At 38.4% G+C, this 144,179-nt stretch overlaps 1 protein-coding gene and 1 pseudogene across 6 annotated transcripts; one reads left to right on the top strand and one right to left on the bottom strand.

Moving 5' to 3' along the window:
* Positions 1–30,638: 30,638 nt before the first annotated feature.
* On the top strand, positions 30,639–127,007 carry Etv1 (ETS variant transcription factor 1). Of its 6 annotated transcripts, XM_045135675.1 has the most exons (15): positions 30,639–30,751; positions 31,148–31,270; positions 32,326–32,520; positions 32,669–32,800; positions 33,669–33,756; positions 35,142–35,189; positions 44,993–45,046; positions 83,451–83,580; positions 86,523–86,711; positions 90,713–90,960; positions 110,539–110,607; positions 112,443–112,511; positions 115,648–115,817; positions 120,836–120,937; positions 125,285–127,007. In XM_045135675.1, the coding sequence occupies exons 4-15, from the start codon at positions 32,756–32,758 to the stop codon at positions 125,504–125,506; spliced, it is 1,434 nt and encodes a 477-aa protein (XP_044991610.1). In that variant the 5' UTR covers positions 30,639–30,751; positions 31,148–31,270; positions 32,326–32,520; positions 32,669–32,755; the 3' UTR covers positions 125,507–127,007. The 6 variants fall into 6 exon arrangements, with proteins under 6 accessions (XP_044991610.1, XP_044991609.1, XP_044991608.1 ...); XM_045135673.1 differs by lacking the exons at positions 30,639–30,751; positions 31,148–31,270 and adding an exon at positions 32,067–32,227; XM_045135674.1 differs by lacking the exons at positions 30,639–30,751; positions 31,148–31,270 and having other exon boundaries at positions 31,988–32,520.
* On the bottom strand, positions 67,078–67,289 carry LOC101609147 (annotated as a pseudogene).
* Positions 127,008–144,179: the final 17,172 nt, after the last annotated feature.

The following is a 144,179-nucleotide window of genomic DNA, read 5'->3' as shown; positions in this document are numbered from 1 at the left end:
TTTTTTCTGCTGAAATCATGTCCACTAAGATCCCGCTCAAAGGCCACCTCCTCCCAAGAGCTTTTCATAAGCCCCACAGCTGGAAGAGATTAGCCTCTTAGAGCTTTGAGTCTGTAACACTTTGGGAACACACATTTTTCTCAGTTGTATTGACATGTCCCTGTTAAGTTTTTAATATCATACAGGCAAAATAGACATCATCTCTTCATCTTACAAACCCTCATGTACTTGGCCTAATTCTATACTTGGATTGGTTCTATGCTAACCGTTGAAGGAATAAATATAATATATATAAATGACAGTAACATAGAGCTTGCAAAAATGTTTCTCTACAATGTCTAAAGTGTTTTTTTTTTATTATTATTTTTTGGTTTTTGGAGGTAGGGTCTCATTCTAGCCTAGACTGACCTGGAATTCACTGTGTAGTCTTAGGTTAGCCTTGAACTGAAGGTGATCCTCCTACCTCTGCTTCCCAAGTGCTGGGATTAAAGGCATGCACCACTCGGTCTGGCTTCTCTAAAGTTATTTTCTTTTTTTTTTTTTTTTTGTTTTGTTTTGCTTTTTTATTTTGAAGTAGGGCCTTGCTCTAGCCCAGGCTGACCTGAATTCACTTTTTAATAAAACATATTTTATTCATTTTTATTTATTTATTTGAAAGCAACAGACAGAGAGAGAAAGAGGCAGAGAGAGAGAGAATGGGTGTGCCAGGGCCTCCAGCCACTGCAAAGGAACTCCAGACCCATGTGCCCCCTTGTGCATCTGGCTAATGTGGGTACTAGGGAATTGTACCAGGGTCCTTAGGCTTCACAGGCAAGCTCCTTAGCTGCTAAGTCATCTCTCCAGCCCCAAAGTTATTTTCTTTCAGCACTAAAAACTTTCAGACATTGACAATTCAATAAGTAAGCCTGTCCATTACAGACCTTAAAGTCACCACTCTCACCACATCCAAAATTATCACCACAGTTGAAAATCATGAGCATTGTAATGATGTGCCCGAAACTGGAGCACATACATGTTGAATTAATTTTCTGTGCAAATGATTTATACTTTTTTTCTTCATGAATAGTTTTTTTTTCTTCTGTAGAGTTATATTACTGCCAAAATACAGTGTAGTCAAATCTCACGATCTTCTATCTCATGCTTGGGATACTGTCTTGACTATAGTTGAAATGTCATGGGGTTGGCTCAGCAGGCTCTACTGCAGAACAACAGTTGGGTAAAGACTGTTTTGTTTCTGTGCTTTGTGGTTCTTTGGATTAAAACTAGGGCCTTACATGTGGCTACGTAAGTGGTCCACCTCTGAACTATAGCATCCCAAGCTCTTATGCTTTTGAGATGTGTAAACTAATCTGGCTTTGAATTTGAGGTCCTTCTGCCTCAGCCTTCATTATGTGGTATGCATTACCACACCGAGCAAGGTTGTATTTGTGTGGCAATGTTTTGGCAATCTGGGGTCAAACTAGAGGCAGTAACTAACTGTGTGTCACAGCCTGATCTGTATTCCTTTCTGTGTTACTGAAACTCCAAAGGTAGAGCTTCCTGTTCCATTACCATTCTTGTCCATACTCATTGGTTGTAGGAAATAAATTGGACAAGGACAACACCGTTGCCTGTAGTGAAAGGAAATCCTAAATCGCATTGCAAAGTGCTGGAGGCAAAGCAATGATGTACAGACCTGAGAACAGTCACGCACCTGCCATGTGGCTCTAGAACTCTTTTCTACTTTGGAGACATATTGGATATCTAAAGTGATGATAATATTGAGAATATTTGTTTCTAAAGATAAAGTGGCAGATATTTGCTATCACAATGCATGCAATTTATAAGGAAATAAATGAAGATTAATCAATTAGGAATTTATTTTCTTTTGCCCTACTATAAAACTAAAAAAACTAGATATTCAATTCTGACTTTATACTTGACAAAACACTTATGTCACTAGGGACACCAACTATTCCATATTAGTCACAGTTCTATTAGTGTGAGAAATAATCATAATTTCATTTATACAAGCTGAAACATGGTGTCAGGAGTCCAAGAAAGTCCTTGAACCCCAAACCCTGGTGCATGTTTTCATTTAAGAATTGGGCAAACCAAACTGAGGATAATTATTGAATTGTTCTATTTATTGAGGGAAGTACAGAACCAAGGGAAGGAAAATGAATGCATCCACATGGCCTGAGAGCCCACATGGTGGGCCTGGACAAACCTTGGAGAGGACAAACAAAGAAAGCCCCAAGAGCTCCTGCCACAGGAAGGCAGGAGGGGAAAAAGAGCTCATGTGGAAAGTCGAGGTTAGGGGCCTAGAAGAGGAGAAACTCACCAAAAACTGGAGGTTCACCAGTGGTCAGGTAGCCCAGAGAGTTTGCCCTCCCCCAACAAATGTATTTGTACCATATGGTGGGGGACCCTACCTTCCCACTCAGGTGAGCCCGAGAGACAAATGCTTGGTCTGGATTAGAGGCTGTCTCAGGAAGATGCCAAGTTCTGGGGTCTAAGCTGGACCAACCAGAATATTAGGATTAGATTTTTATTTATCTTATATATATATTTTTTGATTTTTTGAGGTAGGGTCTCACTGTAGCTCAGGCTGACCTGGAATTCAATATGTAGTCTTAGGATGGCCTCAAACTCATGGTGATCCTCCTACGTCTGCTTCCCAAGTGCTGGAATTAAAGGTATGCACCACCATGCCCAGCTTTAGGACTATATCTAAATCCCAGGAAAGACCTTCCTCCCAGAAGAGGCCCAGGTTGTTTGTGGAAAAACAGATCTCCTTTAGGCAAGAGATGCAGAGTCAGATCATCCTTTGACGTCTAACAAGTGATTATAGAGGGTAGACATTTCTGCCTTTTCAGGCACCCCAGTCATACCAACTGCCTAACGAAGCTACCCGACTCCCTCTCAAGGCAACTCCAATGAGCAAAACTATATTTAAAACTAATAATGGATCTGTGTTTCACTTCCTCTTTGCAGTGCACAGAAGGATACAAAGGTGCAAAGCTTCAGTCTCTAGTGATGGCATTCATGAGAATGTTGCTTAAGGTCTGAATTTTTTATGGTTACCTTGATTGACTGTGATACATGATACACAAAATTACACGGTTGTTAAATACTTCCTTAAAGGAAACTTGAGAGTATGTTTATATAAATATAATCAATAATATTTTATACATTTCAATTGACTTTCTATGTGAAAATGAAAATTATATCAAACAAAATACTCAACATTTAATAAGCATACCTCCCAGAATAGCTGTGTATAATCTAGGTAAACCTTTACATATTAAAAGGGGGGGGGCTTGGAGTGATGACTTAGCAGTTAAGACATTTGCCTGCAAAGCCAAAGAACCACAGTTTGATTCCCCAGAACCCATGTAAGCCAGATGCACAAGGTAGCACATGTGTCGGGAGTTCATTTACAGTGGCTGGAGGCCCTGGCGCTCCCATTGTCTCTGTGTGTCTCTCTCTATTTCTATTTCTTTCGGCCTCTTTCCTTCTCGCACTCTCTCAAATAAATAAAATAAAATAAAACACTTTGTTAGATCATATTGAACAGTTTTATTTCTGAATGCTTACTAATTTAACACCATGATGAATAAAATCTGAAGCCATGCATTTAGTCAGACCTAATAATTATAGAATAGTCAAATCTTTACATTTTTTTCAAGCCCCTTTTTACAAAACAAAAAACAATGTTAAAAAGCATAAAGTAGGCTAGAGAAATGGCTTAGAGGTTAAAGCTCTTGCCTGCAAAGCCAAAAGACCAAGGTTCAATTCCCCAGAATTCATATAAGCCAGATGCACAAGGTGGTACACACATCTGGAGTTCGTTTGCAGTGGCTGGAGGACCTGATGTACCCATTCTCTCCCTCACACTGTCTCTCTACCTCTTCTATCTCTCATAAATAAATAAAATTTAAATTGAATTAAAAAAGCATAAGGTGGGCTGGAGAGATAGATGCCTTAGAGGTTTTGCTTCCTGCAAAGCCTAAGTACCTGAGTTCAATTCCCCAGGACCAATGTAAGTCAGATGTACAAAGTGGCACATGCATCTGGAGTTTGTTTGCATTTTCTAGAGGCCCTGGCATGTGCTGTCTCTCTTTCTCACTCTCCCCCTATTTCTCTATCTCCTCCCTCTTTCTCTCTCTCAAATAAATAAATGTAATATTAAAATAACCAGCACAAATAAAAAAGCATAAGGTAAAAGGAGAATTTATATTTCAATTATCTACCTAAAACAAATGCTATTTTTTCTAAAAAATTTACATGCAATTAATATTTGGAGGGATGGCCATACCTAAGAGCTTGAGGCTGGAAATTCAAGTAAAAGAATTACTTAAAGTCTGTTGGGCTGGGGAGATGGCTCAACAGTTAAAGGCACTTGCCTGTGTCCACATACAGCCAGGCACAAAATGTTGTGCATGATTCTGGCATTCATTTGCAGCAACAACAGACCCTAGCACACCCACACCCATGCACACACACACACACACACACACACATACACACATTATTTTTTTTTAAGAATTCATTTATCAGAGGGTGTTGCAGTCAGGTTCACATTGCTGGCAGAAAATACCTGACCAAGAGCAGCTTGTGGGAGGAAAGGGTTTATTTTGGCTTACAAACTTGAGGGGAAGCTCCATGATGGCAGGGGAAAACGATGACATGAGCAGAGGTTGGACATCACCTCCTGAGCAACATTATTTGGACAATAGGAGGAGAGTGTGCCAAACGCTGGCCAGTGGTAGCTGGCTATAACACCTTTATGCCCACCCTCGACAATACACTGCCCCCAGGAGGCTCCAATTAGCAAATTGCCACCAGCTGGATACCAAGCATTCAGAACACATAAGTTTATAAGGGACACCTAAGTCAAACTACCACAGAGGGAAACAAGGGAAGGCCCTGGGGCTGACAGAAGGACACCTATGTTTTCTTCCATATGCAGAATCTACATTTCATATACATTATGTATGTATATATGTGTGTGTATATATAATGTATAATATATACACACATACACACACACACACACACACACACACATATGTGAAAGCAAGAGGGGAATTATTTTGGGGTAAAGAAGAGGGCCAAGAGGGCAAACCAGAAAGAGGAGACAAGAAGACAGGAATGGGGTGGGTGATAATAAGCAAAAGATAATAATATGGGTTGGAGAGATGGCTTAGCAGTTTTCTTCCATATACAGAATCTACATTTCATATACATTATGTATGTATATATGTGTGTGTATATATAATGTATAATATATACACACATACACACACACACACACACACATATGTGAAAGCAAGAGGGGAATTATTTTGGGGTAAAGAAGAGGGCCAAGAGGGCCAACCAGAAAGAGGAGACAAGAAGACAGGAATGGGGTGGGTGATAATAAGCAAAAGATAATAATATGGGTTGGAGAGATGGCTTAGCAGTTAAGTGCTTGCCTGTGAAGCCTAAGGACGCCGGTTCGAGGCTCGATTCCCCAGGACCCACATAAGCCAGATGCACTAGGGGCGCACGCATCTGGAGTTCGTTTGCAGTGGCTGGAGGCCCTGGCGCACCCATTCTCTCTCTCTTTCTCTGACTCTTTCTCTCTCTGTCTGTTGCTCTCAAATAAATAAATAAAAATAAACAAAAAAAAAGATAATAATATGTTGGTATAAAAGTGTCATAACGAAACCCATTAACTGTATTCTAACTGAAAAAAATTAAAGATAAACTAGTGTGGTAGCAAAATTTAAAAATTAAATACTAACTTGTATTCATTTATTGATCTGAGATTTCTGAGGAAGCATTTCTCTCTAGCCCAGCGTAACCTTGTATTCACCATGTAGTTTCAAGCTGGCCTCAAACTCACAGCAATCCTTCTACCTCTGCCTCTAGAGTGTTGTGATTAAAGACATGCACTTTATATGTGTTTGAGTCAACCCAGTGTTACCAGAACTTTCATGACAAATTGGCCCAACCAGTCTAGCTTTAATAATAGCCACTTCAGCATTTTTGTCTACAACATGGTAAGGTGATTCCTAAACTTACCAGGTAGCAAAGCATGGATGGTAAGAAAGAGGTTGGCCCACAGTAGAACTTAATTTTATTGCCTGCCTTGATTTTGCTGTTGTAATGATGGTGATGTTTAGTGCTGTTAATTTGTTTTGTTTTGAGACAAGGTTTCACTCTGTTGCCCAGGCTGGCCTCTAATTGCCCAGGCTGACCTCCAAATGCATGACAATCCTCTATCTCAGTTTCCCAAATGCTGACCTTACAGGTATGAGCCATGCCACCCAGCGACTATTTCCTGTAAAATGAATATGTAGCATTACATTGCCTCTTATGTTCCCTGCGATATGTGCTTGCTAGGATATTGCAGCCATCAGGACATGGTCATGAACATTATATTTTATCTGTCAGTATGCATAAGAATCAACATGCATCCGGGCGTGGTGGTGCACGCCTTTAATCTCAGCACTCGGGAGGCAGGGGTAGGAGGATTGCCATGAGTTCGAGGCCACCCTGAGACTCCATAGTGAATTCCAGGTCAGCCTGGGCTAGAGTGAGACCCTACCTCGAAAAACCAAAGGAAAAAAAAAAAAAAAGAATCAACATGCAGTCTACATTCATGATGCATGTGAAAGGAAAACTGATTGAGATATGTGTGTGTTGGTTTTCTCTCATGGAAAGCATAAGAAAGAATTAAAATCCTTGTACATTTTCATCTACCTTCTCCTCTTGCCAGACCTTGTGCTCCTGTGCTTATCTGAACATAAATATCCATCCCAGTTTTATTGTAAAGCGTTTCTATTGAAGGGTGATGAAGGCAGAAGCAGAGACACAAGGGTGAAGCAAGGAGCTTAGAGCATCAAGGAAGAGAGTGAAAGTCAGCCTCATTGAGAAAGGCCCTGCCAGGGTCTGCTGGGCCACTGATCAGCAGTCACTCCTGCCCCATCCTTGCTGAGAGTGGAAGTGGAAGAACTTTGGGAATTGATTGAATGTATGCAACTTCTAGGAAGACTGCTCTGGAAGGATTTGGCAAATATTCCTTTGGTTGGCCCTATCTACCCACTGGAGGAAGCAGACTTAGATATTGATTGTGCCACTATAGCTGCTCTTGACTGACTCACCAAAACCTCCAATTTTCCAGTCATTTCTTTGTTACTGAAGCCATTAGCCATAAGGGTCTGATTATGGTTCTCATCACTCAATACATAGACAGAAGAACAATTCAAAATAGATAAAATGGGAAAATTTATTTATTTACAGTTTGGGACAAAAGTGTGCAGAGAGTTACTCTGGGTGTCTCAGTATTACAACTTATAGACAGGATAAAACAAAGGCAGACAATATGCATATTTATCTGCAGGTGTCAGTGAATTAAGATGAGGGATAAGTCACAAAAGTTACTATTCTGGCTTTGGAGCTTCCTGTTGCACCCTCCTGATACCAGGGGCCAAGGTTTCCAGGAAATGTGTTTTCCTTTCTCAGCAGATTTCTTGTGGGACTGGAATTGAAAAAGAGCATATTTTTGTGTCTTATTATTGGTAGTACTATTATTATTAACAATATATTTTGTATGGATACATCATGTTTGTAACATCATTTCCCTCTTCTCTGCCCCCATTCCAATGGGGACCCTGATCAGTGGGGTTGCAAGTATCCTCTATGGGCATGAGGTTTATGCATTGTGGGAGCAGCAGTCAGCATTTGGAGGAGGGAGGGGAAGGCATGCCTCTGGGCATGATGTCTCAACCTGCAATGCTTACAATCTTTCTCCCCCTTCTTACTCAAAGTTCCCTGAACTGTCGTGATGCGCTCTTAGGAACCTCTGGATCTCTGCTTTGGTAGGTGTTGAGTATCCTCAGGGTCTGTCTCCTACTCCCTGGCCCTGCTTATCAGGTTCACCATGGAAGTAGCACTCTTGCTAGTCTCCCCAATTCCTGCATAGTTTTAGATGTGGCTTAGCTGAAGTGTGAGGGGTAGTTTATCTCCTTGGATCTTGTCACTTTCTGAAAAAGAACAGATTCTCCAACAGAAAGTGAAGTCAGCATAGTTTAAGTGGGATGAGCATTATTAATTTAGGGATAATTTGATGTATGTAACCCCTCTTGACCAATGACAGCTTGACAATAGAGAGCATATCCTTTGTCTCCGTAAGATTCTGATCTGGTTTCCAATTCCAGATATGGGCTCCTTTACATGGGGTGGATCTCTTAGCCAATCAGAAAGCTACTGGTTACCCACCAAACCTGTGTGCCACTATTGCACTGGCGTGTACATCCTGTCAGGGTGTTTGCTTCTGAATAGCTTAGACCTCTGGCTGCTCAGACGGTTGTTGGCCACTTTCCCTCAGTAGCTCAGGCAGCGCTTTCATGCACTAGATGGGCTAAGTGGGGACTGGCTCTCTTTTGGATTCCAGCCAGGTCTCTCCATGCTCTGTGTTGACAGCATATGGTGGAAAAAGACAGTGTTTTCAAAAGCCTAGCTAGACATGATACCTTGCACCTATAATCCTAATACTTAGGAGCCTGAGGCAGGAGAATTGTCTAGAGTTTAAGACCAACTTGGACTACAGTGTGTAATTGTGTCCCAGAAAAAAAAAAAAAAAAAAAAAACCAATGAATTAAGCAAGTTAAAATAAACTAGGGCTGGCAAAGAGCTCAGTGAGGAAGAATGTTTGCCACCCAATCATGAGGGCTTAAGAGGGCCCTGAACCCCATCACCCACATAAGCAGCTATGTACTAAGATGCATGCCAGTACCCAAGTCTTGTGGTGGGTGGACACCAGAGCATTGCTGGCCAATGGTGGTCAGCCAGTCTGACTGGAAGTAAGGGCAAAACCAGTCTCGATGAGAGACTCCATCTCAAGGAAACACTCGGGAGAGGGATGGAGGGCTGACGTTCTCCTCTGGTCTTAGCAGACATGTATATGAGGCTGCGTATGTGCACACATGTGAGCATGTACCTCACACACATCAAACCATCACAGACCACACTACACAGAGTGCACACACAAACATGCAAAAAAACAATTAAGTAATAAATGAATCCTAATTTTCAGGGAATTCCAACTATGCTATGAAACTCAGGCATGTATGTGTATGTACAAACACTTTGCTTTTAATAATTGGTTTAAAATTCTCAACTCTTTCTTTTACAGTCCCAGGAAGAATACACACACACACACACACACACACACACACACACACACGTATTATTTCAGTCAATTTCAGTGGGAAGCAAATCCTTTGTAATGCTGTATTAAGCTACCTCCTGCCAACATTAGCAGACACTTCATAAATTTTTGGTATTATACCCATTTCAGCAAACTGGAAATGAAAACTCCTCTCCTTTGAGATTCTGCTATTAAATACATGCCACTTTACTAAATTAGTGATTTCAGTTGAACAAGAGCCAGCCATTAGAATGAGATTATGAACTCAAATGTGCATATATATACATACCACCCCTTTTTATCCTTAAAAGTCTGAGAGGCTAGAAGAGAATCCTCCATGCTCTATGGGGGCCTAAAACTTTCTCTCTCTCTCTCTCTCTCTCTCTCTCTCTCTCTCTCTCTCTCTCTCTCTTTCTCTCTCTCTCTCTCACACACACACACACACACACACACACAAAACACATAATGCTCATATATTTGCTATTTATTTGTTTATTTTTGGTGATGGTGTTTTTTTTTTTTAAATTTTGCACTTACGAAAGACATTTTCTTTGAACTTTGATACACTGTTAAGAACATTCCAAGAGTTAATAATGGGAGATGTTCTCAGAACAGAGGACCTGGGCGAGGAGCACAGGAGGTCACTGGGGTGTGGTGAGGAGCTGCATAGAAGCCCAGCCTCTGCCTAGGGAAATGCACAGCAAGTGGAGATGCTCATTATTTGGGGTTGAGGTAGGTCCCATCTCTGCTCAGCACCAACCTCCTTACTGTGCGGTGCGTCCATAGCTCAGAGTCATAGGCCACAGTGACCTGTGCCTCTGGCTTCTGACGCTGAGATTGGCTCAGGATGAAAGCTTTGGCTGGGCTGTGGGTTTGACCTTACATGATGATGTTTGGTTCAGTTGAAACAAGGTCTGTGGGCCTTTACTTGCAGGTCATGAAAACACCAAAGATTACTTTGCTTTCAAATATCATCTCAGCCATGTGTTTGTCATGTTACTCAGTATCTCAGAAGCTTCTATAAAGCCACGGGATATATAGATAGATAGATAGATAGATAGATAGATAGATAGATAGATAGATAGATAGAGAGAGAGAGGGAGAGGGCGCAAATGTAACTAAAGTTGTGCCTAACATTTCCTTCTCACATCCTCATTTTTTCTCCATTTTTCTCTTTCCTGTTTCTTTATCTCCCTTTAGTGATGATGAAACTTATAATACACATTACATATGAAGTGGGCTATGTTTATAGAGTGAAAAAATAGAGATTTTTTTTTTTTCTAATGATAGTTTCAGTGGGGCATGGAGATGCTGGCTTATATCTTAACACACTGGAAGATGCAGGAAGATAATAACAAGTTCAAGGCCAGCTTGGTCCACATAGGGAGACACTATATCAAAAAAAGAAAGAAAGAAAGAAAGAAAGAAAGAAAGAAAGAAAGGAGGGAGGGAGGGAGGGAGGGAGGGAGGGAGGGAGGGAGGGAGGGAGGGAGGGAGGGAGGGAAGGAAGGAAGGAAGGAAGGAAGGAAGGAAGGAAGGAAGGAAGGAAGGAAGGAAGGAAGGAAGGAAGGGAGGAAGGGAAACGGTTTCATTTATACTGTAGGATCTGACTGACTTTGTTTTGTTTGTAAGTCCCTGGTACATTTTGGATGCAAGGGAGATCAGGGAGCCTATAAGTCCCTCCAAGTAAGGAATCCATTCCTCCCCAGGTCCAGTGAAATCAGTATGCAGACCTCTGCTTAACCACAGTGTCGTACTGTCAAGTCGACCAGTCTTAAGTGTGTTGTGGCGATCATTTCTCCTTACTTAGCTACTTTCCCATTCACCAGATCATAGAACGCTGTCATCTATTCTCAAACAAAATAGAACTAGGGAAAAAGAACTTTCCTTTTCATACAGCTTGTATTATTGCTGCTAAGCCCCACACTCGGAATCGTAAGATAAAATACTTATAATATTTGTATATCTCCTTTCACCAACCCCCTCCACTGCAAAAAAAAAAAAATTACACAGATGAGGTCATTTTCATAAAACAGTAGGGTTACATTGTTAGTTTGGCTAGGTCATTGTTTTTGTAACTAGGACAGACTGAGAGAGAACCAGATATTTCTCGCAGGGGTAGATAACATAAACCTCAACATGGTCTCCGACTACAGATTTCGTCCCTCAGCCTCACAGAGTCTTGGATTTAAGGTGAACACCACCCTAGCACTAGCAGCCTTTCCCTTAAATTCTAGGGGAGAAATGATGTCTCCACGTTCCTGAGACTTCGGGCCCTACATAGCATTCCCAGCTGGTGCTGAATAAGAAAGTACATACAGGCTGGGCGTGGTGGCGCACATCTTTAATCCCAGCACTCAGGAGGCAGAGGTAGGCGGATCGCCGTGAGTTTGAGGCCACCCTGAGAATACAGAATTCCAGGTCAGCCTGGGCCAGAGTAAAACCGTACCTAAAAACAAAACAAAACAAACAAACAACAAAAAAAAAAAAAACATGAAGACAGATACAGCTGAGTATGCAGCTGTCATTTGAGAGGTTACTTGATGTGAATTCACTTGTTACACATTTTCTTTCCATCCTTTTTGCCCAAATGACAGAGAGAATCAATACAATTAGCAGCCACAGGGTAAACTCCCTCAAAACTTCTCTTTTGTTCTAATAATCCATACAAGTATGTCATAAAGTATAATCCATAGAGTGCTAATCTTCCTAGATGTTCTGTAGCGGGATGGGGAGATGTCAGGTGACCAGGTAGGCTTGGGGACTGGCTGGGTCCAACCTCAGCCTCACCTCCACTCCCATCGCCTAGAGGCATGACCCCACCAAGCCGCCTACATCTGAGATTTGAATCACACAGCATTAGCATACTAAAGGCTCTGATAGAGCCTGGTTGACCTGGAGTCAGTATGTAGCCTCAGGCTCCCGGTGCTGGGATTAAAGGCATGCACCATCATGCCCAGGTTAGAGGCCTTTTTGTTTTGTTTCAAATTCAAAACTTTGTATCTAACTGGCCCAGGGCAACCTTTTGCTTTGTTTGTATTTGCAGATAGCATCTGTTAGCATCCTGAGATAAAGTCCTTCTCGCTAGACCAACTTTGAAAAAGGGCCTTTCAGTTCTTTTCTCCTTCTTGAGATTGAATTGCTAGGTGTCCCAGGCAGGCTAGCCTTGAATGATCCATCCCTCCATCATGATCTTCCTGTTTTTCCGCAGTCCTAGGTGTTGGGATTCATTCTGTTCGTTATGTAGGCAACATGATCCAGACAGGAAGTTGGCAAGTACTTGAAATCAGAACAAAGCCATTACCACAAATTCCTCCTCTGTTGGCGCTCAGCAGGGAGTGACCTCCTTCACCTGTAAGGCGGGCCATGCCTGTGCTGCGCCAGGTTGGTCCCAATGACCCAGTGATTGGAATCACATGTTCTCGGACGTGGACAGCACATAGTCCAGCACCAAGTACAGCTCTGATAAATAACTCCTTTTTCTCCCTACGCTCCCTAATTTCCCACATTTTCCAAATGGACCATTAAAAATTAACAAAAAAAATAAATTTTTAGGAACAGTTTTATTTTTTTTCCTCTATTTTTCTAATAGTAAAAATTTGTATGAAAGAATCTACTCTCTTCTTTGGCTTGTGGGAAATTGCTATTTCTATAATTACTGGAAATAATTTTACATGAGGTTAATAGAAAAGCAGGTAATTTTGAGAACAAATGTCTTTTAAATTTGGGGAGATGGTGTGTGTGTGTGTGTGTGTGTGTGTGTGGTGTTTGTAGTTGATGCAAGTGTGTGTTATGTGTGCCCCCCCACACACACACACGCTGAGGCCAGAAGAAGATGGGGTGTTCCCTTCTATCACTCTTTTGCCATATTTTCTGGAGATACAATCTATCACTGAGACAGGAACTCCCATTTTTTTATTCACACTCGGTGAGCTGGGAGCCCCAGCAACTCTTGTAATTGTGCGTCCTCCTTATTGGAGTTACAGGCATGCGTGACCACACCTGTGGAGTTTATATGGTGAGGGGGGTGGTGCAGTTAGGGTGACTGGACCCCTGAGGGTGAAAAGCACAGGTAAAGTTTGCACTTGCTAGAAATCAAAGATTTTCTGACTTCTTATCTTGCCAGGACCTGTTTTTCCCACAAACAATCAGGGTCCCCCCTGGGAAGGAAGGCCTTTCATAGGATTTAAACATTGTGGTTGGTCAAGTTTAGCCCTTGAACTTGGTGCCAGGACTAACCTCTTCCTGAGACAGCCCCTAGCCCTAACCAACCAGCTGGCCTTCTCTATATAGAAGGAGTATTGTCTCTATGTAGGCAACTGTCAGCACATTTTCTTAATTGTGTTAGAATCATTGTCAGATTTTTAGCTTTCTTACAGGTGTGTTGTTCTTAGAGGATATCGCTCTTTGCCGCTTTCTTCCTTACCCTTCCTTGGCTCTTCCCCCTCCGAGTCGTGCCCTATGTTGCCCTAGACATGTTCATTTCTACTTTCATTTACCTCATGTATACATGATTTTATGTATTTTATATACTTTCCAAGAACCACAAATGAGGGAAAACATATATGTAAATCTCCAAGTGTGGGATAGCTGGGTGACATGACAAATCTGTGTCTACTTCTGAGGAAGAGCTGTAGAAGTTATCTTCTTTTACATTGGCACCAGCTGTATACAAGGCCCCTTTGTGCACTTCTGTGCCAGCCAGCTTTTATGGTAGTTTGCTTTCCTAATGACTGACATTCTGACTGGAATAAGATGGAATATCAACGTAGTTTGATTGGCATTTCTCTGACTATTAGTGAGGTTAAATGATTTTTTCATTCATGCATAGGCCACATGTAATTCACCTTTTGTGGATTGTCCATATCATGAAGTCATTTATTGACTAGGTTGTCTTCTCACTGTTTGTTGCATGAATTCTTTGTATTTCTAGATATTAAACTGCTGTCAGAGGTATAGCTGGTGAAGACTCTCACATTCTATAGGCCATTTCCTCACTCAACCATTTTCTTTGAACTACAGGAGCTTTTAATTTCATGAGTCCCCGTGGCTGATTCTTTGGTCTAAGTACAGTCCTATTCAAAAAGTCCATGTGGGCTGGAGAGATGGCTTAGCGGTTAAGCGCTTGCCTGTGAAGCCTAAGAACCCTGGTTCGAGGCTCGATTCCCCAGAACCGACGTTAGCCAGATGCATAAGGGGGCACACACATCTGGAGTTCGTTTGCAGTGGCTGGAGGCCCTGGCATGCCCATTCTCTGTCTCTCTCTCTCTCTCTCTCTCTCTCTCTCTCTCTCTGCCTCTCTCTGTGTGTCTGTTGCTCTCAAATAAATTAAAAAAAATTTAAAAAAAACAAAAAAATAATAAAAATAAAAAAAGTCCATGCATGTGTCTATAGTTTGAAATGTTTTCCCTACTTTTTTGTTGAACTGCTTCAGGATTTCAGGTTATACCTTAAAGTTTTTGATTCATCTGGAATTGATTTTTGTTTGAGGTGAATGATGAGGATCTAATTTTATTCTTCTACTAGTGTATATCCAGTTTCCCCAGCACTATTTGGTGTGGTGGCGCATGCCTTTAATCCCAGCACTCAGGAGGCAGGGGTAAGAGGATTGCTGTGGGTTCAAGGCCACCCTGAGAATATAGAGTGAATTGCAGGTCAGCCTGGGCTAGAGTGAGACACTATCTCAAAAAAAAAAAAAAAAAAAAAAAAGGTATGGTGATACCACTAGATTATTTCATTTATTTTTTAAATTTTTATTTATTTATTTGAGAGCCACAGACTGACAGAGAGGAAAGAATGGGCATGCCAGGGCCTCCAGCCACTGCATTTGAACTCCATATGCATGTGCCATCTTGTGCATCTGGCTTATATAGGTCCTGGGGAATCTAGCCTTGAACCAGGGTCCTTAGGTTTCACAGGCAAGCACTTAACCACTAAGCAATCTCTTCAGCCCTATTTATTTATTTATTTTAGGATTTCTTTGACTATCTGAGGGATTTTGTGCTTCAAATTATTTTATTTATTTATTTAAGAGAGAGAGGGAAAAAGAGGAAAAGAGAGAGAGAGAGAGAGGGAGGGAGAAAATGGATGCACTAGGGCCTTCAGTCTTTGCAAACCAACTCCAGACACATGTGCCATCTTGTGCATCTGGCTTACGTGGGTCTTGGGGACTCAAACCTAGGTAGTTTGGATTTGTAGGCAAATGCCATAAATGCTGAGCTATCTCTCCAGGCCTAAAATTAAATTTAATATTGTTCTATTGTTATGGAGAAGGGCACTGGAATTTTGATGGGGATTACACTGAATCTGTACATAGCTTTTGGTAAAATAACTTTTTAAAAAAAAATTATTTATTTATTTATTTATTTGAGAGCGACAGACACAGAGAGAAAGACAGATAGAGGGAGAGAGAGAGAATGGGCGCGCCAGGGCTTCCAGCCTCTGCAAATGAACTCCAGACGCGTGCGCCCCCTTGTGCATCTGGCTAACGTGGGACCTGGGGAACCGAGCCTCGAACCGGAGTCCTTAGGCTTCACAGGCAAGCGCTTAACCGCTAAGCCATCTCTCCAGCCCAGTAAAATAACTTTTAATAATATTGACTCCTGTTTGTGAGCACTGGAGGTCATTCCATCTTCCAGTCTTCTTATATTTCTTTTCTTTAGTATTTAAATTTTTTCTCTCTAGAGATCCTTCATTTCATTGGTTATATTTATTGTAAAGTATTTATTTGTGTTTTTTATTTACTTATTTATGTACTTGCAAATGGGCATGCATCCCTGATTCTTTTCCTTTGCCTGATAGGAAGGATGCTGACTTTTGTATGTTAATTTCATAACCTGCTGTTTTACTAACAGTATTTATCAATTTAAAAAGTTTTCTCAGGGAGTATTTATGATCCTTTTAAAAAATATTTATTTAAACTGGGTGTGGTGGTGCACACCTTTAATCCCAGCACTCAGGAGGCAGAAGTAGGAGGATCACTGTGAATTCAAGGCCACCCTGAGATTATATATATATATAATTATTTGTTGTATGTGCACCAGTGTATTTAGTCACATGTGTGCCACAGCATGATGTGGAGGTCAGAGGACAACTTTAGAAATTGGAAAGTAAGATCAAATTATTTGCAGATGATATGATTATATACTTAAAAGACCTTCAAGACTCTAGCAGCAAACTGTTAGAGCTGATAAACACTTTTAGCAATGCAGCAGGATACACAACAAACACAGAGAAATCAGTAGCCTTCCTACATACTAACAACAAGCATACTGAGGATGAAATCAGGGAGTCATCCTCATTCACAATTGTCTGAAAAAAAAAAAGAACACAAATAAATAAAGTACCATGGAATAAAGCTAGCCAAGGAAGTGAAGGATCTCTACAACAAAAACTTTAAAACACTGAAGAGAAAAAATGTAGAAGACGCTAGGAAATAGAAAGACATCCCATGTTGTGGGATTAGAAGAACCAATATTATGAAAATTTCAATCTTACAAAAAGCAATCTACACATTTAGTTCAATCCCCATTAAAATTCCAATGGCATTCTTCATGGAAATAGAAAAAAAAACCTAAAATTCATGTGGAAGCACAAAAAATACTCAAATTGCCAAAACAATTTTGAGCAACAAAAATAAGGCTGGTAGTATCACTATATCAGATTTTAAGCTATACTACAGAGCCATAGTAATAAAACCAGCATGGCACTGACACAAAAACAGACACATAGATCAATGGAACAGAAAGAAGATCCATATGTAAGTTCACACAGCTACAGCCAACTGATTTTTGACAAAAATGCCAGAATTATTATTATTGGAGAAAAGATAACCTCTTTAACAAATGGTTCTGGGAAATCTGGATATCTAGGTGCAGAAGGTTAAAAATAGATCCTCTCTCTCTCTCTCTCTCTCTCCATGCACAACAATCAAGTCCAAATGGACCAAGGACCTTAATATCAGACCAGAAAGTCTGAAACTGCTAGAGGAAAAAGTAGGGGAAACACTGCAGCATATTGGCATAGGCAATGACTTTCTGAATATAACCCCAGTTGCTTAGGAAGTAAAACCACTAACCAACCACTTGGACCTCATGGAATTAAAAAGCTTTTATACAGCAAAGGACAGAGTGAGTAGAACAGAGAAACAACTTACAGAATGAGGGAAAATCTGTGCCAGCTGTACATCCGACAGAGTGTTAATATCCAGGACATACAAAGAACTCAAAAAAACTAAATAATAAGAAATCAAACAAAAAATTAAAAAAAAAACAAAAACAAAAACTGGGCTATGTCTGCAGTCAGATTCACATTGATGGCAGGAATCACCCAACCAAGAGGAGCTTTTGGGAGAAAAGGGTTTATTTTGGCTTACAGACTCAAGGGGAAACTCCATGATGGCAGGAGGAAACGATGGCACATGCAGAGGGTGGACATCACCCCCTGGTCAATATAATGTAAACAACAGGAACAGGAGAGTATGCCAAACACCAACAAGGGGACCCTGGCTATAATATCCATGAGCCTGCCCCCAACAATATATTGCCTCCAGGAGGCGTTCATTCCCAAATCTCCATGAGCTGGGAACCTAGCATTCATAACACCTAAGTTTATGGGGGACACTTGAATCAAACTGCCACTGCTATAGAACTAAACAGAGAGTTATCCAAAAGAAGAAATACAGATGGCATATGAATATTTTTTAAAAAGTTCTACATCCTTAGCCATCAGGGAAATGCAAATTAAAACTACTTTGAGATTCCATCTCACTCCTGTCAGAATCGCTATCATGACAACAAATGACAATAAATGCTGGCGAAGATGCAGAAAAAGAGGAACCCTTCTACAATTGTTGGTGGGAATGTAAACTGGCACAACTATTGTGGAAATTAGTGTGGAGGTTCCTGAAACAGCTAAAAATAGATTTACCATATGACCCAACTATAGCACTCCTAAGCATATATCCTAAGGACTCTTCTCATTACCTTAGAGATACTTGCTCAATCATATTTATTACCTCTCTATTCACAATGACTAGGAAATGGAACCAGTCTAGATGTCCCTCAGCTGAAGAATGGATAATGAAGATTTGGTAAGGAAAAATGAAACTATGATATTTTCAGGGAAATGGATGGATCTGGAAAGGACTACTAAGTGAGGTAACCCATACCCAGAAAGCTAAGTGTCACATGTTCACTCTCATAAGTGGATCCTAGCTGCAAATGTTCAGATTTTTATGAGAGTTGGAGTAAAATTCAATAGCAGAGTCCAGTAAGCTAGAAAGGGGCTATAAGGGAGGGAGGAGAGGGAAGGACTGGATGGTATTCCATATATAGAAGTAGATGAACAAATTACTGAGGGTGCAATGGCCTCATTGAGGTCATGGGAAAAGACTGAGTAAAATAAGGGTGGTAGATTGTTAATCAAAATTCAAGATATAGATAGATAGATAGATGATAGATAGATAGATAGATAGATAGATATGTGTGTGTGTGTGTGTGTGTATATATATATATATATATATATATATATATATATATATATATATATATATATGTATATATCAAGCCTATAATAATCACAGCTCTTGGAAGATGAGGCAAGATGATCAAGAGTTGAAGGCCAGCCTTGGTTGCAAACAGAGTTAGAAGACAGCTTGAGCTACATGAGAAACTGTCTAAAAACAAAATAAAATAAGCAAACAAATAGTTGTTTACTGATTCCTTTAATAATCATTGAATAACTACTATTTGGACACCTCTCTTAGGTGATAGGAACATAGTCATAAATTAGATAAAATCCTTGGCCTAGAATCTTACAGCAAATAAGAAGAAGTTTGTTTTCTGAAATGGATTACACTAAGAATGGACCAGATGTCAAGTGTGTGTGACTAGAAGAATAACTGAACAACTGATGCTTCTTCCTGCTTTGTGATTGAATTACTTGAATGAAAACCTTCCTATCTCCCATTTGGAAAGAGACAAATCATAAGCCCTATTTATAGTAAAAGCCATGACCCACTGATCTAGTTTAAATGATAACATTTGTTACTTTAAGAATTATAGCCTTGGACTGGAGAGATGGCTTAGCGGTTAAGCACTTGCCTGTGAAGCCTAAGGACCCCGGTTCGAGGCTCGATTCCCCAGGACCCACGTTAGCCAGATGCACAAGGGGGCGCACGCGTCTGGAGTTCGTTTGCAGTGGCTGGATGCCCTGGCGCACCCATTCTCAATCTCTCTCTATCTGTCTCTTTCTCCCTCTGTCACTCTCATATAAATAAATAAAAATGAACAAAAAAAATAAAGAATTATAGCCTGGTCAGATGGCATATGCCTTTAGCCCCAGCACTTGGGAGGCAGAAGTAGAAGGATTGCTGTGAGTTCAAGGCCAGTCTGGGGCTACTGAGTAAGTTCCATGTCAGCCTGGGGTAGGGAGAGATGTTGACTAGAAAAAAAAAAAAAAAAGAATTATGCTGGGCATGGTGGCATATGTCTGTAATTCCAGTATTCAGGAGGTGGAGGTACAGGCCAGCCTAAGTTACATAGGAAATGTAAGGCCAGCCTCAGCTACATGAGACCTGGTTTCAAAAAAAAGAAAAGAAAAAAAACGAGGAGAAAAATTCTAATTCTGAGTAGATTTCAGAAGGAAAGGCTGAGAGTATGTGCATGAATAGAAAAACAAAAAACTCGCTTAGTAAGGAATTAAACAGAACATTCTCAAAAGAAGAACTATACATGGATAATCAGTATTTTCAAAAGTGTTCAACATCCTTAACCACCAGGGAAATAACAATTAAAACTACTTTAGGATTCCACCTCACCACTGTCACCTGGCTTTCCTGAACAAAATATTTAATAACAAATGCTGATGGGGTGGGGGGTGGGGGGTGGGGGCGGAAAGGAACACTTACAAGTTGCTGGCTATGTGAATTGGTGCAGCCACTATGACGTCACTCCAGAAATTTCTCAAAAGCTGAGAACTATCCTGCAATATAGTCACACCACTACTGAGCCTGCACCCAGAGGTCTCAACACCCTACACAGAGAGAACTGTCCATCAGTGTTTATTACTGAATTCCTCACTGTAGCCCAGGAAGTAAATCAGCCTACAGCTCCATCAGCTGAGGGTTGAAGAGCGAAAATGTGGCCCATGTATAAAATGAAAGTCTACTCAGACATAAAGAAAAATGAAATTTGTAGGATAGAGGATGGAATGAAAAAATATTGTATTATTTGATGTACAAAAAGACAAACACCACATGTTGTCTCTCTTATGTGAATTCTTTCTTAGAACCTTTATATATGTCTGTGATTGGGGGAATGAGAGGGGGCAGAAGCCAGGAAACTAGAAAGGGGTAGGTGGGAGGGTTGCTCAGGGAAGCTTTATTTAATGAGAAGGGCAGGGAAGGTATCAGCTATTAAGTGATATGGAAGTCCAAGGGGGGTGGAAGGAGGCTGGAGGGAGAAGCTTGCCTGCAAAGTTTGGTAACTTGTGTCCAATTCCCCAATGCCCACATAAAGCCAGACGCATCAAGCGACACATGTGTCTGGAGTTTATTTGTAGCAGAGGCCCTGGTGTGCCCATCCTCTTTCTGTCTCTCTCTCTCTCTTCTCTCTATTTCTAATAAACAAATAAAATGAAATTTTCAAAAGGGATGGAGGGGTGAAAGAATAGAAAGGAGTAAGGAGCTCAGGGAGAGAAAGGGGAAAGAAAGATTAAACAGAATTAAGTGCATTTATCAATAAAATGAAGCAAAATGAACAGACACAAAGAATGTGGAAAGAAAATGAGAGATGGATTCTATTTTAGTAGTCAGGAGAAAATAGCATTTCAGGAGAAAATGGGTGAGGTAGGGACTAGTTAAAGAGCTTAAGCCATGCATACTGAAGTGACATCCTCTTTAGGATATGGTTATGATCGGCCATCTTCCCTGACTCTTTTCATGAGCTTTACCTTTTGTAGCCTTTCACCATATACATTTTGTATATCACATAAAGTGTTATAGATTTTTAAAAAGGAAAATATATCTTTGTTTTAAATGTAAATGCAATGATGACTTTTTAGATACCATCCATACAAACATCTGAAGCTATAGGGTGTTGCTTCCTGATATCTTTCTTCTCACAACGCTGCCGTCTCTTACGGACCCAGACAATGTTAAAAATATCACTACAGATCTTTCCTAAAGAAGGTTTGACTCCCATTCATAAATTCCTTTTTTTTTGGGGGGGGGAGGGTGGACCATGTTGCTCCTAAGTATCTTTGATAAGCCAATGAACGCTGATGTTATTTGACACAATTACATTAAGGGGTAATTTTAATTTGCAATCTAAAAGTGAGTCAAGAACAAAAGCCCAAGTTTTATTTAGAGTGTCACACAGATACAAAGAAGATTTGTAGCTCTCTTTGATGTGCTCACATGAAATGCCTGTAGTCAAACGGCTATTTTTAAACTTGAGAAGAAATTCAGGACAAAAGGAACATTTTAAATATAAAAGGGAATTCAGGAAGATCACAAAGAAGTGAAATCACTATTACAAAGTTCAAAGACACATTGTTCTTCAAATATCAAGAAGCTGACTTAAACATCATCGCTGACCCTTATTCCGGGGAGACTTTCTACGGTTTAAGCAAGTGATGGACACAAGGCCATTCCTTTGCCCTGCTTTAGAAACTGCTTGGTTTTGGACCACTATTATGCTTTACTTTCTTGCAACTGAGTCTCCTGTTGTGTTAGACTTTTGAACTCAGTAAGAAGATCTTAACTGTAAGATAATGGCTACTCTGTGACAGGCATTCAGTCAGCTGACCACCAAAGACCAAAGTGAGATCTCTGATGTGGCAATCCTTGTCTGAGCAGCAGATAATCCTTTGTCTGTATTGGAGACCAGAAATTAGCTCCTACATGGGTGGGAAGCCAGGTCATTATTTCAGTGCTAAGCAGGAAGTCAGTCAATGACATATAATTCTAACAGCTTTCTAGAAAGTCATGTGGGCAGAATTCAGTGGCATCAGTCCACTGATGGCTGACCTAGAGAGGAGCTTTCTATTGTTGTGTTAGACCAACGCTATGAATGGAAATGTATATGGTACTTCAACTGTGCTACGCAATTTGAGCATGTTGGTTCAGTTCCTCTTAGCAGCAGTTTTGGAAGATGAACTTTATATCCATTATACAGATGTGGAAAACTACATGGAAAAAGAACTCACTCTGTAGTCCCAGGTTGGTCTTGAACGCATAGCAATCCTCCTACCTCTGTCTCCCAAGTGCAGAGATTAAAGACATGTGCCACACCTGTCAATGCTTTTGTTTTGTTTTCTTTTTTTTACCCTTTGTTTTCCTACAAGATGTGATCAACAGAGCCAAAACTCAAGGATTTTATCTTATAAGTAATTTGAAGAGCATCTATTATAATCTCTTCATTTAATAAATAAAAAGTAGAGAAGGTTACATCAGAACCACCTGTGATTCTGGCATATATACTTCTGATAGTTTCCTGCTGCACAGATAATTATTACATGTTTAGGAATTTCAAATGAAAGAAATAAACCTATACATTAGAGAAAAATATTTAGTTAAGTTCAGCTTAACTACAGGTATGCACCATGATGTCTGGATGGACAAATTTTATTTCAGAGTTATTTATATGCGGATATTTGGACCTTTTTATTTTTTCAATAATTTTGGTTTTATATTTGTGTGTTTTCAGAACAGTCAATGCCCATATATTGCTTAGGTTAATATTTGAAATTTGTTTATATTTTGAAAGATATCATTCAGAAATATGAGTTCCATCTATTAATTCATTCACCTGAAAATATGTATAAATACCATGTATATACCAGTGACTAAAATCATAGGGGCTTAAGGAGTTTATTAACGAAAGGATGGTGATAAACATTTACACAGAGCACAGGGCGATAGAGAAATGTCAGCTCTGAAAGCTGACATGTGGAGCTTTCTCTAGCGTTCCTTTGGGTCTCAGAACTGAGGGAAACAAACTTATTCCAGGAAGAATTTATGAAGGTTAGCAGCCTGCTAATATTATTCTTTCTGATTTTTTTTTTTTTTTTTTCGAGGTAGGGTCTCACGTTAGCTTCAGCTGACCTGGAATTCATTATGTAGTCTCAGGGTGGCAATGAACTCACAGCAATTCTCCTACCTCTGCCAACTGAATGCTGGAATTAAAGGTGTGCGCCCTACACCTGGCTACCTTCCTGATGTTTAAGACACATAAAAGCTTTCCTCTTTTGTTAATGCTTTTCATCACTGTGAGTCAAGCTGTCACTCAGGAGAATAAAATTCTACTTCTACAACCAACTCTTAGAATCTTTTATTTTTCTGTCTTGTTAACACATCTTAAGAATGAAGAAAGTGTGATTACTACACACTTGCCTCTCGCACTGTTGTCCAGCAAGCCACGACAAGAGTTGGGTATAGTACCACAGGCCATTAATCCCACCATTTAAAAGGCTGAAGTAGGATGATAGTTCTGAGTTCCAGGTCATTCCAGGCTACAGGAAGACACTGTCCCCTGCCCACCCCCCAAAAAAGAACACTACAGGAAATGGAGATGAATGAATGGCGCTGGTATTTTACTGCTTAAAGTTACCAGCTTAGTACTTTGCAATTTGAAGAGATTTGCAAGTGATTCACTTTATGAAAGATTCATATTGTTCTTAGCATATTGGTTATTTCAAATTTATGTGTCCCTCAAAATTAAGGCCCATGACACTCTTCTTCTCTCTCTTTCTCTCTCCATATGTATGTGTGTGTGTGTGTGTATTATATTTCTATAAATAAAAGTTTCTATCGCCTTCACAAAGTAACTGTAACCCAAATTGCTAAGCTATTCTTCCTTTTCTCCCTTTAGTATATTTTTAAAAAGCACAACTATGAAACATGCATGTTATAAAAAACTTCAGGTGCTTAATGGGAAAAAGCTAATAATCTTGGATTTCCTACATCCAATCAGACTATTAGTGGTCACTGTAACTTATAATGAAAACTGAATGTATCTTTCCATCCATTCTTTTTGATCAACATAATCAATAGTCATAGGTGAATATCTATATGTTTACAGGTAAAGTATAAAAAAAAATGAGTGTGTTGCCAGGCGTGGTGGCACATGCCTTTAATCCCAGCACTCAGGAGGCAGAAGTAGGAGGATCGCCATGAGTTCAAGGCCACCCTGAGACTACAGAGTTAATTCCAGGTCAGCCTGGACCAGAGTGAGACCCTACCTCGAAAAACAACAACAACAACAACAACAAAAAATGAGTGTAGCCATGTATCATTCCCATCGAGGTGATACTGCTCAGAATGTTGAAAACTGGGTCCTTGGTGGGATGGGACTTCATAGTAACAATGGTTTGTGACCTTCCCCAAAGGTGTATAGTATATACACTGGTGCACATATCACTGCAGTATTGAAGGAGGACAAGAGAAAGCTAGCTCCTTGTAGGTGGACTAAGACCCAGAGAAAACCAGGAGATGTCACCCCACATGACGCCTCGTCCTGATACAGGAATAGAACCCTTGGCAGAAATGGAACATATGTGTGATCAAGACTGATCTATAACGTCTGCTGCTGTCCGCAGTCTAGCATGCTACCTAGATAGATGGCCCAGGTGGGCTGGCTCAGGTGGGCTGGATCTGGGATCTGCCCTTCAAATCTACAAATCAAGTCTTCCTCTTGCCTGTAAAGGCTGCTGTCTTCTTCCTGTCTCTAGGCCCGCACAGCTCAGCTCTGCTCTGCCTGCCCTCTCTTCACTTGGGCCACAGGGATGCGCGTGAGTCTGGCTTCCCCCTCATCCAGGGGATAGCACATGACAGTTCTTGGTTTAGAAGAACTTTTCTGCATAGTTTGGGGTAACTTTTCACTTTGATTACATGCATGACTTCCCTGTGGTCCCTGAATCTACCACGTGCATATTTTCTCCTTACACACTAGATCTACCATGTGTATGTTCTCACTAACTCCATGCCTGCTACCTTAGTGATTTTTTTTTTTTAAATTCTGCATAACCACGAGTGTAAATCTCTTCATTACTCATTTTTCTTCTGAATTTCTTGGTCTCTCCTTTGGTATTTTCTGTCTGCTATTTTTCCTCAAGTCATCACCATTTACTCTTTTAACCTTCTTCCATGGGGAAAGCACATGACAGCCATGGGTGTTTGTCCTAAATTACCCCACACAAGCTCCTATATTCTGTTATCCATGTTTGTGACTCTCCAGACTTTCCTTAAAAACCTCAATTTCTCTTAAATGAACCTTACAAACTATGCAGTGTTTCCACATTAGTGTGTTTCCTACTTCCCACATGTTTATGACTCTGTTCTAGACTTTCTAGATTTCAATATCCCTTAAATCAACCCCACAATTTGCCACTGCTCCTTTAAATAAACTTCATAATTCGTAATTTATCTTTCTTGAGTCCACCTTTATCAATTCTCTGTTAAAGGAAGGATAGAACCCAAACTTGGAGCTCATAAATTTGGGGGACCTTTCCTGAATCCCCAAATTCTGCATCAATATTAGGATGCAATAGAAGGCCACTTGCCATCCCAGTACTTAGGAGGGTGATGCAGAGGGACTGTGAGTTGAAGGCCAGCTCTGGCTACATAGTATGGGCCCTATATAAAAAAAAAAAAAAATAAGAAAGAAGCCAAAGATGTGGTTCAGTTGATAGAGTGCTTGCCCAGCATACGTGAAGCCTTGGATTTGAATCCCAACTTTGCATTAAAAGGGTGTGATACAACATGCCTGTAATCCCAGCCTATGGGTGATAGAGGCAGTAGGATCAGGGACATCCTCAAGAACACATGGAGTTTGGGGCCAGTTTAGGTTTCATGAGACCTTGTTCCAAACAAAAAACAAGAACCAGGCCTGCTGACACAGGCCTGTAATTGCAGGAGGATGTCTGACTCAAAGACAGCTTAAGCAGCTTAGTGAGACCCTCTGTCAAAATAAAAAGTTAAAGCTTTGAGAATATAAGTACTGTATGTATCAATGCACATATATTTCCACCTACTATCTTTTACAAGATATATGGTACTGTACATTGTGCTTTTCTTTTTTGTTTTTGTTGCTTAAATAATTATTTCTTTATTTGAGAGAGAGAAAGAAGGAGGGGGGGGAGAGAGAGAAGGAGAGAATGGGCATGCCAGGGTATCCAGCCACTGTAGACTAACTAGCTTATGTGGGTCCTGGAGAATTGAACTGGGATCTTTTGGCTTTGCAGATAAACACATTAACCAGCAAGCCATCACTCCTTTATGTTTCTTCACTTGCTATGTTATGCCAAAGGCTATGTTGTGGGTGGTGCATGTAAAAAATTGCAGCGGTCAGACAGACAACACAAATAAAGGAACTGGAGTGGGCCAGAGTGAGAACCAGGTAAAACTGCGAGCCCGTGTCCTTTGACAAACGGAGCGTCTTCCTGCAGACACTTCTTTTCTATTTCAAGGCATCTGCCATATGGGAATTTAGGTGTAGTGTTCCATAGTCTCTCGTTTTCCAGGCATGCATGTATGGATTGTTAGGAATCATTTGAATTTTAAATGCTGACAGCGACTCCCCATGAGAGTCAACATGAGGGTCAAACAAAACATGTTGTACTAGCATGCATGGCAGGCTTCCCTTGCACTGCTAGTAGAAATCCAACCCTGGGTTTACAGAGAAATGCTGAGACCCGCTGTAACAACATCTGTAACAGAATTTCAGTGTGACATACACCGCTGCCTACAGAATCAGAAACTATGAATGTATCGTATTACTGGAATTTTTTTTTGCACATGTATATGTGTGTTGTGTATGTGTGTACATGTTCTCATGTGTGTGGACACAGATGAGTATGCAGGTGTAAGTGCACATGTGTGTACACATGTGGCCACAGGTTTACTCCAGTGTCTTCCTTGAGCACTCTCCACCTCACATATTGAGACAATGTCTCCAGCTCACTCGTTATCTAGCTAGCCATCCTGTCTCAACGTCCCAGTGCTGGGACGGGTTATAGGTTGGGCACCACGCTCATCTAGCATTTACATGGGTGCTTGAGATCTGAACCCAGGACCAGGGAGATGGCACAGTTTTAAAAACATGAACATAATCACATTTGCATTCCAAAGTGTAAGAATATTATACTGTACTTGGTTGAAGGCAGTTATTGTTCTTGGTGGGTGTGGTGGCACATGCCTTTATTAGAGAGAGAAAACTGGCATACCAGGGCAACCAGTCACTGCAATCAAACTCAACACTTTTACCCCCTTTTGCACATGCACAACCTTGTGCATGTATCACCTTGTTCATCTGGCTTATGTGGGATCTGGGGAGTTGAACATGGGTCCTTAGGCTTCAAAGGCAAGTACTTTAACCACTAAGCAATCTTTCCAGCTTGGAAGCATTTTTTTTTTGGGGGGGGGCGTGTAGCTACTGAGTTGCTTCTGGATTACTCCCTTTGTAAGTACTACATTGATTTTTGTGAGGTTTCTCAAATCAGGATTTTTTTTTTTTTTAAGTTTTATTTTAGTTGTTTGAGTAAGAGAGAGCATGGGCTCATCAGGGCCTCTTGTCCCCGCAAACAAAGTTTAGTTGCATGTGCTACTCTGGCATCTGGCTTTATGTGAGTACTGGGGAATTGAACCTAGGCCAGCAGGCTTTGCAAATAAGCACCTTTAACTGTGGGCACATCTCTCAGCCCCCAAGTCAGAGTTTTGCGTCTAATAAATGTTACATATTTTAAAACAAGGTAGATATTATAAACTTACCTTTGAAAGGTTATATAAAGCTATGCATGGTGGCACACACATTTAATCACAGCAGTCAGGTGGCAGAGGTAGAAGGATTGCCACGAGTTTGAAGCAAGCCTGAAATTATATAGTAAATTCCAGGTTAGGCCTAGAGCAAAACCCTACCTCCAAAAACAAACAAACAAACAAACAAAAAAACCAAACAGACAAACAAACAAACGAACAGAAAGGTTATATAAAACAACATTCCACCCAGCAGCATATGTGAATATTTTTGTCATTGCACCCAAATCTCTAGGCATTAGAAATCGTTGCCCTGGTGGTTAACAAATTTCACCAGATAACCATGACAGTGTTGAAGGTGAGAAGGGGACTATCTTCGATACTTTTACCTTCTTCCTAATCTCCACCTTCCTCCCAAATTCCTACTTCCTTTCCAACAGATAGCCCACAAGGCCACTGATTCTACCAAATCCACAGGATACCATGTTTCCCTTTGGAGTTATTTTCACTTGCTCATTTGCTTTCACAATTTCTGCTTATCTTTTCTTGATCCATTTGATGTAGCCCTGTGCAAAGCAGGCCACCAACAATTTGCTTACATAGTATTTTAGTAAAAGGAATAACAAATATTACTAGCTTTCTTAATCCAATTTTGAGAAAATTTCATTTAATTATACCCATATTGGCCATTTTATTTTACTTATTACTTCTTTGGTTATTTGCTTGAGACAGGGTTTCACTGTGTAGCCATGGCTGGTCTTGAACTCGCAGTCATTTTCCTGCCTGCCTCCTGAATGCTGGGATAAGAGACATGAACTACCACTTCTGAGCAGATTAACCGTTTAAAAAAGTAGGACCATTCGAGTTTCCCCACTCCCACCCCCAAATGCTCTCAGAAATTCAATTATTTAACAGCATGCATTTTCGGCATAATTTATAGCAATAAGTTAACTGCAGGCAAGCCACTAATGTATATTGTTTTACTTTATAAAATAACAGTAGGGGAACTATAAAGATTTAAATAGCTTTATATGCAAGCTAAAAACTTTCCAAATTCAAAAATGGACTTCCTTGGGGTGGGTTGAGGGGGGGATGCTTTCTCTCAAGAGCTCTAATTTCAAAACCCAAATGGGATTTCAAAATTCAAGTAAATAAATGTCAAAGCTTCTTGGCCTCTGAAATCCTGCCAAAATGAAATTTTCCACTCAAGAAAGACTGGCATTTACTAAACTGATTTTTTAAAGACATTCTCAAAAGTAGTGGAAACTTTGTGCAACTTTTGAGTTCCTCTGTTGTGGATGGGACAGCTGCCTTTGTAGACGTTTGCCAACCACTATATAACATATTCTGAAAAAAATAAAGTTTCAACCATTTCCATATTTTCAGCTACTGTGTCTGTTTTACTCAGAGCCAAACAGAAGATAAATAGGCGCCATGCTAGGAGCTAGTGTTTCTTTAAGTATCAAGGCTTAGAAATAACACCACCACACAGAAAGTGTCTCACCGACTGTTAGTTAACACAGAGAAAAATCTCGAGAGAAAGTTCACTAGTTCCCTTGCAAGAGTTGCGAGGGGAGCGTTTATCTCAAATTTTATGCTGTTTACGAGAAAGCTGTAGCAAGAATGGCCGCTTAGTCACAGAACATCACTTTGAGTTACGGAGGTCTCTTAGTGAACTAGAGTCCCTTTCAAGAACTGGAAAGAGTGAATATGGAGCCTGTGCAATACTTGGGAAAATCAGAGGCTGGGCGCGCAGCCCAGTTGTGCGGGTCCATCCTAAGAAGTGGCGCGGAGCTTAGGGGGCCTTGAAGGGCAGATGGACTTTGGAAAGGAAAATCCAAACTGTGCTCAAGCAGAAACCTGCCCCAGTTGGAAAAAAAGAAAGAAAGAAAGAAAAAGACACCGTGGCATAAACCAAAAGTAGCAATGGTCAATGAAGATCGCTGAAATCTTTTGAACGGTTTGCACTTTTAAAAGCAAGGACTTGATAACAGCAAAGTTACCAGTCTTTGGTAAAACTTTGCTCGGCACTCGGTTCTCACTCTTTTTTTTTTTTTTTTTTACTAGCCAATGCACCCCGTACTGTAGTTTGCAGTTTATTTTCTTTCTTTCTGTCTCGTGACTTGCTCCCAGACCCCAGGCGTCTAGTATTTGCTGCCCGGGGGAAGGGGACAAGATGGAACCAGCGACTTGGGAAAAGTTCCGTGGTTTGGGAAACTCGGGCCTTTGTGGTGTCATTTCCCCAGCTCCTCCACGCCCCGGACCACGTGACCCAGACAGGCCGGGATTTTTTTTTTTTTTTTTTTTTTTTGTGAATGGAGCCGAAAGGTGGCTGAGGAGGGGGGGGGCGGACCTGGCTCCGCCCCTTTCCCGAAAGCGGGCCAATCTCTTAGCGGAGCGCTGCGGGGTCAGCAATAAACAACAATGGGCTGCGGAGACGCGATTCGTGATTGGCTGCGGCCGGAGCCTCGCGAAGCTCCGCCCCCTCCCGGTTGCCCTGGAGATCCGTCGGGCTCCGGCCGCCCGCCCGCCCTGCCGCTGGCGCGCGCGCGCGCCGGGGTCTCTTGGAAACTGTTGCTCTTCGCACGCGGGCTCGCGTTTCCCGGCGGCGGCGGCGGCGGCGGCGGCGGGGCGCCCGCGCTGTGCGCCCGGTCGCGGTTGCACTCTCGTGAAGGACTCAGAGCCTTTACGGTGTCCCGCTCTTGCAGCCTCCAGGCCCGGAAGTCATCCAGGGCCCCCGGGTTGAAGACGCAGTTCCCGCTCAAATGCTTTGCGTCTCGGGGTGTGTCCTCGCCGGACAGACACACAGTTTCGAGGTATTTTCCCGGGAAGGAACGTGCCTATTTTTTTTTTTTTTCCTTTTTTTAAATCTCATCCGCCTCGCTCCTCCTGCTTGGTGCGGACTTGGTGTGTTGGGCGCTCACGCTCCATCTTAATGTCCCCACGAGGGTCCGTTTAGAGGAGAGAAAACTTTCCAAGTGGAAATCGAGGATTGCTGCACGCACTCCCCCCCCCCAACCCTGCCAGAGCAGGCGAAGCAGCGGTCGGAAACGTTCTCTGTGGTCACTAGCACTGGTCAACACCGGGGTCATTAAGTGAATCCCAACACCCCCGAACCCGGGTTCCCTCTCCCTGCGGTCTGCCACCCTCTCCAGCTTCCCGGTGTGGGGGGGTGGTCATTCCAGTGCTCCAAGCCTCCCCCCCTTCCCCAGGCCAAGTGGATGCACCGATGCAGCCCCGCGGCTTCCTCACGTCCTTGTAACCCGAGCCCTGTGGTGCATCCACCGGCCCCCCCCAAACTCCTCGCCGGAGAGGAAGTGAAAGCGTCAAGTACAGTAAGTGACACCCTCCGCCTCTCTGTGTACATAACAAAAGCTCCGGAAACGTGCGGGTCCCCTAGGATATCCGAGCCTCCCCGTCCCCTCCCCTAACTCCTGGGGACTGGAGGTCCTTCTCCCTCCCACTTCCCCCCCCCTCCCACCCCCGCCAGTCTCCAGCACTAGTAGAGACAAATCTGATTTTCATGCTTTCCATCTAGACAAGAAGTAAGAGAGTGGATTAAATTAAAAAAAAAAAAAATCCGCTAAGCAATGGTGGTGTTCATGCTTCTGAAAAAGAAAAAAGAAAATGAGAATCTAACTTGGGCTTCCAAAGCTGGTGGCCAGCGAGGATGGGGGCGCGCGGTGACTCGGGTCGGGTACAGAGCTGGAGCTCTTAGGGGGTGTGGGACCCCCGCGGGCCTCGCGTGCATCGCACCCTCGAGTCTATACCTGCTCCGAAGCACACAGCTTTCAGATCAGCACCCACAGTGGACCCAACACGCCAGGAATGAGAACTGGCCGCTCGGTTACTCAAGGTTTCATGTGCCCGGGCGTCTGTGTTCAATGAGCAGTGGTTAGGAAAGGAAGTCGATCCACACTCCCTCACCACCCCCCCCTCCCACCTCCCCAGCCAACCCCGAGGCCGTCCCGAGTGCGGACCCCCCGAGACGACCCGCAGAGAGGTCGTTTAGGCAGAGGGGCGCAGGGGGGACCCGTGGCTAGGGGCCGCGGAGCCGCCTGATTGACAGCCCGAAATCTGATCTTGTGAAAGAGACGTGGAGCCAATGGGAGGCAGCGATCCATCAGTTTGGATTGGAGGCCCCTGGAGGAGAAGTAGAGGAAAAACCACCGAATTGAGCTCTGTCAGAGGCGCTTTTCGGCTTCCAAAGGGGAAGTGCTGGGCTTATAATTAATGTTTTTATTAAATTTGGAGGGAATTTTTTGCAGCCGTTCGCCTAGCGTGGCCTTCAGGTGGGTCTTTCCAACAACTTTTTATGTCTCTCCAGATAATTGCATGGTTGAGGGTTGCAAAAACTACCCTTACGAGAGAGGTGTCTCCGTCTCTTCAGTCCCGTTAGGTGCAGAGCAAGTCTCCTTGATCGCCATTGCTAGTTTTGCACACGTTTGCGAATCAGAGCTGCCCGGGGCACACCGACCGCGCAGGGAAACCTCGAGGGTGTAAATAAATACATCGCTTCTCGTACGGATTTTTGCTCCTACCGAAAATATGTAAATTGTGAACTCTCGGCTCTCTTTGGATCCAGGTGAAGGAGGCGTTGAAGGGGAGGGTTATTATTATTATTTTTATTTTTTTTTGTGAATGGGACTGTCGGAGGGTAATTAGCTATGCAAATTCAAGAGCTTCATTCATGATTTTTTTTAAAATCTAAAAGCCATCTTGTTCCCCTCTAGGTTGATAGAAGTCCAGATCCAGAAGAAACCTCCAGCCAGATGCTCAAAATATAAAATACTGAGCTAATATTTGCGAAGAACAGCAGAATGGATGGATTTTATGACCAGCAAGTGCCTTACGTGGTCACCCATGTGAGTGATCAGTTCGAAAGTTGCTGTTTATAAACTTGACTCCGACGGGGGTGGGGAGAGCGGAGCTGGGAAGGGAGGGGGCAGGGGGGTTGGGACTGCCGATACTTATCTGCTTTGTTACCACTGTAGGGCGACTCTGCTTCTAGAAGCCCCGTCTTCAAAATGAGCTTACCTTTCAGTGATTTGGATAAGGCATAGTTCTGTTTTCAACTCCCCCCCTCTTTTTTTTTTTTTTTTTTTCTGGTTAAAGTGCCCAAGATGAGAGGAAGAGGAGGCGGAGGGCAGCAGCACTTGCTGCACTCAAAGTTTGTGGCTGGGTTTGTCTGCCACATTGAAAGGAATGAAGTTGAGACCAACGCTGACACTTTTTGTTTACATGGGGTGTCTTGGGGTTTTGTTATTTTATTTTCTCATTTTTCCTCTCATCTTTTGTTTTCATTTCTCCACTCTCCTTTTTGCTTATTTGACTGAAGGTGTATGCTATCTGAGACAGAATAAAAAAAGAAATCACTGTATTCTAATTTAGTGTAGATCCAGCCAAAAAAAAAAAAAAAAAAAAAGAAAAAGAAAAGCTCTTAAGCGTTATAGCTTAACGTTTTGAGGCTGAGATACCATCAATAAATATGACTGATGAGAAGCAGTAGTGTGGGATCATCGGCATTGGGAAGCAACTCTCCCTAGTTGTTGAATTCTCAGCCTAAGCTTTCATTGTCAAAGGCAGAAAACAAATATTTGAATTGATTCTATGAACTTTTATTTTCCTATTCAGAGAGAATCCAGCAGGCTTATGTGGTGTATGCATGTGTTCCTTTATGTGTGACATTTGAGGTTTACATTCTTTTAAAGGATTTTATCTTTCCCTTTGTAGAGTCAGCGTGGGAGAAATTGTAACGAGAAACCAACAAATGTCAGGAAAAGAAAATTCATTAACAGAGATCTGGCTCATGATTCAGAAGGTGAGGTTTGACTTTGAGCTGAAATCCTCTATTTACCAACACTCTACGCCCTCAAAAGAACAGCATTTCAGTCTTATCTCAAAAAGATAATCAACTGTGAAATTACTGATGTTAACTTAGAATTATGCCTAGAGAACTTCATATAATGTGACAGTACTTTGGAGAATATTTTATGACCCCGTCTCAAACTAATGAAAGGAGTAAATAAAACTGAAAATGTGACATTCTTCTTTAAATCATCCCCATGTGTTTATTCTTGTCCATGTGGCATACAAGTACTCCCCTACATTAAGATAACAATTGAAAATGCCTATCTCAGTAGGACAGAGCAAGCAGCAGTGCACATTACTTATGTTTTTTTCAACTTTATTACAAATTCAACAATATGAATGATTGATTTCCCATTCAGTATCTTCTGAAACCATATATACTATTACCAAAATTTTAATAATTTTGATGACTCCATTGTGAAGCCATCGCATCTTGTTAATAAGACCTTAAGGTGCTCTTTGACTCATATTTAAGACCTAATTAATAATTATTACATAATTTGATAAATTAGGTTACAGATTCTTATGAATTGTTGGTAGGAGGTCAGTATATTACGAATAATTTCAGTACTGTGGGGGCATTCATAATGAACTGGTAGTTCTTAGATTTAATTACCAAAGTTCAGTTTGTTTTAGGCTGAGCTCTGAAACTTCCTCAAGTCTCCATCTTACTAGGCACTTCCCTGCCTCCCTGGTGTGACAAAACATACAGTTTTGGACTTGATAGACTGAAGCCAGGGGACTATTTGTGTTTGACTTCTGTAGACCTTTGTATGTAGAAATTTTCTTTTAAAAACTTGTATTTAAAGTTGCCCTTTTTAGTTTGGAGGCATTGAACCTGAAATTGCGGTGTTTTGAGAGTTGCCTCCAAGTTCAGAAGATGCAAATCAAATCCTCTCTTGTCTTTCTTTATCTTTCCCCTACTGTTATTTTAGCCAGAGTTGAATATATTTAAGAAAGGTTTGTGTGCATACACCACATGTACTTTAGCTCCTTGATGAATTTTAGTGCATCTATAGTTTCTTGATATCCTTGAACTTACATCTTAAGCATTTTTTGAAGAGATAGAAGAGTAGAGAATAAGTGAAGAGGGAATTGACATTATATACTTGAGTAAAGAATATCTTAAAAGTATGTATTCTTCAATAGGCATTATAAGAAGGCAAGATTATTGAGATACTTAAGTTATGAATCCCTTCTCCTTTCCTATCAACTGTCCCCAAATTAAAATCTTACTTAATGCCAATTACATGACAAGCATTTCTATTTAATGAAGTCTAAAGACTGGCAAATCTTATGTTTATAACTTTGACTTGTTTTTTTCTTTTTTTTTAGAACTCTTTCAAGATCTAAGCCAATTACAAGAAACATGGCTTGCAGAAGGTAAGAAAAAAAAAATAATTCAAATGCTTAAAATGGGGAAAAGCAACTCCAGAAAAGGGGGAAAATATCTTCTGAACTTGCTGTGTTAATGTTCAGCCCAATTAATTGAGCTCTAAAAGAGCCACCTCATGTGTCATGCATACATTAGAGCCTCTGATGAGTTTGTCTTTGGGGACTCTGGGGCTGCACTACCCAGTGTCATCACAAATTACCAGGAGAAATTGCTTCCAGCTCACAATCACATCTGCTTTTGGCAAGAACTAATGCACCAAGACTTCAAGTCCTAAGCCTCTGCTCAGATTTTAATTGCAATTGATCAGGTTTATATTATTGTACCTCGAGAGACCTCCTAGAGCCAGAACCGGCTGGCTGGCTGTTTCCTTTAGAGCAGCGCATGTCATTATTTGGTGTTCTGGTGGAGGACTTTTCTGATGGCAGAAATTAGTTTCTCTGGGTTCATCAGGCCGGGATGCTTCAAGATTTAAGTGCCAGTGTCTTCTTTCCACCTTGCTCACAACACAGAACGTTAGGTGTGTATCCAATGCTTAGGAAATCTGTGGATTTAAATATCAATCCTTGGGGGAATTGTAAGATTTTTAGAATGTTTTCTCTGTGTTACTATGTATGTGCTGTTTGTAGAAGTTGATCTTTGCTATTTTTGTCACTTTTATTAGGATTTATTTAATATAAAGACATTTAATAGCATTTTGGATTGTTTTGACACATTTCATGATGTAACCTATTATATATCTGTTATTGTGTATAACTTGTTTATAGGAACAATGAGACTATTGCTTCAAGACAGGTTGACACGTCTTCAGATATGCCTAATGTGGAAGGGTCTTTTTTTTTTTTCTTTCTGTTGTTGGTTTCTATAATTTGAAATTTTCCTTTTGGATTTGGTACGAAGAATGTGAAATACTGATTTTCTGACTTACTTTTGTGGGGAACACAAGATAAAGTTACAGATATTTCAAGATTTGTGTCTTTCTGTTATTGTGTCTTCACATTCTGTGGGGAATTTAATTTGGGGGAAGAAATTTTTCAATCTGGTTAAGTGGAGAGGGTCTCTGGGTGAAACCCAGATACTGCTGTGGCTACTTGGAGCAGACTCATATATTTTATTTTATTTATTTATTTATTTATTTTGGTGGTCTAGTATGCAGTTTAGGTTGCTGTTAGCATGTAAAATAAATTTGCTTGTTTTGCTGATATTCAAGTTTTTCAAAAAGCTTTAGCAATATTTATGAATCATTTAAGTTAAATAGCTGTCCTAATTGTCCTGTGCTTGGGTGATTGTCTTCATATGTTAATGAAAGGTAAGTAGTAGTGAACGTGTTGGTTATATCTGAAGGTCATTTGTACTTGTGCCTCTAAATGAAACTTATTACAATAGATTACTTAGTATTGCAACATAAACCATATATTTAAAAAACTTTTTAAATAAAGATTTGCATAGGTTCTTGAATTAACTTTTATCTATTAGTTTTGCCTACTTGAAGGTTGTGAGGACTTAATGTTTATTCAAGAAAGCATTCACTTATTAAAAAAAAAAAAACCCTTAAAATACCTATGTTAATTGTTGTGGATGGTGTGTTGGTTCTTAAGATGTTTGATTTTGATCCCAAGTCAGTGCGCTGGCTGGCAGATTTGGAATGTGCATAGCAACTCTGTTTCTTGAATTTTAAAATGTGGGATCTTTATCAGACTCTTACTATTTTACAACCAGCTTGAGTGCATTTTCTTTCTTTTTGTTAGTTTTCATTTGTATTATGTCATGTGGCTTAGATAAGTGATGATTATAATTTGTCCAAGTTTATCTCTTAAGATTGTATGGGATATTCCTATCCATGATTCTTGACATGTAAATCAACCTTGAAGGTGAAGCATTATATATAGTTAGTCACATCATGACTAATATATTTGGAGGAACATATGCTTTTACTGAGAAAAGTATTCCTAAGGTTAATTAAATTCAGAAATTAATCTTCAGTGTGTTCATTGAATACCCAGGTGTGCTACTATTTACAAAATAAGGATAAGATTGCTTTTTAGAATAATTTAAGCATCTCCAAAATTGTTTACATTAATGTAGACAGTTTTGATGTAAGCAAAAAGTTGTTAATGTAATTTAAAAAGAATTAACAGTAAGAAGTTATTTTTATACTGTTAATAGAGATCACATTTATTTTTGCTCTTAGCAATTAAGCATAACTATAATTTTGCACAGGTATTTTAACTTGACTTAATCCCAAGCCTTGAACAATGTTAGCTAAGAGACGTCCTAAAATTGTCTTAGTTTATTTGTTGCCAGGTTTGTCCATTTATGTCCTTCTAAACACCCAGAAATTAAAACATTGCTAAACTGGCTAATTGAGAACTGTTTACCTATTTCTTTTCTTACTGCTTCATAGCAAGAGAGTGATCATGGAATTTTAAGACATCTTGACCCCTTAAAAAATTAATTGACAATTAACCAAATTTCTCCCATGAGTTAAAATCCCTCTGGGAAGCTAAATCTGTCTAAAAATCATATTAGACATAAGAATCCAGGTAGTTTCTATGTGCCATATGATAGTCATGGTTAAAAAAATATCTAAGTCCCTAAACAGTTGAGAAATGATGCATGTTAATATTTTTAGTGTTTTTTTTTTTTTTTTTAGTAAGAATTTTCCAGTAAGAATTTACTAAGTTACAATGTATGGATTAGTCATGAGCAAAGTATTGTGGATTTTAAAATGTGTTTTTATCTCATTGGGACAGATAAGGCAAGACTCTTTTGAGGGTGGGGATGTGGCTAGTAAGTTTAATTCACTGAATCCCTCCCTAAAAATACAGCTGCATTCCTCCCCCTCACTTTACCTCCACACAGAGACCTCAAACATGTTTATGAAGAAATGACCTCACTTTAACACCACTTTCCATGCACTGGTGCTGCATGTTAAAAACTTGTAACAATTTACTAAAACTAATCAAATTTTGCAGAAAATTGAAAAATCTAATGTTTTCCATGAACATAGCAACAGATAAAAGAAGTAAGAATTATGCCCATTTTACATTTTCCCATGGCTACTTCATATTGTAACTTTACTATGTACTACCCTGTATTGATTCCTCATCCTTTGAATTATATTGTTGCTGACAAGCAATTGGAATTATTTGATGTCTTGAAATAATGAGCTCAAACATCCAGCATCATGACTTCTTGCTCTTAACGTCCTATGAGGGTGTTAATGAGTGGCATTCTACAACCTCTAGTGTGAGAAGAACTGAAATAGAAGGCTCTACAAAGCTGAGTATATTTTAATAATATCTCACGTAAAAACATGTCTTGTCTGGTAGTGGGTCTGGGTGCCATGAGGTTCTTTTTCTTTAACAAGCTTGAGCCAAAGTCCTCAGTGGGTCACAGCCGTCAGGGTAGAGTGTTTTTAGTAGGGGAGTTCCACTGTGCCACCTCAGCTGCACTTTCAGCCAAAGTTTTATCTCCAAGAACAACCTTACTATTCCAAGGTTTATTATTACCTCATCTAAATAAGGTCTTCCCAGTTTGGAATTTTTTTTTTTTTTTTTTTTTTGGTAGGCTTCTAATAATGGTCAGATTAGCTTACAAGTAGAGAGGTTATTACTTTTATTTTCCCTCAGTTTGCTTCAAAGATGGATGCTAAATTTATATTTAAAGTAAATTTTTCATGATATTTCTTAAATAATTGTCATATTATTTGTGACTCGTGGTGTCCTTCACACATAGAAATCATTAGGCACTTGTTTCTAATGTTCAAAAATTCTACTTAAAAGTAGAATACATATTGGACAAGTTCTTAGGATATATTTCTTTCATTTTGTCTATTTGGTGCAGTTGGAATAACAATTTTAAAAACTATATTTATATGGTTTACATGAAACAGGAATAGAGCATTGAATTAAAGAAATCCACACAACTTCTCAGATTTGAGAATGAGTCTATTCACAGATGTATTGTGGTGGGAATAGCTTCCAACCCTCTTTTTGTTGTACCATGAAGCACTATGAAGCATGAAAAAAGACTTCTCATTTGTACTTAATTTAAAGGGAACAGGTAAAACAAATGTATTTGACATCTAGATATTTATTGGAAATATACAAATGGTCATCTATGACCTATTTAAAAAATAGAAAATAATTATTTTTGAATCAGAACATTGGGTTTGGCATGTCATATTGTATTTTTTTTTCCCAGAAAATGAGAATGCAATATTGCTTAAATTTTTCTAGGTATTACAAAAATATTTAATTCTGTGCATTTCAGAGTACAAACTTGTTCCTTTGACCTGTGTACAATCTTGTAATTAAAAATAGGAATAACAATGACAACTAGACCTCGGTGGCTTAGAGAAAATATTTGACTACAAATAACAGCTCCTTGGCTCTGAATTTTCTTTATGTTTTCAAGTCATTGCAGGTTAGTTTAGTTAGGAACTGAAGTTGAGTTGAGACTTTGTACAGCCAACTTCCTGTTTTTATTTTTTATAGCATATACAAAGAATGTGTTAAGTATTAAAGTCATTTTTATCAAGTGAAATGCCTCCCCTCATTTTCTACTTAAATATGTTTACACTTCTGCATTAATTAATGCTTTTAAATGGGGCACAATCATTTTAATGTTAAAACTGGATGTGGTATAAAACTGGGTTTAGTGAACTCAGCATGATTTTGTTCTATGGCCTGAAGCTTCATTTTAGGATTTAAAGGACTACCACTGTGCAAAGGTTGACTTTCTTGTTTTACTTTTACTTAAGATAAAGTTTAAATTTCATTAGAGAAATTTGTTTCTAACCCTTTTATTCAAAAAGAAATGCTACAAACTTTAGCAGTGATTAAAAACTTGAGTACTAGGCAAGAAAAATAAGGCATTTGTTTTTAATTTTGTTTGACATATATATATATATATTTTGTTGGTGATGGAGATCAATCCCTGGGCTTCCCATATGCTAAACAAGTGCTCTGTCTCAGCTACACAGCACCATTCGTCTTTTTAATGATCTTTCCTTTTTTCCCCCCTTTCTTCTTCCTTTTTCCTTCTTTCTATCCTTCTTGGTTTTTACTTTCAATCCTAACTTTTGTACATTTCTGGAACAAGGTACCCTGTAAATATGGTAGCTTAAATATTTTGTATATGCATTCATATATATCTTTATAGTTGCCATTTATTTAAATGTGTTTCTTAATGGATCTGAGCTCTATTAGAGACAGCTATAAAATCAGTGTGTTTATATTGCAAGTTCAAGTTTACTTGCTTCAGCTCTCTGAAAGGGTGTGACATGAAAAGATTGTGGTTGGGCCACACTGCTCATGCTGGACTGTGTTTTTGTGAATGGAGGCAGAACTCCAGTTCCGCCTGCTTGTCTTGAGGAATTGCTGAGGAGATCAGCTGTCTCATTCACGGGCAGAAAGAATGACTCATACATCTTCCGCCTTGTTTGGCTCCAGGTCATTGTTACAGTGGATAGAACTGGTTTTAATTAAATATTAACCCCTTTCTTACTTGACATTTGTTTCATTTATAATTTTCCTCCTGGCTTAAACAAGAAAAGAAAACCAACAGGCTGCTAGCTTGTAAGAATGAAGGGTTTTCACTTGCCTGCAGCTAACCTTGGAAAAATGTTAAATGCTCACTATTTCTTAAGTGAGGGAGGAATATTATTTTATTTAAAAGTTAAAAGCAAGCATAAAAGTAAACTGTATTTAAAATCGCCTTACCCCAAGGCAATGTTAGTTAAGAAAAACTTTTAAAAATGAGAGTTGATGATTCTCTGACATTTAGGTCGTAATTAATATTTTTATGATTTTTTTCTTTCCTACAAAGTGCATTGCTGTTTAGTAAAATAAAAGAAAATGACAGGATAACTTTGAATAATACCCTTTTAAAGCAGAGTGCCTGAGACTGCGTGGCAACTTGTGTGTTAACCTGCAATGAACTGCTAGTTACTCCAGCTAGCACCCATAAAACATACATGCTTGATCTCCCTGGAAGCCTTTTATTTCTCTTTTGGTATATATTTTTTTCTCCTCTTCTCCATTCTTTTTCTCCTTTCTTTTTAATTACATACTAGAGAAAAACATTTTCATTCCCCAAAGGTGACCACTTCAGGCATAGTGTAGAATAGATATTAATGAAAAACATTTTTTTAAGGTTGTCCTGTCTTGTTAATTTTCAATTTTGAAGTTGGTATGGCTTGCTGCAAAATATTCAGGCAGCTGTAGTTTTCTCCTTCTCAGAATTCTCATGAAAAAAAAAAAAAAAGGAAATGTATGATACGAGTGTGGCAATACTGTGTCATATTTTCCTTGCCCAGATCCAACTTGTGTTTTTAGTTAAATGCTTTCCTCTTCCTCCAACTTGAAGTTAGAGGTAGACTTAAGCCTTTGTCTATTTAAGTAGCATGCTGCTTCATTTGGTCTATTCAGTTTCTTAAGATTAGCTTCTGTGAAAATGTGAGTCATATGTTTTTTGTTAAAATTCTGTAATATGTTCAAGCCTAAGTGTGAAATATTTATTCAGTATGTTAAGGAGTTAGAGCAGAAATAGCAGTTCTTATCCTTACTCTCTTTACAAATTGTTAGTACTTAGCTATTTTCTGTATCTTTGTGAGGTATAACTTCTAGATTCTTCTGCCTCTTAAGTGTTCCCATTTTACCCACACATATGCCAACACCCAACCACACCAACACCCATCAAGGGCTTTCATACTGATGCAGCACTGGCAATGATCTGTTCTAGGGAATCACAACTCTATATGATATTATAAACAAACAAACAAACAAAAAGCACTTGATTTTATGATATTCATGTCAGAGTATTCAGTTATAATCTACCTATTTATAACCATTCTTATGAAGGAGTATTTCATGGTTATTAGATCCCTACAAACATTTTCTTTTTCATTTCATTTTTTGCAATAGAGTTTTATGTAGCACAGCCCATATATAAAACCCCATATATATAAACCCCATATATAGCTGAGGCTGGTCTTGAACTCCTGGTCTTTTTTCTTCAACCTCCTAAGTTTTGGGATGACAAGCATGTGCCACCAAACTGGGCAGTATTAGTTTTATGCTTAATAATTGCCGATACCTCAACAATTGCATCAGTTTAGGTCTTAATTTAGAGGGAAAACTAAAAGGTGGATATAATAGAAAAAAATGTATATTATTTGTTTGCTTATTTGCTATTAGTTACTATGTATTAACACATTTGCAGTTATTTTTGATATAAAAACTAATGCACTGCTTCATGTATAATTTATCAGTCTACAAGGGAAAGAAGGCTTACTGCAATGTAAAGAAATTTGTTGTTCATAGCTAAGAGGATGCTAATATGCACTGTTTTCTGCTCTAATAGAATTCATTTGAGGTAAAAATGCTAAATGGCTGTGGTAGTGCATGAAGTACATTTCATGTGTGAGTTTGAGGAACAGGGTAGATGGTAGAGGCTTGTAAGGAAGAAAAGCATCTGAGTGTCTGGCATCATATTTAGAGTATTTTATTTAATGCTTACAAAAATCTTCTTATTGGCCCGGCATGGTGGCGCACGCCTTTAATCCCAGCACTCGGGAGGCAGAGGTAGGAGTATCGCCATGAGTTTGAGGCCACCCTGAGACTACATAGTGAATTCCAGGTCAGCCTGGGCCAGAGTGAGACCCTACCTTGAAAAATAAAAAAAATAATAAAAAAAGAAATCTTCTTATTGTATTAAGCTGGTGATTAAAGTTTACCCTGAGTTATACAACTAGCAAGTCATAAATCTATGATTTGAAGTATGTCTAACCTCAGAGTTGTTCAACATAGTGTCAGATATTAATAGGATATGAAGAAAAACAAATTAACCTTTCAGTATAAACTGATCAAGTAAGCAACACTTATCACTTGAAATTGGATGATTTTATTTGTTGGTAGGGAATAATGTGTCATTAATAAAGTTAAGTGTTGGTATGCAGCGACAGTGGCTAGAAAACAATTGAATGTCAAGTTGTGTATTTTAATAATAGGCTACATTATCATGGTATATATTCTTAATAATGCAAAAACACTTTAATTTATCCAGATATTTCTGTTTATAAAAGAATACTGAGAGGAAAAAAAAAATTTTTGATTTTGTACTTATTTTCTATTCATAATTATTGAATATAAAATTATTTTTTAAAAATATTTTTATTTGATAGAGAAGAGAGAGAATGTATAATATGTGCACATCAGGGCTCTTGCCTCTGTAAACAAACTCCAGACACATGCACCACTTTGTGCATCTGGCTTGAAGTGAATACTGGAGAATAGGACCTGTGTTGCTAGGCTTTGCAAGCAAGTGCCTTTAACAGCTGAGTCATCTTCTTGGACCCAAAATTCCTTTTTATATGGATTTTTTCTTAACATATCCAACTATCAAGCTGAAATATTTTCAACAGGTCCATTCTTTTTCATCCTCTTTCTCCACTTCCTTCTTTCTTCTTCTTATTAATCTCATGTTTTTGTGACAGATTTTTACTCTGTAACCTACAGGCTGGAAACTCACTCTGTAGTCCAGGTTGGCCTTGAACTCATGGTGATTTTTTGTCTCAACTTCTTAAAAGCATGCATTACAGGCATAGCACCCCATGCTTAGCCAAGACTGACCATTTAAATTAGTATTCTTCATACAGAGTAGGTACATTTAAAAAAATTATTGAAGTCCGTTTTAATGTGATTTTATTGGATAAAAAGTTCCATTCTTAAACAATATTAGTAGAATAATGTTCGCTAACAACAGTATAATGTGAGTTAACTCATTTTGTGTTTAGTTAGCCAAAAGTAACCTAACTTCCATTTTATGTAGTGAATTTATGCAAAAGTGTATGTATTTGCATGTGTTTGAAAATGTAGTAATGTCCTACCAGTTTGGAGTAGATTATTTCCATGTCTAAATCATCTGTAATGAAAGCATTTTCAAAGTGAAAAAAATGGACTTGTGTTTTGATTGCTGCCAAATGCATTAAGTTCTTGCTCTCCAGTGTTTTTTTTTTTTCTCTTTACTAAAAATAGGGAAGTCATTTGACATTAGGCCTGATGAAATGGTGAGATTCTTTTTGTTAGTACTGAATAGTAGCCAGGAAAATATTTTGCATGAAAAGATGGCATTTGTTTTATTGTTTTGTTATTTTTATTATTATGACTCTAATTGTTGAAATATATTGCTTTGTTGCATGTGACCGAACTCAATGACAGTTCATTTTTAAGACTTTATAGTATACTTTGATCAAATTTTTGAGCAAATGTTTTTAATTATGGTGGCCTAACTTGCAAGAGAGGCCACGTACCAAAAGAAGCAGTCATTCCTAAAGCTGGGGAGGAATGGGTGTGACTACACAGCACCGAAATGAACCGTGTGGTTCCTGCAGATGACTGTGTGAGCCCTGGTAGTGAGTGAATTGAAGGTCTTTTGCTGGACTGTTACACAGCAAAGCCCTGCAGGGAACAGAAGTCCTGTAGCTTCTTTTATTTTGCATCTCTTCTGTTTCTATCTGGCAGGTGAGAGGCAGAGGGACTACAGCTGCCACCATGTTCTGAGAAATCTGTGTTTTCCACTTGCCTTAGCGATCTCTCCAGTCCTTTTTCCCAAGGAGAGCTGTCAATACCATTTCAAACACAAGCTTACTGGCAAATACTCAGAGGTTTAAGCTCCACCTGAAAAGTCCTCCGTTGACACATTAGAATTGACTTTCCTCCTGCCTTGGCAATTCCTTTCTTAATTGTTTTTTTTTAAATTTTTTTTTTTGTGTGTTTTTCTTCTTCAGCTCAGGTACCTGACAATGACGAACAGTTTGTGCCAGACTATCAGGCTGAAAGCTGTAAGTACGGCGTGATTCGCCTCCCTTTTTGCCCGTTGTCGGTCTTCGCTTTCTTTTTCTCTTTCTTATTGGTTGGTTTCCACCTATGGTGTCTGTCCTTGCACTGTGCAAATGTCTTTTTAGCTTCCAGTCATGAGGCATTTTTACTTTTCAGGCTGTGACATCAGCTTCTAGGGGTGGGCAAGGAAGACTGAGTTGTTGAAAGAGTGCCATGTTCTCTGTATTTAGTGCATGTCCTTGGGGAGAAAACAAGGTGTGATCCATGAATGTGCAAGTGTTGACTTCCACGGTGCCAAGTGTTCACAGGAAAGACCTGGATGCTCATAGCAGTCAGAGTTAAAGCCCGCATGAGATGAGTTATTACATAACTTATAAAAGATTCTGGACCAAGCATTGTTGGCCGTATCACGTTACTTTACATTCATAAACCGTCCCTTGCGTTGATTTCATTTTTAGGTTCAAGTTTTCTGCTTCCATGTTGTAGTCATGTATGCAGAGAAAGCCACTGGTTTCTTTCAGCGTCTTTTCAGTGTGCCTTCCTGGATGGCGGCTCTAGGATCTGCCTGTCAGGGAATGCAGAGCCCTGACTTCTGGGTGCAGGCCCTGCCTTAATAGAAGAATAAGCATTTTGTCTGCACAAACGTAGTTGCCCCGAGGTTTACTGCTGATATTTATACTTTGCTATTCTACCAGGCTTGAGCTACTGACCCATAAAGTAAATAGTAAGGAAAAGTGTAGCTGTCCCTTTTCCCCAGGGGATGTGTTTCTAGATGGCCTCTGAATGCCTGAAACCCTGGAGAGCCTGCACCTCTACATGCTGTTGGCTCTGTATTTCAACTATACACACTTAACCTGTGATGAAGCTTCATTTATAAATCCAGCAATTCATCACAACTTAGAGATTGACAATAACAATAGAAAATAGAACAACTACAACAATGTGTATTAGTAAATGTAATTTAGGCGAAATTATAAATTGTGTCTAGAACTTTCCATTTAACATCTTTAGGCCGGGGTTGACAACTGAAGCCTTGGAGAGTGAAACTGCCCGTAAGTGAGGTCAACTATACATTCCATATTATGAAACTGGCCTAATGCATTTTTATTCTTTTGGTGCTATTTGAAGCTCTGACATGTTTCGCTACTTTAGGTTGTTGACAAGATCAGACAAGGCAATGTCAACAGTAACGAGATGATTAATAGCTTACACCTTATCAAACCCATATTTTACAGCTTCATATCACTAACACCTACAATGCTTCAAGTAACAGATGTTTGCTGGAAACATTTTCAGCTTTTATTTTTGTTATCTTAAGTGTCTCAGGTGGAGTGTTGTGAGAGGTTTCCTCAAGATTTTATCCTATGTTACATGTTTTTAGTTCAATTTGATTTAAACAATTGTGGTAAACATGCATACTATAAAGTTGATCATTATAGCCATTTTAAGTGCAGAGTTCTGTGGCATTAATTAATACGCACAGTTGCCTTATCATCGTCATTGACCAGCTCCAGAAAATTCCGTTAGTCCAGTAACCCTGTTTCCATAAACAATAGCAAAACTTTCCATCCATCAGTCTTCTCAGTCCCTGGTAACCAATGTTCTGTTAGCTTAATTTGTGATCAGAGAAGAGAATGGGTTGTGCTATTTGATATCTAAATAAAGGCATTTGACATGTACTCTGAAGAAACGTATGCCTTAGTAATTTAGACCTTAAACACCAAAGATGCTTAAAAACTTCCCCATAGGACAATTTCTAAGGACAACAGTTATGCAAGTCCTACACTTATTGATTAAAGCATAAAACAGTTCTATTTCCAACATTTTTCTCTTGTGGGGGAACTTGGATTCCTTTTTTTCACCCCTAAAAGCTGACCCTGTCCTTTGAGTGACTGGATTGTATCATTGAGTTCTTTTACTCTAAAGACTTCATCACTATACCGATGTCGGGGTAAATATACTAACCAGAACTTTTTTCTTTCCTCCTTTTATTACTTGGCCTCGTTATCATCTATCCTGGATATTTCATTTCCATGAACTCTTTTTTCCTTGCTCTTTTCTTTTTTTCACCATTCTGACTCTCTCCACTCCATGTCTTTCCATTAAGTAGATGAAATGTGGTTTGTGACACCAAAGAAATGAAATTTTAGTTTCATTTAATCTTGGTTACTCTAAATTGAGAACTGTGGGGCTCTTAAGTTACTGTTCTGGTCAGAGTAGTCCTACACAGTACTAACTAAGCCACATTGTGATGTCCAGGGTGGGTCTCCCCTTGTTGCCTGCCCTGGAACCCCTTACCACATCCAACATGGGGGTACCCATGCAAACTGAAAATGGTAGGTCTTCTGAACCCTCCCCTCTGCTTTCATTTAAACCATCTGCATGTCTAGCAAGATACTTTACAGACAGCCCACACTCAGCAAATCTAAGGTTGATAACATTTTTCCTGTCCTACTGTTCTTTTTTGCCCTTCTTTCCTTCCTCCCTCCCTCCCTCTCTCTTTCTTCTTCCTCCTTCCCTCCCTCCCTCCTTTCTTTCTCTCTCTCTCTCTCTCTCTCTCTTTCTTTCTTTTGTCTCATGTAGCTTAGGCTGGCCTCAAGATTGCTATGTAGCAGAGGATGACCACGAACTCTTGACTGATACTTCTGCCTCCTTTAGAAAGTTCCATGACACCAAGTCTGTTTGTGACCAACTACCTTTGTAATTCTCTTATTGTTTAGTTAGCAACATTGCTCTCCAAGGTGAAACTCTGATGCGTACTCAGTCTCTTAAGCCTCCAGTTGCTCACTAAGATGTTAATTTTCTGTTTCAGGAATATCTTAATTCCATGGCCTGTATTCAATCCCATTAGTTTACACCTTCATTCTCCCTGGCCAGGCTTCTGACTCAACCATTTGAATAGTTTTTCCTACCCTTGCTTTGCTGTCCTGCCCGCCAGCCTTTGCAGGACCATCCATATACGTAGCTCACTGTCCTTGTTAATGTTTTCCTTAAACCTCCCACAGGACAAAGTCCTACCCGAGCTCTACGAAAGAGTGTTCTGGCACTTAGGCTTTGACTACCTTTGTAACTCAGCCTTCTCTCTTGCTCCTCCTGCCCCTTCTCTTCTCCTGTGCCTTCAGTTCTCTGCACTTTAATTCTTCTTTTAGTTCTACAAGCAGAGCACACCATGTGCATGTCTCACATGGCTGTGCAAGTTTACACTTGTGAGCTTTTGATCTTCATTTCATACTCAGCTTGGATTCGCCTCATCCAAATTGCTTTTGGCCTTTTCTTGGCACTCATACCTCACACAGTTAGACTCTACAGCATCTTGGGTCTTGTGTCTGCCATGTCTGAGTATTTCCAATACTTTTCTGCCTTTGACAAGATTGTGAACCTCTTGTAAGTTGGGAGCTTATTATGTGCAGCATGCCTGGCATGTTTTGGATGCACAATAAGTCAGATTGTAGCATCTTTTTTTTTTTTTTTGCTTTACTTTAATTAGTGAGTATTGACAGTTTTAACAAATAAGGCCTTAGACCTTGTGAATTAAACATCTGACATATCTTAAAATATGGGAAAACATAGACTGAAATAGTTTAATGAAAATACAAGTGAGTGAGCTGGAGAGATGGCTTAGTGGTTAAGTGCTTGCCTGTGAAGCCTAAGGACCCCGGTTCGAGGCTTGATTCCCCAGAACCCATGTTAGCTAGATACACAAGGGGGCACACACATCTGGAATTCATCTGCAGTGGCTGGAAGCCCTGGTGCACCCTTTCTCTCTCTCTCTTTGCCTCTTACTCTGTCACTCTCAAATAAATAAATAAAGATAAACCAAAATTTTTTTTTTTAAAAAGAAAATACAAGTGAGACATACTTTAACTTTTTACTTATGTAAAAGACTGTTGTTCGACTGATACTAACCAGTGAATTTCAGATGGCATTAAAGGGAAAACAAGAAAAAAATGATTTGAGAAGAGGAGTAGACCATTTGGGTGTAGAGTCTAGGAAGGATTTCTGCCATGAGGGTTATTGGATGGATAGGCTGTGGTCTCTGAAATGCCTTCTACTAATGTCTGATTGTTGTCTGTCTGGGGATCTTAGTGGAGCAGAAGCATCCCTTCCCAGGAACAGAAAGAAACTTGCCCCAACTCACCATGTGACTGTTGATAAGTTATACATTTATAAACTGTACAGGACTGCTTTTTCACATGTGAATAAAAGATGCGTCTGTCTTTGTTTCAAATGCCTTAGTCCTTTAGTAAACCAACATTAGCTGAGTGAAGAGTAAAATTTTATTCAACACTAAATCAATTAAGTACATTTGGAATATGACATGTTTGAATATATGTAGGATAATAGAAAATAGAGCTTTCAAAATTGTGCAAAGAAAGTAAACCCTAATCGTTGAGAAACTTTCTAAATATTTTCCTGAGCAGTGCTTAGTTTTTAATTTTTGGAGACATGGTCTTTTGTGACTCAGGCTGGCCTTGAACTTTGTGTAGCCATGGATGACTCTGAACTGTTTATCCTTTTCCTTTTGTGTCCTGAGTGCTGAGTTTACAGACCAGTACCCCTGTGCCAGATTTTAGGGTGCTGGGGATTGAGCCCAGGACTTTGTGAACTCTATGAATTGAGCTGCAAGCCCAGTACCTCCTTGTTTTTCTTGGCAAAATATTTTAGTTAAAATCTGGAACCCGACATGATACTGTCGCTGGCTAACTTTGGAAGGATGCTAAGTTTTAAAATAAATACAAGCATTCACCTCAAATCAAAGTAACTTTCTACTGATCCATACCAGAAAATGAGTGGTGTGAATACATTGTTTTGTACCAATGCAAACCAATGACACTGTGCTGAAGCACAGTGTTACTATAGGACACACTTTGGTCAAGAAATAGTATATGTATTTAGGAAGGAGAATTCAAAGAACCTTTAAACCATAGATGAGACTTATCTTCCTAAAGCAGGTACAAATATGTGGATAAACTAAATTTTTTTAAAAAATAAATTAGGCATTGAAATTTTAACAGCATCAATCATATTTTAAATTATATATTTATCCAGGTGTGGTGGTACCCACATTTAATCCCAGAACTCTGAAGGAAGAGGTAGGGGTACCACTGCAAATTCAAGGCCAGCCCGAGATTACATAGTTAATTCCTGGTCAGCCTGGGCTGGATTGAGAACCTACCTCACAAGAACTAAACAAAATTACATATTTAAATATAGTTAAATCACTAGCCTTGAAATCCACCCCTTGGATTACAAAATTTTATTCATTACAGTTATGTGTTATTTTTATCACCAGTTTCTACTTGGTTACATGATTTCATTTCAGTCTTTTCTATATATGTGATCCATGGGATGGACAATATTCACATTTACTTTTCACATTTTCCCAGCTCATCGTGAGGAGTACAGCCAGGGTTATGCACAGTTCTCAGCAGGGAAGAGCCTTGTACCTCTAACACCTTTTTCTTAGTCTCAGGATGAGACACTGGAATGGAAGTCAGTTACAATGATGATATCAGAGGAATAAAAATCTTGATGCTTCCCTAAAGTAAATGTTTTCAAACTTCCATATCTTTTTTTTTGTTTATTATTTTTATTTATTTATTTGAGAGTGATAGACAGAGAGAGAAAAAAGAAGATAGAGAGAGAAAGAGAGAGAGGGAGAGAGAATGAGCACGCCAGGTCCTCCAGCCACTGCAAACGAACTCCAGATGTGTGCACCCCCTTGTGCATCTGGCTAACGTGGGTCCTGGGGAATTGAGCCTTGAACTGGGGTCCTTAGGCTTCACAGGCAAGCGCTTAACCGCTAAGCCATCTCTCCAGCCCCAAACTTCCATATCTTATCTGATATTTGTTAATAGAAAATGAGTGGATCATCCAGAATTAATCAACACAAACCAGAGTTTGGTAGTTCAACTATATAAAAGTAATTAGTATCTGGCAACACCATTAAGTCAAAGCAACATTTTGTTTATATAGGCACTTTATTATTTTATTATTTTTTAAAATAACATTTTGACTTTTGTCAATGAAATAAAAAATACAGGAGAGAGAGCTATCTTGATATATTATTGTTATAAATCTGCTATTTTCCTTTTTGTGGGGTTAAGATGGGCAGTGGGAGCTAGTGACCGAGCCTCAGGCTGCACGTGAGTTGAGCACACACTTTAAAAGTGAGCCGTATTTCTTCAGTTCCTAGACCTGCTTTTCTCTTTTTTTTTTTCAAGGTAGGGTCCCGCTCCAGCCCAGGCTGACCTAGAATTCACTATGTGGGGTCAGGCTGTCCTTGAATTCAGGTGGGTGATTCCACCTTTGCCTCCTGAGTGCTGGGATTAAAGGAGTGTGCCGCTGTGCCAGGCCCAGAACTGGTTTTAACACGTCTATACAGATCCTTACTGAATAAAGCATTTCATACTGATGTGTGCTTTTTCAGGATTGGAAAGTTCCATTTATGATTTATGTATCATGATTTTTCTATTTTATTTTTCACTTTCTACTTTAGAACATCAGTGTGTGTGTGTGTGGGGGGGGTGTTTCAGTGTTTCGAGGTAGTGTCTTGCTTTACCTCAAAATTTACTTTGTAGTCTCAAGCTGGTTGTGAACTCGCAGCAATCTTACCTCTGTCTCCAAAGTGCTGGGATTAAAGTGTGTGCCACCACGCCTGGCTTTATTTTTGAGATGGGGGTCTCACTTCAGTCTGTCTTTGGCTATAAAGGCCTAGTTTTTAAAAATATCTTATTTTTATTTTTGTTAACAGTATAATTTGCATGGACACATCATGTGTTTGTACAATCATTTCCCTATTCCCCCCCCACACTTGGGCCCCTTCTCAGTCTGGTTGATGGTGGTATTTCCCATGGGGTTGTGGGTTATGCGTTGTGAAAACCACAGTCAATCATGGGGTGGGGGCAATGCCTCTGGGCATGACATCCCAACCTGTGGCTCTTACAATCTTTCCGCCTCCTCTTCCACAAAATTCTCTGAGCCTTGGTGGGTGTGTTGTAAGTCTACCTCAGTAGAAAGCTCTCTGGAGCCTCTGGATTTCTGCTTTGGTGTGTGTTGAGTGTGCTCAGTATCTGTCTCATTTACCCTGGTGCTGATTTTCAGGTTCAGCATGGAAGGAAGCAGCACTCTTCCTCGTCTCCCGAATTCCTCTGTGGTTTCACCTGGGCCTGGGCTGAAATGTGAGGGGTGGTTTATCTCCTTGGGTCTTGCTACCTTCTGAAAAATAAAAACAGATTCTCCAATGGAGAATGAATTCAGCATAGGTTAAGTGGGATACACATTGTTAATTTAGAGAGATGTTGAAGGATATAGCCTCTCTTTTGGCCAAAGGCTAGTGGGAGCTTGACACTGGAGAGCATCATCTTTGTCTCCACAGGATTCAGACTTGGTTCCCATTTCACTTATGGGGTCCTTTCCATTGAGTGGTTCTCTAGGCCATCAGAAAGCTGTTGGTTATGACACCACTGCCCAGGTCTTGTCAGGCTGGCTGCTTCTAGTTTTCATTATTAGTTTTGAAACTTCTTGCCTGACTCAATTTTCATATATGATTGGCTGGGAAGACTCTTCAGTTTAATTTTGCTGCTTTGAGAAGAGAGAGAGAGGCACACTGAAAGAGACAGCAATTTTATTTCTGAGATTTGACGCCATGACTATTAGTATGTTGGCGTTCCCTGCCTCCCTTCATCTTTCTCCCTCTTTCCGTTTACTTTTTTCTTCCTCTTTATTTCTTCCTTTCCTTTTCATTTTAAAGAATACTTGCTATTACCTTTTAAGTTTATTTTATTTATTTATTTGTTTACTTATTTTGAGAGAGAGAGAGAGAGACAGGACGGCAGGGAGGGAGTGGGGAGGGGGAGAGGATGGGTGCACCAGGGCCTCCAGGCAAGTGCCTTACCTGGTAAGCCATCTCTCCAGCCCCCTATTTTTTTTAATTATTTTTTTTCAAGGCAGGGTCTCACTGTAGCTCAGGCTGACCTTGAGTTCACTTTGTAGCCCCAGGCTGGTCTTGAACTCACTTTCTATTTCAGCCCTCTGAGTACTGGGACTAAAAGCATGTGCCACCACACCCTATTAAAAAATATTTGAAGCGTAATTAAACATATCCCTCTAGTCAGACCCACACTATCCATTTTAAAGATGAATAGCCTCATCCTTCCTCACCCAAGGATTAAATAATAGCTAGTTCTGGAGACTTATTTCTCCTTTGTGTATGGTTGGTTGCTGAGAATTGGTTTGTTTGTTGTTTCGTTTTCTTTTTTTACAATTCAAATGTCCACTTAAGGCAATGCAATGTATATATAGACTAGAAACACACACACACACACACACACACACACACACACACACACACACACAACCCTATATGCGTCACAGTTCTTTCCATAGACAAGCATGCCGTTTTACCCTTAGTTGTCTCACGTTGTAACATAATTGTTAAGGGTTTATCTGCTCTAGCTCCCCTCTCTCTTCCTGCCACTCTGTTCTGACCCCCTTTCCCTCTCTGCTCTTCTGAGATAAGCTGTAATGTAGCCCACCTAGCCTCAAATGTGGCTGAGCTCCTGACCATCCTGCCTCCACCTCCCAAGTGCTAGGTTTACTAGCATGCACCACCATACCCAGCTCAAGATTTATGGCTTGCTGATAAGATAGGTGCTCATTTTTGGGTATTTTTAAAAATTATTTTACTGATTAATCACGTCTGCAGTTCTGAGTCCAGTCATCTTATTCACACCTAGGCATGAGCAAGAATCACTTAGGAAGCTTGTTTGCTAAAGCATCATTTTCCCCATGTTATTTGTGAGATACAAGAAGTTCTAGAACTGGGCCTTCAGATCTCTAAGGAGCTGTTAGGTGATTCTGATAAGGTTAGGCATACTGCCTCTCTCACCAGCCAGCAGTTGTAGGGTTAAGGCAGCAGCACCAGTCTGTTGCAATTAAGCTGAACGATCATTCCAGTCCTCCTGGTATTTTTATAAGTCAATATAAAATCAATAACAACCAGTTTCTCAGCAGTTTTATGTTAATAATATATTATCATTTTATTACTTAAGTATACTAGGAATCAGAAAATGAAAACTACAGAAAATATTCCAAATGTCCTATTACTTTTTCATCTTCTTTTCTAGAATTAATGTGTATTTTCCAATTTCAAAGACTATTTTCTATTTTTTTTTCACTTTCTGCTTTGAGAGTCATTGTAGACTGTAGTTCTCTGTCATATGGAATCATCTGTAGTCTAGAAACATACATGTTGCATTCCTAATATTCTCAGTGCTGGTTAGGGAGAACCAAGAAGTTGCTGGCCCCACCCAGTTGTTTTTGTGGCATGAGATTTTGCCTGTAGGTGGTCATTGTCTGTTGTGGCTGAGAGCCCCTGTCACACTTTGCACAAGGTAGAAATCTTACTTTGGTGTATGGTTGTTTCCCATTGAAAGCATGTTTCAAATCAAATTAGAAATCCAATGGCAAGTGTAAGTGCCTCATCTCATCTGATCTCAGAAGCAAAGCTGGGTTGGACCTGATTAGAACTCAGATGGGAGAAATCCAACAAACAAGCTACACTTGCAAGAAATGCTGTATGGTAATTTCTCGGGACCCTCAAGTCCAAGAGAGGAAGCAGTAGTCACAGCCTTTATTTACTTAGCAGAGGGATGAGAAAAACTGAATAATTTCTCAGGAGCAGACCACATTTTGATTCTGAGATGCTTTAACAAACTCAAGGAAAAGAGAAAAGGGAACACCTAAATATGGGAAACTGTATGTTTGAACTTAGAAAAATATAAATACTGTGTGATCAATGTGTAAGTAAAAATTACCATAAAAGCTTATATGTGTACAACTCAAATATGCTATAGTCTTGGTTCTGGAGAAGTCTCTATTAGATACTTTTAAATATTTCTTATTTTATCTGTCCATTCTTATTAACATTAGACTTAATGCCACACTAAAAACCAAAAAACAAAGCAAAACTATAAATCCTACAAAACTGAGGTTGCTTACTCTGTGCATGTTAAAATCTAAAAGCATTTATTTTAACTCCAACTTTTCCTTTTCTATTCATTCTTCAGTTTTACCCTATCATGAAACAATGTATCCTAGAAATTGTTTTCTTGAACATATTCAAAGGAAGTATGGCAACAAATATTTTCCACATATCCTGCCTTCAATTACTGACAAATTATTTTAAGAAAAGTGATCTTTGCCATGTTTGGTTGAAGTTCACTCACTCACTATTAAGTTTGTTGTGCAGTGACTGGACTTATTAGGAGTATAAGTCAAATAACATTTGTTGGGAAGAAATTTAAATAAGCGATGAAGGTGGAAAAATTATTTCCAGAACCAAATATTTTAGTCTTTGTTCCAATATTTTAGTATCTACACATAAACTTATATAAAGTGAGTGTTATTCACAATTGTGTTTATTATGCAACATTTATCAGTATTTGAAAACAAGGTCAAAGTAATTGTTAAAGGAATTGTATTTCTTGCAACCATCTCATAATATATATAAATTTCATGTAATCATATATAAAGAGGATGTATTATGAGTTAACCTAGCATATGTAGGCTGTGTTTTATAATAATTGTATGTTTAGTGATTATTATAAATTTTATTTGCAGAATCCTCCATTTATTGCATTTATAATAATAAAATGACACCAATTACTTTTGTCTGTTAATGAATTTTCTTCTAATGAGAATTTGTGCTGTGCCCCACCAAGTAAAAATAATGGGTTGATGTTTTCTTTTATTTTATTTAGTTTTTTAATTCTAAAATCTACCCCAATGTGCACTACTTGACTACTTGCATCTGGCAGTAACTGAGAGTGATGGTAACACAAGAACTCAGTTATTGAAAATATATCATGAAAGCTAGATGAAAAAGAATACAATTTAGACAAAGTCTGATGAACTTTTTTTGTGTGTGAAGTAGGGTCTCACTCTAATCCAGGCTGACCTGGAATTCACTCTGCAGTCTCAGGGTGGTCTTGAACTCACAGTGATCCTCCTACCTCTGCCTCCCAAGTGCTGGGATTAAAGTCATGCTCCACCATGCCTGTCTTGATGAACTTTTAAATAGAAAAGGTAATACCTGTTTTTGTATGCAAGCTTTGGAATATTACTTAAAGCCAGGGGTAGGCAGAGAAGCCTTTTTATGTTTGTTGATGGAGATGTACAGATGCATTTTATAGTAGCTCCTAGTTATTTTCTTTACAATTATGTTATGAATGATTTCAGGTCCTGAGGAAAAGATTTGATATTGCAGGATAAATTTGCATTTTCTATTTATTCTTTGTATTCTCTTTATTTATTCATGTTTTTGTGATATTGAGGATTGAACCGAGGGCCTGTGCATGTAGACAAGTGCTTCTCCATTGAGCTACTCCCCCTGCACACATATTTCTGTTGCCATTATTGGACTAATTATAATCTGATTTGTCTTAAAAATGAAACCCATATCTGTAGTGTTTTATTCCATTTCTTTAAATATGAATAATAAATCTTCACAGTGAGTTAGTCTTATGTTTCTTGTGAGGTTCTAGTTTGACTGGTTATTAAGGTCACTTGTATAGTTGCTGCCTACACAGAGATGCCCTACAAGAGGTTCACAGGACTCTGAAAGTTTATTTATTCAGCAAATGTGGTTTTAGTCCCTCTTATGTGCCTGGCTTTGTTCTAGGCAGTACATTGATGACACAGCAGTCAACTAGTCAGGCAAAACATCTCTGCAATCACAGATCTGCGTCCGTACTGCATCTGATAGATAAAGTTGTATCCATCGCATTCCCAGTTGGGTGATATTGTATTGGGAGGGGATAGTGTCCATCTACAACAATTATGCATCCACACTCAGATCTATTGTATTCTGCAGAAAATATACATAGGTCTTGCTTCTCTAATTCTACATTTATTTCTGCAAAGCTAGACTCTAACCATTGTTGTAGACACTGGGTTTCCCAGCAAATGACTATCAGGGTTTGTGCTCATATCTCTGCCCTATGCCAGGAGCTTTCATGGATTTTTTTTTTAGAAAGTATTATTTATTTATTCATTCATGTACGTGGATCTATTGTCACTGCTAAAGCACAGCGAATGCTTGTGCCACTTTTTGTCTCAGGGTGGCCTTGAACTCATGATGACCCTCCTACCTCGGCCTCCCGAGTGCTGGGATTAAAGGCGTGCGCCACCACGCTCAGCTTTGTGCCACTTTTTGCATCTGGCTTTACATGAACACCAAGGAATAAAAACTGGCCTGCAGGCTTTGCAAAGCAAGCACCTTTAACCAGGAACCCATCTCCCTAGTCTCACTATCATGGCATTGAATTGGATTGAACTGAACTGAATTGAATTGAATAAACAGCTTCTTTGGTAGTTAGATTTTATTTTTTAACATTCATGTACAGGTGGCTTGAGTCATTTGAAATCTAATGCAAATGTCTGCTTTTATTTTCCTGTGTTTCATTTTCCTTTGTGGGATAATGGGAGCCTGTTTGCACTTATGTAACATTAGAGCAAAACCTCAGTTATCAGATTAGAGCTCTCTAATAAATATTATTTGATACTCCTATCTTGCAATACATTTCTCAGTAATCTCTATTTAGCACAAATACTCTGAAATGATTTGGTATTGTTCTCATTTTATTTAAAGAGAAACTCAGGGCATAAAATGATCAAATAACTGAGGCATGTAATGAATGAAATTATGAAGCTCAGCTCTCCAACTCACAGTTGCTCCGTATGTGGAGATCTTTCATGTAGCATAACCAGTACTTACTTCATTTACAGAATTTCAAAGCTGTGTCTACTCAAAAAACAAAGCACCTGGATAAGGCTGGAAGTTTGCTCAGTGAGAGAGTATCATTCATGAGGCCCAGGTTTTAATACCCAGCAACCATCTCTCTCTCTTTCTCTCTCTAACACACACACACACACACACACACACACACACGACACAAAAAACATGGTTAACAAACACTGTCCATACAGGGCATTGGTAATATCTGAAAATTCTCTCATTAAGGTGCAGTGGACTTTGGCAGATGTAAGAAGAAAGACTGTCTTCCAGCGAGGGTTGGTCCCAGGAAAGGTGTCCTGTGACCTCACTTGGGCTGAGAGCAGTGGGCCAGCAAGTGGGGATGGCTCGGTGTTTGGAACTTCTTCAGCCCTTGCCTGGAAAGCAGTGCTTACATTTCTCAGCCTCAGAGATTTTTTCTTGTTTATTCAAAATTTGAGAGATGTTTATGATGACACTATATGTTTGCATGTTGCTAATGCACTGGGCTTGGTTTCAGAAATGTTTCAGGCGTGGCATATTCTCACTGGGGAGGAGAGCTGTCTGTACAACGGAAGCGGTAACAACCGCAAAAGCAGCGGCAGTATTAGAAATAGAAGGAGTATCACAGGCTGTAAACCGGGCCCTCTGCGAGCTAGAGCAAGAGGGTCATGAGTTCAAGCCTAGCCTGGCTACCAGCAAGATCTTCTTGCAAACAAGCAAATGAATAAACAACAACAACAGCAATGACTAGGGAAAAAACCAGGAAGGTAGGGAGGAAAGGAAAGGAAGGGAGGGAAGGATGGAGGTGGGAAAGGAAAAGCAAATAGTGCTAGTAATACTAGTAAGAATTATGGAATTATCATTGTCCTAGTAAATAAATATTCTTGGACGCTAAGAGCTTTGATTTCAAACGGTATAATAAGTTAATAGTGTTCACATCTTAAATATAAAAACATGAAACACTAAAATCCACGAAAATAGACTTTCTCTGGATTTAATAGAAGAGAGATTATGTATCTTTAGTTATATACTGGGAAATGGCAAAAAAAAAAAAAAAAATCCTGTGAGCCAACACATTTTCAGGTATTAGCGTTTTTTTATTTATTTAATTTTCATTAGAATTATTTCCTTTCTCTTTTTGCTGACCTGGAACTCACTATGTAGGCCAGCCTGGCTCCGAACTCATGACATCCTCTTACCTCAGCTTCCAGAATGCCAGGATGAAAGGTGTATGCTACTATGCTCACCTTTATCCACTTCTTTATATGTGATTCTAAACTATGATGTGCATTAATTACTCATTTTCTCATTAAAGAATTCATTTTTACATACTGGTATATAACAAACTAATTGTTAGATGAAGGAATGAATTCAGGTCAGTCTACCTTCATGGCAGGCTTTTGTTTTTCTCTTTCTTCAGTTATGGCACATGAACACATGCCTCTTAGTACACAGTAAATGTGGTTTTCAATATAGCTATAATCAAGCCCATTTAAAATTCTGGGTAAATTTTGATGAGACCCATGAAATCTTTGTCCACTTTTTGTACAAACCTTTCAATGCTCACATTTAGTCTAATATATAAGGTGCTGTTTTTAGGTTCCTTCCAGCTGAAGACTTGCAGAAAAAGTCCTGTCAAACACTGTCAAGGCCACAGGACTCAGTTAAGAATGGCTTATCCCTGGCATGATGTATGGATGTCATTGAAGTCTCAGTAGTGTTAGCTTTGCCTTTGAAATGGTAGTCATGCTGTGAAGTGAACTTTTACCACCATTTGAGGTTGTTTTTCTCTATCCTCATGAACACAACAGCCTATTCTGTTGATTTGATTTGACTCTCCAGTCCTTGGCACTGGGGTCAGAGCGTCAGGTGATGCAGTTGTCTCAACTACTGGTCTGCAGGGAAAGCCAAGTAACCTGAGGAGATTGCTCTGTCTTTCTGGATGTTTTGTTTTCTTTCCACTTTCCCCCATTGCTGCTTTCTTTCAGGATAATCAAATCCTGTTTTCCTTTCTGCATGCTCTATTTTCATTCAGGGTTTTATTGCAGATTAAAGGCTGGTGCATTAGAAGGTTATCAGTTAATCAATAAGCTTCAGTCATCCCATCTTGTGATAAAGCTATCCCATTGATCAAAGTGGAAATTTAGGCTCTTGGCTTTTAAATGGCAATTTCACAAGGTTCAGAAAATGTGCTTTATGGAATGTATGGGACTGTCCTCTTTATTTATATTTAAAGATGCACATATGAATTTATGCATACGTGTGGTATAGGCATAAACAGACCCACATATACAAATGACTCTACCAGAATTTAGTAAAAGATTTCATTCTAACTTTTCTTAAATTTCTTTTGGCAAATTCTAATCAGCCCCCACTCCCACATTTACAAATTTACACACACACACACACACACACACACACACAAACACACACAATCTTTTAAAAAATATTTTATTTTTATTTATTTGTTTGTTTGAGAGAGGGGGAAGAGAGAGAATGGGCATGCCAGGGCCTCCAGCCACTCCAGATGAACTCCAGATGTGTACTTCACCTTGTGCATTTGACTTACACGGATCCTAGAGAATCAAATATGGGTCCTTTGGCTTTGCAGGCAAATGCCTTAACTGCTAAGCCATCTCTCTAGCCTGTCACACAATCTTTTTGTTATTGTTGTTAATGTTTGCTAGGACTGGTATTAAAATGTCTCTAAGATTATTAAAGTAAAATTTCAATAAGTGTAAATGTAATGAAATTGCATAAATGTTTTGGTTATGCAATAGGTAAAATATGCCTTTATTTCATATTAGTTATATACTTATGTGAACCAAAATTTTATTAAGATTTAGTATGTTGGCAAGAGTTTAGTGACACTCCTAATACTACCCTTGCATAAAGAAAAAGGGCAATAAGCATTGTGCTAGGAACTGGAAGATAAATACAACACCAGCAATAACATTTGACTTCTGATTTTTTTTTTTTTTTAGCATTTTTGGGATGAGTGGGCTCTTGTCTCATCTCATTACATTCTCAAAATGACCCTGAAATGTAGACAGAACTGCCAAGACTACTTAAGTGTCACAGGTAGTGCCTGCTTGCGCCAAGACCGCCTTATAATGTTTTGTCTTGTCACTTTCTAGCAAACTGAGAGCCTGTTATTCATTAACTTGTTGTCACTGTTCAAGTGAGTAAAATATATGTAAAATTTTGATACATGCCCAAATGTATATGTTTGTATCTTGCACAAAGGAAGTTAGAAAACTTATAAAACACAGTATTTGCAGGACTTTCTAATTTATAACACAATGATGATACATATTTTGAAAACAAGGGTGCAGTAGACAGCATCCTAAGTTTTTTATTACCATATGAAAATCTTCACCCTTATGCTTTCAATTGTAGAATGTGGTTAAGCCCTCTGTAGGCATTGTCTTCAGCTTCAGAAATCCTGGGTGTTTGCTTAACAAAATAATGATGCTCCCCAAAGAGAAGTTTTAAATTTTAGTTTGGACACTGTTTATCTTTGTGCAATGTATAATTAGGGCAAAAGCATTTGCTAATATTTGCCGAAATTAACTGGACATCACATTTAGCATTTTGTGTCATGCTTTTTTTTTTGGTTTCTTGAGGTAGACTCGCTCTAGCCCAGGTTGACCTGGAATTCACTATTTAGTCTCAGGGTAGCCTCGAACTCAACAATCCTATCACTGCCTCCTCGGTGTACTGGGATTAAAGGCGTGCACCATCACGCCCAGCTCTCATGTTACTTTAAAGAGATCCTTTTATGCAGTGTATAGTGTCGTTGTTGTAGAAACTGGGGTCATATAACATAACCCGGCTGGATTCATCTGGGGAGCTGAGTGCAGTTTACTTTATAAGAGCAGGACATTGGCCTCGGAATTCAGGTCTCTTAGTGACTAGATACTTGACCTTGCTCAAACAACGTAAGGTCATTCTGGCTCATTAAAAGGTACGATAGGGCTGGAGAGTTATCTTAGTGGTTAAGGTGCTTGCCTGTGAAGCCTAAGGACCCCGGTTTGATTCCCAGGTACCCATGTAAGCCAAACACACAAGGTAGTGCATGCGTCTGGAGTTCATTTGCATTGGTTAGGGGCCCTTGGCACAACTGTTCACTCTCTCTCTACCTGCCTATTCTCTCTCTCAAGTAAGTAAATAAAATAATTCTTTAAAAAAGGTATGTATTAGCATATCATAGGTGACCTGCATACTAAGTGACTGTGTTTTTATAACATTGTATGCTTATAAGAAATCTATAAGTAATATATTCGGCACATAGTAAGCACCATATTAACTTTTGTTATCTATAAATATATAACACATGAAATATATAAAGCACATTATTCATTTTATCCTTCCTCTGTTTATTTCTGATCATCTCTTCATTTTATATTATGTGTTGGGCTGCAGAGATAGCTCAGTGATTAAAGGTGCTTGCTTTTATTTTGTTCTATTTTAGTTTGATTCTCTGCCTAGAAATTATATGTATACTTGCTGGACTGTAAGCAATACTTATGAATACTATAACATAGTTACAAGAACACAGAGGTATTTTGGTTGGTTTAAACCACCTGACACTTCAAAAAAAAAATTTTAAACTTGTTTGTTATTTTATTTGTTTATTTAAGAGAGAGAGAGAGAAAGACTGATTGAGGGGGGAGGGATATGATAGAGAGTGGAATTGTAAAGGGAAGTATGTGGGGGGAGGGAATTACCATGCTTTATTGTCTATAATTATAGAAGTTGTCTATACAAAATAAATAAATAAAAGAGAGAGAGAGAGAGAGAGAGAGAAAGAGGCACGTAGAGAATGGGGATACCCAGGGCCTGTAGCTACTGCAAATGAATTCCAGACATATGTACCACCTTTTACATCTGGCTTTATGTAGATTCTGGGAAATTGAACTGGGGTCCTTTGGCTTAGCAGACAGATATCTTAACTGCTAAGCCATCTCTCCAGTCACCTACTGACATTTTGATGGTAGGATTTCATAAGCAGAAAATTCAGCTAGGTACATTTTGTTATTTGTAATACAGGCCCAGCTATCTGGTCAGTTTGCATCTTATGTTTAAGATTGTGGGTTATGAGTTCTGGTTGATCAGGGACATGTTAATTTGTGAGTCTTGCAAAATTGCTTACATCTTCAGTGTTTTGTTGATTTTGAAGTTGATGTATTCATTGAGAGGGAAAAAAGTGTTGATTTTTCAATTAAGATGTAACCTTTACAATGAAAAGCAATAATAATTATAGTGTTCACTCAGCCTGAGGAAAAAAATTTACTAGTTAAATAGCAATAATCAAGATGAGAACTACATTAGAAGGGTGCTAATTTCATCTTCATCTCTATTTAAATAATAAAAAATCCACAGGCTCTTTTCTTTAATACTTCTTACACTGAAGTGTTGTTCAGCTTTAGATGTGGTCTCCTTGCAGCCTATTTAAAAGTAATTGGCTGCTTAAATTGTGGATGGTCATAGATGTTTATCATAACAATGCTACTCCTTCAATAAATCAATTATTTAAGAATGATTTGGGTCAATAGGACCAGATGTGTTTGGCCTAAAGTATATCACAAATATTAGGGTTATCATTCATAAGACTCTTAAGATTTTCAATTTTTTTCAGTTTTCAAAGAAAATCAACAACTTCAAGAAAAAATCTTAAATTAAACTTTGAAATTTGGATTCTGCATGTTTAATAATTAAGAGTAGGTGCTTTCTTTCCCCTCTGTAGAATTTCTAGCATTAGATTTTTATTTAGCACTGAAAGAAAGGACGTGACACCTCAACAAACTTGGAAAGTAATACAAGAGCCTTGTAGCCCAACACTTTTGGCTTCAAATCTAAATTCTGCAATTTACCATTTATTTTGTAAATTGGTAAATAAAAGCAGAAAATTAAATGGGTTGAAATAAAGAATGAAGAAGATATTTTTGTATCAGGATTTTGACACATAGACCTTTTGATTTTATTTTCTTTCTTTCTTCTTTCTTTCTTTCTTTCTTTCTTTCTTTCTTTCTTTCTTTCTTTCTTTCTTTCTTTTTCTTTCTTTCTTTCCTTTTCTTCAAAATCCCTTCTCATCACTCTCCTTTGTCCTCCTCCTTGGTCCCACCTCCACTGAACCCTCTCTTCTGTCCAACTACCTCCTCCCATTTTTTATGCCTCCATCTTTTTATTTTTCTTTATTTTTTAAAAATATTTTTATTTATTTATTTGAGAGTGACAGAGAGAAAGAGGCAGATAGAGAGAGAGAGAGAGAGAGAGAGAGAATGGGCACGCCAGGGCTTCCAGCCACTGCAAACGAACGTGCGCCCCCTTGTGCATCTGGCTAACGTGGGTCCTGGGGAACTGAGCCTCGAGCTGGGGTCCTTAGGCTTCACAGACAAGCGCTTAACCGCTAAGCCATCTCTCCAGCCCCATCTTTTTATTTTTATACTTCTGTATGATCTGTGACAAGTTCATGTGCCCAATATGATGCAGGTCTTGTAACACAAAGTCTTAAAATAACTCAGTAGCTCTGTGGAAGAAAGACATTTATCAGTTGCTACTTAACAAATATATTGTTTTGAGGACAGAGAATTTTGTAGGCTATGGTAACATAATGAAGATTTAGAATAATAATGTCAACAGTACAGCTGAAAACTTAGGGTGATTGTATTTGATTGATCTAACAGAAAAGTTTGATTGTTTGAAAAAAATATATATTTTGGTTTTTTGAGGTAGGGTCTCACTGTAGCTCAGGCTGACCTAGAATTCACTATGTCATCTCAGGGTGGCCTTAAACTCAAAGCAATTCTCCTACCTCTGCCTCCCGAGTGCTGGGATTAAGAAAATTATTTTTTAAACATTTTTATTCATTTCTTTGGGAAAGTGTGTGTGTGAAAGAGTGAAAGAGGCAGCTAGAGAGACAGAGAATGGGCATACCATGGCCTCCAACTACTGCAAATGAACTCTAGCCACATGCACTACTTTGTGCATCTGGAATACATGGGTCCTAAGGATTCAAATCAGAGTCCTTTGGCTTTGCAGGCAAGTGCCCTAGCTACTAAGCCATCTCTTCAGAACAAATTTGATTTTTTTTTTTTTGTTTGTTTTTCAAGGTAGGGTCTCACTCTAGCCCAGGCTGACCTGGAATTCACTATGTAGTCTCAGGTGGCCTTGAACTCACATCAATCTTTGTACCTCTGCCTCCCAAGTGCTGGGATTACAGATGTATGCCATGGCATCCTGCACCAAATTTGATTTTTTTTAATTTTAAAATTTTTGTTATTATTTATTTATTTGAGAGAGAGAGAGAGAAAGAAATAAGCAGATAGAGATAGAGAGAATGGGCACTCCAGGGCCTCTAGCCACTGGAAATGAACTCCAGATACATGTGACACCTTGTGCATCTGGCTTATGTTGGTCATGGGGGATCGAATCTAGGTCCTTCGGCTTTGAAGGCAAGTGTCTTAACTGCTAAGCTATCTCTCCAGCTTGTGATGCCATTCTTGTTATTGCCTATGGGCAGCACATCTTGCCTAGGTGGATGTCAGTGTTATCAGAAAATGTAGGAAGCCCTACAGATGTAATGGCATATGCATTCCTGTACATTTCAGGTTTGTAGCAGACACAACTCTTCCTGTAGTTTTTGTTTCAGGTTGTCTGTGCACAGTGCTCTGAGTATATTTCCTTTATATGCACAGCCTTCAATGGGACAAAAATAGCTCTCAAGTGCAAGCCACATGTTAGGCCATCATTGTCCATCATTCCATCTTATAAGTTATTTGCATAGATACCATGGCAAGATAAAGATCGACATCTAAGTTCTTCTATTCTGGGAGATAGGAGTTTTAAGTTGTACAAACAGGTTTCAAAAGAACTCATAATCCCTTGGGCTGGGGGGATAGCTCAGTCAGTAAAGGGCTTGTCTTGCACATGTGAAGACCCATGTTTAATCCCCAGAAGCCACATTAAAAAAAAATGTGGGGCATGGTGGTATGCATTGTAAACATCATTAAGGAGGCAGACGCCGGCGGATCCTGTAGGCTCACTGGCAAGCCAGTGTAGCCAACTTGGTGAACTCCAGACCAGTGAAAGTTTTGGGCTGACAAAAAGCTAGTCTGCACCTGAGAGAATCAACACCCATGGTTGTTTCTGGCCTCCATATGCCTGCTTATAATCACAGACAGGCAGACAGACAGACAGACACACACACACACTCACCACATGACTCCTGTTTTCTGAAAGCATCCAGAGGAATTTGAAGAGAGACATGCTGGGAATATTTAAGACATATTAAGGTGGTAGCCATTGACAGAGCTTGGAACTGGTGCAAGTTAGGCTCAATGCCCTCTGTATCACTTTCTAGCAGAGTGACCTTGGTAAGTCTGTCAGTCTTCTGTCATTTCTGCATCTTCTACCAGGGCTTAGAATAGTGGGGTTGTAATAAGCATAAAGTTAGAACGTTTGTACACTTGATCTTAGCCAAAAGGCCAAGAAGAAGTAGAACATTTATATAATTACCACATTGCCACAATCATTAATAATACCTGACTACAGACAATACATTCTGTAGTTTACGAATATTTAATTGAAATTTCCTATATGAGATACTACAAATTGGAATAGTTGAGAAAGGCCTCATGAAGGAAACGAAGCATGTTGTGCAGCTAGAAACCTAGACTCGGGAAAGATTAGAAATGGCAGGAACCTGGAGATAATCCTCCTCATTTCTATTTCATGGACACTAGAAGCTAATACTTTCATAATGCTCACTGGATTTTGAATCCTCTTATAAACATTATACATCTTAAGGCATCCAATTTTCACAACAATCTTGTTTAGGAAGAACTATTGCCATGACCTCTTTTCTTCAAATGAGAAAACTGAGTTGCAGAAGTTAAAGGTGGGACCCATATTGGCCAGTTGATCTCTCTCCAGAATTTACTCTGAAACACTGTACTGTCAGAAGTGACAACTGAGGTCCTCAAGTGCAAATCAGTTTGCCCAAATACTGCCTGAAGTGGAAATTAATACCGCCTAGTACCAAATTTTTTATATATTTGTGCTGGCCACACATTAGTTTCTTCCTTCTTTCCTTCCTTCCTTCCTTCCTTCCTTCTTTCCTTCCTTTCTTTCTTTCCTTCTTTCTTTCTTCTTCCTTTTCCAGCAGCTAAGTTTTTATTCATGTGAACTGTTAAAAGCATCCATACTGGTGTGACTGGGAATGGGGAGCAGGGCAAGGGAAAGAAGTCTGCTCTATTGGTAATAAAGCTCCAGGTTCATTTTATCATGGATTTCATAGTCATATGACACATGGTCCTTAAAACTTGTGTACCACTTTTTAAGAACAATCTTGTTCCAAAGGGCTTGAGTGGCAATCAGTTTCTTAAGGTCCCCGATGGAGTCATCTGTGTTGCCTTCACGCAGACTTTCTTCCCCAGAAGGTCGTTGCAAACAACCTCCATCATCTTGAATGGAGCTCGAATCTCCTTGAAACTGCCAAGGCCACAACCTCCTAACTCTCGAGAGCTAAGAACCCTGCTGAAATACACAGCTAGAAACAGTGCATTAGCTAATATTTTAATGATGAAGGGGAAGGACTTTAGGGGCTAATATTGTTGAGTAGGAATGCACATCTTTGGTCTTTCACAGAGAATGGGGCAATGTTTGAATTCAGAGCTATGTATTTGTGGTGAGCCTAAGTTCCCTGGTAAAAATAAACTAGATTTCGCCTGGGGAGATGACTGAGTGGTTAAAGACATTTGCTTGCAAAGCTTGCTGACCTGCATCCAATTCCCTGCTACCCATGTAAAGCCAGATGCACACTGTGGCACATATGTATGGAGTTCCTTTGCATTAGCAAGAGGCTGTAGCACACCTATTCATGCGTCTTCTCTCTCTGTCTCTAATAGGTAAATGTATATATTTTTTAAAAAAGCCATATTCTGTGGATAAAGAACTCAGGTACATTTAGGTCAACTGAGGTTTATCTAAAGAATAAATGAAAGCTAGCCCAAAAACCTCTGAGGATGAAAAATTAGATGTCATGGTCTTGAGGAACAGAAAGTGGAGAGGAGATGAGTGTTTTTGTGAACATACTTCAGCACATGAGCACCCATTTACTTAACTAACCACATTTACGACCAATCCATATCCAATAATGAATATATGTTAGGAATTTTCTAATCATGTCAGAGGCATCTAATGTGATAATTCAAAGAAGGATACACTGGGTAAAATTTCTACTCATGCATTGTAGGAAGAGAGGGGAACCTGGCTTTATCTGACTCCACTTTTGTCCCTGTGCCCACCCTCAATTTGCAAAGCCTCTGCTTACTTCACAAGGGCAAAGCAGGCCCTTGGTGATTGAGACCCTCTGTTGTTTTGCAGGCGGGATCATGTGTGTCTCCAAAGCTCATGTTCATCTTCTCATTTGCACCCCGGGAAGGAGAGCAGAGCCCTTTCATCTTCATGTTTTTCTAGTTTCTTGGAACTATCTATCAATTACAAAGAGGACCCTATATATAAATCTTCTTTGTATGTTTAAGTGCTAATAGAAGCTGCTGAATCTATCAGTTGGCTCCAGTACCTGATGCCCTTAATGACCACCTTACACCTGGGTTGACAGCAGACACTCTAGTAGACCTCCACTGTGAAGAATGAGATTATAATTCTGGAGATAAAAATAAAACAGAGATACATGAACCATTCTATTCTCCGTACGAGTCTCTTCCATCGTGGCACGTTAGTAAACAAGAAGGCTGGCTGGCGTCATTGTTACTCTTTGGTGATTACATTCTAGTAACATTATTATGCTTACAACCTATGATTTACAACAGACATTAGACTACTTTGGTACATTATACTATTTGGCTTAGGTTGACATAGCATTAAATGTAATTTTGACAGTTTAAAACAAAGCAGCTAAACATTAGAATATTTCAGTGCTTGGATTTACTATTTTATGTAAGAAGTGAGATCTACTTAGACTTTACTTAATAATGATTACTTCTTAAACAACTGTTAATAACTCATAGAGGCTTACATGAAACTTATGTGAATAAACTAAATGCAGTTCCTATATGTATATGATGAACAATATAAAAAATTACATCATGCAAGAATTATCATGACATGATATGTATTTGGATAGTACCACAAAATTCCCTCGCCAAGATAGAAGTGAAAATATCTGTAACGTTCATACATTATCGCCTCTGTTCTGCGATTTTCTATTAGTAAGAACACCTGTATGCCCCTGCTACTTTCTTTTGCTCTGCATTGTGTCTAATATGATAATCTAATTTATTTAGCTTTGTCGTTAGCAAGTGAAATGAGGAATATACATGGGAATATTGCCATGACATTTTTGCTGTGGAGTTAAATTCAGACAGGCCTGCTTGCTGAAGGAGTGAATGTTTTTCCTATATGGAGTTGCCAGTCCTGCAGTGTGGCTTCAAAGTATGTGTTGGGGGGTTGGGCGGGGAGAACAGGGCTTGCGGTAAAACAGGAAGGCTCTAAAGTCGATAAAAAAGGAACAGGGATCCTTTGAACTGGCATCTAGGAAGTTATATGAGTAAAGTGGAATACATAATTGAATCATTTTCTACACATTACTAGAAACCCCTCTGAATTCCACAAATAGGGCAGGAATTAAGAAATCTCTTAGGAGCCTGGCGTGGTCGTGCACGCCTTTAATCCCAGCACTTGGGAGGCAGAGGTAGGTGGATCACTGTGAGTTCGAGGCCACCCTGAGAGTACATAATGAGTTCCAGGTCAGCCTAGGCTAGAGTGAGACCTTACCTCAGAAAGAAATCTCTTAGGTTACAAGCATGGACCATTAACGAATAGTTGTGTTGTACTCACTGATATAGTTTCAGCCATATAAACAGTTGTGTATCAGTAGGTCATATTGACTAAGTCAAATATAATTCTAACTTTATGTAAACGTGTCTCATTAGAAATGGCTGGCAGGGAATCGAAGCCAGGTTTAACCAGCTACCACAATTAACATAGTTTTAAATAATTTCATCCTCAAGGTGGAAGAGAGTCATCTCTTAAACTCCTTTGGAAATATTGTTAATATGACCTAGTTCATTTCTTGTTTGTAACTTTCAACTAGATTAACTAGAGATGTGTTCTAACAAGAATGAGTCAAAGAAAATGTAAACATTAGTTACAAAATTTTAGAAATCAAAATTCTTCATTTAAGTCTCTATTAATTTTTTTAATAAAACTTTATTTTTACTTATTTATTTGAGGGAAAGAGGCAGAGAGAGGGAAAGAGAGAATGGGCACACCAGGGCCTCCAGCTACTGCAAACGAACTGCAGACACATGCGCCCCCTTGTCCATCTGGTTTACGTGGGCCCTGGGGAATCAAACAGTGGTCCTTTGGCTTTGCAGGCAAATGCCTTAACCACTAAGCCATCTGGTCAGCCCTAAATCTCTGTAGTCTTGAGGTTCTATCCTTTAGCTGTGGAAATGTGAGCTGCATTGTCACTTATTTACGTTAGGTTCTATAATGCTTGCAAAGTAAAGTAAGATCCTTATGTGTCTTCACATGGTTTGTCTCTGTTGTTGGTTTCAGTCATAGTTAAGGCTTTCTTAAATTGCTTTCCTTTATCAGTATTTGGCTTGATTTGTTATCTGGTGCTATTCTTATGTTATAGATATTAAATATTTATCATTAAATAAATTTTTAAAAAAAGGGCTTGAGAGATGCCTTAGTGTTTAAGGTGCTTGCCTACAAAGCCAAAGGATCCAGGTTTGATTCCCCAGTATCCACATAAGCCACATGCACAAGGTGCTGCATGCATCTGGGTTTGTTTACAGTGGCTAGAAGCCCTGGCATGCCCATTCACTCTCTCTCGTCTCTTAAATAAATAAATAAAAATAAAATTTTAAAAACTAGAAATAAAAAAAATGGGTCCGAGGAGATGGCTCAGTGCTTAAAGCATTTGCCACCCAAATGGGAGGATCTGAGTTTGGGTTCCCATCACATGGAATTGTGGGATAGGTGTATTGGACCGCCCTTAATCACAATGCTCAGAAGGCAGAGACAGGAACATTTGAGACAAGTTGGCTAGCTAGGCTAGTCAAACCAGAAGCTCTGGGTGCAGGTGAGCAGCACTGCCTCAGGAAAGCAAAAAGAGTGATTAAGGAGGATATCCAGCTTCAACGTTGGGCCACATCTGTGGCCTCCACACCGATGCACTCTGTGTACCACATGCATGCGCACCCACACATGCATGAACGTGCGCACACACCACACATATACACAAGAATAAAATGAAAACAGGTATTGTTTGGCTAAAAGTGTGCCCTTCCCAATTCTAGTCTTTCTTATGTATCTCACACATCCCTTTTTCCTTCTTGGGAAATTCTTGTTTGTTTCTTTATTCGTTTGCTGGTTATGGATCCCAGGCTGGCCTCCAACTCTCCATGCTCTTGCTCAGCCTCCTGAGTGATGAGGTCGTAGTTGTGTACCATGGGCTTCATGTCTTCTGTGCAGTTTATACTTAGTGTTGTAAAGTAGAATGACATATTTTCAAGGTGGTGAACTACTTTGAAAAGCTGCCTCATGAAACACACATTGAATTAAACACTCCAAGGCATTTTAAAGGATATTTCCCAAATTTATTGTAGGATTAAATTATAAAAAAAAAATTGTGCCAAATTAGTAGTACTTTAAATACAATATGCTTTCAGTATTTATGTGAGCTACTATTCACAGCTGTAACAGTTGAGGCCAGGTGACAGATCATTGCTTTTTTAAGAAGGTGTTTATTGTCAGGAAAACTGCACAGTTTCCTTTGTAATCATTCTATCTTTGTTATTTTGGCAGCCTATAAAGTTTTATTGGCATTTACTGAAAGGTACTTTTTTCTTTTTTTTTTTCTTTTCTTTTGCCCTAGCCAGCTGGCTTTCTTTTCTTGGGCAAACTTTCCAATCTTTGGTATTCAGAACATATTTCAGCTTTGATTATCTACTGATGGGGTCTTTCTAAACAAGGAGCCAAGTGTCTAACAATATCTGAATTCGTGTGGATCCTGTCTTAGGCCTAGACAGAAATGTCAGGTGGGCTACAGCACTGTGAGGGTTGCCTCTTACTTATTCCACTTATCATTTTGGTACCAAAATGGTCAGTTTAAGACTATGCACACTACAGGCTTTTTTTTTTTTTTCACACGGAGAAGAAAAGTATGTGGAATTAAAAATCAAAAGTGAAGATTCAATAATTCAAAAGACAGTGAAATTATTTAAGTAGCAAATGATAACCAGCAAATTGAAAGATAATTTCAAGGAGGTACATATTAAAACAGACAATGCCAATGCAGTTAACAAGTGGTAGAAGAGAATATTGTTTGACTTGCAAGTGTGGTGTACAGTTTTGTAGTTTCACTGGTCTTTCTCTCCCTGGATCATGTCCTCATGCCTTGTTGTTGGGTTTATTGGAAGACTTGTCCAGATCAGACTAATGTATGTGAGGTAAAGTCTACAATTAGAATTTTGCTGCTCTAATTCTGAAGACCACAGTGATGAATTCATAAGCAAGTGTTTGCATCACTATTTATCCATTACATTTAAAATGTTACTAGAGAAAATGATAATGTTTTCCTTCATAGAAAAGACTGGCTGCTTGGTTTTTATTGGGGGGGGGCATGTAAAATATATAAATTGTACAGATTGCTTTTTAGTACTTATTTTTTCCAAAATGATGACAGGCATTTGTATTGGCAGTTTTCAGTGGTAGCATTTTAATTTTGTTTGCCATCTTAGTGTGGCCCATAATTAAAATAATTAATATGAAATTTTAGGTTGAATCCTTTATGATTGTGAGTTACTTAAAAAGGAAAATTGAAGATCACATTTATTGTTTAACACTTTGAAGTAAGATATTTTTAGATGCTATCATCTGCATTTATTATATTGTATCATTTATTATGTGCTTTTTTATAGCAGTGAATTTCAAAGACTATATTTATCATTTGTCTTCTGAACCAATTTTTCTGGGTGCAGGATAGAGAGAAGCCCACCTTTAAAATATTCTCATGGGAAGAATTGGTCTTCACAGTTTCATAGTGTCCAGGACAGAGCACCCCTGGGGTCTGGATATTCTTCAGGGCCATGTCTCTTTTCATTCCTTCAATCATGCCAGTCTAAGGAACACCAGGAAGAACTGGTGTCTTCCAACCTCTGCCCATTGAAAAACAGACAGTGCTCAGTCTTCCCCAAATATCTGTTACCCGAACTGTTGGGGAGAGAAGCGATCTTTATTTTATTCTTAGGACTTTGGAGGTCTTGTTGGGTGTCCATATTACAGCAAAGTGGGACAATTTCAAGAGGAGGAGGTTTCTGTGTTCCCAAAAGTCTTCGTTAGATGAGTGAAGTAGAGCAATGCTTGAGAGAGTGGATTTGGATAAGGACTGCTGGGAATATCATCGTGGTTTATTAGATCTATTTCTCAGATAGCTGCAGCTTGTTCTGGTTGGTTCCTGCCAGTTGGATGTGCAGTACTGTGTGTTTGGGCTCATGGTACATAATTTGTTTCCAAAAAAAACTGTGTCATGCTGCTTTCCATCTACTGGACCAGTAGGGGTAGGAAGATCTCATCCAAAGCTAGTGCCAAATGAAGAAGTGATTAGATTCGTGTTGTTCATCCATTAGGCCTTCCTTTCCTCATTCTTACCCTTCTGCAGGTGGAAGAACCAGTTTCCTCCCAGGACTCCATTCCTTGGCAATTAGAGTGAGAAGATGAGGTTCATTTAGTACTACTGCTGCTGAAGAGCCATTATGTTAAGTTTGGGCCTTAAAATTTAGAGAAGTGAATCCACACATTGTGTATTTAGACTCTTTTTCAATTCATGATGCTTTTAAAATTGGGAATATAGCCTTCTGTCTTTTGATGCTGCTTTTTGTTGTATTAATACAATATCTTACTTCCCCCACATCAAGTGGAAAGGAGGTGGTCCATGGAATCAAATTTGAAAGAGACTTGGAACACTTCTGAAAGCATCAACTGTTTTAAAATGTCACCTGTGTTTCCCGCAAGCCTTTCTAATGTGCATTATCTACCATCCTTTCTTAAAGTCATTGTTTATACCCGATTTTGCTTTTTCATTATCCTTAACGATGACCCTTGTGAGGAGCACGCCTGCAGAAGAGCTTGCAGCCTTTTTGCTAAATGTCCTTGGAAGTCTGTGCCCTGAATTTCATGTATCAGATATTTGATGTTTTTCTCTTTTTATTCAGTTAATAAGTAGAAATTTGCGCCCAGGCATTAATTGTTGGAACTACAAGTTTACTTACTTGAATGCCTCACTTTACAAATTAAGAAGAGAATCCAAGAGGGGTTGCACTTTTGCCTGTGTTGGCAGAGCAAGTTACGTGTCAGGCAAGCGCTAGGTAGAGATTAAATGTCTCCACTTGAGTGTCATTCTCTTATATCACTTCATCGTATCTGCTTTTACTACCTGCCACGTTATCTATCCCTGACAGATTTTTCCTAGCATTTAGTGTTTTTACTCTCACGGTGTACTAGGCTGAGTGAGGAAATGGGAGAATTTACTGGGATTTGGTTCTGTTGGTATCAGGAAGAGCAAGATAGGGGCAGAGAACTATGCAAGATTGGCCTTGCTGCCATCAGTTTTATACGTGGGTCTTCCTCAATCATTTAAAAACTTCCAAGGTTCATAGCAAAGGGTTTTTGTCGTGACTACATCTTCTAGCTTGTGAGAATAACATTAAGAGATCCAGTAGGCGTGGGATCTCTGTGAGCTGATAATATTCCTTTCAACAGTTTATGTCATCTTTCTTGTAAATGTGCTACTTAAAGAATCTTATTTAAAAAAGAAATAGATACCGAGTTGCCATGTAGTGGTCTGAATTTCTGCCTCAGAAATATTATAGGTGAATACATTTCCAGATGCTGCGAATAATGGAAACTCATGAAAACTGGAATCAGGGTCCTCTGTCTTTAAATGTGTTTCACTTTGCATTTTGATAGCAGTTTAGAGATGTTATCGTTTGTTTTGTCACAGACATAATTCACATCTTTCTTCAGGCACTGTAAACAAGAGAAATGGTTTAATGGCCCCATAAAGGCACTCTGCTGATAGCTGAGATTAGGCTCTTTAGTAATGGATGTTTTGTGTGTGTGTGTGTGTGTGTGTGTGTGTCTGTACATGTGCACAGTGGGGCCGGAGAAATCTTGGAAGAGGTAAATGTGCTGGGAAAAAAACATCTTTGAGAGGTTCAGGTGCAGCTCAAGTGCCCTCTGCTTTTCTGTGTCTTGCAAGATGGATTTACAGACCATGAAGCAGTGCTGTGTTTATTTGTACATGAAGCCTTCCCCATTGCATCTGGAATTGAATGGAGTACTAATTGATGTCATTGCCATCCATTTATCACCTGAAATTGAACCCATATCAACTTAAAGTGAATGTGTATCATCTACTGAGTACTCCTAACTACATATATTTGTGTAAAAGGCAACATGCATTTTTCATAATATGCTTATATCAGTCTTAAATAATCTAATTTATGTACACCATTCACTTTTTCCTCCTTTTACTGTTTTTTTTTCCCCAAATTACTACTAAAGCTAGTAACTTTTTTTGCAAGCACTTTGGTGTTCACAACATGATTCATATTGTTTTGAATTTTCAGTTATAATTTTTAGGCAGGTATTAAAATATTCTCCATGTTATATGGCATGCTGGTCTAAGTAAATGCTTTGAAATCCCTCCTGGCGCATAAGCTTGCACTGTGGTAGCATCTCGCTGTGGGCCATTTCCACCAGCTTGCTTGCCTACATCACTGTGAATTGACTACACAGGCTACGTGCTTCGTGTTTTGAGAGTTAGGATAGCCAGTGTCAACAGGCTAAAATTATGTCTAATACTAAAAGGTAGTTGTCCTATGTTGCCAGCAGGCCTCACCCTTGCATCCTTTCTTCTTCATTTTAGAAAATAATATTCTAGAACAAGAGTCAGCAAGCTGTTCTCTATAAAGCATCAGGTGGTAAATATTTTAGGCTTTGCAGGTCCTATGGTATCTCCCATGACTGCTTGATTCAGCCACTGCAGTCCCATGTAGCCCCAGACTCTCCCCTATTGAATGGGTTTGGAGTATATTCTGTTAAAACTTCATTTATGAAAATAGATGGGAGGCCATAAGTGGCTGTAATCTGATGGCTTTTCCCATTACAGAGATTCTTTTAGAAGTTACATTTTTATACAGACCAGACATCTCGACATCAGGAGGAGACTGTCATCAAGGCTTTCTGCTAGGTTTCTTCCAGAAACTATACATTTGATGCAGTCTTGGTTCTGCTTAGAGAAAAATTAAAAACATGGTGTGTTTATTTCCTGGAGTCATCATTTTGTATTCACAGAAATTATTGCTCTATTTCTCTCTTTGGTTAAAAATTAAAGAGGAAAACATAGTGAAAGGTCAGAGCCAAGACCACTTATCACTGCATTTACATCCTCTGTCCACATATAGAAGGAGATCTTTATATCACTTGTGACATGTTGGTTATCAGGGTTTAGGGACAGCTTTTTTGTCATGCAGATAGCATCATTTTTCCTTCAGGGGTATATGAGTAGTGTGAAATTTTAAATGCCTTTGGTCACAGTAATAAATTGAAAGAAGGCAGAATGCTTAAAAGCAAACACAAATGCTCTGAGAAGTGTTTGCATTAAGATACAAGTGCCAAGAATACATCAGTCAGGCCATGGATTCAGATGTATGAATCATATACACACGAATTAATCAAACTGAAAGGCCACAATACAGGTTAAGATCTTTTTTCTATGGTAGACATTTTGAAGAAACCTAAATATAATTGTGGTTGGATACATATGTGAACTAAATGGTAGTAGGTAGTAAATGTGTCCTTGCTCTTCATCTGAATTTCATAATTTCTTATTCTGTTCCCCATCTTCATACCTAGCAGAGAGCCTGAGGAATACTAAATGAATTAATTACTGAAGGATTGAATTGAATGTACACAATGTTATACTGGTGCTTATGCATGACAGTCATTTTTAAGTGTGTGTATAAATAAATTTAAGTCTTCTTGCAGCCAATAGCACAAGGTTCAAATTCATTTTAAGGGGAGACTTTGGAGCATTTCTGAGGGAGGGTCTTATGTAGTGCAGGCTGCCCTTGAACTCAGTGTATCTGAGGATGATCTCAAACTCCTGGTTCTCCTGTCTACCAAATGGTGGGATTATAATCTATCATACCTGGTTTTATTCAGTGCTGGGGATTGAATTCATGGTGTCATGTATGCTAGGCAAAAATGTTGCACTAATTGAGCTACGTCCCTGTCCCTACAAAGCTCTGATTCTTAACCTGCTATGATTTCATCTTAGATCTTTACTGAGACAACACACTTAACTTTTTTTTTTATAACTGTGTTAGCTTTCCATTTCTATGATAAAGCACCTGTGAAAATCAACTTAAAGGGAGGAAAGGTTTACGTTGTGTCATGGTTTCAGAGGTTTTAGTCAATGCAACTTGGTCCTATTGCTTTGAGATTGTGGTCCATCCACATCATGTCCCAGAAGGCTGCTTATATCCTGGAATGGAAGAGAAGGGAGAGATAGGGAGAAGAGGCACTAGGGCCTCACAGTCCCTTTGACGACTTAACTTCTTTCCACTAAGATCCACCTGCTAAAGCTTCTTTATGGGGTCACAGACTCAGGAACCAAGCCTTCAACATATGGGCATTTCTAGGACATTCAAATTCAACCTGTACAAAATGGGAATGAATCTAGATATCTTTGATTGAAAATAAAATAGGTTATGTGACAGTTCTTTGGAAACAATACAGAACTGTGAATAGTTGAGATTTAAAAGCATTACAAGTAGTTTCTCATTAGGATTCCGAACATACCCACAGTTGTTAAATTAATACCTGAGGTTAAACATACTATCTTCCTTAAATTTGCAAAACATAGTTGTCTTTACTATAAAAATATACATAGCAACTAATATTTGCCAGATGCTACACATACATGGATTATTTTCAAAGAAAGTATAAAAGTAATGTTTTGTACTCATGGCTGTTTAGAAATTATTCTCTTATGGGCAAATTTACACTCATTCTCTCCAACTAAATATCATGGTATTTTATATTATGCTTATATGTGTTTTATAGTAGGCTTATATTCAAATTATGCATTCAAAATTCACTATGCACTTGTAAACTATCCTAGTTTCTCATGGGAATCCAAAGGCATCTTTCTGCTCCCTGTTATAAAGTTCTGCTCCTTTTCTAAAATGTAGGTATAAAAATAAAAGAAAGAAAGATGATGTCCTATAGTTCATAGACTAAAATGAAAACACTTACTAAATTAACGAGCACTTCACCATAGCCCCAAGTAAATCTCTGATTTAAGTGGTTAGGTTATTTTGGAAGTGCATATTTTTACATCCTGATATTTTGGAGCTCTTAAATTTAACCATTAGAAAAACTCAGTCATCATTAGTCAGCCTTAAGATGTGGTTTTAAAGGTCAAGCTTCCATCAAAGGACAAAAGTGCAGGGAACATCTCTTGAGTGTTCTTTTTGCCTCTCCCCCTACAAATTTGATTGCCTGGAGGAGTTGTGGGTCATAAAAGTTTGGATGGGAAATGTGTTTGAAGAATGCCTGAAACAAACTGCAGATTTCAAAGATAAATGATCTGAACTATCTGAAATCAGGGATAAAGATATAATGGCATTTAAATGTATCATGTCTTTGTCAATGAAATGAAGGAGTTAACTCACTTGATTTGATATATTTGAAGAAGGAACAATTCCCGTTAATTAAACTTCAAACAATGCAGATGCCTATAGTTCTGCTCAGACCCAGTGAGGACAGGACTGTAAGCGAAATGAAATGTACCTAGCAGCCTCTTCAGCAGGCTGGAGCCGTGTTCAGTGAAAGTAATTTAATTAGTGTTGATCATGACTCCAGATGATGGTGATTTGATAAGGAATAATTTAGTACTTAACAGCCTTTTACATGCACCAACTCCATGTGGGAAGGTAAAGCAAATTGCACGAAATGAATGTGCTGCCTTCTCTTGCGCCGTTGCCAATGAGCTGGAAAACCTCCTGTTAGCAGCCGCCGCCGAGCCTTGCAGCCCTATGATGAAATACCCAACGCCTTCCCAGCTCAGCCCTCTCTGCTGGGATCTCCGTCCTACCCTCATGCAAGGATCGATAAGGGGATTCATATATGTGATGTGAGGGCTCCAGGAAGCAGAAATATTAAGATGAAAAAAACTAAGTAGCTGAATATTCTTTTGCAGAACGTTGAGGGTCTTCAACTTGGCTGCCTTTTATTACTCACATATAGCAACTAATACACATAGGTACATATATTTGTATATTAATATATATGACCTGTGCTGCACACACACACACACACACACACACACACACACACACACACACACACGGCCTATACTATCTTAAATTCATCCCATTGGTTTAGAATTAGTAAAACCAAAATCAGTTCGTGGGGTCCATAATGATGAAGAGCTTCATAAACAGGGACTGTGCTATAAAGTCGAGCCCTCTACTGCTGGCCATGGACAACCAGAAAGAATGGAATTTAAGGAAAAGGGAGGCCTTCACATGGTCTTTTAAAGTCTTTTGCAGAGCTAGGTCTCTTTGCATAGCACACACTGGATATAGGTGTTGTGAGGCATCATGGGTGGGCTTAAAATTTGCCCAGTAATGAGAATCCTCTGGGATATTCATAACACACAGAATCCCTATAGATCAGTCTTGGTGATTCAGACTTTTTGGGAATGGTACATTAGCTTGCTAAGGCTGCCATCAAAAAGTATCATACACTGGGTGGCTTTGTCTTGGAGCTCTGGAAGCCAGAATCCTGGCTGAAGGCATCAGAGAGCTCTGAGGGATAGGAGGCAAGAACTGACCTATGGCTCTCCCTAGCCTCTGGGGCTTAGCTGGCAGTCTTTGGTATTTGTTGGCTTGCAGAACCTTTACCTTCAACTTTGTCTTTATTTTCACATGGTATTTTCCCTGAGGTGCTATTTCTGTATCCAAATTCTTCCCTTTAATAATACATCTTTTACTTTTTATGTATTTATTTATGTGAAAAAGCGAGAGGAAGAAGTAGAGAGCTAGAGGGAGGGAATGGGCGCACCAGGGCCTCCAGTCGCTGCAGACGAGCTCTAGTTGCCTTCACGACTTTGTGCATGTGGTTTTATGTAGGTTCTGGGGAGTTGACCCTGGGTTCTTTGGCTTTGCTGGCAAGGACCTTAAATGCTTAGTCATCTCTCCAGCCCCAAATTCACCCCTTTTGGTGGGATGCCAGTTATAGGATTAGAACTCACCTCAGTGATTTTTATCTTAATTTAAATGGTTTTACAAATAAGGTCACATACTAACCACAGAAGGCAATGCTTGTGTTTCAGTTTTGCTTTTGAAATATATATATAAGTGTAAACACACACACACAGTCTTAAACACATCTTTTGGTGAACTTGTGTATTCCCTTATCTTGGATATGTATAACCCTAGTTATACAAGTACTGGGTCTTATGGAATATTCATTCCTTAGCAGGTACTACTAAAAATTTTCCCAAAATGTTTCTGCCAATTCATATTCTCAGCAGCATGTGATAATTTCCCATGTCTTCAGGTCTTCAAATTCTGCTAATATTAATCTTTTACAGTTTAACCACTCCAGTAGGCATGTGAACATGATCCCATGTGGCTTCATATGCAATTTCCTGATGAGTAAACGTTTCTAATACCTTTCACTTTGTTTTATCCCTTCTTTTCTTCCTTTCCTTTCCCCTTCCTTCCTTCCTTCCTTCCTTCCTTCCTTCCTTCCTTCCTTCCTTCCTTTCTTCCTTCCTTCCTTCCTTCCTTCCTTCCTCCCTTCCTCCCTCCCTCCCTCCCTCCCTCCCTCCCTCTCTCTCTCTCTCTTTCTTACAAGTTACTGCATTTTGTCATTTGGATATTTTTCATTTAATGAACTGTCACCGTCTTGTCCATTTCAATGGGTCGTTTATCTTGTATTATTGATATGTAGTAGTTGCTGTTCAGTTAATTAAAAAATTCTTTGTCTGATCATCCAGTTGCCAACATACCCAAGCCTGGAGCTTACTTCGCATTCTTCTAATAATTTTTTTTTCCCATAAAAAGAAGTTCTTAATTTCAATGAAGCCTCATTGGTTGACCTTTTACTTTGTGAGTGTTTTGTTTTTTCCTGTTCACTAATCTTTTCATGCCTCACAATAATGAAGACTTTTAAAATATAGCAATAGTAAACATAATAACCTTAGATATACTGAGAATTTATAATTATAACAAATTTTTCATCATATTATATTGTTTATTAGCTGTATATATGACTTAGGTCAATTTTTATCTATTTAAATTTAATCTGAATTTTTAGGTATGATAAGATGTTACCTGTTTTCTTTTTGTTGGAAAAAAAAGTAGAACCCAGTGTTGACTCCAAAGTAATAGAATTTGAGTATATACGGTTTACTTTTTATGTTCAAACATATTATAAATACTTGAGAACTATTTGTCAAAAGTGGCAATAAGTATATGGTCAATGGATTATAAATGCTGCAACACAAAATATTTGTTATTAGTGCACTCGTATATACACCCATGCACCATGCATGTAGTATACACTGGAGATAATTTTCCTATATAATGCTACAAATGCTTTGTAGGTTTTTTTTTGTCATATATTGAAAATTTTGCCGTGGACTTTTAGAACAAAAATAAATCTGAAGAGGATATAATGAGCACTTATCTTCCCATTAGTCAGCTTATTCTATTTGTCAATCTGTTCCTAATTTGATTTGTCTCGTTCTCCACACATAATTTTTTTGTAGAGTGTCTTAAAGAGAATTTCGGCCATATTGTGATTTTATGTGTACTTTATGAATTTCTAATACCAAACTTTTTTGTACAACTATTATGCCATTATCTCATCCAACAAAATTAGCAAGCTATTAAATTATAGAACACTTTGATTTCAAAACGAGTTTGATATTGTAATTGATTCCTGAGATCTTGAGATTTTTAAGCCTCTTATATCTGAAGTTAATGAACCATACTTGTTATTTTTCTTCTTGGTGCTAGGGATTTAACCAGGAGCCCTGCACATACTAAGCATATACTGTGCCAATGAATTATATTTTTAGCCCCCTAAATTATGACTATCTCACTAGGAAAAGTTATACATATGAACCCTCTTGACATGTGGAAATACATACCATTTCTATTTTGTTTTCCTCTCATCCACCAACAGTATATTTAGCATGTGTGGGTGCATACCTATATTCATATCCCATTAGAAAAATGCTTTGAAACAGAACACTTAATGTAATTATTAAGTTTTTCTTCTGTAATTAAATTAAGTAAAATGTGCTTACTTGTCAACTTTGTTTTCTAGATATTTCTGATGAATTAAGTACAACTGAATAATTCTTTCAAAATCATGTGCACTTATAAATACAGCGTTTATTTTCCTGAAGCTTGATATTTCTTTTTTTTATGAGAGAGAGAGAGTGGGGGGGAGGAAGAAAGAATGGGCACACCAGGGCTTCTAGCCACTGCAAAAAAACTCCAGATGCATGTGCCACCCTTATGCATCTGGCTTTATGTGGGTACTGAGGAATTGAACCCTGGTCCTTAGGTTTTCCAGTCAAACACATTATACATGGTACTTTCTTAAATAAGGATATATGCATTTTTGTTAGTTTCATACAGAACGCGAATATGATGATATTTATCCATTGTATTATAGCTATAAAATAAGCACATTCATATAAAATCCTCATATTTCCAAAATACATGTTTATTTTTTTCTAGTCTTTATATTTTATGACATGGTATCTGTATTATATCAAGTGAAAGCGAATGTGTAGTAGCCATTACCATACTTTAAGCATAACTGTATATATTAAGTCATATGAAAAAGGAGAAAACATTATATGATTCAATATAATTTTATTATAGATTATAAGTGACAAATACATTTAATATACTGATAAATTATCTTCATAGTTTTGATAAGCATATAGACAGATGTTTTAATTTCTGTTTCATAAATAACCAGCAGACTTAAAGATACTGCTTTTTCTCCCTATACTATCATGACTTTTCTATGGACCTACTACTGGATTTTCTATCTCATGTCTCAGTTGTCATTTCATTAAATCATTACTATTGATTCATTTTAGGTAGTTTCCATACAATGTGGTCAAAATTATATGCCAATGTTCACTTGATACTAGGCGAATAAGTTTTTTTTGTTTGTTTTAGTCTTTGGGAATCTTTGTGAAATATTTTCAAATCTTTCTTTCTCAAAACTGAGATTCTACCATTATTAATATCAGCTAAACAAATTAAGAGTGATTTGATTTACTTTAAGTATACAGAAGATTCAGGCATGTATGTTATAGAAGTTTTTCAGAATCTTTTCTGTCCCTGAAGTTCATCAAATGTGATTTTTCTTACATACTTAGGCTGATCTGAAATGTTAATGATACTTTAAATAAGAGAAGTAAAACAGAGTAATCCACTTAATTCCTAACTGCATTTAATTTTTTTGTAAATTTTGTTTTTCAGTGGCTTTTCATGGCCTACCACTGAAAATCAAGAAAGAACCCCATAGTCCATGTTCAGAACTCAGCTCTGCCTGCAGCCAAGAGCAGCCCTTTAAATTCAGCTATGGAGAAAAGTGCCTGTACAATGTCAGGTAAAGCATCCCAGCATACACACATAAGGTGGTGTACTTTTGAATCACAAAGTCTAGAATAATGTAAAACTCAAGTCAATTTCATGACTTATGTCTTCATTGTATAACAAGCTAATTAGGTGGTAATGCATTTAGCAGAACTCTAAAGAACCATTTACCATACAATCACATGCTTTTAGAATCATTTTAAAGCAGTAATTTTCATTGTTATCATTAGTTGCTGTGCTCCTGTAGTGATGCATCTTGGATTTGAAAAGAGGGCCTTACTTGGCATGGCAGCTTTTGAAAGTTCCCATTAGAATAAATACATTATGTACTTTAGCTAGTTTGGAAGGAAAACATGGAAACACTTGGCAAGTTGAAGCAGTACATTAGTTATCTGACAGGCTTTGCAGATGATCTATAAGATGCGTTCATGGACAACTGCAATAAAACTGGAATTTTATAAGGCCTGGCCAAGGCTATTATCTATTAAAAAGCCAGTTGTTCTCAAGAAGATAATAAAAGGTGGTGCAGTCAGAGTACATTGTTCATTTGTTAGAAAATGTGATAACATATATGTTCATTAAAAACCCTTCATAGTAAATTGCATGCTTTTACTTTTAGTATTGGCCTCTAATTGTGTAAAGCAAAAGTCGGGTTTTAATTGAGTATTACTTTCGATTACAGTAGAGACTTAGTTCTTAAAAGGAATTGATTGTAAACTTATAAAAATGATTCCAAGTATTTGCCCAGTGTTAAAAGTTATATCAATTCTTTGTGATCCAAAAGGATCCCTTCCTTCCTTCCTTCCTTCCTTCCTTCCTTCCTTCCTTCCTTCCTTCCTTCCTTCCTTCCTTCCTTCCTTCCTTCCTTCCTTCTCTCTCTCTTTATTTCTTTAAAATACCTTTGCTAACTGCACCCTAGTATCCATAAAATTCAGGAAACTTAGTTTGTTAAAATGTTTTTGTTTTTAATTTTCCTTATTTATTTGAGAGAAAGGGACACACACACACACACACACACACACACACAGAGAGAGAGAGAGAGAGAGAGAGAGAGAGAAATAGAGAGAGACAGACAGACAGACAGAGAAAGTATGGGCATTTCAGGACTTCCTGCCACTTCAAACAAACAAAAAGATGCATATACCACTTAGTGCATTTGGCTTTTTGTGGGTACTGGGGAATCAGACTCAGTCCTTGGGCTTTGCAGGTAAGTGCCTTAACTACTGAGCCATTTCTCCACCTCAAGAAACTTAGTTTTGTATATTTATCTTAGGACCACTGACCATTGCTTGGGTATTTCGTTACTTTTTGTTCTTGAAAGCTTATCTTTTATGTCTCTTATGTTTTATAAGAGGTTCACCAGAGACTTAAATTATGAAGGAGTGCAGTTGAAACTGCAAAACCTTTACAAGCAAGGTCTATGTAGAAGCTTGCCACTAAAACTTATTGCATTCAGATTAGACAATATCCATCAATATGTATTTTACATTGCATGTCCACAAAAGCATTACTTAACATATTTAATATTTCTAGTCCATTGAATGTAGAAATGTCATTCCTGATCAGCACTTATCAGAATGGTGAACATGAAATCACTACAGTTTTTGTCAATATTTTATTGTTTATTTGCAAACAGAGAGAGGGAAAGAGGGTATGGGCATGCTGGGGCCTCTTGCCACTGCAAATAATCTCTAGATGCATTTGTCAACTTTGTGAATCTGGCTTTACATGGGTAATAAGGAGTCTAGTGCAGGTTGTCAGGGTTTGCAAGCAAGCGCCTTTAACTGCTGAGCCTTCTCTCCAGCCCTCACTAGTTTTATACAGTATACCTCGGGGCTATAAATTAGCAGTACAGGAATTGCCTAAATTGCCTATGGAGGCTTTTGTAGCAACCAATAACTCTCCCAGCATATATAATAAATTCTCATACTTCCATTTCTCTACAAACAATATAATTTAATATGATATTTCATAAAGGAGTAAGATAATATCTTGAGAGAGAAATTACATGTTTCTTTTTTCATAGCAATCAAATGAGCCACTTTATAAAAGAAGTATGTTTCATTCAAAATACGAGTAGAACATAAATAAATCCAACTATAAACTTCTTCCAATTGACTTTGCTTTAAAGCTAGACTAGCCTGGCATTGTGGTGCATGTCTTTAATCTCTTTACTCAAGAGGCAGAGATAGGAGCATCACTGTGAGTTTGAGGCCAACCTGTGACTACAGAGTGAGTTCTACCTCAGTCTATGCTAGTAGTGAGATCCTACTTTAAAAAAATTAAAACAAAATACAAACAAACAAAACTAGATTAGGTGAACATTGCACCTACTCAGTCAACATTGGAAAGCACTTTTGGACTTAGATGTAATTTGGGTTAGTAGAGTAACAGTGAATCATGACATAGGTCAATCTGAAAATAAACTTTTTAAGTTGTATAAAATTAAGTTTTTTTTAATTTTGAAAGGAAATTGAGTCATTTAACCTGGAACTATCTGTTTTGTTTAGAAGTTTATATAAAATCTACTGTTAGTAAGATATTTTTTAGGTTTCCAGAAATTAGTTAAATCATAAAGCAACTTAAATTCATAATATAAAATTAAGCTTACCCAATTATTTCTCTTGTAATTGTGAGTGGAAGTCAAAGTAGGATAATAGGATTTTATTCCTAATAACATTATTTCCAAGAAAGTTTAAATATATCTGAGACATTTTAATTGGCTTCATTAATCTTTATTATTTTGTATGAAGAAGTTAGTGTGAACGTCACTGATTTAATATGAAAACATCTAAAAAGGCAAAAGCAGTGCCTCAAAATTCCCCCACAAGTAAAGGCAAACGTCTGTCTTATTAAGTTAATATTAATCCTTTTTAACAATTTCTTTTTTAAAGTTACTCAAATGCCACACATATTCTCTCTCACTCTTTCTTTCTCTTTATGTTCTCTGGGTAGTGCCTATGATCAGAAGCCACATGTGGGAATGAGGCCGTCCAATCCCCCGACCCCATCCAGTACTCCGGTGTCCCCACTCCACCATGCATCTCCAAACTCAGCCCACACTCCGAAACCTGACCGGGCCTTCCCAGCTCACCTCCCTCCATCGCAGTCCATACCAGATAGCAGTTACCCCATGGACCACAGGTAAGCTGCAAGAGCCATTTAAAATGAAACAAAACAAAACTGACTTTAGAATTCTTGGAGAAAATTACCGTTACTAATCCTGAAGACAGATAGTTGTCTTAATGTAAGCATTTTATTTTGCACGTCTGTGTAAAATATTTTTAGAAAAAGCTTGCCTTATCTATACTTATAAATAATTTGTGCAGAAGGTCATTTATAAACATTCCTTTTATACACTTTTAAGTTGGTTGCTAAAATGGAAAATTAATCTATATACTGACATTTGAACATTTCTCATTTGCTTTGCTTAAATCAAATTACTTCACTTAAACTTTAAATCAGATCATCCCATCTCTGTGAGCATATGTGTGTACTGATTCTATAAAGTTAGGAGACTAATTTTAGTAGGTGGCTTATGAAATTAAGTTCTTTACCTTAGATTGAACGATTTAGCCTCACATAGTTTTGCAAAATATAACTTATTTAATTAAAGCTATTTGGCATCCTGTTCAAGTGATAGATGTTCAATGTCAGTGGACTCATGGCTGTAGATATGAGAATAAGCACTTACAAAGATGGAAGTGCAATGAGTATCACTTAGAAACAAATAAGACAAGAACTGCAACATGGACCTAGTAAGATTACTGTTATAGAAAACTCTTGAGTCCTACAAATACCAAAAATTCAAGGTTTTAATGAAATACTAGAGGAGGTACTGCCTTAATACGTTTGTTAAAGAACAGATTGATTGTGTACAGCAAATCTTCTCCCTACTGCTTTGTTCTATGTCTCACTGCTGGCTCCTGGTGAATGAGTGACAATGGACTCCAAGGGAGAAAAACACAAACCTTATCTGTAGCATCTGCTGAGTTGATGAGGTCATCCTGTGCCTTGTCTCACTACTGGGTATCTTTGAGAGGAGTCTCAGTGCTAGTTGGAAAGAGACGTAAAATAGCACACCACAATACAGTCTTTTGCTGTACAGATAAAAGGGCATAACACCAACAGCATAACTAGTAGGGAAGGGTAGTGAAATGAGGAGTTTTGAGTTGCCTCAAGGAGTTGCCTTGTCTTTATTCAGTCTGTTGTGTAAAGGAGAGGCTGTATAATTGAATTCTTAGTAGAGATTACACTTAACAAGTGTCCCCCGCCCCCAACGTGTCTTGCACATTTATTCCTGAGCCAGGACCATAACTGGCCCTGAGACACCATCATAAAAACAACATAGCCAAAAGAAGTCTTCAGACCAGCAGAGGGAAACAGATGTGCCACGGGCAGGTTTCTGAGTCTATGAGTAAAAGGGAGCACTGTGGTAAGTTCTTTTGTGGGCTCAGTCTCAGAGGCAGTAACTGTTTGGTGGAGGCGAATGAGATGAGGTCATTTATTTTTCCAGTGTGAAGCTGAGCCGATCCTTCCTAGCTCTCCTTGCCTTGCTCAGTCTTCCTGCACTTCGATGACTAGATGCCTCCCATTATGTCTTCCCTCTGGCCTGGAGGACGACTGAGGGTGGGATGGAATGTCCATCAGTGTAAGCAGTTTGCTAACTAAAGATGAAAGTGTGCTTGTTGCCCAGTGGGCCAATTAAACAGGCACACATTGTACAACAACAAAGTCAGGTGGTATTGTGAAGACTTCTCTCAGTTCTTCCTAACTGAACCCCTCACAACCCAAACGAGTGCCGGACTGTAGACTGGACCATCTGCCCTCGATGTGTCTCGGGGGAAGGTGACTGCTGGATAGGCAGTGTGTCTGTTTTTAGATGACCTAACTGGGCATGCTTTAGCCAGATCCAGTTTAGGTTCTCACCTGGAAGTCAAATATTTGAGACTGAGAACAGCCGGCCCGGAACTCCAAGAGGGAAGCTCGGGGTCTTTTCCCAGCGCCCCCCAGCTGAGTTTTGAGGACAGTACCAGTTGGCCCATCCTAGGAAACTCTCTGAAGCCTTATGTTTCTGATGAGGATTTCTTAGAGGGCCCTGGCCAACTAACGGCAGTCCCTTGGTTATAAATGGCAATTATTTTTTTTTCTGGGAACAAATCCTTTCCCCAGATAGCTCCTTTCAGCCCAGGCACCCCACCTCTCTCGGGGAGCACTTGATGGCCAGCTGGCCCACACACTGCTTCCTTTCCTCAGCCTCGTTGGCAGGCCTCTGGCAATTTTTCTCGAACCCACTGTGCAAGGGGTGAGCCTCTTTCCCCAGTGACCCACCACCCACACTTGGGTTGTCATTACCCAGGAGCATGTTCTCCTTACCCATCAGCCTTCTTCCTTAAACACTGTCTCTTCACCATCGGACAGTGGCTCTCCAGCAGCATGTGTCTAGTAGTAAGTATGCTGTCCCGGCAAGTATGAGTGAAATGAGTTGACTTGTAAAAACCAAGAGTCTGATCCCTTACAAAGCTTTCAGTGCAAGCATTCTTAACTTCCTTTTAAGGCTTCACAAAGTGAGCCGGTTTCTTATTTTATCTTCAAGTTACAATTTTCTGATTCACTCCTTGACAGTTCTTAATGATAATTTCTGTTTCTTTTTTTGGCTAATGAAATAAGCAAGAGGAGGGAAATGAATGCAGTGCCAGTCAGCCTAACTGTTTTCAATATCCGGGTTTCTAAGTTTATTTTCTGCAGGTGTAGGTGGAATTTTAGTGCTTTCCATGGCAGCCAGTGAGTGAACGTACAGGATGGAGTGTTCTTAGAAATGCTACAGCAACTGCTTGGCCATTTTACCTTGTTTTCACTTAACATTACCAAAATTAAATACTAAATTTCTAAATGAAAGTCTCAGGAATGCTTTTAAAGTGGGGTGGTTAATAGGCTAATATTTGCTTATGCTTTATTGGTTATTATTAAGCACTCGTGGGGGCATTTTTAGAGCACTTTTAAATCGTTTGATTATTCCACATCTCTGGCAGGTTAATGATATTATGGATGCGAAGCACAGAAAAATGGAATGATGGCTTAATTGGCCAATCTTTCCACCATGTAACCAATATCCAAGGAGCAGAGGGCTCATGCTCAGGTTTCTGCCAAGGCCCCCGAACTTCCTCCTGACCTCACAACCTGACTTGCACCAATCTGTGCAGTGCATATGATGTATGCATTATCTTCCTCTTTGGTGGTCACCTGTATATTCATGCTTATTTTTGTCAACCCAACAATTTGGAGCTCTTAGAAGCCAATGTGCCTTGTGTTGCTGTTTGACAGGAAAGAGGTGGTAAAAAAAAAAAAAAAAAAGAAAGAAAGAGCGAGAGAGCAAGAGAGAGAGAGAGAGAGAGAGAGAGAGAGAGAGAGAGAAAGGAAGGAAGGAAGGAAGGAAGGAAGGAAGGAAGGAAGGAAGGAAGGAAGGAAGGAAGGAAGGAAGGAAGGAAGGAAACTTGGCTTAGATTTAAGGCTCCATAACACTAAAACTTATTGGTTTATGTGTTACGAGGACACAATGTAAAGTAGTAGACTGCTGGAGAATCAAGTGGCCTCCTGATTCTAGAAGCGTCAGCATGCTCGTGCTTCTTGTGTAACTGGTGGTTATGGGAGGAAACTGTGGAGTAGGTTGCTGTTTGGTCGTGCTTGTTTGCTTGCAGAGCGGTTTAATGGCAGAATTCAAAGAGTAAAGATTCAGTTTCAGATAGAATTCTACTCTTTCTACTTTTTCTTATGTATAATCATTTGAGACTTTTCTTTTAGAGGTTATATAAGTGATCCAATTAGCTTAAAATTGGTCTCTTTAGTTGTTAAGGCTCGTATTTATTTGGACTAAATTATTATTCTCCTACCACTACTCACAGTATACCTTTAATTGTGTAATATATTGAAATATTTGCAATGGCTGGATTAGAAGTGATCATGTGATTGAAAAAGTCATATTGCTAATGTTCTAAGAAAGACATCTTAGGGTTCATTACATGTGTACACCTGGGGACACTTGGTGTTTTGCTCATTCACTAGCAGGTACATTACATTATTATTTTAAAGATTGTTTTGTATTTTGTGCTAGCACATTATCTGAAACATACTCTTTTTTCCCCCAGATTTCGTCGCCAGCTTTCTGAACCCTGTAATTCCTTTCCTCCTCTGCCGACAATGCCAAGGGAAGGACGTCCTATGTACCAACGCCAGATGTCTGAGCCAAACATCCCTTTCCCACCACACGGCTTTAAGCAGGAGTATCATGACCCAGTATATGAACATAACACCATGGTTGGTGGTGCAGCCAGCCAGAGCTTCCCCCCTCCTTTGATGATCAAACAGGAACCCAGAGATTTTGCATATGATTCAGGTAGGCTCATGCTTTGATGGGATTACATGTAAATCAGCTTTTCACCTCCTTTATTGATTTGGTTATTGTTGTCAGACTGGGTGGCTCCTCACCACTTTGTTGAGGGAGATCTTGCTGATTTTAATGCTGTGTTTGAAACTTCCTTATGGCATATCAGACAATCTTGTCACAAATCAATGGTCAAAATAGTGCCTGGAAATGAAACCAGCTCAAACAAAATACAATTAATAAAGTGAGGCATAATCTAAGGCTAGAAGAGTGAATAATAAATTTTTTCTTGATATAACTTTCTTTTTCCTTCCCCTATTTTGCTATGGCAATCCTAACTAAAAACAATTTTTATATAAAGTAATATATTTTAAAAATTTGTAAACATTTTATTTTTGTTCATTTATTCGAGAAAGAGGCAGACACAGAGAGAATGGCCATAACAGGGCCTCTAGCCACTGCAAACAGTTTCCAGATGCACAGGTCCTGAGGAATTGAATCTGGGTCCTTTGGCTTTGCAGGCAAGTGCCTTAAATGCTAAGCTTTCTCTCTAGCCATACACACACACACACACACACACACACACACACACACACACACACATGCGCGCGCGCATACATACATACATGGTGGGCATTTACCATAACTTAAAAAAATTATTGGTGCCAAAGATTCCAAGGGTCCAACAGTAAGAATTTTTATGTATTTGAACAGGATATAGATAAAAGGTTCTGTCATAGTTTAGCTCCATTTCAGAGGGCAAGAATCTGCTATATAGTGTCATCTATCAGGGAAAGGGCCCTTCCTGAAAGTAAGAAAGGCTGAAAAATCTCTTGCAAATGTTACCACCAGTTTTGCCAACATTTAATTTTGGAGAATTACTTACCTCATCTCTCTTGAGTTTTTCCTGTTATAATCTGACAAGTCAGGACATATGCTTTTTACACATCTCAGGTATTTTAAAAAGATGTATAAGAAAGGTACCACATGTCTGCAAAATATTATTCACATTATTGTAACCAGGCCATTAGAAGGCTTTAGGTGTGGAGATATTTGAGAACAGTGCAATTTCCTTTTGTCTCAATGCAAATGTGTGGTTATTCTTTATGAAAGAACTATTGTGCCCCTGATACTACCTAAGGCTTCATGTCAGTTCTACTTGAGGGCAGTAGAGAGAAAAGTGTTTCTAAGTTTTGAGGTCCAATGTCCATAAAATCACCTACTTTATTCTGAACTGTCCTACTGGGTGTCTGTCTGGCCATCTTATTGTTGTTCCCTTCCTCACTGGGAAAGAAAGTAAAGAAATAAGGACAACATTGGCCACTCTGAGGCTTGCTTTAACTTTTGGAAGGCTTGACAACGTCCCAAAAATCTGTGAATTCCCTACCAGCTGGCCCTGCGTAGTCTACTTCTAGGGCCTCAACACGTGTGTTCCAAGCCTGTTTTCCAAGGACCAAGCCCAAGTTCCTGGGTTCCCCTAAGTTCAGTGTGTTGTACGGGGGCAGCTGTTTGAGAGAGGACAGAAGATCTAGGAGAGGCCCTGAAGCTTGCATGTGAATCTTCCCTTGGTGTGGCACAATGTTAGGGTGAAGGGAAGAAAGAAAAACAGAAAGTTGGATGGTCCCAAATCTGAAGGCACAGTTGTCCCATCCTATTCTGGGGTTAACTTTAAGAAGTTTCTTTGAATGATATAGTTAGCTTAGACTTCTGAGCTATTGTCATGGTATGTTTTCAGAGATGAAGGAAAAATATATTTATCAGTTTTGTTGCTGAATTTTAATTAAGAAACAGAACTAAACCCTTGATATGTGGGCATTTATTTAAATTCTTCTGTAATTTGGGGACTATCTTGAAAATTTGTCCTACTAGTTTCTGTTTAGAACTTTTTATATCTGCTCATGGGTGGCCATAATTAAAAACACTTCAGTTCAATGGACTTTACTACAGAAACAAGACATTTCTGAATTTCTAGTCCTATTGTTGCAGCCAGGTTGATTTGCTGGCAGAAAACACCCGACCAAGAGCAGCTTGTGGGGAAAAAAGGTTTATTTTGGCTTACAGACTTGAGGAGAAGCTCCATAATGGCAGGGGAAATGATAGCATGAGCAGAGGGTGGACATCACTTCCTGGCCAACATCAGGTAGACAACAGCAACAGTAGAGTATGCCAAACACTGGCTGTAGCACCCATAAGCACTCCCCCAACAATATACTGCCTCAAGGAGGGTTTAATTCCGAAATTGCCATTAACTGGGGACCTGGCATTCAGAACACCCAAGTTTATGGGGAGCACCTGAATCAAACCACCACACCTGTTAACTACTGTTATTCCTATTTCACAAATTATATTTTGTCTGTTGTGTTTTTAAATTCATAACTTAGGGCTGGAGAGATGGCATAGCGGTTAAGCGCTTGCCTGTGAAGCCTAAGGACCCCGGTTCGAGGCTAGGTTCCCCAGGTCCCACGTTAGCCAGATGCACAAGGGGGCGCACGCGTCTGGAGTTCGTTAGCAGAGGCTGGAAGCCCTGGCGCGCCCATTCTCTCTCTCTCCCTCCATCTGTCTTTCTCTCTGTGTCTGTCACTCGCAAACAAATAAAAAAAAAAAATTCATAACTTATTTCAAGAAGCTATACATTAAAATTGCATATATTAGCTTAAGTAATCATTCCAAGCCTTTTATGCAGCATAGCATTTGAATGTTTTTTCTGTGTGTGCATTATGCGCATAATGACAAAAAGGGTGACATCAGAGCTTGTTGTGATTCTGTGATTTGTCCCCCATGTGTTTTATCATGTTTATATTATATATGTATTTATATATGGCATGGTTTTGAGCATGGGTGGCTTTTAATGAGCAGATATGAACGAAACAGGAAGGAGATATACGGATTCTAATAAAGACATAACTTTAGAAGCTGAGTCTGTAAGTCTATCTGTGGGCCGTTCATCTGGTGGATTTAGAGTCAGTCACTGTGTACACTTCAGAAGCACCATGTCAGTCACTCATGGTATCAGGATCATGGTCCAACATTGTATTTTATAAGTATATAGGGCATTGCTTTTGTGTGTACCATACCTCTTACAACTGGCAGGTAAAATAGTATTTAATATTTGAGAAGTTATTAATTTTATGTTATGTTACATTGTCTTTCCCTTTATATTTTAAATTGGAAAAATTGTACACTAGTTTTGAATTCAAATGCCAACTTTCTTAGTTTATTTTTATTTTTATTTTTGACAGTTAAATGGTAACCATGGAACTTTTGGGCATGATTTAGAAAATGTACAGTAAGAGTGTAACCAGGGCCTATAAACATTAATCTGCTGGCATTAAAATGAAATTTCCTAGCCACCACATCTCTGCTATGATGTTTGTTTACTGTCTGTCTGTGTCATATACTGGAGCTCATAAGTGTGGCTCTGAATATTTTGTTTGTTGTCATCTGCTCTCTCATCCTTGCTGAGAACATACTATAATCAGCCCTTAAGAAAATCTAATGCATTTATCTGTGAACCCCCGTGTTCTTATTTTACTATTGGTTTCGGACCAACGTTAATTTAGGAAATATTTTATATGTAGTTTCACAAAACACAAGAAAGTATTTTCTAAAAGGATGAACACAGAATCTGTCATCCAAAGGTTATCCTTTTAGAAGGCTTCTAGGACTCTTTATTACTTAATTCATTGTACCATAAATGTTGTGACAATAAAAGATGGCTTGATAGGGGAAAGACAGCCTGATTGTGCTCTAATAAAACCTGACATTAATTATGACATGGGAAATGGAAGGTCTATTAGTTATAATTATAATTACAGGAATGTAATTTCAACTGCAGAATATTTAGGATTAAAATAATGCAAAATATTCTAGTAGTGCAGAATTTTTTTATTCAAAAGGTGAGAAAAAAAATAAACCCTTGGGTCAGAAGACAGAGACACAAAGTAGATATTGAAGAAGAGGGTCTGGTGGGCAGAACACAGCAATTATGGCTAGATCATGTGCTGTGCTGGAGAGTCCAGTGCACAGATGTGTCTCCTGCTGCCTCCCCCCCCCCCCCCCCAGTGTGGCAGCAGGACCTACACAGGTGGTTTTGCTGGTTTCTCTGCTTATTAGTTGGCTTTCCCCAAATCCCACATGCTTGTTTTCACTTCTTGTTCTATAGCCAACTGACCACATCAGAAGAGTGAGTATGAGCTGAGTGCTTTACTTGGAGAGTTTGGTACAGAGTCTGCCATTTGCCATCTCATTTTCATAGACCCATGGCTAGTTGTCCTTTTGTGTTTATATGTATTATCTTGAAGGTTCAGAATGCCAGTGGAACAACTGTTTCAGCTTATATTTGTTTATTTGGATGTTTAGGATAGTCTGGCTATGCAGCCCTGGCTGCCTGGTTCTTCCTTTGTGGAGCAAGCTGGCCTTCAGCTCACTGGAGTCTTTTCTGTCTCAGCCACCTCAGTGCTAGGACTTCAGGTGTGTGCCACCACACCTAGATTTGAGGCAGAGGTTTTAGATGTATATTTTATTGGCGTTTTGTGATTGTATTTTATTCTTTTGATAGCTTAGGTGGTTTTGTTTTATTTTGTTTATTTTTAAGCCTACAAACAGAAAATGGTTACCTACTTTGATCAAGTAATTTTACTGTCAGGAATTTACCCACAATCAATATGGTGATTTGAGAAAGGAAGGGAGGGAAAAGGAGAGGTTGGAGGGAGAAAAGTTGTAAGTTAGTGAAAAATTAAAAAAGGAGTTATGGCTGCCAGCAAAAGTATACATGATTCATGAAAAATAAGACCTGATACAGAAATATGAGGTGATATAATGGGTGATTTCTGTGTTGAGTATGAGTAGTTTCAGATTTTATTGCCTTCATAATCAGATAGAATAAATATTATTTAATAAAATATCAACCCCCTCAGAGGGTAAGGAGATGGATGCCTCAATTAATTACATTATTTCTATAAATGACAAGAATGCAAAGTAGAAGTATGGTTTGTAGTCCCACCTGTTGCAAGCTCAAGTGGACTTTCTACCTCTGTGTCTGAAACTGCCTTGGAAGGAGGAGACAGTAATACAGTGCATGGTGGAATTCATGTTCATCTGCCCACAATACTTGTGTTCCTTTACACTTTAGGATATATTAAGAGTCTTGATCTAGAAGTGATTAGAGGTGTAATACATTAATATAATGCTTTTGGCCATTGAGGCCTATTCTATTATCCTAATTAATTTAAAAGACACTTTCCAGTCATGTAGTGGAGCAATTTAATTTAAAAATTCGGAATCAAGAGGGGTCAAGAAGAACTTTCAGGAGCAAAGGCAAGCTTGCTGAAAGAGAAAATGGTGACAGTGCTTTGCACCTTGAGTTTATACGGCAGAAGGAGCAGAAGAGGTCAGAGGAGAGCCTGGCATGTGTTTGCCAAAGAAAATGCACTCTTTTTGTTTGTTTGTTTTGTTTTGTTTTTCTAGCCCAGGCTTATCTGGAACTCACTGTGTAGTCTCAGTGTGGCCTCAAACTCTCAGCGATCCTCCCACCTCTGAGTATTGCTGGGATTGATGGTGTGCGCCACCACGTCTGCTTTGTACCTGGATTCTTAAAATGTGATTTTAGTGCTAGTCCTGTTACTACTGATAATGCCTTCTATCCACTTACATAGAGGCAAATGTTGTATGTACTATCTTAAAATTGGAATTTGATACAGATAGATGTCCTCAGAGATGTTAAGTCTTGAAACTCAGAAAAATAATTGCAGACCAGCTACTTTAAGTCCTTCCTCCACAAATGAGTTTTAGAGACAAGTAGTGAAAGCTCAATTGAGTAACTTATCTTTGATTACACAGGTATTCTCTGAAACAGCCCAAACCCTCTAAAACTAAGCTTCTGTAGTTCTTAACTTAGTGACCATTTCTGATCTTTCTCGGTGATGGTTCAGGATAAAGGGCAATACTGTTGCATGTATTGTTGACCATTTATTTTAATCTGGATTAAGTATTATTTCCTATGATTAATGAAGGCTCTGTACATTTTCCAGTAGGTAGGGCTGTCTGCCATAAAACTGCAAGGCTATACTTTTTCCAGTGGAGGAGGATCATGAGCTGGTGATCAAATTTTAGCTCTGAGTTCTAGGTGTTCATTGCTCTGTGGTAGGAAACTAAAAGATCTCAAGAGATGAATGATTCTGAAGATGGAAGTTGCACTTTGCTTTTTTTTGTAAACAAAATATGCTTCAAACCAAGTCAACAATTAAAATTATTAAAGAAGTAGCCTGGTAAAGGCTTAATAATTAGAAAAAGGAGTGGTAAATTTATGACCTACTTAGCTTCAAATTCCTTGCATGGACTTTGAGCTTGCCTGAGCTCTAGTACTGGACTTCATGCTTTCAGTTTAATACCCTTGATACCCGATGCTTACAATATAACCAGAACTGAGGCCTCCAAACTTCTGTCAGCTGTATCCACTTTTCACAAGTAAGCTTATGAGGCATTGCAGTATCTAAACCAGATGTAAGGAAAACTTTTAGAGGAATAACATGTGCCTTTTTAAATCCTTTATGTCAGATCCATCCATTCTTCCACCCCAGTGACCCCTCCTGGGTTCCCCATATATTTCTTTATCAACTTAGGTCATCAACAAAGGCCTGTAGAAAAATTCATATTTAAAGTATTATTTTCTGTCATTAGCATGTAGGAAAATCATGTGTAGGCAGAGAAATGATAAAAACACAATTACACTTAAAATATTTACCTCTCTTTAAGTATGTAAAAATGGACTATGTTTAACGTTCTGTCAGAGCTGATATATATATTTCTAGTATATTTGTAGGCCTAAGCTGGTATTTTAATGAAGAAATCTAAGGGCTTCTGGATTTTAGAACCGGAGAGATAGGAAAATTCCTAGTACTCTGAACATTACTCAGTGTTTGCTGTGACAGTAGAGAGCTATCAGTAGTAAGGTCTAATCTAGTGCTGCATCAAGAAAGCAAAGCCTAAGCTTCCCTATGCAGGGTTTATAACATGGTCTTAAATCTAACCTGGTAAGATGATATCATTGGATAATACAGTAGGGACCATGTTATTGTATTCCACATCTGTATAGACATATAGAATGTTTTATTTGTTTGGAGAGACCGTATTTGTCAGAGCCTTAATCTGTTGACTAACTTTTCAAACCACTTAAGAAAAAAAAAATTAAAAGACAGCAGTTATGTAGATTACCCTATTTTGTTACTTGTACTACAAGGCAGTCTCTCAGAATTATTTCCTTAGGAGACAGAATACCTGACAGAAACAAACAGAAGAAGATAAAGGATTCGTCTTGGTTCAGGATTTCAGAGACCATAGCTCATGGCTTTGTTGGTTCTGGTTGGACAAAGCAGAGCATCATGGTACTGGGAATGTGTGGAGGAGGAGCCTGCCCAGCTCAGGGCAGAGCAGACAGCAAAAGGAGAGGACTGGCCACCAAATACCAACTTCAGAGTCAGTCCTTCCCTGACTGTTTCTTCCAGCAACTCTATAGCACCTGGTCTCCACCACCTCTCAGAGAGCGCCACCAGGTGGGGAGCAACCGCTCAACTCTTGAGTCTGTGGGGAACACTTCATACTCAAACCATAACATCAGGACATGCTTTAAAGAGAGCTTATAGAAGGAGACATAGACTATGGTGAAATTTAACTCATAAATATCTTCTTGTAAATACCCTTTCATCTTTTCCCCACAGCTGGGATACATGCAAAAACCAAAACACAAGGAATAAATACAGTGGTTATAAAAGAAAGTTGTTGAAAGAAACTGAGTGACATAGAGAACATGTAGTGGGCAGTAAAGGCAAGGGGTATTTATGGGAATATTCCAGGATACCTTAAACTGGTAGGCTTCATCATTTCCAAAATAGAGTCCCGGCCGTGCATAATTTCCCACTCTTGAACATTCTCGTGTCATTTATAAAGTCAATGATTTCATGTTGCAGGAACTACTGTTCTAATGTTAGCTATTTTTTTTTTCAAATTGAATTATATCCTGCATTATGTACATAGATAGCTAAAGTTAGGGCACAGAGGTGTGGCGTTCTAGGACAGGGGCTCCAGGTTCTTCCTGAATGTCCTTTCCTAAGCATGCCTTCTTGCCCCTGAACCGCTATGAGACTGTCTCAACTGGCCTTCTTTTGGTAGGTAAGAAGACAAGGCTAAAATGAGTCAAACCACGTGATCTAGAACTTAACACCTCAAAAAAAAAATGGTAGATGCTCTTTGATGTCTGATGGGATTATGTTTCCTTTACCTCAACCTAGAATGAAAATATATGTTAAAAACTCATTTAGTATATCTAGCTTACCAAATGTCATTGCTTAAGTCTGTAGTTGGTTGACCCTTGTGGCTCTATAGTCAACTGGGAACCAGGGCTTTTTGCCACTGCCCAGCGTCACAAGAGAAAAATCATACCATGTATCTTCCACCTCACAAATGATCAAGATTTAATCTACAGTTTTTATGGACTGCACACTGCTCCCTCCTCACCATAAAACTGAGGTGGCATAAATCAGGGGTTGTCTGTGTTTTTGTATAGGTATTGCACCTAATTCTGCAATCACATTTAGTGGTTTTTATATACGTAGCTCCAAATAAGTTTTAGGTTGTATTCCATGTATTGCTTTAATCAGACTTTAATAAATACATATACATATATAATATTGAAACTTATGCAGCATATTGAATTTCTAAAAAATAATAATATACATTTAAAAATATTTAGTTTTATCCCAACCTTTGAAACTTCTCAAAAAGGAATTCCTAAAATGCACTGAATGCTTCTTAAAGTTTTAAGGAAAGTGTTAGTTCCAAATTAATAATTCAGTGTTGCTAATAGGAATGGCCTAAAAATACACTCAGTGCTTATTCTTCAGCAGTTTGGTTGTGTTCCACATGGTGAGCTGTCAATCATCTTCCCACTTGGCTTTTTCAAGTATTTCAACTTTGAGTTCCAAGATGATCCTCTACCCTTTTATTTGCCAAATATTAGAGGCTGGAAATTAATCTTGGACTGTCCTAATGCCATGTTTGACAGTCCTTAGATTTATTCATCGATTTAAGAGAAAAGACAGGACTCCTTCAGTGTTTCTCCACTGTCCTTCCTCACTCATGGTCATGGTCACGCTTCTGTGATCCATTGCTTGGTTTTGGCCACAGTAACTGCTTTCCTCTCATGGTTCCAGAGCACAGAAAGACAGCAGTGATTTCCTTCCTTCAGAGTGAAGGCCCATGCACAGATAGCTGACAAAGTTCTATGTAGATATAACTCTGGTTCAGGAATGCTTTTTGCAAGTCATTCCCATAATTAGATTTTTCAAAGTATTATCATCTTAAATAATTCCCAGTGCATCCATGATTGTGGCTTCTTGAATTTTGACTCTCTGTACCTGAGAAGTAATGCTGTTTCCTGAAGACTGAGCTCTGGCCCTATCATTACACACATTTTACTTAGCATCACATCTTTTTCTTCCTGCAACATGGCAGCTCTTTTTTTTTTTTTTTTAATTTCCTTCCTTAGTCTTAAACTATTGCTCAGAAAAAATTCAAATGGAATATCACAGAATTTTAAAGAATGAACTATTGATCCTTTGGAAAATGTTAGCGTTCTATCAGCAATGTCTCACAGTGAAGAATAATTTTCTTGTACTCAGCCAGGGATTTGTGGACTAGTATATGTGGTTTTCCAGGTGCTTCAGTTGTGAAGAGTGACATTGATGTCTTCTTAATTGACTGTGTTACGATAATAGAGGTCATGCATGGGCCTCACAGCCTGACTTTACTTTTCCTTGCCTAGCATGTCTCCTGCAGGTTTTCCTCATTTGTCCCTGGGTTAAAATAGCAAATCTCCCAAACCAGCATGCTGGCTCACTCGATCAGTTTTTCTAAGAAATTTTTCAATGTGCTCTAAATCTACAGTTACAGTAAGTGGCATTGGCGAGTGATTTGATTTGAGGATTGAGACTACAGTCTGGATTTGCTCTTTATGCATTAACACAGGTCAAATGGACAGGGACTGCTTTTTAAGTCAGTAATGGAGGGCTGAAGGCTGTCTTAAACCAATCATATCAGTTTTACCCATGACTGATTGATCCCTAGGGGCAGAGCCTTGGAAACATTTCTCTTCCATGAATGGACTCCACAGAGCCTGGAGTTTCATTCATAAAATGGAGACTGAAAGGAAGCGTGCACACACACACACACACACACACACACACACACACACACACTCACAGGCTCCCTCCCTGGAATGTCCATTTATACAGAGCTGAAGGGTGTAGTGTTCCATCAGCTGCTGCTTTTGCCAGTTGACTGGAAGTAATGATTAATGCTTATTGGTTCTGCTTGCGTGTAACCCGACACTATTTATGGCCTTGCAGTGTTGCTAATGTATGGTGAATGAGGAGACAACATTCTCAAATCAGAAACATAAACAGGAACTGGTGGGTCTGAATTCCATTCAAATATGTCATCTCAGCCCCACCGTGTTTGCCTAACTTGGATTTTACAGGCAGGAAAGGGGGAAGGGAAAGGCAATGTGCTTGTTAACTGTACTAGCTTGGAGAAAGGGAATTGCAAGGGAGTAGAGTGTACTTTTATAGTGCGTAAATTATAGTTTCTTTTCAGGCAAAACAACCGGGACACTTAGGCCCCAGTTGCTTACTGCCAGTGGGTGACATGAATGTGAACTGTTTTATGAGTGGAATTGAGATCTGAAATTAAATGAAACAGTTTAAAAACTATTTGTCCCACTGCATGTGTTTGTTAATATGTGTTTCATGAATGTGGAGAAAAGAAGCTAAGGAATATATCTTTTCTAAAAAAGCATGGCTGTAATATTTGAGTATATGGTTTTAGATTTAGAGTGTGGCAAAATGTTTTGTATTTCAAGGTTTTATATATTTAAGTGAGTTAACTATTTAGTAAGAAGAGAAGTAGTGTTCCACAAAATATTTTCATCCAGGAAAGGGATAATTTAAAATAATTTTTAGCCACGTTTTGCTACGTTAAATAGATATTTATTGTTTTCACCTGTGCATGTGCATGTGTGTGAGTGTGAAGTTCCTATTTAATTGCTTCAATACTGTCTGGAACATTTTACTAGGATCAGTAACTCAAAGATAAATATGAAAAGAATCAAAGAATGAAACGACTGAAAAACTGACCAGTCGTGTCCCTGGTATTATTTCATGATTCTCTTTAACTTAAAGAAGTATTTCTGGACTCTTCTTCTGGTAACTTTTCTTCATGTGTGAGCCCTAACAGTGTACTGCTTCATCTGCCTGGTCTGTTTTTGTTTATTCTCAGCATTAAACAATAAAACCACCCAAATTGTATGACATCTGCAATATGCTAAGTCCTGACCCTGATGTCTATTTACTATTTTTGTCATATGGAGCATGTCTTGAAAGTTCTTTTATCCTGTCTCATTATTTACAAAAGGAGTAATAATCCCCATCTCTTAGTGTTTCTCTAAGAATTAAATATGGTTACATTTAAGTTTCTAATACAATATCTGATACATATTAAGGGTCCAGACAACAATAATGAATTTTTGCTGGCATGGTTTTACCTTGATTTCTACAGATTCTTTTCAGAAAGCACTAGTCCTTTTATAGGAGGCCATTGTTAGGTCCAACAATTAAAAATTCATCTTTTGGGTTAGAGACTAGAGGAAGAGATGAACTGAGATATTTCACTAGCATCATCATGTTATTAAGAAACTATATCGCATATACAGAGAAACATTGGTGCTGAACTACCAACTAATATTATTCTTGTTGAGAACAAGCAGAATAAATTATTTGTTATAGGGATCCCAGGAAAAATGCATGGGTTCATTTCATATCATGAGTTCCAGCAAGTGACAATTCAGGATGGAAGCTCAGCATTAAATCTTCCACTACGGAATTGTATGGTGGTCCATGTGTCAGGTAATGGCATCCTTTCCCATCTTTACTTTATTTAACCCTGTGCTAATATGGGAACATCTAATAAATACTCAAAGCCATGTTTATGCTTGTGTTTTCACCCACCTCCACTTTGATCCCACCTTAATAAAAATTATTACAGACTTATAAAATTTCCAAAATCCCAAATTCAGCAGATCGGATTACCTGCTTACATCTGCCTAATTTTTTTTCTTTTCTTTGTGTGATACCTTCCAAAATTATCCTAGATGTTTACAAAAGAAATTTTTAACTTTGTGTGTACAATTAAGTAGTAGAATTTGACAGCATGCAGCCTTCATGTATCAAAAATGGTTTAATTCTGGTGCACGCCTTTAATCCCATCACTCGGGAGGCAGAGATAGGAGGATTGCTGTGAGTTCAAGGCCACCCTGAGACTCCATAGTGAATTCCAGGGCAGCCTGGGCTACAGGGAGACCCTACCTCGAACCCCCCACCCCCAAAAAAGGCTTCATTCACTTAGCTATCTTGCTGTCTTCCTCTATCACTCTCCACCACTCTTTCCCCCTTTTCCTTAGATTTTGAAAACACTGATAGTGTGTTGGGCATAGTTTTCTCCCTTTCCTTAACATCTGTCGGTAGAGGGTTAGTACATCTAGCCTGATATTTGTAGATTTTGTGTTGTCATCATTGTTTAGCGAGATAAACATTCATGCGTAAATGAAGTAGTATCTAATTCACCACCCCTTTCTTAAAACTTATGTCATCTCCTACTCTCCTGTTTTCTTCAGAAGGCTTCAGCATCTTAGATGGCATTTTTGTAGGTTTGTGATTGAGTGCTGTGCGTGTGTGCATGCGCGTCCATGCACACACTCATTTGTTTTCTTTTCTTTCTCATGTGAATCTAAACATACTAGTACTGGAACCTATCTTGGGATCTAAATACCTTTCTCATTAAAATCCCTTTTATGAAACTATACAATTAAGTTTTCATGGTAACTATACCAAACTTATTCACATGTCAAATATAAAAGGAGTAAAATAGTAACATTGATGCTTCTGTATTTCGTTTAGATATATCTTCATAAAGTTGTGCTATTTGTACCGTCAAGAAAATGTTTGAGTTTTAAACATAATCAGTGTTATCACCAGAAAGTGAGAGGACACAGGAAGCCAGCAACATAGGATGTTAGGGAATGAGAAGACATTGAAAACATCAGCAGAAAATTGTTATAATGCTCATCTTCTCAAATGAAATTGGTATCACTAGTTGTTAATACATCTCAAGATTTCCACTTTTTTTAGTGTGTGAGACTGAATCCAGGGCTTTCTATATGGTAGGCAAACAGTCTACCACTCACTTCCATCCCTACCCATATCAAAATTTCTTTAGCTGATAGATGCATTTTTAAAATAGTAATTTAAAAATTATAAATAATTTGAATAATGATAATTAAAAACATTGAACCTGAAGTATAGCTTTAAGCACACACACAGTTCTGCATAGTTTAAAATCAAGTACATGATAATTTCAGGTATATGTTTTATAGAATACACTTGGGTATGATTATTTAATATTTTAAATTTCCTCCTATTATCAACTCATATTGAACCTCTGGGTGTGTTGGTTCATACCTGTTATCCCAATACTTTGTGCGCTGAGGCAGAAGGATTGCTTCATGTCTGAGGACAGCCTGGAGAGCCTTTCTTTGTCACATCACCTCCTCAAGGAGTAAAAGTTGTGTAGTCAGTCTGTCTCTGCATTGTACACTTACATAGTAACCAAATCACATCAAAACACAGCCTTGAACTTACTCCTGTTTTATTGACATGTCTGGCTCTAAAACATCAAAAAGCTTAATTAGGTTGTATGTTATTACTCCATAGTTGAACCAGAAGCACCAAATAAAAGAGATTTTATGTGCTTGTTTCAGGATTTATAAAATAAATCCAGTTTTGTACACTATTTGATAACAAAGCAATTTCAACATTCTCTGTAAATATGTCCCAGACAATCATGACAAATCTTTTTCTCTTTGCTTGGATCTGATGTTATGGCTTTTACAAACATAGGTAAATGATGCTTAAGGGAAAATTTTCATTTAGTGCAACTGGGCTAAGGATATGCAAATGAAGGGAGTGCCTGGCAGTATTGCATATGCAAATTTGAAGCTGCATTCTGTGATCAGACCTCTGGTGAAACTTCCCAAGACAGTTTGAGATTTTCAAGCTCAGCTTGAAAATGCAAGTCAAATAATGGACAAAGCATATTTCTTAAACAAAATAAAGTTTCTTACCTGCATATCTTAATTTGAGGAGACCTTTAATGTTACTAAAGGTGAAGACAAATCAAACTGGGCACTTTGGAGTGCTTGTTTATTTTAATACTTAACTCCACCTTGGCGGACTAGAGCAGGAAGACATCAGCTCTTCGCTGCCTTGAAGTTTTACAGAGTGTTAGATCAGCTTTCATCACCATGAACTCATCTGAAACAAATTATGAGTGGCTTAATTTCTGTACGATGATTTGGTCAGTACTAATATGTGTTAGACCTCTTTTATCCACACGTCTTAAGTGAATAAAAATCTTTTGTCCTAAATTTAATTTACACAATCTAATTTATAGACTGAATAGACTGAACTTTTAAAGGCAATGTTATTTAGGAACAGACATCAAGGTTTGATATCAAAAAAAATTCTCAAAAGATGTACCCTGAAATATTTTAAGCCTAATGGAAATTTTGGTTTAGTCATAAATTTGTGATGTGTGTTCCATAAATATATTTTAAATATTATGAATTGATAATTTTGAAGGATATTCCAGAGTAAGTACACTAATACCCAGCAAATCATGCAGTTCACATGGTTTAAGAACAAGAAATAAGATAAATAACTTTAAAAAATTTTTATCTTAAATAATTTATTTGACAGAGACAGAGAGAGAGAGAGAGAGAGAGAGAGAGAGAGGGAGAGAGAGAGAGAGAGAGAATGGGCATGCCAGGGCTTCCAGCCACTGAAAAGGAACTCCAGATGCATGTGCTCCCTTGTGCATCTGGCTAACGTGGGTCCTGGGGAATTGAACCTGGGTCCTTTGGTTTTGCAGGCAAATGCCTTAACCACTAAGCCATTCCTCCAGCACCATAATAACTTTTTAAACTAGGAAATGATTCCTGTTTGAATGCTATGGTCTCATCTGTTTAAATACTTCTGAGGTTCACTGAAAACCAGGTTCTGCTATTACTAGATAGTTTAGTGTGTGAGAAAATCTTACTATCTGTGGGTACAGGGGAAATGTTGTGCTCTACTTACTTACCCATGTGGTCATCTGCACAACATTTTTCCGTGTGTGTGTGTGTGTGTGTGTGTGTGTGTGTGTGTGTGTGTATGTAGGCATGTGTATGAAGTGTGTATGTATGAATGTGTATATGTATATGGTGTGTGTGTGTGTGTGTGCACATGCGCGTGCATGTGTGTGTGTGGATGAGTGGATGTGTGTCTGTGTAGGAAGTGTGTGTGTATGTATGGAGATGTGTATGAAGTATGTATATAGATGGATATGTCTATGGTGTGTGTGTGTGTGTGTGTGTGTGTGTGTGTGTGTGTGCATGTGTGTGAGTGCCCATGTCTCAGGACAACCTCGAGGTGTTCATCAAGCTTCCAGATTCTCCTGGCTCCACTTTACCATGGGAACAATAAGGTCAGAGACATGTGTACCACTTGCATCTGTCTTTAATTGAATCTGAGGAATTGAACTCAGACTTGCTTAGAAGTAAGCACTTTTAACCACTTAGTCATCTCCCATGCCCCAGGCAACCTTTTTAAATACATCAGTATTATTTCTGTCTTACAGATGAGAAGGTTGTGAAAAGAGACATTAGATAATTTACAAAAGTCAAGCATGGGCTGGAAAGATGGTTCACTGGTTAAGGCAGTTGGTTGCCAAGCCTGATGGCTGGGGTTTGATTTTCCAGTACCCACGTAAAGTCAGATGCACCAAGTGGCGAATGTGTGTGGAGTTCCTGTACAGTGACAAGAGGCTGTGGCCCTCCCCCTTTCCCTCTCTCTCCTTGCAGATAAAAATATTTTTCAAAAGTCACACTTCCATGCAATATCAAACCTGAGATTGAAAATCCAGTCTGTTAGATGACAAAAGACTAGTCGCACCTGTGCTGTTCTAGTGGTCGTAAAATTGTAACCCAGGAGTACTTAATAGAAGAGTCTCCCTGTGCTGTCTTAACATTCTTGTACAGACGAGGCTACGGCTGACCGTTGTCAGTGAATTGTGAAGTCTTATTCCCTGACCAACCGGAAGCCCATAAACCCCTGCTCCTCCATCTGCTGCCACAAAACACTCGCCTTTGCAATCACCGCCTAGCCCCCTTAGGTCTTAGTTGAGCATTTAGCAAAAGTTAAAATATAATGCCAAACTTCGTTGGTTGGATTTTTTTTATTAGATAAGGTAGAAATGAAAGCAGCAGGCAATTTAATTAGCAGTAATTTTTCTGGGCAAGTCATTACTTTGATGAACTTCAGAGCAATGTTTATGGCTCCTAATTAACCATGTTAGTCATTTGATTGAATAATCACTTTGGAAATGTTTCTACAATTTGATTAGAGTCTGACCCACTCTGATAGTCATAAATTAACTGATATCACTTTAGGATAACATGACTTTAGTTACTTCATGGGAATAAACCTCCTAGCCCCATTTTTTTTTCAGGTTTCTCTAGACTATATAAATGATAGCAATTTTAAGGATGGACTGAATTGCTAGCCAAGTATCTCAACTTTAAAAGCTAGATGTTAGTTTTATTTACTCTAGGAGGTAACAAATAGTGTGAATTGGTAAGGTATAATTGTATCCTGATACATATATATTTTTCCTCTAAATTCTGATTTTTTTTTTAGAATTTAGATAACAAGTTGAGCCTTTGGCAATATAACAATGAAGAAGCTAGTAGGAGCCTTGTCATATAACATTGACTCATTACAAATTTCAAATCGATATTTTAAATATCACAGATGAATTTTTAAAGAATATTACGGTGTAAGTTCAGTAAGCATCCACTATTTCAGTAGTTCCGTGACTATTAGTAAAATCATTTCAAACCTTATCTGTGATGTCCAATGTCTAGCTCGCCAGGATTTCACTCATTTTGTACTATGTTAGAACGCATTCCTAAGGTGCTCCTTCCACTTCAACCAGAGGATTTCTCAGAAACGTTTGTGTTTCCTCTCCTTTTCTTTCCCTCTGGGAAGGAAGGAAAGTGTGCATTAGTCACACTCACATGTAATAGAGTTGAACCTATCTGTTTTCCCCCGGCTACCTCCAGAGCCAGCCAGCTGTTTTTACAGCCGTACTCCAGGTGTGCAGCAGTCAGTAAAAGTATTTTGTGGCAGGGTGTCAACATCGGTACAACAAAATGCTTGCTTCTGAGCAGCTGCTGAGCTGATGGCTGTCATTAACACTGTCCCTTCCAGGCCCAGCTGCTCTGAGGGACCTTATGCTTGGCAATTAATCAGAATAACATTAAAACTTAATTTGAAGGTTGGTCATTAGTTAAAAAGTTTAAAGTGGATTGCTTCCTGTTTGACAATCCACAAAATCAATTGCATTGCGATCTTGTTACAAATACTAGAATCTAGAAACAGGGTTAACTCTACCTTTTGTAGATTCAGAATTATGTACTATTGACTTTCAAATGGAAAATCCAAACAAAGGAAGAACTCTCTGTCCAAATAAATCATCCTTATTATCTGTTATAACAACAGTGTGGGTATATGGATAGGTAGAGATAGGGTCTTTAAGTTCCAATTCATTGTTTATTATTTAAAGGTTATGTATTTACTGTAAGTAGTGAGAAAGATGACTGTTTTGTATTAAATGCATTTGTCTCATGAGTTTTAAAATTTGCTTCTGTACTTGTATCAAAGAAAACCTTAGTAATCCATACAGAGGACAGAATGGACTTGGTCACGTATATTTATGCATACAATGTTAAGGTGTATATCTGTGGGACCTGAAACTTCACAATGTGTGGAACTGTGTGGTAGTTTAAATGGGTGGCCCCAATAAATTCAGGAGTTTTTATTAAAGCTCTAAGTTGGATTTCCAGCCACCTGGCTGGAAGAGGTGTCACTGTGGATAGATCCCAGGGTTCAGCCCTAAGGTGTTGCTGGGGGCGGATGTGTTTCCAGCTGAAAGGTATGCAGAGGCCTTGCACTCTATCTTGGGGTTCCTGGAATGTGCTTGCTTACAATGCTGGTGGTAGGTTTCCTTCTGTGTGGATCTGTGAAAGGGGGCCAGCTTCTTCCACCAATGTGGAACTTGCCATGTATCTGTAAGCATCAAATAAATGTCATTTCTCCCCTAAAGTGTGTCTGCTTTGGAGATTCATCCTAGCAGCGTGAAGCTGACTACAATAAACTCCCTTTAAGAAAAAGAAAATAAAATGGTGACACAAAATCAGGTACCCAGAAGAGACTCTGGAGGTACTGAAGTTTGAGTCTCAATGGTGTCATCACCAATCTGTTTCTAGTTGTCTGAGTGGATTTCTATTCTCAGAAACAAGGGACTCGAGGACGATAGTAGACTTTTAGGAAACATCTCACCCAACCTTATTTTGTAGAAGTGTAGAATCAGAATGGTTATTCAAAGTTAGGTAGCTTAGGGCTGGAGAAATGGATCAGCAGTTAAGGTACTTGCCTGCAAAGCCTATCAATGGGTTTGATTCCCCAGTACCCATGTAAGCCAGATGCACAAAGTGGCACATGTATCTGGAGTTTCTTTACAGTGGCTAGAGGTCCTGATGTGCCAATACTCTTCCTCTCTTCCTCTCTCTCTCTTTCTCTCTCTCTCTCTCTCTCTCTCTCTCTGCCTGTATCTTTCTGCTTAAAGATAAATATTTAAATGCTAAATAGATAAGTGGAGAACTGCAATTTTAATCGTTTGTTTCATTGTTCATATTTGCTCCCTTGTGCTCATGTCTGAGATCCTGGACACATCACTACAGAGTTGTTTCATCTCAGACTTCATCAGTAGCCAACTTTGTTTTCTCAATCCACACTCCTTGGTTGTACAGGCGAGACCTCACTCTCAGGGTAATGAGGGCTGTGAAATTGTTATAGTTTTGTTTTGTGCTGGAATCAGTTTGAATATGATCTATGCACTTAATAAAAATGAAAAGTCAACCATGATCATCTGTGAAAAAAAAAAATACAGCAATCACCTTAAAGGGCTGAAGATCATTTAAGAGCTTGAAGTATGTTATGTCTTCTCAATCACTCCTATTTATTCTTCATGAAGTAAACTATGATGAAACTTTCTGATGATATTTTGCATTGTTCATAAGATACTGTGAGACATATAAATTTATTCTGTACCTGTTCTGAGACTCTGTGAGAACTAAGACATTCTTTTGAGAATGGTGAGACATCCATGTGGTATTGCTGAGTTCAGTGTTCACATGCTTGTTGAAAAGAATCAGCATTCACCGTGACACACCCTTCCATTTCTTGTGATGGCCTGGCCTGAAATGTTCACCACGTGTTGACAAAATGCTTCTCATTTGATCTGTCCTTTCCCATCTACCAGTACCCTGTGCATTGATAACCCTTTCTGTGGCTCATGCTCTTGGACTAATGCTGTTTCCTCTTTCAGAAGTGCCTAGCTGCCACTCTATTTACATGAGGCAAGAAGGCTTCCTGGCTCATCCCAGCAGAACAGAAGTTAAGTTCTCCATTTTTTAAAAGCCCTTATAAATAACTTTGAAAATAATTGCACATTTCAAATATGGAACCACTTAATTAATCATCATTATCATGTGCTTTTGTGTTTCCTAATCCATTATTTTAAAATTTTATATTTTGGGGACTGGGTATATAGTTCAATGGCAGAGTATGTGGCTAGCATTCCTACGGTACTAGGTTCAGTCCCTAGTACTGAAAAACAAACAAAACCCCCAGTTCTCTCTTTTCAAATAACAGCATAGTTTCTTAGGACCAGATAGCTTGCATTTGGTTTTGAACATAAGTCAGGGGCAAACAGGCAGTGGAAAAGTAGATTTCTGTGCTGTTTTTTTTTTTCTTTAATAATTTTTACTTACTTATTTATTTGCAAGGAGAGAGAGAGAGAAGAGAGGCAGACAAAGAGAGAATGAGCATGCCAGGCCAGGGCCTACAGCCACTGCAGACAAACTCCAGATGCATATGCCACCTTGTGCATCTGGCTTACATGGGTCCTGGAGAATTGAACCTGGGTCCCTTGGCTTCACAGGCAAGTGCCTTAACTGTTAAGCCATCTCTCCAGCCCCTGTGCTGTGTTCTTGCAGTGACCATGCTCTTTCAACTAGAACATGAGCTTTGTGGATCAGCCACTTTCCCACACACTTCTGACACGTAGCTTTGAGAATATTTGGATATGATTTTACATTGTTTTGAATGAAAATGGATTAGATTGAAACATTTTTACTTTTAAGTGTCCTAGATTTTGTTCCTTTTAGGCTAATAATCATTAAGAATGAAACTTCCTAGGAAGAGTTTTTATTTCAGATGGGTTTTTAGTAACCACAGTAGGAAAGCTTAGTTCATTACTAATGGGCTTTGACATCTGCAGAGGAATAGACAAGACATGATTCCCTCTGGCCATCACCTTCACAAAAGGATTTCTGGAACATACTTCAGTCATGTTGACTTAGGAACTCATCCTTTTAGGTTAGGCTTAATGGTCACTATTTTATATGAAAGATATTAATAGAAGTTTAAATGATAGTAAATCCAAAATGTTTGGGCTCCAAAGCTTTTTACCAATGCAATGTAATTATTGTTGCTGCTGTTGTTAATATTATGTACATAGAGACTGATGTACTTGAGAAATAAAATTATAGCTAAATCATTTGAAATTTCTTCCTGGTAATTAAAGATGACAATTAGATTAAGATCTAGAGGCAAGTATACGTGGGATAGAAAGTTATTATGAAAAGCTATCAGCTTATGGTTTACTCTTTCTGTGAGCTTGGTTATGTTACAGCAAAAAAAAAAAAACAAAAAAAAACAACAAAAAAAAACACACCAAATTGCCCCCACAATCTTGGCTATTAAAGATGAGAAGGATAGCTTTTCAAGATACTTCAACAGGGAAATAAAAGTGTCAATTTAAATCTGTTCATTAGGGAAAGCAAGCACAACATTAGATATTCACTTTGGTGTCCCCCTCTTCTCCTTCAATAAGGAAACGAAGAATAAATTAGAGAGATGATTTGTCATCGATCCTGTTTGCCAATATTTATATGAGGTCTGTGCTTAGATCAGTAAATATACAAACAACGAGCACCATACTAACCCTATACACTTGAAGTCGTTTATTACTCACAACTGCTCTGTAAGGTGACGGATGGCAGGTGGTGTCACTGTCATTTCCGTTGTATATATGAAGAAACTGAGGCAGTTTCAAAAAGAGCTGAAAAGTTGCCGAGCCACAATTTTTTGTGCCAATGGTTATATTTTAAAGTATTTGTGAATCTCATTTCATCTTTCATTAATAATTGTGTCCATTTCCCCCCACAGGCTGCATGTTTGAAAAGGGCCCCAGGCAGTTCTATGATGATACCTGTGTTGTCCCAGAGAAATTTGATGGTAGGTTTCTCACTGTCTCACATTTTGAATTTTTATGAGCGGGTGGAGGCCACACTTCTGTCTTCTGTAAACAGCTCTCAGTTCTATTTAAAGACTTCATGTAACTATCTCAGCCAGACTTGTACAAAATCTGTTTCCTACCTCACCAAGAACCCTGTCCTGTTTTTGTTCTTTGAGAGCCGATCTTTGGAGATCCAGGCAAGAGTCTTTCTTGCTGAGCTTTCTCGGAGCAAGGGGGATCTCTCTGTTGTCCTGCTGACTCCAAGCAGCTTGTTATTGGAGATTTATTGAAAGCTGATCCTGTAATTAACAAGGCACAGCAGAAAGCACGCTGCTGTGGATGTGCCGATGACTAATGTCGCCTCCTTTCTTTCATTGTTCATGAGAAGATGCATTATGGAACACAGGCACAACCTAACTGCCCATTTAGTTAGTGCTTGTTAGTCTCTCTCTCCCCTCTCTTTTTTTTGTCAAGGAAGATATACATAACTGATGTAGCATTACTTTGTAATTGCCTAAAAGGGAGTAGGAAAGCATTGCATTTAAAACATTACTTGCTAGAGCAAGGAAAAGGTATCAGTTACTAGAAAAAAAAAAGTGTGAAGTTAGATGGCATCTTTCTTCTCTTCTTGATGGTGGTGGCACAAGCTGGCATTTCTGAGGAATCTTGGGTAAAAGCAGACTGGGTAATTCATTTCCGGGTTCTTCGGAGTGGTCTCCGTATTTCCTGCTTTGATTGTTAGACAGGAAAGGAGCAGGGGCCCTCTGATTAGCTGATTGCACAAACTTTGGGGATCATGGCTGTAATGACTTGGGAGCTCTGAGAGTTTTTAATTGTCATTATTTAAACAGCAAAGAGCAGGCTCAGATGGCTTTTCAATCTTGTAATTAGTTACTTGAAGATGACTGTAAGTTCCCTAGCTTCTTGCTGCTCTTGTCAGAAAAGATAGTAAGTCTTAGGAAAATCTTATTTCCTTGGGCTCCCTTAAGCTGGCTGAATGTATTAAAGGTCACAGAATTGAAACCTCAGGGGTGACTCATTTTTTCCAGCTTTATTCTGCAGTAGATGCTTTAAGCCTGGTTTTGGAGTTTGAACGGTGCTATCTGGTACCATTAGCACACTCTCACAGTTAGTAACCTAGATCCTTTGCTGTTAACAAAGTTTAAAACTTCTGCTTGTTGCAATGGCCCTTATCAGCTTCTTTCATTTATGGATCATTTGACATTTTAAATAATGTTAAGGTTAGTAAGAGCATGCAAGGAGGAAAAATATCATAAAACAATGGACAAAGAAGAACATTTGTGTTTAGGGAACGAGCTGTCTTTTTGTCTATTTGTTTATTTAGACTTTTAAATACTCTTCTATTTTACAGTAAAAACCCTTTTTATTTATGTTTTTTTAAAAGCGTATACATCTTGCACTTTATTAACCAGGGGGAATAAGAAAGAAAAGCAAGGGGATTCGTTCTTTCTTGCACATGGCTATCAGGAGTAAGTCTCATTTATAGGCAGCCACACCATAGAAACTAAATTTAGCAGTTTTAATGAGACCTCATAATTGCACACTTGCCTCCATGATAAAACTTGTAAATCTCCGAAAGAAAAACTGAGATAAATAAAACTTTCTTTGAAGTCAACATGAAGATACACTCCTTGATTAACTAGTTAAGAATAAAAGAGATTAATGACTTTTAGCTGTGATTGACTGAATGATTGTGCATTTTATTTTACCTTTGGAACTGTTGCTCTTTAGGTAACTATTTTAAGAGGTATATGTACTAGTTACTGATCAAAGGAAAAATTTTAAAAGCTTGTGATTTATTTCATTGTATAATTCTCACTTATGAATAAATCTGTCCGAATATATTCTGTGTGATTGTTGTTTTTAGTTGAGAAGAGAAATTCATGCACCAGCAGTGACACGTTTACAGGGCCTTAGGCATTTAAGCCCTCATGTGAATTTCCACATAGCTTTGAGATGAAGCTAGAAGTAAATAATTAGTGGTCACAACAGCAAGTGGTGTTTGTTTGTCTGTTTGTTTTAATTTGTTCTATGAAACCAAGACTACTGACTAGATGTACAGTAGAAGCATAGTAACAACACTAACACCTTTACTCAGATTTAATAGATTTTATACTTTTCTGTGATGACAGATAAATGTCACACAAATTCATCTTGCATACATATATTTACGGAAACTTCTGAGGTCCGTTGGTGCATACATCTTTTTTCTTTTCTTTCTTTTTCTGGGGGCAGGACAGAGAGGGTCAAGTTATCCCCCTAGCCCAAGAGGCTGATCTGGAACTCACTTGTAGCACAGACTGGCCTTCAACTCATGAGGATCCTCTTACTTCACCCTCCCTAGTGCTGAGATCATAAGGATGAGCACCTGTCTTTCTTAGCTACACATTCTTAAGTTGACCATTCAGAAAAGAGCAATAAACAAAATTTTAAATTAGTGAAATACAAAGAAGAGATAAAAATAATAATTTTTACTTATTGTGAAAAATGATGAAAACACGGTAGCTTCTGCAAGAAAAAGTATGATGGAATAGGAGAAACAGGACAAGATACTGTCCTGACTTACCCATGGGAATTCTTAATTTATATAAAGTCCAGATTAGTTACTCAGACTTTATGATGCTACTAAATTTACCTTGAAATATGTGCATTAAAGTTTTAAATAGGTTGTCATGGGCAGGTCAATAAAGTATTTGCAGAATCTAATTTGTATGAATAAAATGCCCAGAGCTTCAAGTTGATCATTTCCTTTTCCTCTTCTGTATTGCTTAGAGATGTGAGAAATGAATTTACAAAGATATATATACATACATGATTTTTTACTATGATTTACTATGATTTTTTAAAGAAATTAATGAAAAAGGACAGTATATAAATGTTTCTGTAAGTAATGACATTTATGAATTTCCTCTATACCAGTGTGCATTTATATTGGCCAGGATGTCTATTATACACAGTTGTGTGCAAGTTCGGGAAAATTATACTTCTTTAACAGTGCTGTTGTATTTCCTAAAAATCCATAAGAGGGTTGTGTTTAATTTTTTTCATTATTGAATTAATGTCAATTTTGTATGAATAGCTTAAGATTGCTATTGATTCTTTTTTGAAATTTAGGAGATGTTAAACAAGAGCCGGGAATGTACCGGGAAGGGCCTACCTACCAACGGCGAGGATCACTGCAGCTCTGGCAGTTTTTGGTCGCTCTGCTGGATGATCCTTCAAATTCTCATTTCATTGCCTGGACGGGTCGAGGCATGGAATTCAAACTGATTGAGCCTGAAGAGGTTGGTTGTTTTTAGATTTTAGTAAGGGAAGTTTCTTATAATATAAGCTGATATGTTTCATTAGCATTCTAAAATTTCTGCAGACTTTTTGTTTTAATTTGAAAGTAAGATACAAAAGAGGGAGGCAGGAAAAGACTGGAGAGTTGGCTTAGCAGCTAGTTAAGGTACTTGCCTGCAAAGCCTAAGGGCCCAAGTTCAATTCCCCAGTGCTCACATAAGTCAGCTGCATAAGGCGGTGCATGCGTCTGGAGGTTGTTTGCAGTGCCTGGAGGCCCTGGTGCTCCCATTCTCTTTTTCTGTCTTTCTCTCTTCTTCTTTCTGTCTCTCAAATAAACAAAATAGAAAAGAGAAAGTTCACATTTTAAAAGATTGCTTTTGCATTATCTTTCCAGTTGTAATTGACATTGAGAATTGACTAGTTTATTGTTAGCATAGCCTGTATTCAGGAAGTACATGTGAGAGAAACTTGCTTCTAAAGTGGTATCTAGGTTGAGTAAGGCAGGAGGTTTCATGGCCCTTAGGAGAGAGAAAAGGAGATGTCCATAGAAGCTCAACTAATTTTGAAAATGGAGTTGTTCTTTTGAGTTAGCAATCAACTTGATAATCTGGATTTTATCAAGAGCTGGAGAGGGGTATTTAAAGACCAAAGTCATGTGCAGCAGGATTAGGGGAAGAACAGCTATGGAGAATTAAGACATGCAAAAGCTGGAAAATTCATAGACCTTAAGAATCTCTCACCAGATAAAGGCTTGGTAGAAACATTTCCCTTTGACTGCTGGGGACATCTGTTTCAAGTCAGCAGGACTGTGTACATGCTTTTGGTAGGGATGAAGCTCAAAAGCTTGTCATCATACATAAGAAATAGCCAAAATCAAATATCATGGCTAGAGATAATATGCATAACAGGCATACTTTCAAATACCTATTCAAACACCCTCAGCCCTACTCCCCTACTCAACAACACACATACAAGTTAAGGATTTCCATGAAGACTTTCACTTAAAATTTTATTGTCTCCAAAATCTAGATTTAGATTCAAAGCATTTTCAACCTCCATGAAAAGGTGACTGATCAAAGAAAGGTTTCTGTCTTTCCAAAGATGTTCTCTGTGTTATGATTAAAATTAATTTTCTTGGGCTGGAGATATGGCTTAGTGGTTATGGTGCTTGTCTGCCAAGCCAACAGGCCCAGGTTCAATTCCCCAGACCCACATAAGCCAGATGCAAATGCATCTGGAGTTCATTTGCAGTGACTGGAGGCCCTTGCATGCCCATTCTCTTTCTCTCTCTATCTATCTGCCTCTCTCCCTCTCTGTCTATTAAATAAATAAATTTAAAAGAATTAATTTTCCATTAAAGCAAGAAAACAATTAAAGAATTATAGGTAATATGCCAATGATTGATTGTGTTGGCTATTGCATCAAAAAACCTCAGTAATGTGTAAAAATTCATTAAAGTTGAAAATGTTTTGAATACACATTGATATGCCATTCTCTATTGGGGCCATAAGTTAAATTAAATTTTCTATATTTATTTATCAATATATTAACATACTCAGAAAATATGTCATATTTTGATGCTCAGAAAACAAAAGTACATAGCTTTGTAAGTTCTGGCACACTATTGATTTCAAAGATGGAGGTGTAGACCAGTGGTATAGCACTTGTATAGCATGTTGCAGGGATCATAGTTCAATCCCCAGAACCACGAAGGGAAAAAAATAGAAGACAGAAAGAACATGATCTGTTTTACGAATGTATGAAAAGAATTATGAAATACAAGGAGCAATTATTGCAATTGTGTCCTGCAATTTTCCATAGTGTTCTAGTTTTCTAGTTGTACAAGATAGAGTTAGCTTTGTGTTATTGCATCTCATCTCACAGACACACACATACACACTCATACACACATTACACACAAACACTCACACACATTCATGCACACTCACACACACTCACAGGTCTCAATGTCAAAAATAGAGAGAGCCCTTTGCTTAGTGTGGGCTTAATGTTTGAGTGTTTAAATGTTGCATTTAATTAAAACTTAGTTTGGCTGTCAAAGAAAATTAGGTTTTTTGTTTTTGTTTTTCTGTAGACATATCTAAATGATGTAAGTGAATGAACCTTAAAAATGTAAGCAGTTACAAATTGAGGCAATAGAGACTTAACAAAATAATTTCAGAGCCCTTTAGCATGACAGGAATGTGTGTTCTTCCCCTCAGGGAAGATGTTAATAATTGCTGCAAAACTTGGCCTGGGAATATTCAACAAGGATTTGTATCAGTTAAACAGTTATTTCCCTCCACCTGTGATTAAAATAAACTGAGAAGAAGCAGAAATTTTTTATTTTGTCATATTTGTTGAGATAGAGGACATTATTAAATTATGTCAGCTACTCTTGATCCACTCAGAAATATGAAAATTCTACAAGTGATTAAGTTCTTTTTTTTCTTTCCAAGGTATGGTCTTACTGTAGCCCAAGCTGACCTGGAATTTACGATGTAGTTTTAGGCTGGTCTTGAACTCACAGCAATCCTACCTCTGCCTACTGAGTGCTGGGATTAAAGGTGTGAACCACCACAGCTGGCTTTAAATTTGTTAGAGAGCCACTACTGACATTAATAATGCTGGAATTTGAATAAGTAACATGTAAAATCCAACCAGGTGACCATTAAGTGCCATCAAGTTATTAATTTCTGATTTTTTTACATGTAGTAAAGAAATATAATTGCCTGTTCTATACAACAACTGACATTTCACAACTCTTCTGTCACACTAAGAAAAAAATAAGAGTACCTCAGAGCCAGTTGAGCATTTCCAAATGGCCACTGATCTCTGAAGGCTTATGTTCAGAATGAAACATCCATTTCTGATTGCTACAGAGTTAGTTCACTCTTGCACTCAATACCATCAGGCAGTGACTGTAAGGTATTTTTAATTTTTTTTCTTTGCAAAAGGTCTGTGATTTTTCTTTTTGCATCCAGGTGGACCATGGGCACCCTCTACTCTCTCCAACACAGCAGCTCTTTGCGTGGGAATTCTCACGCCAGAACGATGCCTTGGAAGCCATCTTGTTGGAGTTACTCACTGGTTCTGTTTCATCTTGTGGTTTAAAGAGATGATGAGTGAGACTCCAGACTTGCTGTGATTTTCTGTCTTGTGTGTTTTGTATTGTTAACAAACACAAATTTTAAGATATTTTATTTACTTATTTATTTCTTTGAGAGAGAGAGAAAGAAAAAAGAAAGAAAGAGAAAGAAAAAGAAAGGAAGAAAGAGGCAGAGAGGAAGAGAGAGCGTGGGTGAACCAAGGCCTCTAGGTTCTGGAAATGAACTCCAGAGCCTTGTGCTCCCTGGCTTATGTGGTTATGTTTATCTGGCTTACGTGGGTACTGGGGAATTGAACCTGGGTCCTTAGGCTTCACAGAGTAGCACCTTAACTGCTAAGCCATTTCTCCAGCCCCCCCCCCACCCCTTTATAGGATTTTATTTAGAAAATACATTCATTCCTTCTTTATAGCCATTGCTTCCCCTGCCTTGTCTTTCCCTTCTCAAGGCCTTGTAGCTCAGGCTGGCCTGGAATTCTTGATTCTCCTGCCTCAGAACCAGCCTCCTAAAGGCCACATGAATATACTTGTTTCACCAAGCCTGGCTTGCTTACATTTCTTTAAACCTTCTTTCCCTACTCCTGTTTCACTGTTGCTTAGAACATTTACATGGAAATGAAGTTTATCCATGGAACACTAAGATGTATCTGCCACTGTGATTGTTTGCTTGGATATGTAATCTTGCTCCTGTTACATCATATCTCTCATCTGAGAAAGGTGTTCTGATGCATGTGATTAAAGGCCATTATATCTTCATTACAATACAAATTAATGACAGAGAAAATAGCAAGGATCAGTGTTTTTAAAGAGGAAAAACACTATGGAAGGTTATTGCTAATAAAGGGGAGAGAGAGGCAGAGCAATCACTTCCAGAGGCATCTTCAGAGGATCTGAGAAATGGGAAGTGAAGGAACACACAGCACTCACTCTCACTCCCTCTCTTAAGGAATGCTCCCCTGGGCTTGCCTAGGTTTGCTCTCTGCAGATTTCCTCAGCCTGACAAAAGTGGAATACAGGAGAGTGACACCCGGCTGGAGTCACAGAGGCAGGCTACTCTCCCTGTACTCCTGAGCCAGCCCGAAGTGGTGATGAGGAAGGAATATCGGCACGCTGGGGAAGGATGTGGCCTGCAAAGCTCTGGTGAAGGACCCTGCGTGTCCACATGCATTGCCCCACTAAGGCCACATGTTAAGAAGCTCTGAGAACTTTTACCCAATAACAAAGTGGATATTCTGTTTAGCAGTTTTTGTTTGTAGAGTCACATGCATGGTGAACTTTTCCACTTCCCTCTTATTTTTAGCACCAATTACCACTTTCTAAATGAATGCTTAACTTTCCAGTTTGGTGTTGGCTGTGCCTCTCTCCTGATGTTGCTTCAGGCAGTAACAATGATTTGGAGTTCAGTTTATTAATTGTTGTCCTGTTTTCTCTGCTGCTCACAGGCCGGTTGCTCCCTGTAACTCTGAGCAGGGTTGCTTTTTGCCTCTGGTTTTCATGACTTCAGTAAAACACCTTTACAAAGAAATCATTAAGCTACCCTTAATCTATAGCTTTTGTCTGCAAAACCCAGAAGGAAAAAACTGGTCGTGGATCACCAAAGGGAAAATTTGCCTCATTTTGGTGAATCGCAGTCTGTTCGTTCCCCTGGTAAACACATCCCCTTATTTCCATTTGATTTTGTATCCACAACAATAGTGACAAAGAATCCTATTGTGATGTTTCAGAATGAGTCCTGCTTCCCGGTTTAAATCAGGACATAGGAAACTCAGATCGTGGTAGCTTTGGCTACATGACTTATGTCTTTGATTTGGACATGTTCTGATGAGTTTTAAAGTAATTTGTTTGTTAACTAATATCAGCAAAATATTCCAGTTTAATACTTGGCATTAAAGTGTGATTTTGCTTTGGTGGCAGGTGGCACGACGTTGGGGCATTCAGAAAAACAGGCCAGCTATGAACTATGATAAACTTAGCCGTTCACTCCGCTATTATTATGAGAAAGGAATCATGCAAAAGGTGAGCAGCTAGCATGGCGTTACACTTCACGGAAGTATTGGGCATTGATCTGAACGGAGTACTTCACAAGCCACATGACATGCACTGCATTGCTGAGGCCAGAGTGTCAGTCATGGTAACGATTGCCCAGCTTTTGGTTTGGAAATTATAAACCTTCCTATTTATAATAGAGTGGACATTGGAGCTAAATGTGTAATAATGTTGTATACAAAGTGATAGGCTTTCTAGGATGTTCTACTTTCTAACACATGCCTTTTAAAAGGGTGTCAGGGTTGATTCTGCAAGTTTCTCTGCAAGTTGTAATTCTGCTGTATTGCCACAGTTATGCATTTGTGAAATGCATCTGTATGTTTTCCAATGCTGATACTGGAAATGTTCAGGCTTCTCTTGCTATCATTAGGAGACACTGCTTATTTGCTTTTCTCTTTCTTGAGATCTCATCCGATCTCATCACTTGAGAGTTTACCATCTTAAAATACTTGTTGACTATACATATTTATCTTTGTCTAGTGGGGCACAGTTCAATATATTTAATTCAAATGTGCTTCCTTTAATGTTTAAAAGTTGGATTTTTTTAATAGCAGACATGTAAAATAAGTGACTTAGACTTACTATACAACCTTGTTGAAGGAGGCAATGAATAAAGATAAAATATTTGCTATTTATTATTTCTTTCAGCTTTGAGTGTGTGTTCACATCTAAGTACCTTGTTTATATATGGCTTATACAGGCATATTAACTAGATGTGAGTGCTCTGTGTAATATACCTTTTGGCATGTGACATAGGAAAAGCAGGTTGTTTAAGAGGCAAGTATGTGAAAGGAGGACTGTGTACTTGTAGCTAACACATCAACCAGGGAAACAATGTGAGCAGCTACATTTATTCTTCCTCACACATCTGAACCATTTTCCTTGCTGTTCCTAGACATAGTCATGGCTCCCTTAGTTCATCACTAGAATGTCTTGCTCTCTTCATCGTAACTTTTAACACACGAGCTGTTCTAAGGGTTAACAAAATTGTAGTATAGTTATTCAAAAGGAGCACTGTATCTTCCCTTGTATTAAAAGAAAACATCTATGATGTGGGAGCGCATATTTCAGTGTGTAGAAGAAATGTCTAGAAGACTGTATTTGCTCATTGGCTTAGAACTGTATGTGGGCACCTGTGGTCTATGCAAAAAGCAGTTAAGGGCTGGAGAATTAATTTAGAAGTCAAAGCACTTGCCTGCAAAGCCCAAGGACCCAGGTTTGATTCCCCAGTACCCATGTATAAGCCAGATGCACAAAATGGCACTTGTGTCTGGAGTTCATTTGCAGTGGCTAGATGTCCTGGCATGATCATTCTCTCTCTCTCAAATAAATAAATAAATAAAGTTAAAAAGACTGGAAAATAATAACAGAACTAAATACATATAAAAATGTAAAACCTTAAAATGGTGATTAATTTCAATAATCCTGAAAAAATAAGAAATGGAGTTATGCTTATTATACTTTGTAGACAAAGTATATGAACTTTTATTTCAGCATGAAGGAATACTTCGAAAAATATATACCAATGTTTTAACAGTGATTATATTTTAGAAGATTTAGTTATACCCCATTGTTTCTTTTAGTTTTATCTATCACATCAAATTCACTAGACTATATCCCTGAGGTAAGTTTGAAATATTAAAAGTTAAAACATAATTTAAGTGGTTTTCTAGGGTTTGTAAACACAGTTTAGGGCTGGAGAGATGGCTTAGCAGTTAAGTGCTTGCCTATGAAGCCTAAGAACCCTGGTTGGAGGCTCAATTCTCCAGGACCCTCATTAGCCAGATGCACAAAGGGACGCACACATCTTGAGTTCATTTGCAGTGGCTGGAGGCCCTGGTGCACCCATATTCTCTCTTCTCTCCCTCTTTCTCTCTGTATGTCACTCTCAAATAAATAAATAAAAATAAAACAAAAAAAATTTCTTAAAAAGCACAACTTACAGGAGGTACCTGCTCCTTATTTGCTCCTGATATGTCACTTCTCAATGTCTCTGAGCATAGCTGTGCCAGGTTGTGCTGTCCATGTTGTTATGAAGAGCATTCTCAGCAGTGACCACCAGAAAATCAAACTTGCAGCGAATTCCAGGAAAACACTGAAAATGCTGTATGTCCTGCATTATCAAATATTTAACCAAGATTTAGTTCTTTAGTAAAAATAACCTTGCACCTTTATCTTATTAGAGTGCAAATTTACATTCATCTTTAATAAGTGATGAAATTTTATGCATATCAAAGGATTGTTTTAAATGTATTTATTATTTTTTTAATCAGAAAATAAAATCTATTTTGCTCCCTCTCAGTATGTTGGTTAGGACATACCTGTGTGCCTCACGTGCATGTTATGGTGTGTGACCACGTTGACCGAGGACGTCATTCCCCTGGTTTGGGTGTTGGTCCATTATTGCAAACTCGGCAGTATCTAACGTGGTGCTTAAGTGCAGTAGTAGTGCTAATACACTTGTTCAAAAGAAAAATGAGAGGAACACTGAAGAAAGGCTGAGGCCTCATTGTGATTGCATGGGTCTGTTTAAATTCCCTATGGTGAAACATTTTTTATTTATTCCATTGCTTCTAATTAGAACCAGTGTCAACAAGTAAGACAAAAGTGGTCCAGTACCAGAGCAAATGACTCTTTCTCTGCCGCCCCAAACCCAAACAAAGCAGCTCACAAAACACTGTGGTATGCAGACCATTCATTTGTTTTTTAAGTTTTCCTGAAAATATTTTTATTAATCAAAAAGAAGAGCTAGGCTTTATCTCAGCTAGTGTCTGCTGTAGCTTATCTTTAATTCTGTGGTGATTTCATCCATTCACCTTTATCAATTACTTTCCTTTGTATGAAGAACTAAAGTAAGCGAATGAAGCCAGACTCCTTCCTTTGCCTGCTCTGCACTGTGCTGGAGACTTCCCTCTCAGTCCCACAACTGGCTTTCCAAGTCGCCCTTCCTGTCTCCATTTCACAAGACAAGGAACTGAAGGGCAGTTTAAGAAACATGTCCAAATTCATAAACAGTACTGAGTGTTGCATCTTTCAAACCTCGGAATAGTCAGATGACTTAGGCTGCCAAAGTGGCTCCTTTTACTTCAATTCAGGGCAGCGGATATTCTAAATCTATGTCCAGAGCAGCAGGGATCTTTGGCAATTGTTCCCTTTCCCTGAAACATATACAGAGAGTTTATAAACCATGGGCGCGCCATTCCCACACATCACAAATCAGCCAGCCAGGCTTTTCGACACACAGGAACACAAGGCATTGCATTCTTTTCAGCTTTTTGAAATTATGAGAGACAGAGAAAAGATGGAGAAAGAGACAGACCAACAAAGTTAATGCAAAGAACCATGTTCATACACACAACAAACCCTGTGTTTCGAGCACTTCAGCATAGTTTATTAATGGGAAATGTACTCATTTCATTCAATTGTTTATCATTCTCTACAAGAGCATTACTCTTCAAAATTTAAGTTTGTGGGCTCTCATTCCCTACAAATTTTGCTACATCTCCTTTATTTCAAGCTGTTGTCACATTTCTTTTTCTCATTTCCTCCCTGCATATTCTATATGTTAGATTCCTCTCACTTTTTTTACACCTCTTACTTCAATTTGACACTTTACACACATCCTTAAGCTTCATCTTACATTTCTTGCCTTCATTTTAAAAAGTGATGCACTCAGGATTAATGTCCTCTTGATCCATCCTTCATTTAAATTCGGCTATGTGTCTTTGGGCTTTTTAAAAGATGAGAATACAGTGCCAAAAGAAAGGGGGGAAAGGCTGAGGAAAAACAAACAGTGTCCCCTAGGAATCAGTGAATTGCTGTCTTCTTAGGAATAAATCACATTCTTCTTTTAAAGTTTGAGAGTTTCAGAAATATAATACTTACAGGAGGAGCATACCATTAAGTCACAGATTTTCATACATTTGGCATTACTTTTAAAACAAATGAAAATTTCCATTGTGAGAGACTTGCATTGAATCATTGACTTTTTGTCTCCAAAATGACAACTAAGTACATGTTCGTGTTTTTTTTTTTTTTTTAAAGTAAGCTGTTTGAGTTTGCTAGCCATGTAGGGCATGGATTATTTAGTACTCAAGGTGCACATTTTGTATTTCTCTTGATGGAACCATAGTTGATTCCACAAGGTAAGGTCTCTCTTCCCCTATAATGTATATCTCCTGTTGCTTGGTGGTTTTTCTTAGTTTTGCTATCCGCTCTTGCTGCTGGTGTATTAAACTGTGTTTATTTGTGCCCCCTCCCCTCCTCCATCCTCCCCATCTGGGGATGGTGGGGATGGGTCTTTCATGTTATTGTCAGGTGGCTGGCGAGAGATACGTCTACAAATTTGTGTGTGATCCAGAAGCCCTTTTCTCCATGGCCTTTCCAGATAACCAGCGCCCGCTGCTGAAGACCGACATGGAACGTCATATCAATGAGGAGGACACGGTGCCTCTGTCTCACTTTGACGAGAGCATGACCTACATGCCTGAAGGGGGCTGCTGCAACCCCCACCCCTACAATGAGGGCTACGTGTACTAACACAAGGGACCGTCAAATAGGGCACCCCACGCTTTTCCTCTTTCTGCAAGATACAGAGAATCGCTGAATTCCCTTTCAATCTTTGTTTTATTTTTGTTTGTATTTTATTTTTAAATAATAATACAAAAGGGGGGCTTTTCCTGTTGCATTATTCTATGGTCTGCCATGGACTGCGCACTTTATTTGAGGGTGGGTGGGAGTAATCTAAACATTTAGTCGGTGTAACAGGAAGATGATGGGTGAATGGGCAGAGGGAACTGGGGATTAATTTTTACTTAGGCTTGGGATGGGGTTCTACGTGTTTTCTGTATGATGAAGCTATTTCATGTCTGTTTGATTTCACAATAACATAAGATAATATTCATTTTCTCTGGGTATCTATGGTACAGTTAATTTCACATTGTGTAAATATCCACTTGGAGACTACTTGCCTTGGGCATTCCCCCACCATTATTAAGTCTCTGCAGATGTAAAGAAAAAAAATCTACTGTAAATGACAGTTTAATGTTAGAAATGACTGTTTTGCACCTCTTGTAAAAAGGCATTTAGCGATTGCATTTGTTTTTGTTTTTGTTTTCCTCTCTGTCTTGCTTTCTATCTGACTTACAGAGGACTGCTGTCACAGTGGGAAATACACTCTGAAGCTGAATAATCACGGTTTGTAAATGAGGGGCACACTTTTGGACTCTGACTTGAAACTGAGTCACAGGCCAGTAGCATTATATGTATCTGGTGCCACCTTGCTGTTGAGGTACAGATCATACCGTCTTTTAAATATTTTGCCACCAATTTCAGTTAACTAATGACACATGATGGTCCTTTGGATTCTTCATTTAAATGTTAAATCTGGGATCACAATGAAGAAAAAGTGAATACCTGTCTCCTTTCACTACCTTCCATGCATAAATACATTATTTAATCAATAAGAATTAACTGTACTAAATCATATATTATGCTGTTCTAGGTACAGCAAGCACTCTTTAAGAAAAATATCCACTACACTAAATAGGTACTATAGTAATTTTTAGACATAGTACCCATCGATATGCATTTAAACATTTTACTGCTGTGTTATGTTGATTACATATATAAATATTAGATAATGCTAATGCTTCTGCTGCTGTCTTTTCTGTAATATTCTCTTTCATGCTGAATTTACTATGACCATTTATAAGCAATGCAGTTAACCACAGATAGCATTTCAGGACAAAATAGATGACTCAAACCATTTATTGCTTAAGAAGTAGCTTACGCCATGCTATACAATAAACAGCTTTTATGCACATTGACAAACGAAGAGTAAGCTTCAGCTTGCTAAGGGGAACTGTGGAAACTTTTGTAACTTTTGGTGAAATGGAAAATTATTTACAAACTGTTAAAGAACATGAAGTTGCTGTGTGTCACGGTACTGGCACTGACTTGATCCATCATCTCGTGTTGGACACTCCTGTAAATGTGATTGGATTGTTTGAGGGAAGATTTAAAGATTTGAAGTTTCAAAGTTCTTTTTCCTTTTGTTTTTATTTCACATTTGAAAAAGTACTGAACGCTGAATATGTTGTTCCATTCACTCTTAAAGAAAGGCCAAGTAAATGCTTGTCAAAAGATTGAAGCAAAGAAATGAATTTTGTTCAAACCATTAACATTCTAGAATATAAAAAGGGAAGCATTTTTTAGAGTTTATAGTAAAAGTTTTAAATACATTCTTAAGCAAAAGGCCAAAACAAACCTATGAAAGCATTTCATGATGAGTACAGAAATGACTGTTTAAAGATAAGAACTCATTATCCATTTTCCAGTACAGCTTAGATTACAGATATTTCTTTTAATTAAATACTTACTGGGAAATCACATACCTAAATCAACATACACATTCCTTTAAAAACTTTCAATTTCTGCATATGGACATATCAACTGTGATTTCTGGGACTGTTCATTTGGCCCCTTATGGGCTATTAAGTATGCCTTACAAATCAGACCCCCTCTCCTTTATGTGCATGGCCATTTACAGCACATAGAATACGAACAGATGTAAAAATAACCAGTGAGGTTTTTACTGGAAAGAAAACTGAAATTTATGATTGGGATATTTGGTGAAATGGAAGGGAGATTTGAAGTGGGTCTTTAAAATACCTTCTCAATGCAAATCCTATTGAAGTTTCTTTTTCTTTTCTTTCCCATTTCCATTTTTTTCTTTTTTTCCTCTTCCTATTTAATGTTCTTGTTCCAGTTATTGCAGAAGAACCCAACCATGAATTATCTTAAGGGATCAAAGGCAAAAATATTAACAGTATCATTATAGTATTTAAGGACAAACTATATATTTAAGGTAGTTACTCTAATTGGCCAATATTTCTAATACAGAAGAGTTGAAAATATTGCATTATATACTTTTAGAAAATATATTGAATTTTATAAAGTTCTGTTTTTAATTATGCTTTTTATTTGGTTGTGTTTTATAGTTGTTATTTTAGGTAGATTAATAAATCTGGCAGCTGACTTCTATAAGATTCTTGTATTTTGAAGTTTTAATTGACAAGTGGCTGTCAAGCATAGAAATTTGTAAAGTAACATTTTCTCTGACATGGTTTAAAGAAAAAAAAAAAGCTAAAGGAAATGTCACCAGTAATGTTTGCTGCTTCTTGTTGATAGCATGGTAATTTCTAAACAGATTAGTTAAAATCAAGAATATCACAATCTAAATAAGAAATGGGAAATAATTTCTTAAGTGCTTCAAAATAAAACCCTCAGAGCTGACAGAGCAGAGCATTTTTTCTTAAATCTTGGGTGGGGGGACTTAGAGGTCTAGGTACCTTGGATATTGTAACGACTCACTATGGCTTTAGCTTTAATATGAATTTACCCTCTTGCAGTTCTAGAGGTCAGACATCTCAAATGAGCCTTAAAAGGCTAAAACCAAGATGTTTAGTAGAGCTAGGTCCTTCTGCGGGCTCCAAAGAGGCTCTTGATGTTTCTATTTCCAGAGGCTGCCAGCATTCCTTGGGTTCTAGATAAAACACTTCAGTCTCCATCACCCTTGTTACATCCCCCTTATAGTTCCAGCTCTGGCTTCCTTCCTACAAGGACACTTGTGACTGTATTTAGCATTTATCTACAAGTCCAGTTTGATCTTCCCATCTCTTAGTTACCTCATGCCAAGCCCCATTATCAGCTAAACAGTTCACAGGTTTGTGACATTGGCAGTGGAAGTGAGCAAGCGGAACTTGTTACTCCACTCCCACATAAGGACCCTATGGAGCAACATGTTACTTGATTTATGAATGGATAACAGGTTCTTTTGAGGTAGCTAACAGAACATACCTAGGAATATTTCTATTTGTCATTTAGATAATCTCCCCTTCTTCTGCATATACATTTTAAAAATTTTGTTCTAGTTGTGCACAATTTTAATCCCAGTACTTGGGAGGCAGAGGTAGAAGGATCACTGTGAGTTTGAGGTCAGTGGGCTAGATTAAGACCATACTCCGCAAAAAAAAAAACAAACAAATTTTTTCTTCTATTAAAGTTCAACTAATCAATAATTCATCCTTTTGTCATGTCATCTTTATATGACATAAAGTTCCCCTTTTCCCCAGGTAAGCACCATGTAATGAGAGGAATAATATGCTAAGATAGTAGCCCTGTTGAGTCCATTCTCCATGCCAGATTATATTTTTTTAGAAAATAAATTCATTTTGGGATTAACAATGAGGTGGTACTCTGTAATCTGAACATCTGCAAGTGATTCATGCTTACTCATGAAGAATAATCTATTGAGCCTGATGTAACAGTATTTGGGAGGATTATAGGAGTTTCTAACATAAGCAATTTTGCCATTCATGCAACCCTTATATACAGAGCTTATAGTGATAAAATATCACATAGAACCCATTGGAATGTCTATTACTTGGAATTGTAAAGAAAAAACAAAACAAAACTTAAAAAAAAAAAAACGAGGTAAGTCACAGTCCAGGTGCAGTTTTCTATAGAGAAGGGAAAAGAGTTATTAGATAAAAAACATAAAGTAGGCAAAAATAATGGATGAAATTGAAGAAAGATGTTCATATTGAACAATTGTGATCAGAATTACTTTAAAAGTGTAAGTTTAAAAAGTTTTTTTTGTGTGTGTGTTGAACATGATAATAAAGAATTTGATTCTTGTTACCCTATGAATCTGGGAGAGGTCCACCTGGCTAAGATCCTTGGGCTGGGATGGATCTAATTTACTGAGAATTCAACTATTATTTTTAAAGTTTGCTTTAAAAATGGGATTGACTTAGACTATAAAAAACACAATTTATGGAAAAGTATAGTTTAAGAAGTTGATTAGAATAGTGAATGCCTTTATGGGACTATTAATGATTGTAGAATACTCAATTAAAAGTGTATATATATAAACTATGGTTTCTGAACCCATATGTAAGGTAAGTTGGTTTTTTTTTTTTTTTTTGCATATAGACTGCAATACTCTCGTTGAGTTCCATTTGAAAATTATGTTTCTACAGGGGATAATTTTTTTTAAATTCACTTGGTTGTATTAAGATTATACTTATAGTCTGAGAAAACATGCTATGAAATTCCTGTGATTATAGTAAATTAAATATGCTCAGAATTTAAATCTAAAATAAAAGCCCAGAAATTGAAAATATTAGACTGTTGTGATCACTCTCAATGGTGGCACACCCAAATGTTACTAATATCATATAAATTCTTCACTTCCATTTGATTATCTTGAAAGTTTCAAAAATTTATGAGCAAATCGCTGAGTCATATCATTGTAGTATCACTTGCATTTCCCTACCCTTTCAATTCCTAGATAACTTAGATACCAAGATAAGATATCAAGGAAAAATTATGTCCAGTTGTGTTTAAATTTTTTTAGATACTGTACTTTAGTTAATACCCTCAAATAAATATATCAGAAGAAGTTTGGGGAAGAGAATGATTTCAGCTGTGTCAGCAGTGGCAAACAGAACAGAGATGTGAATTGTGCTATTGCTCTGTCATTTCCTGGCTTGTCTAATTAGAATCTGAAGCTAATGGTAAAATCAAAATGTCACTGTGTGGAGATGTCATGTAATCATGGGCAAATTCATAACTCGGACCTAGCTTACTTACTTGACTTCTTGTGACAAAAATGCCTATTGCAATCACTTTTTGCTGTAATAATGTTATTGATTGATTGATTGATCTTATAAATTTTAAAGGCATAAAGTTTTAGAAATGAAGACATCTAAAGTCACACTTTGATTTTTGTGCATTGGGCTAAGGCACAGCCTGAAGAACGCAAACAAAAAGTGCAGCCATCACTCGCTTCCAAAAGCTGAGCCCTCTCCAGGATCCACACCGTCAGATGTGACCTGAAAGCAATTCTCAGACATCTTTCCTAGCATAGAAGAGTCAGTCACAGGATTCAAAAGAAACAAAAACTTATCTTAAAATAGAATTGAAAATATAACCATTAGTTTATAATGGTATCTATTTTAATATCCTATTCCTGCAAAGGGGGAATGATGATTTTCTTATATACAGTTTAATATATTAAATCATTAGTCAAACTGTCTCGTAGTAGGTTTAAATATAACTGGCAGAGATAATGTGATAAGAACTAGAAATATGACAATGTGTATGACATGACTTTAATCTGCGTAATGCTATGAATTTGTGGTGCCATGGCTTGAACCTAAAGCCTTGCACATGAAAGGAAACTACTTTGCCACTGAGCCACAGCCCCCTAACCCTCACTGCTCTTATTTTTAATGAACCACAGGAATATTAGTCCTTTTTCCTAAAAATAATCTTAATACTAGAGTCTTTGAATGAGATCTTTCATATTTTGTCAAAAAAATTATAGTGAAACATTTAACACAAAATGCTGGTTTAATCATGTTTTAACTTTCAGTAATATTAATACCATTCATAGTATTGTGCAATCATCACTTATTTTCAAAACATCTTAATTTTCTTCTTTGTTAAAATTTTATTCAAAATACTCCAGGAACTACTTAGAAATGTATTAAATTAGAAATGTAAAAAAGAATCCAATTTTGCGTTTCTAGTAATTTAATTTCATTGTAGTTTATTTATTATTGTGTTACCATTAGTTTTATATTATAGTTTGATAACTTTATTAAGAAAAAAATGTGTAGTAAGACTGTATCTGTAAAACCCAATAACTATGTCAGGGAAAACCAAATTACATTTAGATAGCCTGCAACCAAGTTTTAAAAATCACTCAGAATTTTAAATGCATGTTAACAAATTCAAAAACTACTTAAAACAAGTTACATCAACAAAACTGTCTTTTTTTCTCATTACTCTTTAGTTTGAATTGACAGATTTTATTAACATATACAAACATATTTAAAATATATTGTATGATTAAACTCTTTTAAGATAGTGATAATTTTAGATAACATATTTTTTGGAAAAAATCAAAGCATACTGTATTTATGCTAGCATTTAATTAATCTGAAATTAAGCTACTAAGATAAATTGAGTACATCTCCACTATCCTTTCACCACATTTCTTAAACACTAGGAACTTCCTAAATTTAAACAGAAAGTGAATATATTTTTGAAACTTTTTAAATATCTCAATTCGTTTCAAAATCTGTTCCACAAAACATGTTGCTATAAAATCACTTGTTTAGGATGCACATAAGTAAATGAAACTTTTGGTTCAATGGTGAGAAGACAGCCTCTAAAGATATAAATTCCTTTTATTACATTCACTTTTTCTCTCATATGTAATATGGGCCAAAATTTGATCTATTTCAAATGTATTCATTGTTTCTGGCATATTCATTTTGTGAATACTTATTTTTTTAAATATTAAATACTACAAATGATATAAAAACTGCCATCCAAATGAAGTTACATGTTTGCCTGTGAATTTCAGTATTAAGAATATCATGATAGAGAATCAAATGAAAAAAATTCATTCACAGAGTTTACTGTTTACTTATTTCCTCAAGAATTCATGATTATGGAAAAACCTTGTAGTATTTACACAACCAAAACAAAGAGAAATTTTGAAATTAACCATTTAAATAATTTGGATCCTACAGGAGAAAACTATTATATACTGAATCATGCATTACTTAGCTATTATTTCATTATTTCATTTATATTAAAATGAATACAAGATTACTCATTTCAACTTTACCTATGTTGGGAAATCCAGTTATCCAATGCTTCAAGCTCCATAGATGTTAATCTCCAAATTTTTCAATTGCTTGTACATTTTCTGGGTCTAACTTAAATACCCCACATGATGGATAGAGTCTATGGAAGATAAGATTTATGAGTAGTGATACCTCTCCTTAAGCAAAATAAAACTAACCCATATAGATCTAACACATATTAAGATATATCATTTAATACTGACTAAAGTGTTTTTTATTATATACAAAATTTGCAGACTGGGGGCTGGAGAGATGGCTTAGCAGTTAAGCGCTTGCCTGTGAAGCCTGAGGACCCCGGTTCGAGGCTTGATTCCCCAGGACCCACGTTAGCCAGATGCACAAGGGGGCGCACGCGTCTGGAGTTCGTTTGCAGTGGCTGGAGGCCTTGGCGCGCCCATTCTCTCTCTTTCTGTCTATTTGCCTCTCTCTCTCTCTCTCTCTGTCACTCTCAAATAAATAAATAAAAAAGAACAAAAATAAATAAATAAATAAAAAATTTGCAGACTGAAGGTTTCTAGTGACCGAAACACAAGATACTTTAAATACACGAGAATTTCAGTCCAATTATGCCTGTTCTTATGTCATGGCATAGTCAGTTAACCACTAAGTATAAAAACATATGGTACATAGTGCACGATAGGAGAATTTAAGAGTCAGGGTGGGCAGGACAGATGTACTCAATGACTTCTAGGCCACTTTAATTCTGAGCTCTTTGACTAAAAGAACTAATGAAGCGCCTGCTTGCTGTGTGCACGCACACTCTGGGAATCTTCACCGCCATGGGAGGATTAGTCAGTGTTTGCTTGGTCTAAGCAACAGTAACCAGCTAGTGGGGAGACATGCAAAGCCAAAGGGCTCATTTTGTAGATGATGTAGCTATTTTGGGTACATCCCCTGACAACTGGACTCCTGTCCTCAGTCTGCCACTGATGCCCACAAAGGACAAGAGAGGTGAGTCACAGGGTCTTCCTAACCTCCAGCCGTTTATCTAGGTGTAACTGCTGTGGCTGTGTGACACCAGGAATCTCCTGGTTGGTCTCTGCCTTTGTACCCTGGCTTGTCTGCAATAGATTCTTCCTGCCTGGAACAGTCTCGGCTTCAGTGCTCTTCTTGGGTTGGTTGAGGGAGAACTACGTACTATTGAATCCGCACACCCTACTTCAGGGAAACATCCACAAAAGCAAACTTTTCAAGATTTGATGTAATGAACCTATTCACCCCTTTTCTATATGTGGTGCAATAATTACCATGAATCCTATTTTTCTACATTCCCATGTAGTATTGATAAGTCAAGGAGTGGTAGAAATTTGTAGGAATTAGGGATGTGCATTTCAGAATCAAAGCAGGGTAGGCTGCTTGCATTCTCATTAATTTCAGGATAACTTTGATTGTGGCATCTTGATTAACAACATCGGCCCAGTGCCGGACTGTGGCTATGTTCTGACAAAAGAATGCAGCACTGCCCTGACATTTTTAGGCAGAAAAATATTTTAGAATCACAGCAATGATGGCACACTGAGACAGACTTAATTAAATTCTAGTTGAAGGGGAAGAAAAAATTCAAGTTTATTTAGGATCCCTGTTGCTAAAGTCAGAGATGACCAACTGTCTTTTTATTTTTATATTACATCACTCAAAATTTAGAGACCAAGGGAGATATGGCTTAATGGTTAAGGTGCTTGCTCACAAGGCTTAAGTACCTAGATTCGATGCTCCAGGTCCCACGTTAGCCAGATGCACATCATGGCACATGCATCTGGAGTTCATTTGCAGTGGCTGGAGGCCCTGGCCTGCCCATCCTCTTCCCAGCCTCTCTCTGTCTCTCTCCTGTATCTAATAAATAAAACGATTATTTTTTTTTAAAAAAATCCAGAGTCCAAGAAAGAGAACTGGAGGGTTTCCCATAGACTTGTATCAAGACTGGAAAAGTTGGGGAGTTGTCCTATAGTTTGTTTAAATTTTTTTTTCTTTTTATTAGTGAGAGAAAGAGAGGGAGGGAGAGAGAGAGAGAAAATGGGTGCACCAGGACCTCTAGGCACTGCAAACAAACTCCAGATGCATGTGCCACTGTGTGCATCTGGCTTACATGGGGCCTAGAGGATCAAACCTGGGTCCTTACGCTTTGCAGGCAAGTGTCTTAACCACTAAGCCATCTCTCCAGCCCTGTCTTACAGTTTTATTTAGCTCTTGTACAATGTATGAGAATTCCTCCAAAGTAGTTGACAACTTATGAACTATATACTGATTGCTAGTCTTTCCCCAGTCACTAAAAATAATATTGTAATCCATCTTTGGAACTAGAAATTTGGTGAGTATAAAAGATCCTTTAAGATTTTTTTTCCAATTTCTTGGAGTTTTTATTCCTATCGGATTTTAAGGTCTGTTGTGGCATGATTGCACAAAAACAATGATTAGCAAGAACCAGACATGTGACATTTTAGAGGTTCATAGATGAAGAGCGATAGTGAAAAGAGGAACGCATGGTGAGGTCCTGTGTCAGTTTTCTCAGGCAGCGTCCCAAAGCACGAACGCTGGCTTAAACAACAGAAGTTGATTGTCTTCCATGTACTTGTGGAGGTCACATGTGCAGAATCTAAAGGCTTGCAGCACCGGTGCCTACTGAGGGCTGGGTCTGTCCTGGGTGCTTTCTTTGACCTCTAGCTGGGCATTGTCTCCCCCTCTCTTTCCCCTCTACCCATTCTGATCTCTGTCCCAATCCTCCTGTCTTTTTTTTTTTTTAATTTGTTTTGTTCATTTTTGTTTATTTGAGAGTGACAGACAGAGAAAGAAAGAGGCAGATATATACAGAGAGAATGGGCGTGCCAGGGCTTCCAGCCACTGCAAATGAACTCCAGACACGTGCGCCCCCTTGTGCATCTGGCTAACGTGGGTCCTGTGGAATCAAGCCTTGAACTGGGGTCCTTAGGCTTCACAGGCAAGCGCTTAATGGCTAAGCCATCTCTCCAGCCCTGATTCCTCCTGTCTTATAAACATAGTAATCATATGGGTCCATGTGTGTCTACATATAAGTCCAATGACACACTCTGAGGTACTGAAGTTAGGAGGTTAACACTTAAACAAACAAAAAGCTACAACAAACGTCACCCTATAATAAGTGCTTAAATTGTGGCCAAATGAAAGTGCAAAAACATCCGTAAGCATAATATGAAATTAGAACTTAGGTCTGCACTATGATATCTTTCTTATGCTTTTAATGTAGAGAAAGAAACTGCATAAATATAACTAAGACATTGCCCCATATTCTCAATGGAGATGCTACAACAGAATTTATCATTATAGTCTTCTTGAGCTTTAGCAAAAAGCTGGCACAGGAAAATCACAATTAAAAAGGCTACCTACACAATAAAGTTAATGAAAATCTAATAAGAAAATGTAAGAATAATAGACCTCTAGCTGGGCGTTGAAGAGTGCCGTGAGAGAAAAATAAAAAGGGTAGTGGAGATAAAAATGAAAGAAACAGTAGTGCAATACAAAGCTGCTTAGCTTTCTCTGTTCTCTAGTTTGTAGGACCCAGAAGTTTGGAAATGTACGAACAAAAGCACTATAGAGTGCATGGGGCTCAAAAGAGAAGGAATTTATGCTGAGCACTACTTAAGCACCATTGAGCAATGAGCAGCATGGGTTTACACAGAACAACTCATGCCAGACAATACTGATTGCTTTTTTTTTTTTAATTGAATTATAAGATTAGTGAGTGAATGCTGTGTGAGAGATGTAATACACTTGGATTTTAGCAAAACATTTGATACAGAATCTCATAAACTCAAAAATGAATTCAAAGAGTCAGGAATGGATATTACATAAAGAAATGCATAGAATAAGAGAATAATCAAGCATGTTACGGCAGCTTGGGAACATATCATTATAAGGTGCTACAGCGATTGCAGGATTTATTCATTATGTATTAACATTCACGTAGCTTTCTTGGGTTTGATACAAAGAAATGGAATAAAAGACTAAGAATGTACCCCATGACTTTAGACAATGTATACAATCGATCCAGATTTAGGGAAAGAAGAAAATAGATGTGGCCTCATAGATTTTGACTGCTTTTGGAAACAGTACTTATCACTGCATCATTTGAGTCATTTCATGCTCTATATTTCTGCCACAGATGTATTTATTTAGCCTTCCTATATCTCAGAACAAGCCAATTTTTTGAGTCATCTGATCACCCTGGCTTAATACTCAAGATATGTGGATATGATAACACAGCTCTCTGGGTTTTCAATTTTTGCAGCTCTAGGATTGCGCAGGATACTTAGAATCCACAGGAGCACGTGGAGACTTGATGGTAGATCCTGCTCATAAAGTGTGAGTTAAATACAAGGTCTAATTAAACAAATGGTAGGGAGTAGAAGCATGCCAATGAAATTCACAGTTGCTTGTACATTAGGAGGTGCTGCTGAAAGCAACAAGGGCTGTAACACTATTGAAGTGCCCTGGCACAAAGTGCGCAATGCATGTGCTCAAGGAAAAGTACCAGTAAACCTGGGAAGGAGAGAAATGTGCAGCATTAATGCAGGGATGCAATGAGCTGACAGCAAGCACACATTTACTTAGGAGTTTGTCAGGCCAAGTATCACCCCAGAGACATTATTTGATGTTTGATCTGTTAGATGAGTTTCAAAAAGATTCATCAGCTTCCGCATGCACTACTAAAACTCCTTCTAGAAGACAGGATTTAGTCTCCCTAGCAACATTTCTTTCTGCAATGATAAAAAGGTACAGAGGGAAATCAGGGCATAGCCACAAGGATGATTATGAAGTAGGGGGTATCAGCTTATGATGAAGGATCAAAGCACACAGGCACCATCTGACAAAGGGCTGTGAAGTCATCCTGCACATGTATAACATGTTTCCTAAGAGGCAAGCACACAGCTGGAAACCACAAATAAATTTACACCCATGTTAGTGCAGTTAATATTTGGGTCCAAGGAATGCTATGTGTCTGCAAGTCCTCACCTATCACCTTTTGATCAAAGAACCAACATGAGAAGTGCACAACAGGTAGAAATGTATTGAGTTTATTGATAAAGCTTTGGCAAGACTGTGAAAATAATCTTCATAAATTGATAGATTGAATAGCCTAATTAAAGCTTCAAATTCTAATCCATTCTCCTCATGAATTCACCATGAGCATCATTGTTGGTCTGTTTGGTTTTCCCTGGTAAGAGTAGGCTAGCCTCTGTGCAACAAAGCCATGGTCATTTGGGCTGGACTATTCTTCAGATCAGGACACCTTGTAGGAAGTGTATATTCTCTAGACTCTGCAAGCTCTATACCAATCTCCTCCAAAGCTATCTCCTCCAAATTGAAGCATTTTTAAGACTCGGAAGGTATGAAAACAAAAACACACCTTGGGCTTGAGAGATGGTTTAGTGCTGATGGTGATTGCCTGCAAAACCAAAGGACCCAGGTTTGATTCCCCAGCACCCATGTAAGCCAGATGCACAAGGTGGTTGCATAGCCCCTACAGTGAGTGCTGAGACATGCAACTGAGAATGAGTCATGTGAAAGTACGTTCTTGATGTGGCTTCCTTCCCTCGTGTGGTGTGGCATGGTGCCTTCTTGCTGTAATGCTGACTGTATGCTTGCTCTGATGGATGGGTGATCAAACACCCAACCAAAGCTCAGTTCTCAGAAAAGGCAATGTCCTTGGGAAGAATCCCAGGGTATCTGTCTTCTTCCTATGGCATTGATTGGCATGCTTCCTGAACGAGTGGGATCTGTCACATGAGTATGGGGACACCCTACAAACAGTTGAGGATGGAAGAATGCCCTGCAGTCCCTGAACATACCATTCATGGGTTAAGATTGTCAGCAAGCTGGCCACTACTATGAACCATGAGATATACAAATAAGGTCAAGAGGGAACTTGCTTTGTAAAGGAAGGGGTCACATCAGAAAAGGAACATGCAACTGGCATCCTTCTGTGATTTGGTGGTAAGTTAAAACATCGAGACCATAGAAGGAAGTATTGGCTCCCCATTTTTTTACAGCTGGGGATCCAAAAGGACAACAGAGGACATATTAGATCTTTGACCAAAAGCCCTTCCTGGGGTCCACAAACTTGGAACCAATAGGAAGAACTGGATAATGATGAGTGCGAGAACATGGTGCACATGATAGAAGACAGCTCTTAGACTTGACGTGCACCAGTGAAGAAGGGAAAATCCACAATTCAGTACGCATTTGTGAGTCTTAGTCGTGGTCAAGCATAGAAAGACATTACAATCAGGGAATATTTAGCATCTAAACTGCTTGAATTAGAATGGGCTCTTGCTTAAATAACTATAAAATATGTGATTCTTACTAACTTCAACCTAATTTGTTGAAAAAAACTTTGGACATAACAAAAATCAAACAAATTGGGTATGGTGGTATATACCAACAAGCCCAGCCCTCAGGATGCTGAGACAGGAAGATTATAAATTTGAAGCTAGCTCCAGCTACATAGAAAGATGCTGTCTTATTAAAAATGATTAAAAACACAAAACAAAACAAAAAACGAAGATGATAAAGGCATGGTACCCTCTGAGGAATTTACAGACCAAGATGCAAGAAAGACACAGAGGCCCTGATTATAATTCAGTCGGGGGAATTTTGCAGTATAAATATCTAATATGTGTTTGAGTGAAGTTATGAGAGCAGTTAATCTTGCTTGAGTGTAGAGATAGAGACATCTTTATAGGTGAGTTAATATATGACCTGAATATATAAATTTGTTGGACAATTTCAGGTTAACAGACTATCAGGTAAGAGAAAACCCAGATTATCAGAATGTTTTTGGAAAGTTTGTTAACTGTGTATCCCATCCCTCCTTCCGTCTAACACTGTAGTTAGGCAACAAAAAGCAGGATGCCTGTTAAAATTCATCTAGTTTCCAACTGTTTTCAACACCAACACCACAGGATGTTTTGAATGACTAGACATAGAGAGAATCATTTGGGGGTTTTATTCTAAAATACAGATTCCTGAGTTTCAAATTCACTGGGAGGTGAAGAGAGATGAGCAATTTGACAGAATGTGGCAGAACAAGGTGAGGAGAGCAGCTGCGGTCTGAAGGCTGTTTCTCAAAGACTGTGTGCTGAATTAGAAACATCAGCATTGACGTAGATTACCCTAAGTCTTCAAGTGGTTCTTAGGAACACTGTTATATGAGAACAACTTACTTGGACAAAAATTTCTCAAAACTAGCCAGGCGTGGTGGCGCATGCCTTTAATCCCAGCACTCGGGAGGCAGAGGCAGGAGGATCACCGTGAGTTTAAGGCCACCCTGAGACTCCATAGTGAATTCCAGGTGAGCCTGGACCAGAGTAAGACCCTACCTTGAAAAACCAAACTAACTAAATAAACATAAAGTAAAATAAAAATAATTTGCAAAACTTCTTGTTTGATTAAAACACTTACTTTTGCAAACTGAGATCTAAGATGCGATAGGTCATGTAGTCCCTAAACAGTGATCCATGTTGACATTGCCATGGGGAACAGATGAGGGTGAATTCTTTGCTGGTGGCACTCCAGCAAGAAGAGAAGGTGATGGCACAGTGACCACATCACATGCAGCTGTCAGAGAAGAGCAGCAGGAAAACAGCATCCAGCTGAAGATCCAAGTAAAAAGAAAATAAAATAACTTTTAAAAAGTAATTTATTTATGTTTATAAGACAACACACTCAAACCCTACCAAGAAGATCATTAACAAAAGTCCTGAATTATCTTATCTAAAGTTTCTTATAGCCAAGTTTAGTCTGATTCTAAGACGTGCTAAAGTCTCAATTCTAACCTCAGCTCTAAATTTCCATCTTACATCTGGGTTTCTCCAACTTGGCATTGCACAATCTTGCAAATTTTAATATATCCTAAATCACTCAGCAGCCATTTCTAGTGTGCCCTTCACTCCACTGTCACGGTCACTTAGATCACCCTGCATTCACTCTTCTCCCCTAGGCGCGTCCATTCCCACGTTCAGGAAGTCAATGATATCACTTGTTCTGTCACTTTGTTGGTTCCCAACAGCTAGTTCTCAACATTGTACAATCCAGCCTTACTCCATTCTTCCTACTCCCCCCCCCCCCCACCGATCTTCATTAGACGCAGAGTGCTTGCTCTCTGACAGGACCTTTGCAACTACTCAACTTGCCTCACTTTTGTTCCCCTCTCATCTGCTCTGTGGAATTGCATTTCTAAGATGGACACTTAATTCTATTACTCCACTCTTCAGAGCAGTCCTTCAAGGGCTATTACCATCAAAAGCCAGATGAAATTCTTAAGAATATTATTCAATGTCCTTCATTATCTGACTCCTGCTATCTTTCTAGAGGGGTCTGCTTTATCACACACGATCACACTCACACATGCTCACACACATACACACTTAATACTCATGCACACAGACACAGAGATCTTTCTCCCCACAGAACAAGTTGTACATTCTTGAATGCATACCATTCCTAACTGATCTACATTTCTATTCACATTCTTCCTTCACCTGCAACACTTCTCATTTTAACCTTTAATTCCTAGTCATATCTCAAGATTGCCTTTACATAACTGAGATTTTCTAGGATTACCCTTGTGGTGGTTTGATTCAGGTGTCCCCCATAAACTTAGGTATTATGAATGCTAGTCACCTCAGCTGAAGGTAATTGGAAATATGAGCCTCCTGGAGGGAGTGTATTGTTGGGGGGCGGGCTTATGGGTGCTATAGTCATTTTCCTCATGCCAGTGTTTGGCACACTCTCCTCATGCTGTTGTCCACCTTATGTTGGCCAGGGGGTGATGTCCACCCTCTGCCCATGCCTTCATTTTTTTCTGCCATCATGGAGCTTCCCCTTGAGTCTATAAGTCAAAATAAACCCTTCTTTCCCCCAAAAGCTGCTCTTGGCCAGGTGAATTCTGCCAGCAATGTGAACCTGACTGCAACAACCCTCATAGGATAGGGTTGTTTCTTTAGTTAACTATGGCTTAGCCAGTTTGAAAAAACTCATACATACCACTATTGTAATCACAAAATTAAATATTTTTCCTTGTACATATAACACTCTCCTTAGTGCATATTAAATTCTGCATTTTTTTAAATGAACAAATGAAATACTGAGTGAACAGATTATTTACTTTAGATCAGAGCAAACGGCTTTGGCTTGAAAACAATTTGGCATGACAAGTGGTTTCTGTTCTAGGAGGATTCCATACATTACTCAAAATTTGCTGCGTATTTACATAATCCATGGGACAAATACTATAACCCCCAAAGTATTCCCTATAGCAAATCTGAGAAGAAAAGCCACAGTGGGATTTGAGATGAGCCTGTCACTGGGGACTAACCGAACTCTCTCATTTATTCAAATGTCATTGTGTCTGCCTACAGGATTTTGAAAGCCCTAAATCTCATTGAATCTTTTTATAATCCAGTGCAATTACTACAGGGAGCCATCACAAATCAGTGTAAGGGGAAAGATGTTAATTGAAAACTTACACTGCTCAACATTTCCAAGGGCTGGATAACTGTGCCAGATTGTTGATGACAGACTGATTTCATTTCTTCACTCAACAAAACTTTATTGACATCCTAGGTATGCTCTAGCAGATGAAATGTATCAGTGAAATAAAATGTAATGTACATGCACCATAGATTGTACATTCTAAAGGAGAGATGGGAAATATACCACCAAGACAAGTTATATAGTATGTGAGGAAGTATTGATTACCCTGGGAAAAGCTAGAAACATTCTCAGCATGCCCTGGGAAGAGCGTGTTGCTAAAATTGTCAAATGGTGAGAATTGGTTCATGGGAAAGGTAATATCCAAGTAAATACTGGATGCAACTGAGTAACTTAACCAGAAAGATAAAAGGTAGAAGTTTTCTTCAATGGAAACCATCACTAGGAAGATGCCAGGAAGACCCTCCTTTCCAAATGTTCCTACCTCTTAACGTCTTTGCTCCCTATTCAATACAGCATAACAATCAGGAGCACTGGCTTGAGATCAGGCAGATGCAGACCAGATTCTACTTCTAGCCCTTGGTATCTGAACATACCTGCATGCCTTAGTCTCTTCTGAGCTCCACTTTCAGACCTGTTGCTTTGAAACTGGCATGATATTTAGTTGCCACATTCTTAATAGGCATCTGAATTACCTTGGGCATCTAGGCAGCGCCATTAATGGTTTACATTAACATTTAAGGTAATTTAGTCATAATAAAGATTTTATTTTAAAATTGCTAACTGAAATAATAAGTAGTCCTACTTTCCTTCTTCATTCTTAAGAAAATTAAGATATGGTTTCTTTCATTTCTAAAATATGTCTTGGCAACATTATTTCCATTTTTCTGTTTTCTAGTCACATTTAACTTTGATGGTCCATTTTCTAGAATTGAAACCTTGAATACTGACAAAATTGTTACACATTTGTTCTTTCATTTCCCCATATCTTCCTCCAACACCCTGTCCATACTCTAAGGATAGCAAAGATGTCATTTGAATGCCAAAAATTTCTAGTTTCCATTCAGAACATTGATATGAAAGAACAATATCAGATATCTTCCATTGAGTTTTTACTTCCACATAAGTCAATGAAGAGTGTAGCATAGACTGTCAATCCCCAGTAGACTCTGTGATATTTTTATTTTATTTACTTAATTCAGTGGCATAAAAGACATCCTGCTTGGACACAGCATTTTAATACACTTTCCTCTGGTGAAACACATACACACACACACACACACACACACATTTCTGAATGAAATCTCTAATACTTTTTAAATCATGTGTTATTTGGTAGCAACATAATACTCTGGAAAACAATGGTTTGGATAGAATCTAAATGCCTGTTATTTTGTTCTACTTGTCACTCATTAAGGAATGTATGGAAATGTAATTGCAATTGTCAAGTATTTATTCAGAATTCACTCTTTCAGATTTGGGCAGGAAAGTAGGGTCTTTGTATTTGAATGATTTCCCTCTCACTCTCAAACCTGAATCCTTAGTCTTTCTGGCATAAGGAAATCCTGCAAAGTAGGAGAGGCATCGAGAGGAGTATCAGTGTTAGGTAACTGTGTACTATCTTCAAATTCAAAATACAATACAAGAAACTCAGCTGTCCTGAGGCTTCATCCTACTTCCCTATGGATTGGAAATGCAATCTCCAAGCCAGACGTTCTTCAAGATTCTGGGGTATGTAGCTCTTGAATGGCTCTAGGACAGAGTATAACTCACTGTCAACAAACACCTACCTATTTTTTGTTCCATGCACAGCAATGGAAGCTCAAAATGCAGAGCTAAAACCAGGAGTTTCTCCCTCTTAGATATGTCAATTAAATGATCATAAATAACTGTCATTGTAAATAAAAATGGAAATTTAAAGAAGAAAAAGAAAAAAAACTAGAAAACTGAGTGAATAACTATATTGGCAAGTTACTGGGTTGGAAAGGATAGTTACTGGAGAGGGAAGTGTCATTGAGTCA

The sequence above is a fragment of the Jaculus jaculus genome, chromosome 16 (assembly GCF_020740685.1).
Source record: "Jaculus jaculus isolate mJacJac1 chromosome 16, mJacJac1.mat.Y.cur, whole genome shotgun sequence".
NCBI lineage: Eukaryota > Metazoa > Chordata > Mammalia > Rodentia > Dipodidae > Jaculus > Jaculus jaculus.
This window is presented reverse-complemented; position numbering and strand designations above follow the sequence as displayed.

Excerpts from the sequence above, each read along its gene's own strand:
- Etv1 (XM_045135672.1), top strand. The coding sequence starts at position 33,059 with ATGAGAGGAAGAGGAGGCGGAGGGCAGCAGCACTTGCTGCACTCAAAG. Across the intron at positions 33,146-33,668 it reads GCCACATTGAAAGGAATGAA|AGTCAGCGTGGGAGAAATTG; the intron begins GTTGAGACCAAC and ends TTCCCTTTGTAG. Across the intron at positions 83,581-86,522 it reads AAGTGCCTGTACAATGTCAG|TGCCTATGATCAGAAGCCAC; the intron begins GTAAAGCATCCC and ends TTCTCTGGGTAG.